Source organism: Ochotona princeps, chromosome 1 (assembly GCF_030435755.1).
Source record: "Ochotona princeps isolate mOchPri1 chromosome 1, mOchPri1.hap1, whole genome shotgun sequence".
Lineage (NCBI taxonomy): Eukaryota > Metazoa > Chordata > Mammalia > Lagomorpha > Ochotonidae > Ochotona > Ochotona princeps.
Window position 1 is genome coordinate 163,836,767 of NC_080832.1, and position 140,747 is coordinate 163,977,513.

A 140,747-nucleotide genomic window follows, 5' to 3' on the forward strand; every position below is an offset into this window, starting at 1 on the left:
CCCTTTCCGTGGATAACCTTGTTAAGGAGATGGACTGGGCCCCCCACAGCATACGCAGGAGGCACTAATTCAGTGGGGTCCTTCCTGGCACTGGAATACAGATGCCTTGGCAGCAAGCATGAAACAGTGTTCAACTCTAGCACAATTTCCTTTTCCCATGGATCTTAGGGGAGTCATTGGGTTGGCAAATGTCCAATTCAGATCCAGGAAGAGCAAGAATCATCTTATAAGGGCTATGATTCCCCCCGAGTAGGGGGGTCATCCTGTGTTAGTCCGTTGCTTGTTGTTAGAACGGTGTCCCGGAAACTGGGTGATGTTTCTAGAAAAGGCGTTGGTTTACTTCTCGGGGACTCTGGAGACTAGGAAGGCCAAGGCTAAGGTGGCAGCCTCTAACAAAACCCTTCCTTCCCTGTGGTCCCTTGCTGGAAGGCAGAGGGTTAGAGGGCGCCAGAGGGCCAGACCTGCTTCTCCAACAAGCCACCAGTCCTGGAGCTAACTGCTCCTGGGATAGGGGCGTGACCAGAGTAAAGTCACCCTGGGCATGTAGCAGCAGGGTGCTCCCCACTGCCCCCAGGCTGGTCTCTGAGCAGCCCTCAGCAATGTCACCACTTCCTCACTGGGCAGCTTGATCATTCGTCCTGACCATGCGTACATGCGTGGATCACTATGCCCTAGAGCGCGTGCATTGGCTCAGGCACAGGGACCACAGATCCCTAAGCCCCTGTCCCGTTCTCCCCTCTCCCTTCTGGCTGCCCCAGGGCCCAGCCTCAGCACCTGGCGCTGTGACAGCCCCCCGCTGTGTGCACACTGCTCCCCTCAGAGCTGACTTGCCCCGTTGCCGGGAGACTGTTCTGCCCCTCCTGAGTGAGCAGACGCGAGCACTGACCTGCCCGTGCTGTTCCCCGCTTCTTCCCGCAGTTCCCACTGTACTGGTTCAGTGTGCCAGCCATCCTGAAGGGCTGGATGGACAGGGTGCTGTGCCAGGGGTTTGCCTTCGACTTCCCAAAATTCTACGATTCTGGCTTCCTCAAGGTATGTGCTGCGGCACCATGGGCGACGGCTCAGGTGGAGGTGGACACCTGTTAAGTTCTAGTTTGCGCTTTTGTTCTCAGCGAATAGTGATGTGGGGCGCTTTCCATAGGTAAAAGCCCCTGCCTCTTCACCCCCAGAGCCTCTTCCTGCCACACGTATGGGCGTGAATCACCATTTCTGTTGTCTGGGTCCAGGGGCTGTGACTGTGAGGATGTCGTAGTTCTTCCCCTGTGGGTGGGCGGCTGGGCCGGAAGTAGTATGTTGGTCTTTCTCACGGGGTTCTGATCTCAAGTGTGCCTCCCAGCCAGGGCAGGGCTTTGGGCTGGGGCCACGGTGGTCCTGCTGTCTTCCTGTGATGTCTACAGTTTACCCTGCTTCTTCCCATGCAGGGTAAATTAGCCCTTCTGTCGCTGACCACGGGCAGCACAGCCGAGATGTACTCAAAAGCCGGGATCAGCGGTGATTTCCGGTACTTCTTGTGGCCCCTGCAGGTAAACCAACCCCGGGAATGGGGACTCTGAGCATCCCCAGCCTGCTAGGCCTGCTTTTCCAGGTGGTATCCCTGATGTCCGCATGTGCACCGTGGGCCTGAGAAGTGGTCCACAGTGGTTCTCTGCCCAGGCCAGGGTGGTGAGCTTGGTAGCTCCCAGCAGCCTGGGTACCCTTGTGTGTGGCACTGCCTGGTGAAGACCAGAGGCCAGGGACGGGATTGAGGGGAGCAAGACTCAGGCCAGGGATTGCAAGGAGACCCAGACGCCTGTGTAGGGTCATTTGTCAAGGCAGGAATGGAGCGCACAGACCCAGGTCTGTGAACTTGAGCCAAGCGTGCAGGCCTGCTCCCTGACCTCGGAGCCGTCTGGGCTCACTGCCTGCCCCTGGGACTCAATTTCTTAATGATTCTTTGTCAGCAAAATCAGTCCTGTTATATCTTCAAAGCATCACATTTATCTTTGTCTGAACACTGTGCTCTTGTCTTTAGCTCAGCCCTTGCCTTGGTTGTAAATGGGATTCTCCTCCCCAGTTATATCTCAAAATTGTTTATGCATTTATAGAGACTGCTGAGTTTAGGATAGTGTTTGCTTATCACTTAATCTATTTCCTGATTTTCATGGCTGACTCTAATTACTGTGGGGTTTTGTTTTATTTTGGTTTTAAGATTTACAGATTTATTCTGGAACTGTCTGGTGGCTAATTCTCTGCCTGCTAGTGCTGGCATCCCATATGGGCACTGGTTCTGTTCTCAGCTGTTCCATTTCTGATCCATCTCCGTTTATGGACTGGGAAAGCGATCGGGGATGGTTCTCGGCTTCAGATCGGTTCAGTTCTAGCTGCTGTAACCATTTGGAGAGTGAACTAACACGTGGAAGATCTCACAAGCTCTCTCCTTCTCTCTGTAAATCTGCCTTTCAAATAAAAATGACTGTTTTTAAAAATATCTATATGTATCTTGATTTGAAAGGCGGAGTTACAGTGAAAGAGGGAGAGACTGAGAGATCTATGCTCTGGTTCACTCCCCAAGTGGCAGCAATGAGTGAAGCTGGGCTGGTCGGAAGCCAGGAGCCAGGAGCTTTCTCAGGTCTCCCACAAGGGTGTAGGAGCCCAAGGACTTGGGCCATCCTCCGCTGCTTTCCCAGGCCACAGGTAGCACCGAATCAGAAGTAGAGCAACAAGGACACGGACCAACACCCATGTGGGATGCCAGCGGTGCACAATGCATGCTCCCACTAACATCTTATTCTAGAATAATCTGTAGTCAGAAGGTATGATAATTTGCCCAGTTGTCCAAAACGAATGTCTAGTGCCCCAATCAGTAGCAAAGATTCCAGCGGCAGCTCAGCTCGAGGCCTGAATACAGAGCCCCTCAGCTGAAGGCTCCAGGGAAGGCGGCTGTTTTCAGCTGCCTCGTCCCGGTGAGGTTATTTTATGAGACGTGGAAGGGTTGTCTCCTGCCACTGCCCGTCTCTGACCACTGACTCCAATGGTACAGAAAACTCCTGATGGCGCCTGTTTCTCCCTTCGTGGCTTTAGCACGGCACGTTGCACTTCTGTGGATTTCAAGTCCTCAGCCCTCAGATCAGCTTCGCTCCGGAGCATGCGTCTGAAGAAGAAAGGAAAGCCATGGTGGCGTCCTGGGCCCAGCGGCTACAGACCATCTGGCAGGAAAAGCCCATCCAGTGCACCGCCCCCTGGTACTTTGGACAGTGACCCTGCTGGCCAGCCTGCGCACCACCCCAGATTGACGTGCCAGCTCAAGGACCAGCTTCTTGGTCTGAATTCTGCCCTGACCAATCACCCAAGTCTGTTCCTCTCTACAGTCTGTCTCATGATGATGTCAGTTTTCAGATGGATCTGCGGGTGTGGAGCTGCATTTGTTAGTTTTCTTTGGTTTCATGACTCAGTTTGAGAGTTTCTGCCTTTTTTCCTCCCTCTAGGAAAGTGTCATTGATTCAGAGCCACTTTTTAAACCAACACAGAATGATGTGTGTTCTTGGGGTGTAGTGGGATGTATGGATACATGTATACCCTGTGTCAGGGGTCAAGTCGGGAGAATTACCTGTGGACCCCTCTTTGTGATGACAGTATGCAAATCCTGGCTCTCAGCCATGTGGAACTAGCCAGTCGGTACCGAGAGCTGCCCAGGCTGCTTTGCTGGAGAAGACCCTGCCAGGTGTTTCAGCATTACAGTGGATTGACACCTTATTTTTATTCCCACCTGTGGCATAACTGTGAGGTTCCCAGTGAGTGTGCACTTAGCACCGCCGCGTGCCCACCGTGACGGCTCTCTGAGGGCAGAGTCGAGGGTGTCCTCCGCCCTGTGTGTGATTGTACAGCACTTCTCAGGCTCCCTGAGGCACCAGCGCGTAGCAGCCAGTCATCACCATGCTCCTCCTCCCTGCATTGGCACTGCTGCCCAGGGACCCTTCCTGCTCACCTCGCCCAGCAGCCCTCCTTGTCAGCTTGCAGACAGCTGCTCTCAGGAGTCAGCCACACCTCCTTGCTCCAGCGCTCTGGTCCCAGACCTTGGCTCAGAGCTGCCACCTGCCACTGTGACCTGGCAGCTCCATTCTCCCCTGTTGCCAGCGGCCCCTTTATTCCTGGTTGGTGTCTGGCGCCACCTTCAGGCCGCTTCTCAGAAGGCCCTTTTCTGAGCCCTGGTCAGAGTTCTTTTCCTGTGAGGCACTCCAAGGGGGTCTTCAAAACCTTAGAGACTGCCCTGGGGGCCTCCTTTATGGGACCACCTCTGTAAGCTCATTTTCTTGGAAAAAATGTATTTAACTCTTTGAAAGATAGGGTTACAGAGAGAGAAAGAGCTCTTCCATCTGCTGTTTCATTCCCCAAGTAGTTGCAACAGCTGCAGCAGGACTGGCTGGCTTCCCACTTTGTGCCAGAGGTCCCAAATACTTGAACCATCTCCGGTCCAAGACCATCAACAGGAAGCCAGGTTGGAAGCAGAGCACTGCGGCTCGAATCTGCATTTCAATAGGGGGTGCTCGTGTCAAACATGGTGGCTTCAACCCAGTGCTGCAACGCCAGCCCGTCCAACCCACTCTGTAGGTCTCTGTGCCCTTTAGCCACAGTGCCCTGGGCACATGTCCTGGATGTGCAGGGCTGCCCCTGAGTGGTGGAGAGCAGATGCCCACTGCCTCCATTGGCCTCCGGTGCAGTGGGCAAAGCATCTCACCTCTCAGGCTTAGAGTCTGAAGCCAGATCCTGCAGAGCGTCCACTGTACTCACAGGCGGGGTTTCAGCCACCAGACCCCCTTTCCAGCCAAGGTCTCGATGCGGCCACCAGCTGCTGCTCTCCTCTGGGACGCAGAGCGATCGGGTTGTCAGAGGGACCTCCTTTCGGGTCCAGCTTCGACTCTGACTGGAATCCTTTCGGTTTCAGTTCAGATTCCCTGGACCATTCTGCAGGGCCTCATGGAGCCTTTTGGGGGTGACAACTGTTTCAGGATACACTTGGTATGACCCTGCAGTCCCGATGCTTTAGTGGGGACAGTGTCTACCTGTGTCTCATGGCCTTCTCTAACCCTGTGACCCCCTCACATGGGAACCTGACCACTGAAACACACTGTCTTGTGATTCATCGTCCTCTTCAAGCGAGAGGGCAAGGCCCACAGGTGCCCCTGCAAACACAGGCTGAGCCCGTCTGCTTCAGACCTCCGCGGCTGCCTTTGTCAACTTGACCTTCAGTACTTCCATCAGAGCAGCTGGCGGTATGCAAGTTCATCCCTCCACGAAGCTGTCCAGAGCCAACCAGACAACGACACGTTTGCATATTAGCAGTGAGCCCTGAGGGCAGTTGCCAGGGAGCTGGCTCTCTCCTCGGGGAGTCTCCTGGAGACTGCTGTTGTGGGGTACCCCACCATCAGAATTCCTGCATTCAAACTTGTTCACCAAACTCCTCCTCCCCAGTGAGTCAGCACAGGGGCCCGGGTTTCCCACTGTGGCCCAGGGCTGACTGACTGGCCACCCTGGATGCCTCCTTTAGGCAGTGCTGGAGGCTGGCACCACCTTCAGACATCCACTTTGCCTGGTAGCCTTAGTCCTCATGCCCTGGACAGCTGCCCAAGCCTCTGGCCCCCAGCACCCACAGGCTGCCAGGTGGGTTCCTCAGCCTCTCACACTCCCAACTCTGTGCTTCCCTCGCCTAGGCCTGGACCAAAGCTGGAGTGGGAGCTTGGCTCACACCCTCCAGCCAAGCATCGTGCTCTGCTGCACCGGCCTCCTGTCATGTCCAATGTGCCCATTATTCCCAACTCTGGTTCTCTGTGCTGTTCCAAGACTGCTGGGTTCGTTACCCCTCAGCCACTGTTGCAAAAGTATAACACTTTCCAAATGACAACGAATTTTTTCCCCAAATGCCTAAGTGTGCTTTAAGCACATGTGTGAACATACCATATGCCTGCATGTACCATCCACATCCATTGGCTTGAACACATGTGACACACGTATGCTTACACGCAAAGCACACACACATGTCCATGACGCCCACATGCACAGGCTCACAGAGACGCTCTGCTCTGGCACCTCTCACAGTTTATTCTTCAAGCATTTGTCTGGAGTCAATTATAATGCCTCTTAAAAGAATTCTGTCAACATACCCCGACACAATCCGATGTTCTTTTCTCCCATGAGCATCTCCTCTGCTCTGGCCATGGTCCTCCTGGGTGCAAAGGGCAACACCGAAGCCCAGATGGCCCAGGTGAGCTGCCCTGCAGCTCACTGTGGGGCTGGACCACAGCGGCTGCTGCTCTTGCCCTGTGACAGAGTGCAGGGTGGGGGTCCACACCAACTCCAAGGGGGGCTGTCCACCAGGGAGGGAGGTGCCTGGGGGCAGGAGAGAAGGATCCTCCATTGAGATGGTTTTGGTGAGGGATGGGGAGGAGTAAGGAAAAACATTTTTCCAATTGTTGACCCTGAAAAGACTGTTGGATTTTTATGCTGCATCTTATTTTTATTCAGAAAGTGATACCAGAACTTTCTAGAAGCTAAGCTTCTCGCTCCTTGTAGGGCAAAGCCTCTGCAGCCATAGCTGCTCACCATCAGGAGGTGAACACCTGCTTCCCAGCCTGCTTCCCAGCCTGTGTCCTCGCTCAGTACAGAGCTGGAGGGACAGAAATCCACGAAGGGCCTTCCAGGGCTGGGCTCCACGCCTCTGACAAAGACCAAGGCACTTGTTCCTTGTGTGCTCCAGATGTGCTGCGAGCATCCGGAGATGGCTCCAGGGCCAGTCCTAGTGCCCAGGGCTCCCGGTGTGTGCAGAGCCCAAGGAGACACTGCCAGCGCCATCCTGTCCACGCACTCTCCTCAGGGCAGTGTGGCTCCTGCGTTCAGCACGACTTTCTCTCCCCCGGGTGGACGGCTCCCAGTAGGCTTGCTCATTTTAACCCTGCCGCCTGCTGTGTGAGGGAGAGAAGGTTGAAGACTCCCTGTGGCCCAATGCTGCTTTTTCTCTGTGCGTGAGAACCATTCCACTCTGAGCATACATTTTCATTTCTATGCTTAGTCTCAGGAACCACATCTCTCGTCCTATACCGTTTTCCTCTGGAAGATGCCCTGGTGGCTGCATTTCTGCCCAGTTTTGGTGCCCTCATCTCTGTCTTCATGGGTGTGCATTAGAGGTGAGCTTTGCTCCTGGAGGGGCAGTGTCCAGGAGCCTCTGCTGGACCTCTCTGCCCTTGTCTTCTTTGCTGTTGTTCCCCTCCCCTAACTCCCAACAACACGAAACAGAAGCCAAGGAGCTCTGTGCAGGTGCAGGGCCAGTTCTCTCTCTGCCTTGGCTTCCTCTCTCTGCCTGGGCTGGCCACTCCTCTCCTGTGCCCAGCAGCGTCACTTCTCCAGGATGCACCAAGTGGTCATGTACAATAGAAACAGCCTCCTGTCAGGGTAGTCGTTTTTAGGAGATATGTTTTATTTTTATTTGAAAGTTATAGAGAGAAGGAGACAGAGAGAGAGAGAGAGAATCTTGCATCCACTAGTTCACCACCCAGATGATCGCAGTAGCTAGAGCTGAGCCGATCCAAAGCTAGAAGTCTTTGCTTAGGTGCAAGGATCCCGTGGTCTTGGACCATCCTCTGCTGTTTCCCAGCTGAATCAGAAGTGGAGCAGCTGGGACATGAACCAGTGTCCCTAAGGGATGCTGTTGCAATGGGCAGAGGCTTGTGTACTAGGCCACGTCGCTGGCCTTAAGGAATGATCCTAGGGAACACAGCAGACCCAGGAGCGATGAGGTCACCTGGTGGATTTCTCTCCGCAGGCACTTTCTCTGAGCACAGGGAAAGGCACGCACCAGGGCTTCCAGTCACTTCTCGCCCACGTCAACAGGCCGGATGCACAGTACCTGCTCAGGACTGCCAACAGGCTCTTTGGAGAAAAGACCTGTGAATTCCTCTCTGTAAGTTGAATCAGGAGAACCCTCAGTCGTATTCAAAACACCTGGTGACATAGAGCCCGGGATGAAGTCCTTAGAGAACCTGGAACACTTACAGTGACATTTTAAAATAGACTAGGATTGTATAGCTGCACCTTGCCGTGTTTACAAGCTGGCCCTTTCCAAAGCTCCTGTATTGATCCCTGCTCATTCCAGGCTCAGGCCATGTCTAGTTACAAACTGGGATGTTTTCACAGCTGGTGGGCTGAGATGGGATCACCATGGAGAGATGCGTTTTCCCGTTTTAACTCAGGGGTGAATGTAAGCTCCGAATTTGGGGAGCTTGCTGACACCTCCTGTGGCCAGGCAGCCTCACCGAAGGCTTTCCTGTCTGCAGTCGTTCAAGGACGCCTGTGTTCAGTTCTACCACGCGGAGCTTGAGCAGCTTTCCTTTGCCCAGGCTGCAGAGAAGTCCAGGAAACACATCAACGCGTGGGTCTCCAAGAAGACAGAAGGTCAGAGGATGCGTTCCTGCACTCTGCTTCCCTCTCTGTCTCCTCCCTCTCCTCCTGTGCCCGCCAGCCCACCCCACCCATCTCCTCCCTCTCCTCCTGTGCCCGCCAGCCCACCCCACCCATCTCCCTCTCCTCCTGTGCCCGCCAGCCCACCCCACCCATCTCCTCCCTCTTCTCCTGTGCCCGCCAGCCCACCCCCATCTCCTCCCTCTTCTCCTGTGCCCGCCAGCCCACCCCACCCATCTCCCTCTCCTCCTGTGCCCGCCAGCCCACCCCCATCTCCTCCCTCTCCTCCTGTGCCCGCCAGCCCACCCCACCCATCTCCCTCTCCTCCTGTGCCCGCCAGCCCACCCCCATCTCCTCCCTCTCCTCCTGTGCCCGCCAGCCCACCCCACCCATCTCCCTCTCCTCCTGTGCCCGCCAGCCCACCCCACCCATCTCCTCCCTCTCCTGTGCCCGCCAGCCCACCCCACCCATCCCTTCTGATTTCAATTCAGTTTGCCAATGGTGACAGAGATCATGACTAACTCCACCTTGCATTATGATTGGAACCTTAGTGGACCATAAAGTTTCCCAGCACACATTCAGGTGTTCAACAGTAGAACCTTGCTTTGCATTTCCAAGGACTAAACTGGCTACATAAACAGCAAGACCCCCTTCGGGTGGGTTTCTAACTCACCAGTGTGGAGAACAGCCTACTGTCACTGGCCTGTGAGGTGCACCGGTCAGGTGATGCCACTATGTCTGTGAGGGGGAGACTGATGGGCACCTGCCTGTTGGGCCATGCCCTTTGGCTGCCTCTTCTAGATTCCCTGGGGTCTCCACCACCAGGGTCTTCACACAGGGCAGTCCTTCTGCTTCTTTTTACCTTCCCTTTACACCCTGTGACTAGACTTGGTAAGCCTAGACTTGACTGGTCCACTCCAGACCCTGTCTCAGTCCTGATGTACTCCATCTGGGCTTGAACCTTCTTCCTTGGGTCCTAACACGCCGCGGGGCTCACGGTGGCCAGATGTGTGAGCCATTCAGATGCCTCTGTACTACCTACTCCAAGGAGGACTCCTGTGTCTGCTCACAACTGAGACAGCAGAGGAGGGGCGTTTCCTTAAAGGAGCTTGGCTGTTCCCCTTCTGCCTGGACTGCCTGGCCCACTTAGCCCCCTGGAGGCAGTGAATTAGCAAGGATGTTGTTTGTTATGGAAAAGGTGCCACTTGAGCCAGGGGAGGAAGGGACTCCAAGTTGTCACATTGTTTCCTTTAGGAGTGCCTGGGGCACTGTTTAGGGTTCCAGGGGTTGCCTCTTTCCTGCCTCAGGTCCCTGCTGCCAGGTTTTGCTCCTTGTGAAATGCTCTGGTGCTTCCACAAGCAGGGGTAGAATTTAGAACTGGATGTGACAGTGGAGCGTGGAACAGGACACTGCATCTAACCTCAGAGGATAATTCTGGTCCCCTCTAGCCCAGCTTCCACTTCCTCATAGATTTTCTCCTAAATCCATTATCTTGCACAATGCTCTTTCTCTTTATCGTCCAAGAAATGGCTTTAAAAAGAAAGCGAAGCAGGTTTAAAATTACAACACCAAGACAGATGAGCTCCCGTAAAGCCTTGGCCGAATAAACTACTAATGTGAGTTGTGGTCTCTGACACGCTACAATTCTGGTTAAAGTGTGCTTCGATGCTTACTGACTCTGTGGCGTCAGGCAATTCACCTCCCCTCCCAATGTCTCAGCGTCTTCATTTGTAAGACAGAATAACAGCGGTTGGCATGGTAGCATAACAGGCAAATCCTCTGCCTGCAAGGCCTCCGTGCCAATGGGCGCTGGTTTGAGGCTTGCCTGATCCACTTCCAATCTAGTTCCTTGCTTAAGGCCTGTGCCTGTGAAAGAAACAGAGTATGGCCAAGTGTTTTTATCCTTGCACCCACCTTGGAGACCCAGAAGAAGCTTATGGCTCCTAGCTTTGGATCGGCTTAGCTCCAGCCATTGCAACTATTTGAGGAGTAAATTAGTAGATGGAAGATGTGTGTGTGTGTGTGTGTGTGTCCCCCTGTTTCTCTCTCTGTAAAATGTTCAAATAAAAGGTAAATAAATTTAAAAAAGAGAGAGAGATGGTAATCACAGCGACCTCATAGGGTTACACCGAGGTCTCCAAAATGTCAATATGCCAAAGTTAGTTATGTAATACCCTGCCTGGCACGCGGCAGAACCAAAACATTCCACCTTTCGAGTGCCACTGCAGCTTTCTGGTCTGTGGGGCGTGGCCTTGTGGGTGCTGGCCCTGTCCCCCTGTCCTGACCAGCCCTGCCTTCCTCCCATTACAGGGCCTGACTTGGCCTGTGTCATCCTTGGTGTGATCACTACCCCTGAGGGTTGACAACCCCCTTCCCAAAAAAGAATCATGTGTGTGTGTATATATACTTTTCTTTAATTTGAAAGACGGAGAAAATGAGAGGTAGAGAGATCCTTTCACCCAATGATTTATTCCCCAAAAGGCCACAACAGTTGGAGCTGGGACAGTGTAAAACCAGGATCCTCTTCCGGGTTTCCTACATGGGTGCAACGGCCAAAGAACCTGGGCCATCCTCTGCTGCTTTCCCAGGCACCTTAGTGGGGTAGGCGGGACTTGAACCAACACTCATATGGAATACCAACCCTATAAGCAGAGGCTCAATTTGCTAAGCCATGGCGCTGGCCCCGTACATCTCGTCTTTGTCCGCAATGCTTTTCAGAAGCCTTCCAGGCAGAGTAGACACTTGGCCAGGCAGGTGGCCCCCGGGGTCTGTGGTGCTAAGAAGGGAGGCAGCCAAGAGCAGGGCAGACAGGCCTAGGGGCCAAGCAAGGGAAGCATTAGGTTTGGAGTGTGAGGGGCTCCAGACGGGATGTGGCCAACACTTCCCCAGCACCCATGAAGCTCCAACCGCTGCTTCAAGTCATGAATGCATGACTAAATATGGTAGGGAGAATCCCTCCTCCCCAGCTGCTCTCGGCTAGGGAGCGGCCATGCTGCTGGGCTCTTGGAGTTCCAGTGCCTTTGGTGTTGTTTGGATGCCCAAGGAAAGCCTGGTCTTGCATTTTAGTGACTCTTAGACTAGGAAGTTCTGGAGAGGCTCAGTGCTGTCTGAGCTCGGTCAGCACACCTGCGGCACGACACCCGAGACCTGAGGTTTCACAGAATAACCAGAGATCCCTGAGGATTTGTCATCGTTTGAAGGTTGTGAAGTTCAAGGCTCAGGGGCCAGCATCTGTGGATAGTCGGCTCGTGCATTGCTGTGTGGCAGGAGGCAGAAAGGCAAAAGGGAAAAGTGGGGACGAGGTGGGGCATGCGTAGCAGTCAGGGGCTGAAGGCGTTTTTTCAGAAGCGCCTGGTCCTGTGAGTACAAACCCATCCTCATGACAGTGTCACCCATCTGTTCCTGCAGGCGGTGCCCCCACAACCCACATGCCCTCACTAGGCTTACTCCTAGCACTGCCACAGCGGGGACCAGTTTCCCAACACGTGAACTTTGGGAGGATACATTCACATGTTTAGACCCCAGTGGGCAGGGTCATGTGGGGCCCTCGGACGTTCCACGAGTATCTCCTAATTTCTCACCTTCTCACTTCCACATTGCTATCGAACTAAACCCTAAAACATCCATCTGAGAATGCTCTAAGCTAACCCTCCAGCTGAAACACCTGCTATTGCTACCCACTGCTTTCAGAACAAATTCAAATTTCTCATCACAGCAAATAAGAACCTTTCTGTGCTACGGCCCTGCTTCCTCTCTAGTCTGATTCCTTCTGAAGTCTGCCTCCACATTCCTTGAATGCCACCATCTCTGGCACACAAGTAGAGATTTTTTTTTTTTTCTTACTTGAAAAAGTGAGGAAAGACAGAGTGAGAGATCTTCCATCTTCTAGTTTACTCCTCAGATGGCCGTATTGGCCAGAGCTGAGCTGATCCAAAACCAGAAACCTAGCATTTCTCCTGGATCTTCCACGTGGCTGCAGGGGCCCAAGGACTTGAGCCTTCTTCCAGTGCTTTCCCAGGCCATAGCAGGGAGCCAGATCGGAAATGGAGCAGTCAGGACATGAAGTAGTGCCCACACTGGATGCCAGCACCACACTGCAGCTCAGCCTGGTATACCACTGCACCAACCCTGTGAAATCTTGAATCAACAGGAGACTTTGTCTCTACAATGACCTTATTCCTGCTAGCCTTCAAACTCGTGTCCGGCAAACACAGCTGTCAGCTGTGGGGAAAGTCTTCCTGACTGGTCCAAACGGAGCTAATCTGTCCAGCCTCCTTGGTGCCACTTGCAGGATTCACTGAACACCCGTGTTGCTGCATCGTGTTGTGATTATTGGTGATAAAGGATTCTGGTTAATGGGTCTGACCTCATTGCTGCTGCTGCCTGGCACAAGGCTGGAACTGGGAATGGAGCAAGCTGCGCACCAGCTCCCTCTGGTGGCAAACTCTGGAGTAAGCCTCCAGTTCAGGACTGCCTGCCTTCCCCACTGACCCTGGCGTGAATGGGGGGATGCTTTGGTTTGCTGCTGCCTCCCCTGAGTCCTAGACACCTACCCCGGAAGGTTAGCTCACTGATTTGTGCAACACCAATGAAAACAATGGCTCGTGTTTATGGCAAGCTCCTTCAGCTGTGTGCTCAGGAAAGACAGACTTCCTAGGCACATGGAAGAAGTCTCATAAAATTGTAGATATCTTGGAGATGTCTTTCCATCTAATAGGCTTCTATTCTGTCGGATGCATTTATTCATCTAATAGCCCACACATTTTTATTCGACCAGTGTACATACGGAAAAGCCACTGATCACTTGCTAAATGAATTAAGCCGGATGCGATGCAGGCAGATCACCCCTCATGGCAAGGGTTAGTGGGCTCCCTTCCAGTCTTGGCAGATTCTGGTGGTGGTAGTGTGTCCATGCAATGATTTGGATTTTTCCACCTGGGTTATTATAAACACTTTGCAGAAGAGACATTTGGCCTGGTGGTCGGGTCACTGATTAACAGGATGAGGCTATGAGCCCAGCACTGTAGCCTAGTGGCAAAAGTCCTCACCTTGCAAGTGCCCCGGGATCCCATATGGGCGCCGGTTCTAGTCCCAACTGTTCCACTTCCCATCCAGCTCCCAGCTTGTGGCCTGGGAAAGCAGTCGAGGATGGCCCAAAGCCTTGGGACCCTGCACCTGTGTGGGAGACCTGGAGGAAGTTCCTGGCTTCTTCTCTCTGTAAATGTGCCTGACCAATTAAAAAAGAAAAAAGCCGCTGTGGCTTCCTTCTGGTGTAGCTGGCCTGGCCCCGGCTCCTGACTGCTTTCTGGCACCAAGCAGACCCTGAGGGCGGGGTAGTGTTGAAGGCTCGAGCGGTTAAGTCCCGCCACCTTCCTGAGAGACCTGCATTGAGTCCCTGCTTTCCACTTTGACTGTCATGATCAATACAGGGGAGGAAGACACCACTGCGAAGTTCTATGTCTCTTTGTCACTCTGCCTCTTAAATTTTTTTTTACGTTGAAAAAAATATTGTTGTAGAAAATCTCTTTTGCTCTTGTTCAACTACCAACTGTACTTGGAATAGCTCACCCACCTTCGACCCAGCATGGGACAGGGGCTGGGCGTTGAAAGGAGACGCACATGAGCTAGGTCCCGTAGACATGATGGCAACACCCTGTGGCCTTGGCACGTTATTTAAGCCATGAGTCTCAGAGCCATGTGTCCTGGTGCCTGAACTTCCCCCTGAACAAAGCAGCCTCTCTGGAGGTCCGATGATGAACCACTAAGAGCTGCTTCTGAGGGCAAGCCATTTGGTGAAGCAGTCTCGCTACCACTTGGCTACCCACATGGCACACAGGAGTGGCCAGGCTCCAGTCCCAGCCCCTCTTTCCATTCTAGAACTTCCTGCTAATGAGCAGCCTAGGCGGAAGCAGCTAGCGGTGGCCCCACAGCTGAGTCACTGTCGTCCCCTATGAGAGAGCAGGCTCCTGGTCCCTGGTGCTGCCTAGTGGTTGTAGGTATGTGGGGAGTGAACCAGTGGATGGAAAAATCTATCTCTGCTATCCAAATGAATAAATAAAATATTTGCCAAAAGAGAATTGATTCTGAACATTAAAAAAAGTCAGGCTAGGGAAATGATGATATATTTTGCCCTGTTTTTTCTCTCTCTAGCAGTAGGAGTGAGTTTGACGGGCACCTGACAGTGACTTCCACTGAAGCCTTGTGAGAACGAACTGCTGAATCCTTTGGGATGGAGTGGAAGGTAAACCTTGCTCAGGGTGCTTTTTGCTGCATGGCACTTGGCACCCAGGGAGCGGTGCTAACCTCCGAGTCCAGGCTCTCGGGCCCTTGAGCCGGCTGCAGCTGTGTTCGCGCTGTTTCGGTATGACGCGCACAGGTGGGAGAGGGGACCTGCTGCTAGGAGTCTGCTCACACAGCAGATGGTCCGCGGGTTCGAGAACTGCTCTTCTAGAGGAAGTGAGGGCTTCGAGGCTTTCCTCCGTGTGGGAAACTCCCTTCCCCCCAACACTTCCCTTTGCTACGGTCAGGAATCCGAGCAGCTGTGGGGAGCTTCAGTATGGGAAAAGCTTGGTATTCTGGTAATTTTGTCTTTATTTTCAGGAGGAGGTTGTTTTTAGTCAGCTCGCGTTGACTCCTCCCTTTAGGGCCTTTTATCTTTCTTTTTAAGATGTATTTACTTTTTAGTTGAAAGGCAGAGTTACAGAGAGAAGGAGAGAGGTCTCCCATTGGTCCACTGGTTCACTCCCCAAATGGCTTCAACGGCCAGAGTCGAGCTTATCTGAAACCAGAAGCTTCTTTCAGGTCTCCCACATCGGTGCAGGGGCCCAAGCCATCCTCGTCTGCATTCCCAGGCCATGAACATGGAGCTGGACAGGAAGGGAAGCAGCTGGGACTCGAACCAGCGCCCATGTGATGCCAGTGCTGCAGGTGGAAGCTAAGCCGGCCACGCCACAGAATGTGGTTACCATGCAGAGGGTAGGGTTTAGACCCGTGACCTCCTAGCCAGAGCCTCAGGGTCGAGTTCGGGACACTTCTGTGGTTTCGGGCCCTCTCCTTGCTTGTGACTCTAGCTCCTGAGACTCCGTAAGAAGAAAGAAAACACAGTGGCGACAGCGTGAGCCCGAGAGCCTACAGACCCTGGCAAGGCAGACCCCGGGCACACCACCCTGTGCACGCCCATGGTGTTATGACCAATAGCACGCAATACAGCAAGTACTAGTCAGGATTACAGCCAACATACAGAAACACGGACACAATGCAGCTCTTACACTGCGTATCCATCTATGGCGCCCAGGCCCTGAGTGTCACCGTCAGTATTGGCTGTGTGAAGTAACAGGGCAATTCCTTAAAGAACATCCCCTCCAAAGAGAGCGGAAGTCCAGCGTCGTCAGAGGGGCTCTGAGTGTCCGGTGGGTGGGGGTCCTGCACTGCGGGCGGGTGGGGTCTTTTCTTGCCAAGCTCCCGTGGCCTCTGTCTCCACCAGCTGGACAATTGGACGATCCCTGGGAGGAGTGGGACACGGTCATACTTCCTACTGTGACCTTATGGCTTACCTAGCCACTTCAGGTCAGCAGTGTCAGGAGCAACCTACGTGGGGGTGCCAACGCCTCCATGCTTGTGCTCTGTGTGTGCTCCCCCTTGGCCCTGGTGTGTCTTGAAAGCTCCTTTGTATCTTACTGTAGTGAATTTGTCTCTTGCCTAACTTGCTGCATGGTTCCCCAGTGGTGGCTCACTTCCATAAGCTGGTGTTTACACACTGCTGTACAGAGCAAAGCCTTCCCAAAGCCTCGCAGGCTACAGTAAAGCCACCTGGATTCGAATCCCCATGAAACTACCAGCCTGTGGCACATACCCTCCACTTACGTTAACTCTAACCATAGGCACAATCAGCGAGCCACGTTGTCTTCTACTAGTGGTACTTCTGCGCTTTCTTCTAGGAAGTAAAGACATAATTTATGAAAACAAAATGCATCACATACATTTAGTACTTCAACCTCATTCTTGAGAATTCATCCTAGGAAATTATTATTATTGTTTTAATCACTAAGATACAGATTCTTCAAAGTGAAAAATCCTAAATATGAATCTGGCTAAGTGAAATATTGTCCCTTTGATTTAAAACACTATGAATTTAATAGGAAAAAGTGTATGTTCTGTATAACATATACAACTCTGCCGTGGGGAGCGTTACATACACAAAACAGGCAAAACGGGATGACGCAGCTGCCATCAAGTTGTACAGATTCTAATATTTTATGCTACTTCTTTTTTATGTGACCTTACAATTTCTATTTTAGGGTTTGCTACAAAGGTGGGAGGGTGGCAGACTCATCTGGGCCTCCAGTTAGGATGGAGCAGGTCGGGGATAGCGGGGAAGGCGGGTGAGATACTGATTCCGTGTTCCTCCTGTCAGTGTCAGGGAAAGGGGACAGTGTGTAGCACTCCCTGCTGCCATGCAGCGTCAGCACTCGGGGGAAACACACAGGCATCTGATGTTGCCTTGGAGACGCCAGTGTGGAGAAGAATGTCCCAAGGGCATCACCTGAGTGATATTGATCATTCTGAGAAGTTGTCGGCTTCCTAACACCAGAAGGAGGGAGTTCTTCCCAAGACCTACCGGCTGCCCTTGTCTACCTCGGTGTGCCTGCAGACCTGAGTGCTTGTTGTAGAGCCTGGCCTGCAGAGGTGTTCCCTGTCCGGCTTTACATCCTTTGACAAGGTAAGCTGAAGTCTTCTGTTGGCTTAGATGAGCTGGCCATCTTGTCTTTTGTGTTCAGCAGGGTATGCTCTCCATTCTTTTTCTAAAAGGTTTATTTTATTTATTCATTTTATTGGAAAGGCAGATATACAGAGAGAACGAGATACAGAGAGAAAGATCTTCTGTCTGCTGGTTCACTCCCCAAGTGGTCACGACAACCAGAGTTGAACCAATCCAAAGTCAGGAACTGAAAGTCTCTTCCGGGTCTCCCATGCAGGTGCAGGGCCCCAAGGCTTTGGGCCATCCTTGACTGCTTTCCCAGGCCACAAGCTGGGATCTGGGTGGGAAGTGGAGCAGCTGGGACATCCATATGTTCCATATGGAGCAGCTGGCACCCGTATGGAATCCTAGTGGACGCAAAAAAAGGACTTAGCCTCTAGGCTATCACGCTGGGCCGTTCTTCATTCTACGAAAGTTGGCAGCTGAGATGGTCCAGTCCTACAACATGTGCTCTGGGCTCTAACCGCATATCTAAGTGATTTTCCCTGAGGTCAGGGATTGAGCACAGTGGTTTAGTTGGGGAGCCCCCAAGGAATCTCACCTGGGCGGTCCTCAGACTTGGCTTTCATGTGTGCCAGCTGCTGCAGGGTCAGTCTCAGTTCATCCTCTGTATGAGCCAACAGCTGCACCAGTGGCTCAATGTGTCCAGTCTGTCCCACCTCCAGCCCTGGCTTTCACACAAACTGGTAGGTGCTAAGGCCTGGCCCAGCCCAGCCAGCCCCAGCTGCAGCTCTTATGAGAATGGCCTATGCTTTGGCCTGACTGGAGGCCCTCCAGTTTCCCCCTTCCAATCCACCCTGTCTCATCTCCCTTGATTACTGGTAGGTACAGTGTGCTCTGGTCTGTGGAACTCCCAAGATACTACTTGTAAATGTCAAACAAGCTTTCAGTGGCCCCATCTTGATCCATCCCCAGCCCCCCAGTCTCTAGAAATGCATGGTTCCCCAACATGCATGTAGCAGTGGGGTGACCCTGGCCAGTGTGTATCCATGGTGAGTGCTCTATCCTATTGCCCCAAGATATTTCAAAAATAGAATAGGCATCTATGCAGTTACACTGGTGCAGTTAACACAGAGTTGGCATGAACCAGGTCCAGAATGCCAGCTAACTATTGGCTGCTTTTTTCCCTAGGTATAGGCAGTTGCCTACAGCTGGGCTAATAATTTGTTACATCCTATTTCATGGATATTGACAGAAGTTCAATACTTGTGGGTAAGATACAAATAGTTTTATTCCTCACAGCAGTCTAGTCCCTGGTTGTTAGCCTTCTGTGTTGCCTCCTCATCCTAAGTCCCAGGATGGCGGTATACAAGGCACATTGGGAAGACCTGCGCACAGAAGCCTGCATCATCAGAGGGGATGACTGAGGTGGGGCGGTTTGCTGCTTCCTTAGGAACCAGCAGCAAGGCTGCTCCTGGCTGGGGAGGCAGGCTCACTCGTCCCCGGAGGATGAACACTGTGGAGGCCACCCGGAAGGAGAGCCTAAGAAACAGTGTTCACACTACTTTGTGCATACCCAAGGAAGAATCGGGGCAGAGGCCCGGCACCACAGGGGACTGGTTTTCCTGAAAATAATGTCAAAAAAAACCAGTCGGGGACAATGCAGACTGAGGACACAGTGGGCAATGCAAAGTTTTGTTAGAGTAATGGAAGTTTTCCTGCCTTGTTTTTCATGCTTGTCGTTGACCTATGTGAGCACAGGCAACACAACACAGCTCAATCTTTGTTTTCACAAAACGAAGGAAGGAAACTTCTCTATCAGGACGTAGTCCTGACAGGTGAGTGCAAGAATCAAGACGGAGAAGCCTAGACAAGGCCATGTTACAGTACCTCCTGGCACATGTGGCTCAGGCCTGGGTGCATGTCGGGCTGGGCCAGTTATAGCACCCACTGGCAGATGTGAGATCCAGGACTGGGTGCAGGACAGGCCGGGTTGGGCCATAACACCAGCCAGGACTGGTGGCTGGCTGGACTGGGATGGGCTCCAGCACCTGCCAGCATGAGCTGGAATTGCAGGCAGGCCTGGCTGGGTCAGGCTGCAGCACCCACCAGAAAATGATGAGGTGAGGTGGGTTATACCAGACTGGGCCACTGTACCCATCAGCACACATAAGATCCAGGGGACCAAGCCCAATAGGGGGGCTGCGAGAGCTTCCCTGCTGTGTCACCGCTCCCACTGGTGAGCTTGAGAGCTGGGGCTGGAGGCAGACCAGGCTGCACGTGGCTACAAAATCCATTAGCCTGCATGTGATCTGCGTTAGCGGGAGAGCCAGGCTGGGCTAAGTGACCATATATACTGATATGTCCATGAACCAGAGTAAGTGCAGGCTGGTTGGGCTTTGCCACAACATTGGCTAGCAGGTACTGTTACTGGGGGCAAGTCCTGTCAGGCTAGACTGCAGAACCATCTGGAAAGTGCAAGATCTGGGGCTGGGAGTAGGACTATTAGGGAAACAAAGGGCGCTCCTCTGATGTGTTGCAGCTCCCACCAGTGAGCATGAGAACCAGGGCTTGGGGTAGGCCTGGCTGGACAGGTGGTAGCACCCAACGACAAGAGTGTGAGCTGGTTGTTGGGGTTAGTTTGAGCTAGGCTCCAATACCCATTGATGTGTACAAGAGCTGAATGCAGTGTGGGACCGACTGGACCACTCTGCTGTACATACAGGCATGCGCATGAACCATGGCTGGGAGTGGGCCTGGTATAGGTTATTGGGGGTTGCTCCCTGGGTTGATTCCTGCTGGTGTACTTGAAGGGTGAGTGTGTGGTGAGCAGTGTTAGGCTGGGCCACAGCATCCATTGGTTTTTACATAGGAGATGGTGCTGGAGACAGAACTGACCTAACAACTGCAACCACCAGTGTATATGTAGGCTGATGTGGGTGATGGACTGAGCCGGATCCCGCACTGTCTGGCACAGTCAGAAATCAGTTCTGGAGTCACCTCTGGTGATGTTTCTTTGGGAACCTCCTCAACTGGACTACTGGGATCAGAACTCCTACCACGAAGGGTTGCAGGATCTGTGGTCTGAACATGGAGTGCATGTGTCAGAACTGGGCCTCCTCAGTTGTTGAATCCTGTGCAGCAGACTGCATGCCCGGATGCACATGGCAGACACGACAACCAGTTCATCGAGGGCTACAGAGGACGTCAGGTGCCATGGAGGGTAGAACAAATCAGACAGGTCTCCTGGCCAAGCTTTGACAGCGAGTATCTGAACGAATCAAGACTCCAGGGTAGTTGTGTCAGCCAGTAGGCCTTGGAAGGATTTCCTCATCCTTGGAGCAATGAAATCAACAGCATCTCAGGATTTTTGAAAACACTTGAGCAGTACCCTCACAGCATGCTCCACACTGGGGACCCTGGAATGACACAGGGTGGCAGTCCCCCATTCTTGGGTGCTGATGCAGTTAGGCTAGGAGTGGCCCTCTCTCCTCTCCTCACTTTCTCCAGATGCAGATGAAGGGAAGCAGCTGTCTTATTCACTTTCCCCCATTTCTTCACCCTTCCCACCATGGTCGGTGGTCTACATGAGCATACCTGCTTCTCAACGATTTGAACATCATCAAGAATAAAATGAATTTGTTTAAAAAATAATACAACCTTAGCTCACTGGTAAGTGCAGGAGCCAGGCTGGAAAGTAGGGCATGCCTGGCTAAGCTATCACACCTGCCGGTTTGCACGAGTAATGAATGGGAACAGACTGAGCATGGTCAGGCTGTAACACTTGCCAGTGAAAGTTGGACCAGGTGTGGGGCGGGACAGGCCAGGCTGATGGCAAGGGTGAAGACAGGGGATGGCCTGTACAGAGCTGGGTCAGAGCAACCACTGGTATGTGCAAGATCTGAGGCTGGAAACAGGCCTAGTTGGGGAGCTTAGGGGACCCCCCAGTTAGTTTGTGGTTCCCACTGGTGAGCATGAAAGCCAGAATGGGGGTGGTTTGGGCTGGACATGGTGTAGTGTCCCTCGGCATGGGTGTGGACAAGCTCTTGGACATGCTAGATTGGGCTAGACTCCAGCATCCACTGGTGCTTGTGAGAGCTAGAGTGGGTGTAGGACAGGTTGGGCTAGGTTTCTACTCCTACTGTGCCACATAAGAGCTGTGTCAAGGTGTGGACTAGGTGTGGCTGGGCTGTAGCACCCAACAGTAAGAACTGGATTGGGTATGGGCCAGTTGGGCAAAGCTACTGTTTCTGTCAGGGCAAGAGTTGGACTAAGTCAGTTTTGGCCAAGGATCATCCAGCGTGTGCAAGACCTGCCACTAAGAGGAGACCCAATAGAGGAGCTTGGGGAACTCCTTTCTTGGGGCACAGTCCCTGCAGGTGAGCACAAGAACTAAAGCAAGGAGCAACCCAGAGCAGACCAGGTTACAGTAACTGCCCGAGCACGTATGACTCAGGTAGGGAGGTGGGCCCGGCTGGGCCAGTTCATAACACCCACTGGCAGATCTGAGAACCAGAATGGGGTACAGGACTGGCTGGATCTGGCCACATCACCAGCCAGTTCACATTAAGACCGGGTCTGGGGGTGACTGCACCGGGCTGGGCGGCAGCTCCAACCAGCGTGAGCTGGAATGGGAGCAGAATGGACCAGACCAGGCCGTAGTAGCACCCACCAGCAAAGGCTGAGGTGACACAGGTTACACCAGATGGGGCTGCAGCACTCATTAGCACATTGAGACTAGAACAGGAGAGTTGAGCCTTGTAGGGAGCAGTGGGGACTCCAATACTGGGCCACTGCTCATGCTGGCAAGCATGAGAGCTGGACTGGAGGCAGACCATGCTGGGCAGGGCTACAACACCTGTTGGCCTACCAGGTAGGGAGAAATCCAGGCTAGGGTAGCTGATTGTGTCCACTGGCACAGGCATGAGCCAGAATAAAGGCAAGCGGGCTAGGCTTTGCCACAGTATCAGCTGGCAAGTGCTGGGATGGGGGGTAAATCCTGTCAAGCTAGACTGCAGAACCACCTGGAGGGTGCAATCCAGGACAGGGAGTGGGGCCATTGGAGGGGTTGTGGGCTCCTCTCTGATGGGCTGCAACCCCCACTGGTGAGCATGAGAATCAGGACTGGGGGTGGGCCTGGCTGGACAGGCAGTGGTACCCACTGGCATAAGTGTGTGCTAGAGGGTGGAGTAGGTTGGGTTGAGTTAGGCTTCAATGCCCAGTATGAGATCCCAATAGGATATAGGGCAGACCAGACCAATCCACTGCACATGCTGGTAGGCACAGGAACCAGACCTAGGGGGTTGGTCCAGTCAGGGTAGTTTGGAGTCGCTCTGACTAGGCTGCAGCTCTCCTTGTGGTACAAGGGGACCGAGCGTGTTTTGGGCAGGGTTGCGCTGGGTCACAGCACCATTGGTTTGCTGAGGATGGAGGGCAGAACAAATTGATCAACTTCGCCAGTGTAATTTAACAGCAAATTTCTGGGCCAATAGAGATTCAGAGGAAGACTATAACAGCCAATCGACCTTGGAAAGATTTCCTCATACACAAAGTGGCAATATCAGCAGCATCTCAGAACTATTGAAAACATGTGAACAGAACCCCCAGAAAATGCTCCACAATGGGGAACTTGGGATGACATCGGGTGGCAGTTCCGCAATCCCTGGGGTAATGGGCAGTTGGGAGGCCGGGTGTGGCTTTCCCTCTCCCCCATACACAGGAAGAAGAAAAGGAGAAAATGTGTAAACAAGAGCCTCACCCACAACCCCGATGCTTGACCCTTCCTACTCCGATCTACTATGTAAACATCAAGTAGTTAAAACAAACAAAAAAACAGGAACCTGGCCAAATAACCCAGTGGCTAAATCCTTGCCTTGCATGCACTGGGATCCCATATGGATACCAGTTCATATCCCAACTGCTCCAATTCCTACCCAGATCCCTGTTTGTGGACTGGGAAAACAGTCAAGGATGGCCCAAAGCCTTGGGACCCTGCACCCACATGGGACACATGGAAGAAGCTCCTGTCTTGGGGTCAGTTCAACTCTGGTTGTTGTGGCTCCTTGGGGAGTGAACCAGCAAACAGAAGATCTTTCTCTCCATAAATTTGCCTTTCCAATAGAAATAAATAAATCTTTACAAAGTAAAAGAAAATGAAGGTAGGGAATACCATCCTTCATTCGGCTTCCTTCTGTTGCTGGAAATGCCTCCCAGGTCCCCCGGCCCTTCCTACAGACGACAGGGAGTACACATGGGACTGCAAGCATTACTCGCCGCAGCTGCAGCCCCTCCCGCAGGGACCCTGTGGCCCACTCTGGGAGCCCGCAGATCCACTAGGTGCGGCTCCTCTGTGGGTGTTTTTTAAAGAGATATATTCATTCATTTGGAAGATACGGTTACAGAGAGATCTTCCACTCACTGGTTCATTTCCCAGATGGCCACAATGGCCAGAGCTGGACCAGTCAAAGCCAAGAGCTTCTTTTGGGTCTCCCATGTGGGTGTTCGGGCCCAAACACTAAGGCCACCGTCTGCTGCTTTCCCAGACGCATTAGCAGAAGTGAACAGCCAGGACTTGAACTGGCACCCATGTGGGATGTCAGCACCACAGGTAGAGGCTTAACTTGCTACACTTCAAAATGTAGGCACCCTAATGTGTACTTTTTAAAAACCCTCTTGGGGCCCGGCGGCGTGGCCTAGTGGCTAAAGTCCTTGCCTTGAACGCCCCGAGATCCCATATGGGCGCCGGTTCTAATCCCGGCAGCTCCACTTCCCAGCCAGCTCCCTGCTTGTGGCCTGGGAAAGCAGTTGAGGACGGCCCAATGCATTGGGACCCTGCACCCGCGTGGGAGACCCGGAAGAGGTTCCAGGTTCCCGGCTTTGGATCCGCGCGCATCGGCCCGTTGTGGCTCACTTGGGGAGTCAATCATCAGACGGAAGATCTTCCTCTCTGTCTCTTCTCCTCTGTGTATATCTGGCTGTAATAAAATGAATAAATCTTTAAAAAAAAAAAAAAACCTTGACTTAAAAAAAAAAAAAAACCCTCTTGTACAGTGGTGGTGAGTAACCTTATCTAGCTTTCAGACTTAATATGAAACCTCTCAAGAGTTTACCATCAGTGTGATGAATGGTTGCTGAATGTTTCAAATATTTTAAAACATGCCTTGATGTTTTTAACTTTTGTTGGTATACTCATGTTTACCTCCCATTTTACTGTTTTTGTTTTTAGGCTTATTTTCATTTGAAAGGCATATTTACAAAGAAAGGAGGAAAGACCAGGAAAGAAAGAGAGAGATCCTCCATCGACTGGTTCACTCCCCAGATGACCCCAACAGCCAGAGGCAGGCCTGTCCAAAGCCAGGAGCTTCCTTCAGGTCCCCAACCCAGCACCTGGGCCTTCGTCACAGGTACATTAGCAGGGAGCTGGATGGGCAACAGAACAGCCAAAACTCAGCCTGGCATCCATATGGTGGAGGCTTAACCTACTACACAATGGCACCAGCACTGCTTCACTAATTTTTAAAAAGCATTTCTTATTTGGAAGTCGAGGTTACGAGAGGAGAGACAGAGAGATCTTCCACCTGCTGGTTCACTCTGCATATGGCTGTAACGGTGGGAGCTGAGCCAATCCAAAGCCTGGAGCTTCAGCTTGGTCTCCCACACGAGTACAGGGCCCAACAACCTGAGCCATCCTCTGCTGCTCTCTCAGGCCATGAACAGGGGGATGGATCGAAAGTGAAGCACCCAGGACTTGAACCGGCAGCCGTACGAGATGCTGGCACCGGAGGCCTCGGCTTAGCCTGCCGCATCATGGTGCTGGTTCCTGCTTCATGATGTTAAACTCATCTAACTGTGTATTCCTAGGAAATTCCCTTTGGTTAGTCTAACTTGCCCTGTTTCTGTTTGCTAATAGTTAGGTTAAAAACTTACATTGATGTTGATTAGCCTGACAGAAAAATCCCTTCTTTGTCAGATTTTAATGTAAGGCTTAATCCACACAATCCTCCCCCAAATGAGTTGGGGAGTGCAGTCTTTTTTTCTATACTCTGGGTTAATTTTTTTCCATTTTTTAAATTTTGCTTTTTGACAATATTTACATAGTTAATTAGGGCACAAAGGTTCAAGGGCTACGGGAAAGTGGGTGAGACTACCATTTCCACAATTTTTTTTTTCTGTAGCTGGGCTAAAGGGGGAGGTAAAGGGAGAACTCCCACCCAGTCTCCCACCCACCCCAGGTCCCTGATGTGGGGCATGCTCTGAGGGTCTTGCTCAAGTGGTTTTGATAGTTCAACAGTTCTGAATTGCTGCCAATCTCGCCATTCCAAGCACGAAGAAATTGCTGCAGAATCCACTGGTTGACATAGTCCATCTTAGAGTCTCAGTTTGCCCTGTTTTTCACTGCCAACATATGGCTGGGGAGGTTGATTGATTTGTTCTGTCCTCTGTCTTTTCATGGTTAGGGATCTGAGTCCAGCAGTTCGATTGAGAGTATCCCTAAAGAAACTTTGTCTGAGGTGAACCCAGACCAGGATCTTGTGTGTACTTGCAAGTACAGGACCCGGTACAGTCCATTGCCCCAATCAGCTGGTGGTTGCAATTGCTGGTTTGGTTCTGTTTCCAGCCCTGTCTTCTGGAACCAATGGGTATTGCAGTCCAGCCTGGTTCTGCCCAGCACACACTCAGCCCTCTCATAAGCCAGTGGGAGCTGCAGCCTAGTCGGAGCGACCCATAATAACCCCCACCAGGCCCGCCCCTACCCTGGTTCCTGTACTTGCCATTATGTGCAGCAGACTAGTCCAGTCTGTCCCACATCCCATTCAGCTCTCATACATGTCAATGAGCATTGAAACCTAGTTCCATCTAACCAGCTCCACTGTCCAGCCCACACAAATGTTATTGGGTGCCCTTCTGTGTAGCCACCCCAGCCCCTGTCCTGGTTTTCGTGCCCACCAGTGGGAGTGGTAACCCAAGAGGGAGGAGCCCAGTATTTCCCTCCCAGGCCACTCCCAATCTTGGATTATGCACTCTCCAGGTGGTTCTGCAGTTTAACTTGACAAAATTAGCCCCCAGTGCCAGCTTCTGCCAGCTGATGCTGCGGCTAAGCCCAAACAACCCTCACCCACTCTAATTTATGTTTGCACCAGGAGGAACAATCAGCCCAGCCTGGCTTTTCCCTGATCTAGCACGCAGGAGGCCCACAAGTGTTGTAGCCCTGCCTAGTCTGGTCTGCCCCTATCCCAGCTGGTGCTCTCCAGTGGGAGTAGCTGTCCAGTAGGGGAACCTACCCCCATACTCCCTCTGCTGGTTCTGCCCCCTCCCTCCTGGTTCTCACATGTGCTGTTGGGCGCTGCGGTCACAGCTGGTACAGGCCAGCTCACCTTGGCGTTCCGTAATGTGCACTGGTTTTTGTTGTGACCGAACCTGGCTCGACCCACACTCTGTTGTGGTGCTCGGATTTGCCAGTGAATGACATGAACTGATTCAGCCTGGTCTTCCCCCTGACCCATGCCAAATGTATGCCAGTGGGAAACTTTGCATGGCCTGTCCTGGGCTGTTTCCTACCATGCTTCTTGCACTTACCTGCAGGGACTGTGTCCTGCCAGAGGAGTTGCCCAGGCTCCTCCATCAGAACCTCTCCCAATGTCAGATTTTGCGCATACCGGGGGTCCACGAACCAGCCCTACTCAGTTCACCTCCTGTCCTAGCAGGAACAGTGGCTTTTCCTGACTGGCCTTCAACCCAATCTGGTTCTTACAGTTGGATGTTTCAGCCCAGCCACGGCTCGTCCATACCCACATACAGCTCACACATGGCTCTGTAGGGGTTAAGACCTAGCCTAGTCTATCCCACATCTACCCTAATCATCTGGAGCACAAGATGTTGTTGGAGTCCAACCTGGCTTGGTGCGTCCAGCCCCAGTCCACACTTGTGCCAAAGGAGACTACAACCGTATCCTGATCAGAATGCAGCCACCATTCCAGCCCATGCGCCCCTTGGTGGGAACCTCAACCCAGCTAGAGTGTCCACTTAGCTCCCCAACCGGGCCTGTTCCCAGCCATAGATCACGCGCATGCCAGTGGTTGCTCTGACTTAGCTTTGCACAATCCCTCACCTGACCCAGCCCCTAGATGCTGTGACCTAGCGTCTCTGGCTCACGCAGACCAGTAGGTGCAAGAATTTAGCTTGGCATGACCTGCACTCCAGCCTGATTTCTAATTTTGCTTGTGAGCTAAGGTTTGCTCAATCCTGCCCAGTCCACCCCATTCCATTACCAACCCATACATTACCCAGCCATTGGAGCTACTTTGACCAGCTTGTCTGACCCCCCCGCCCCCAGGTCTGGACCATGTGTTCACCAGCAGGAGCTATGAACCACCAGGGGAGTTTCCCAAGTTCCTCCACTTGACCCACTCCCAGACCCAGTTCTCATGCATGCCAGTGGATGTTAGGCCAGTGTCTGGCACAGTATGGCCTTCCATTTAGCCTTGTATCAGTTGGTGAACATTGTAACCCAGCCCACCCCACACCCCACTCAGGATGCATTTTCGGGTGTTGCTGCCTTGACCAGTCCAGACTGTTGTCAGTTCCTTTACTCTTGAATGATGGCAGGCTCCTTGGTCACACCTAGCTTAGTCCATCACCACCCCAACTCTTGAACTAACTAGTGGGGTTAGTATTTCCAAAGGGGTTGGCCCACACATCCCCCACAGAATCTACCCCCAGAAATGGTTCTCTCATGTGCTAGTTAGTGTCACAGCCTGCCTAATGTGATCTGTCACCTGATCCATCATTATGTCAAGTACTAGGATACAGTCCTGCTAGACAAGTCCAGAGCCTTAGCTTTTGTATGGACTGGTGTTGGGTTGTCAGCACTGTTCAGGGATTACAAGCTCTACATAGGATTTAAAGGAGTTTGGTATATCATCTGGTCCCTCTCCTCCAACCTACCAGGTCTCATTACCATCGCTTACCTTCAAAGAAAAAGTTACTCTGCTGTTGGGAATCTTTAGGATTGATTCACATCCCAGAAGCACAGTGGGTTCAACATGGAGCAGCAATTCAAAGAACCAAAACCCCAGAGCTCGCTGCCAGGCCTGTGGACAGCTCACCACGTGTACGCGATGGCTGGAATGAGGGCTCCAAGCATGGAGACGACCTGGCCTAGCACCACCAGCAGCCAGCAGGCTGCTGGAAGTTTCAACCCCCAGACCCCAAGGTTGCCCCCTCCCCAATCCCGTTTGCTGTGCAATGATGGTGGTGGGTGGGGCCCGGGCCTGCCCAGTTCTCCAGACTTCCCCCTTTGGTGTACTCACCATGAAGGGAGCAGTCTTTGGAGCTCAGGCAGTGGGGACAGCTCACTGCGTGTACACGGTTGCTGGAATCAGGGCTCCGAGCATGGAGATGGTCCTGGCCTGGCACTCACCTACTCTGGGTTAATTTAAGAATCAGATCATTTGTCTATGTTTGGTAGCACTCACCACCAAAACTAAGTGTGAGATTTTGTTTTGTTTCCTGGGGATAAAAATAAAGTCCTGATTCTGGTTTTGGAGTAAGGTTGTTTCTTCTTGCCTCTCCACAAAGTACAGCCACATAACCCAGACTGATGCTTACAGCAACTATTGTATGGGATATAAAAAGCCAATGTTCACAGTGAACTCATTCAAGAAGGCTAGAATTCAAGGTGCAATGGGCCTCACAGCATGTGCACCACTTTCCCCTGCGGTTTCCCCAGCTTGGAATTGCAGCCCCACAATTCTTAAGTTGGTCTAGGCTGAAGAAGGAAACAACTCATAGAAATTTGCTAGTTCTGGGGCCCGGTGGAATAGAGTAATGGTTAAAGTCCTCGCCTTGAATGTGCCAGGATCCCATATGGGCACTGGTTCTAATCAGGGAGGCCCTGCTTCCCAGCCAGCTCCCTGTTTGTGGCCTTGGAAAGCAGTCGAGGACGGCCCAAAGTCTTGGGACCCTGCACCCACATGGGAGACCTGGAAGAGCTCCTGGCTCCTGGCTTTGGATTGGCTCAGTTCCAGCCATTGCAGCCACTTGAGGAGTGAATCATCAGACGGAAGATCTTCCTATCTGTCTCTCCTCCTCTGTATATCCACCTTTCCAATAAAAATACATAAAATCTTTGAAAAAAAATTTGCTAGTTCTGGCCTGAAAGGAAGAGTCTGAAAAAGTTCTTTTCTTTTTTTTTCTCTTATATTCAGGAGTGTAAGACTCCTGCAGAGGCAATAAATGGAGGTCCACAAAAGCCCAAACTATGAAGATGCAGAATTCTCCCATCCAATCAAGGACATCGCAGTCCTAAGAACTGGGACCAAATCCCAGGATATTTCCCCACTCTTGATTTTCCATCTCTTGTCTCTAGAGAGGTGCATCTGTAGAAGCGTTGTCTACAACAGGCAATTAAAACTCAAGCTGTCTATCTGTGGAATGTGAACAGAAGTCCCCTAGAGCCAGAAAATACTGGGAGCCAACACACCAGGAGCAGGACACACACGGCCCCCACGCGGGGTGCTGCCATGCACACAGCAGCTCTGTGCACTACTCTGCAACACCGGCACTAAAATCAGTTCCCTTTAATATTTAGGTCTTTCTTCTGATCATTATTTCCAGATTTCTAAATGGATATTTAGATTACTATTTCCTGGAATTTTTTTTCCAGTTTGGTACTATCTGTGGAAGATATACAAAAACTTTTTTTTACAACTGTCTCCATTGATAAAGTAAAATGGCATTCCTATAGATTTTCATAATTCAGTATTTCATAATACCCCAAATATGATTATTCAACCCCAAATGGCTTGGCATTCATAGAACCAGGAAAATCTCAATAGGCATGGGAAAAAGAAAATCAAGAGATGGTTTATTGTTCTTCTTTGGCTAGGGTGGTTCTGTTCCTCCTTTCGTAGATACCAAGCGTAAACAGGTGACATACATGTTGGGATGATCTGACAAAAATGTTACACTCACTACTGTAAAAATTCTCCAAGAAAATATCTTTGTTCTAAAGAGATGCAAGCTGGTATTAGGAAATGGTTTAGCAACGGATGTTCAGGAGAAAGATTAAGCAAACATGGCAAAATGTTCACAATTGTGAGCTTAAAAGAACATTCATTGTATCTCAAAAGCATTATGTTACATCAGAGAAGTCACCAAAAAGGAAGACATCTTGGTTATGTGTTGAGAAGATCTGTGTTTCTCAGGGGCTGAGGCTAAGAAGAGAAAGTGCAAAGGATCAAGGGAAAGTTTTGGAATGTGGAGGTGTTCTGAGTCATGATTGTGATCGCTACTCAGATATGAACAGACTTTAGAAAGCTCATGCAAAACTAGAATCAAAAGATAAAGACATAAAAATTACTTGTCTACATAAACTCCATCGAGCGAAAAACACTTGCGATGATACCAGCCAGTTACGGTCTTAGGAATTTAGCCATGCCAATGCAGTCTTTCTAATAGTATTAACCAAAGAAAAATGGATGCCCTTCCTTAGTTTTTCGTTTGTGTTTTTTTTTTTTTTTTTTTTTTTTTTTTAAGATTAGTGTTATGGAGATGGCTGGATAAAGAAACTGTGTTAGGAAACAGCCAGTGGTGGTTTCCTTCCGCCTTGCAGAGATGGGGCCCCTAGGAGCTTCGCTGTCATTCACAAGCTCTGGTGTCTGAGGGCTCATGTCAGGAACTGTTTCAGTGGGTTTGGGGACTTGCCCATGAGTCTCAATCCCAAGGGTGGATGGGGAGAAGAAAGAGAAGGCCCCATGCTGGTATGGTGTACTGGTGGATAAGGCTGGGGTCTCACGCACATGCTGGGGTCTCACGCACAAGGCTGGGGTCTCACGTACATGCTGGCATCCCAGACAGGTCAAGGAGAAAGGTGCCAGGGCAGCATGCATGGCAGAGGACCAGGTTTCAGGACCTGTCTATGAGCTTGGGTCTGTGGTGGTTGGGCAGAGCTCCAAGCCAGCATGCCATCCCACTGGAAGACCAGATTGGGGAACCCATGTCCTCCAGGGTACAGGGGCTACAGATTGCTCAGTGAAGGGGTATGCAGATGTGTGGGAGAAAGGACTGCTAAGGGAGTATGCTGCAGGCAAGGAATGACTTCTGGGAACTTCATCAATAAGGCTATGATACTTGCGAGTAAGCGAGAGGGCTGAGACTGAGCAGTTTGGAATAGGGAAACTGGAGGACCTTTCTGGGTCAGGCTGATGCACCCGTCCAAGTTAGAGATCAGGCTAGTTAGCATCAACCACTGCCAACCAACACCTATCAGTGTACACTAAAGCTAAGCTGGGGCCGGGCAGGGCAAGATCACAGTACCCATCAGTGAGTGTCAGAACAGGGAACAGATAATGTTAGGCTGGGTTATGACACTAACCAGCACACAAGAAAACTAGGTCTGGGGCTAGATTTTGTGGGGGGATATATGGGCTCATCCCTGTGGAGCTGTAATATCCTCTGGTTTGCTCAAGAAGTAGGGATGGTGATGGGCTGAGTTAGGCATGACCATGGAACATCCAACATTCATGGGCACTGGGGTTGGTAACAAGCCAGGTTGGTCCAGGCTGCAGCACCAGTAGCTGCACCCAAAAACAGGATATGGGGTGAGCCAGGCTGAAATACCCACCAGCACACACAAAGACCAAGACAGAGGGGACAGACTATGCTGGGTAAGGGCCTAGCATCCACTGGCACACATGAGATCTGGGTCTGGGGGTAGGCCTGGTAGGCTGTAGCTCCTGCTGGTAAGCACCTAAATCAGGGCTAAGTGTTGGTCAGACCAGACAAGGCTGCTCCACTTAGCAGCTGTGTGGGTTGCTCTGGGGCAGTGGATCAGGCAGGGCCTGGCCAAAAAATGGTACGTTGGTATATACAGGAGCCAGGATGGGATGTAGGCCATACCGGGCTAGGCTTTCACACCGACCAGTCTGCATGAAAACCAGGGACTGGGGCAGGCTGGGCAGTGCTAGGCTATAGCACTCTCTAGAAAGAGTTGGAATTGTGTGTGGGCCAGGTCAAGCTAGGGTACAGTATCTAATGGCAAAGACCAAAGCCAGGGGCTATGCAATCAATGGATCAGAGCAATTAATGGCACATGCAAGAACTGTGGCTGGAAGTAGGCCTGGTTGAAGAGCTAAGGGGATGCCCCAGCTGAGCAGTGGTTCCCACTAGTGAGTGTGAGAGCCAGAATGGAAGCAGTGAAGTGGACTGGACATGACTACAATACACCTCAACATGGGTGTAGACTGGGTCTGGGGTGTGCCAGACTGGGCTAGGCTCCAGGACCCATTGGTGGTTACAACAACTAGGGTAGAGTGTAAGATGGGTTGGGTTAAGCCTCAGAACCCACTGAACTATGTGAGAGCTGGATCTGGGGTAGACCGGGCGTGGCTGGGCTGTAGCACCCAATTGTAAGAGCCAGAATGGATGTGGACTGCTGTACCTGCCAGGACAGGAGGTGGGCCGATATAGGCTGGGCCAAGGACCCTCTGGTATCAGAGATCTGCCACTGGGAGGTGACCTGTTAGAGCAGCTTGGGGAACTCCTCTGTCAGAATACAGTCCCTGCAGGTGAGCATAAGAACTGAGGCTGGGAACAGCCCAGACCAGGCAGGTTACAGTACCTGCTGGCCTAAGCATGGGTCAGGTCTGGTGGCTGGCTGGACTGGGTTGGGCTGCAGCGCCCTCCAGCATGAGCTGGAACTGGGGAAGGTCGGATCAGACCAGACTGCAACACCCACCAGAGAAAGATGAGGTAAGGTTAGCCATACCAGACTGAGCTGCAGCACCCCTGAGCACACATAAGACCTGGGTGGCAGTGAGTGGGACCAAGCCAACCGGGGGCAGAGGGAGTTTCCCTGATGGGTCACTGCTCCCAATGGTGAGCTTGAGAGCTGGGGCTGGAGGCAGACAAGGCTGCACGTGGCTACAAAACCCATTGGCCTGCATTGCCTGCAATTGGTCAAATCTTGTCAAGCTAGATTACAGAACCACCTGGAAAACGCAAGATCTGGAGCTAGGAATGGACCTAGTGGGGAACCTGTGGACATCCTTCTGTTGGGTTGCAGCTGCCACTGTTGAGCATGAGAACCAGTGCTGGGGTTGGGCATGGCTGGACAGGTAGTGACACTAATCAGCATTAGTGTGGGCTGGAGAATGGGACTTGTTGGGCTGAGCTAGGCTCCAACACCCATTGGTGTGTAAGAAAGCTGAGTGGGATGTGAGATGAACCAGACCAGTCTGCTGCACACATGGCTAGGGTTTACATAGGAGATGGTGCTGGAGCCAGAACTGACTGAAGAGCTACAACGACTAGTGTGTGCAGAGGTTGATGCAGGTGACGGACTGAGCCGGATCCCATACTGGCTATCACAAACAGGAGTCAGTTCTGGAGTCAGCTCGGTAAGTTTTTGTTGGGGGAATCCCCCACCTGGACCACTGGAATCAGAACTCCAACCACAGCGAAAAATCACAGCATCTGTGGTCTGACCATGGAGTGCATGTGTCAGAACTGGACCTCCTCAATTGCTGAAGCCTGTGCTTCTTAGTGACCTGCATAGTGCCTTAGCAAGCTAATGCTCTACCTCCGGTTCAAACATTGCATGTATGAATGCAGGTTCGAGTCCCAGGTGCTCCAGTTCTGATTTCGCTCTCTGCCTACTGCTTGAGAAAGCAATGGAAGATGGCCCAGGACCTTGGGTCCCTGCACCACATGGAAGACCTGGAAGAAGCTTCCCAGCCTTGGGCAGGCCCAGCTCTGGCTGTTGCAGACATGTGGAGAGCGAATCAGTAGATGGAAGATCTCTTTCACTGTCTTTTCCTCTCTGTCTCTGTAACTCTTTCAAGAAAAATAAATGAATTGCTAAAAAAAAATCTTACAAATGTCCTCAAGCCATTGCAGCCACTTGGGAAGTGAACCAACGGATGAAGATCTTCCTCTCTGTCTCTCCTCTTCTCTGTACATCTGACTTTGCAATAAAAATAAATAAATCTTTTCAAAAAAAAATCTTACAATCGTCTTGAGTCGATGATCTAGGCCTCTACCATGGGACATATGTAAAAGAAGTAAGTGCATGTAAGAGGAGGAAGAAAGTAGAAACAGCACAAATCAACAAACCTGACCCCCGAAGTGGGCTTGCTGAAAAGATCAACGAAACTGACGAATCTACAAAGACTGGCAAAACACACAGCACAAATAATCAATAAAGTCATTATCCCTTATCCAACTTGGATACATTCCTACAACTCCAGGGGATGCCGGAAACACCAGATAGGCCAAACTCTGTTCATAGATATTTTTCCTACATAGTATATACATATTAGTGATAAGTTTCATTTATAATGTATAAGTCAGATACAGTAGATTAACAGCCAATAACAGAACCATACCAATAAACTGTAATAGAAGTTACACTACCACTTTCCCTCCTGAAACCTTAGGGCAGCTACACTGCCAGTCCTCTTGGGCCTCTGGTTTGTGGCTGACCCTGGGACTTCTCAGCCTCTGTAATGGAAAGTCAGATTTTATAGAGAGGAGGAGAGACAGAGAGGAAGACCTGCATCTGCTGGTTCACTCACCAAGCGGTCGCAATGGCCAGAGCTGAGCCAATCCGAAGCCAGGAGCCAGGAGCTTCTTCTGGCTCTCACATGGATGAAGGGTCCCAAAGACTTGGACCATCCTCTGCTTTCCCAGGCCACAAGCAGGAAGCTGGATGGGAAACAGATCAGCTGGGACATGAACTGGTGCCCATATGGGATCCTGGTGCATGCAAGGCTACCGCGCTGGCCTATGTGTTTCTGTGTAAATCCTATTGGTTCTGTTCCTGTGGAGAACCCTAACAGATGGGTCATAACACATACAAACTACTGTCTTACCAAATTCCTAAAGGGCCCTGTGCTCCCACTGCTCATCTCTCCCTCAAGGGACCTGATGTTTTTTACTGTCTCCACAATTTTGCTTCCTTCAGAATGTCTTATAACTGGACATACTGTAGTATGACTGGCTTCTCTTCCTTACATGTATACAAGTCAGCGGGCAGCACTGTGATCGCTGTGATCTAACATGCGCCGTTTCATGGCCCAGCTATTCCACTTCCAATCCAGCTCCCTGTATGGGCCTGGAAAAGCAGTAGAGAATGTGTAAGGAGTTATTCGAATATCCCAGCCCTGGACCCAGCACCATTTCTTCTTCCTCACAGCTCATGAAGTTCGCGCCAGTCCAGTCATCCACCAATCAGATGTAACCTGGCATTCCACCTGAGAATCCCACCCCAATCTTCCAGCCCCTTCCCCAACCCCGCCCACTCACCAATCATCCCTAGGCATTCACCTGCAGGCACCAATCACCTGGGGGCCTGCCTCAATCCCTCCCAATCCCCACCCCCGACACCTGGTGGACAAAAAGGCCCCCAGGTGCGGCTCTCTCTCTCTCCTTCTCTTCTTCTTTGCTCTCCCCTCTTCCTCCAGCCTCTCTTCTCCCATCCCCTTCCCCTCCACCCTGTTCCTGCCCCACTGGAATAAACCTCCTAAGATGCCTCCTTGCGTCTGGTGTTTTCAGCTCATGGTAAAGAACCAGGTTGCAGGAATTAGCTGCGTGTAATAATATTGTAATATCGTACGTAATAATATCGTAATATCCTATGAACTAGAACTCTATCATTGTTTTAAATAACTAACAGAATGGCTCAAGTGCTTGGGACCCTGAACTCATGTGGGAAACCAAAAAGAAGCTTCTGGCTCCTGGCTTGGGATTGATTGGTTCAGCTTCGGCTATTGCAGCCATTTGGGGAGTGAGTCGGCAAGTGGAAGACCTCTCTCTCTTTCTCTTAAAATCTGCTTTTCCAATTAAAAAAAAATTAGAAATATGAATTTCAAACTCCTCCATGCCTTTTTGTTTTGAAACTCTTAAAAAAAAGATGTATTTGCACATCAGAGTCACACCGGGAAGAGAACAGTAGCGACAAATGCTCCACCCACTGGTTCATTTCCCGAGCAGCCACAGGTAGGTCTGGGCCAGGCCTAAACCAGTGGCCGGGAACTTCTTCCAGGTCTCCCACAGGGGTCGCAGGGGCTCTTCCCAAGCGACCAGAGGAAGCCACTGAAGTGGACTGGCCAGGACATGAAGGGTGTGCAAATGGGTGGCATTGCAGGTGGCAGCTAGCCTACCATGTCCCAAAGCCAGCTCCTCACTTAAGTGAATAGAATTTCACCATAAGGATGTACTACAGGCTTCTGCCTTTTTTTTTTTTTCTACATTCATCTACTCAACATCGTGACTACCTTATCAATCTTGGTAACTATAAACAAAGCTGCTATAAAAACTCACATACAGGTAAGCATATGAACTTCAGCTTCTGACTCACTTGGGCAAGTGAGTACAAACCAAGGTGCACTGTAAGGAAAAACTTTGTAAAAAGTTGACAAACTGTCTTCCAAAGTGGTAATGAGGATTAAACAAGGAATTCCTGTTGCTTAATAGGAATTATTAGCATTTATCAGTATTTGAGGCCTTTGCACATGATTATCTAAATGGCGGGGTGTCTGTGCGGACCTTTTGCCCATTTTTCATCAGGTTGTGCGTTTTCTCACCGTTGCATCGGTAAACCTCGGGTTAACAGTTCTTCAGCGATGTCTTTCGCCGCTTGTCTTCTCTCCGCGTACACTTAACCCTCTAGCTCGCTTTTTAATCATTAACGGCGGGTTATTTGCCATTTGAGATTTTCCACCGTGACCACTTGCTGTCTGCACAGAACCAACGGCTGGGCCGTCCTCGGGGTGGCACCCCGTCAGAGCTGTCAGAGCACCCAGCTGTGAGGGGGCGGACTCCACGTGCCTCTCCCGCTCGCCAACACCCGGGCGGGCCGAGGCGCGGGCCGGCCCGCCTCCGGCCAGGCAGCCGCCAACCGCGGGCCGCGCCGCGGGAGCAGGGGCGGAGGCTCGGCCCGCCGTCCACGCCCTCGCTCCCAGGCGGCCGCCGGACACCGGACTCCCCGGAGCGCGGCTGCCACCCGCCCTGCGGCGGTCCACGCGGGCGGACTCGGGGGACGCGGAGCCGCCGGCAGCCGGTGAGAGGGCGCGGGGCCTGTGCGGGGGCCGCGGGGCCTGTGCAGGGCCGCGGAGCGGGGCGGCCGCCCCGCTGCCCGCCGAGCGCCGGCCCCGCTTCCCCACAGCTCGGCGGGGCCCGGACGCCCGTCCCCGGCTCGGCCCGCCTCGGCCGCGGCGCCCGGGTGCGTCCTCGCTGCTCGCCCACCGCCGCTTCTGCCCTCGGCCCCCCGACCTCGGGGAGTGGGCCGCGAAAGCGAAAGCGAGCGGCCCCGCGCCGCGTCTGCGCGGAAGGCGCGGCGCGCGGCGGCCGAAGGGGCTTCCCGGGAGGGGCGGTGCCACGGGCGGGGGCGGGGCTGGGGGCGGGGCGTGCGCCCTTCCCGGAAGTGCGGCGGGGTCCTCGGGGAAGGGGATCCCGCGGAGCGCGGCGGGAAGCCTGCCGAGGTGGCTGCCTGGCCTCCTGTGTCGGTCAGGAGGGATGACGCGGGCTCCGTCAGCAGGATTTACAGCAGGACACTCCGCTGGTGACTGTGCGGTCACTGACTCATGGAGAAGTCCGGGCGGCCGCGCGAACTTTGATTGCGTTCCGTACCCCACCAGGAAGGCGGAAATGGTGGTCACTTAGAAATGTGGGATGTTGCAGCTCTTCCCCGGGCAGAAAGAAAGCGAGGCTTGCGAAAGGTGAAATTTGGCGTGTACCTTCATCATTAGTAATGATAAAGAACCTTTGTTATTGTCTGTCTTCAAGATTTTGGGCCTCGGATATATTAAGTGTTGAGAATTATAGGTGTTTAAAAATTCCTATAGTCTACTGTCAATATCGACTTCAAAACTGGGCAAGCTACTGTGTGGTACTTACTATCCCATGATATGTTAATACCACAAATATGATTTGGGAGTTAGAAAAACAATTAGCCTTCCATGATTCGGTTGAATATTGTCAGAAATGATTGGTGATATTATGTGTGTGTAGGATATTGATTTTTAAAGTATTTCTTTGAAAGGCAGTTAGCAGCTTCAGCTTGACATGCTTTGCCATAATACTAGCCCCAGAATACTGACTTTGAACCATATTTTTTCATGTATTCTTAAAGTTTTACCTGTGTATGCCTCGTATTTCTGACTGTAGCATATTCAGTATAGGTGAGCAAAGCAGTAACATTGGGTCTTTGCATCGTGATTTTTGTAAAGACAGATTATTTGTATCTAGGGAAGTGGTCTATATTAGGGAACTGACACTGAAAGTTGGAATAAAAGGACAAAAGTGAAGTTTCCAGAGTCTGGCCCCTTTAAGTGAATCATTCAATTCCTAATCTTAGTTTCTTCATTTTTTAAATTGAGATGATAGTAAACTTAACGTTTCAGACTTACTATGCTAATATAAATGGTAATGCTTGATCGGATTCTGTTGCAATCTTGTTCGTTTCCTCTTCCCTGCTCAGAGCCCTTGTTTATCTGGGCAGAGGATGAGGCTGTTACATTCGAGGAACCTTGGAGGAGTCTTTGTGGTCACATTCGATTCCCGAGTGGAACCACAATTTTACTAGCAAGAAACAAGCGGCATACGGTAGGCAGCATTTTGTTACTACAATGAGGTGCCTGCAACAAGCTGCTTGTGGAGCAAAGATGGGGTAATTTTTGGCTCATGGTTTTGTAGGTTCACCATTCAAGATTGGGCAGGCCTCACTTTTTTTTTTTAATTGTTGGTAATTGTGTTCTTGCTAGCCAAACCTGGAGCTGGCATAGAGGGAGCAAGGGGGAGCCATTTGGTCTGTGTCCACACGGTCTCTTGGAAGCAGTAAGGATTTAATCAACAGAATAGCTCTACCCCAGCAGCTCAACCCAGCTAATCAGCTCCGAAGGTCCCACCTCGCAGAATTGAGTTTCTGCTCTTTTAATACTGTGAACTAAAGACTCTGGGGACCCAGTGTTTATCACATGGGCTGTTGGGGAACATTCCACGTACAAACCAGAGCATAAGACAAACGTTGACAGTTCCCTCGTGGACTGGAGGGACTCGAGCATTGGGACCGTCATCTGCTGCTTCCCAGGCACGCTGGCAGGGAGCTGGATTAGAACCAGCGCTCAGATACAACGCCTCCCTTACATTTTATTTCTCGTTAAGTTGGAAATAATGTTTGTAAGTAATGATGCCTGCCATTCAGTCCATCCCTAAAGAACTGAGGGACCTAAGAATGTGGCTAAGTCAGAGTTGTCTTTTGTCCAACTCTAACTGAAGAGAAATGAGTGTCCTTTCAAAACAAAGGAAGAAATCAGTTGAAGTAAATCAGTGTAAGTTTTCTTGGAGCTTTCAGGAAGTTGCCCTCATTTGATGAGGAGTGAGCAGGCAGGTGGTTGTGCTGGAGAAAGTCTGTCTGCTAAGGCTTTCCCTGGAGTCTCTCTGCTAAAGCTTTCGGTAAATCTCTGCAAACACTCCTTGTCTGTGATGTTCATGTCCTTCTACCCTGCAGAAGTCAGTAAGTCTTGAAGCATCCACATGTTGCCTTGACGGCTTCCGCCCTTGGTAGCCGCTCTTCTGGCTGTGCTTCGGCCCCTGAGTCATCTTGGTGAAGCCACGTTTCATGTCCTGTCACAGATATTGGGAGGAATGCTTCAGGCTCTTGGTCCCGCTTTTGAAGGTCGGTGGAAAGCTCAGCTGATCTGGGCCAGACGGTTTGGGCACCCACAGAACAGAAGGCTTGCTCCACTTTCATTTTCAGTCATTGTTGTTGAGCTGAACTAATGAGATGGCTGTGATGCTAGCTGCTGTTTCTACAATGGAGATCTGCTGTCCCACAGCGATGGACTTGGTGCATGGACTCTGACCGATGGTCAAAGCATCAAACTTTATACACTAAGGGTTATATGGGATAAGGGAGGAGGTATTGAGCTTATCAACAAAACCCATCAACTGTTTTTGTTTGGAACTCCTTTTGTTTTGTATATTCTACCAAGTGTTCTCATTCACATGCTGGCCACTCAACTGTTCTCATACAAGTGATATCCAATCAGTTATACCAAAGGTATCCATTCAGTATTATCTAATCAGTTGTAATCCTGTGCTCGCTGACCTTCTGGGGTCACAATGTCCTCCTACACAGATCATCTTCAGAGTGTGAATAAGATGAGTTTTTTTTTCTTGTGAGTTGATGAGGAGGGTGTGCTACTGCAGGCCTCATGTTCAAAATCATCTTGTCCATTCGGAAAACATGTTATCCATGTTGGGACATTGTCCCCTTAAGCTTTTGATGAGGCACCAACAATTTCACGATTCTTTCACCCCAGCTTCATCTCAGTTCTGGTGTTTTTAATAGCAAAATTCATGTTGCTCTAGTGGAGAGCGTCCTTCCTAAAGTTTCAGCTGAAGAACTTTTCATACATGGCATATAAAGTTAATACAAGTTCATTTTGTGCCATCATTCTTGATCTGTGCTTCTTTTTGTACCACATGTCTTTCCATGAACCTCCTGAAGATCCCGTGTGTGTGTGTGTATGTGTATGTGTGTGTGTACGTGTATATACACGTTTGTTACAGACTAGCTTTTTGAAAGTATTTTGGAATGGTGATGCAATATTCTTGACAATGTCCTCATTTTGGAGAATTACATATGCACAATGACACAATCCCTTTTATTATTGCTATTTTTATTTATTTGTTTTTTACTTTTGGGGAAGGAGAGAGACTCCCGTCTCCTGTTCACTCCTTAAGTGCCTGCAACAGCCAGGACAGGGCCAGGCTGAAGCCAGGAGCCAGGTACTCAATCCAGGTCTCCCATGAGTGGCAGAGGCCAGCTCCTGAGCCATCACTGCCGCCTCCCAGGAAGTGGATAACTGGATCCAGAGCCAGGCCATAAACCCAGACATTCTGCTACTGGACAAGTGCCCATTCCCCGTTCCACTGCCGAGTGTAGGCACCAGGCACAACGTCCAAGACATTCTGCTACGAGGACAAATGCCCACTTCCTGTTCCACTGCCATGTGTGTACCTCGGTAGGCGCTGGGCATAGTGTCTAAGACACTTCCTGCCCTCTGTGACGTTATCTGTCTTCTGTGAGCTTCAATAGAAATCACGCTCAGATGATAGCAGTCTGAACTCTTAGCAAAGAAGTACAGGGCATGTGAAAGCATTTAATGAGAAAATTTAGGATGGCTCCCCCCCAGGAGTGGCATTCTCCTGGAACCGAGAAGTGGACAGCTTCCAGCCAGGCAAGAATTTGGGAGAAGAATGTGTCTGGATAAGGTCGCAGAGGAGGACAGAGCAGATTGCCCCATGAGATGGGGGAAGATGGTGTGGGTCTGGAGTGGGTGAGGAGTAGGCCTGACAAGAGGTTGTGTGTTTCCCTCTCCCGTTTCACCATCACAAAGCTTGGTGGGTAGAAACCGGCAGGGCAGAGTGCTCTCAAAGTCCAGTGGACAGACCCAGCGTGGGTAGATGTGGGTGGCCCAAGCCAGTCACCATGGAACAGGCAGCAAGCACAGTTTGCAGATTTGTTCTTACACAATCTCTATTTTTAAATTTTTTTGTTATTATTATCATTTTATGATACAGTTCCATAGGCTTTGGGATTTCCCTTACCCCCTTCCCAAATCTCCTCCCCTCCTTTGAGTTCCCCTATATTATTACTATAGTATAATTTTCATAAACGGTCATATGTCCATCATTGCAACAATGGACAATGGCAGAGTCCAGCATCCTATTGTCTGGATGTAGTTAAAAGTTTCATTGGAAGTCCATCTTTGTCTGGAAGTAGAGATGCATACTGCATTGTATCCTCACATCTGGGCATGATAGTTTCTATTACACAGTTACTGTACATCCCCTTAAATGAAAAGCCACAAAACAAAATCAACAACAGAAAGAAAAGAAGAAATTAAAAAGTCCATGAAGTTAAATAACAAACTGCTGAATGACTATTGTGTCACTGAAGAAATTAAAAAAAAAAATCAAGAAGCAAGTTATGCTGTATGAGTCAGTGAAGAATTTAATGAGGAAGAAAGTGTTTTGAAGAGGTGAAACTAAATTAAAAAAATAAAAATCCATTAGATTTAGTTTCTGCTGATCTTTGATGGTGAGATATGTCTTCTGTGGGAAACAGATAGATGGCTTTTGGTTTTTTAATACAGCCTACTCATCTATGATGTTTGATTGATGAGTTTAAGTCATTTATGTTACCAGAAATGCCCGGTGGGTTCTTTCCTCAGCTTAGTATAGAAATAAAAAGCCGGGAATCTGTTGCAAAGAGAAAAGTTTTGGAAAGCACCTCCGAAGAGCCGGAAGGTGGGGTACCTCTGGAAAGAGGAGGGAGAGAGAGGTGAGGGTGAGAATTTACATTCGGAGTTAATATGAATAGGTGGTAGTTTTGTCCTGTTATTTTAACAATCGGTTGTTAATTGATGTAGTCTTCTGTTATTTTACTGGGATATTCTTCATATTTGGTGGGTGCTATTCCTCTTCTCTGTCAAGAGAACATCTTTAAGTATCATTTGTAGGGCAGGTTTGGAAGAGGCATATTCTTTGAACTTTTTTTTTTACTGTGGAAGAATTTTATTTCATTTTCAAAGACAAAGGGAAACTGCTAAGTACGTTATCCTGGGCCAACAATTTTTTTTCTTTTATAATCTGGAATATGTCGCTCCATTGTCTTGCCTGTAGAGTTTCCTGTGAGAGGTCTCCTGTGAGTCTGATTGCGATTCCTCTATATGTCAATTGATTTTTTTCACGTGCATAGTTAAGGACCTTTTCCTTATGTTCGATTGAAGACAGCTTGATTATCATGTGTTGTGGTAAACATCAGTTTTGGTCAACCCTGTTGGGAGTGTTATGAAAGTATTTCCCAATTCTTTCTCTAGCTTAGGGAAGTTTTCCCTTATTATTTCATTAAATACACCTTTAATCCGAGTTTCTCTTTCTGCATCTTCTAGGACTCCCATAAGTCTTATATTTGGTCTGTTACGAGTGTATTTAGTTCTTGAATACTTTTTCTAGCTTAACCCAGCTCTGCTTCCAGCTTTTTGTTTGTTTCCCCTGGTGACAGGAAGCAAGTTCCAATTCTAAGATTCTTCTGCTTCATTCATTCTATTTTGGAGACTCTCCGTGGTACTTTTAATTTGCTCTATTGTATTTTTCATTTGTGATATATCAGCTTTCATTTGATTTATTTCCTGTGTGACATATTCCTTAAATTCCTTGAACTCCTGTATTATGTTATAAGAAGTTTTTTAACACAAGTGTTTTGAATTCTGTATCCCACATTTTCTTTTTTTTTTAATTATTTATTATTTTTAATTCGTTAATTACATTGTATTATGTGACACAGTTTCATAGGTACTTGGGTTCTCCCCACCCCTCCCCAAACCCTCCCACCATGGTGGATTCCTCCACCTTGTTGCATAACCACAGCTCAAGTTCAGTTGAGATTCCCCCATTGCAAGCGTATACCAAACATAGAGTCCAACATCTTATTGTCCAGTCAAGTTCAGCGGCTTCTTAGGTATACCCTCTCTGGTCTGAAGACAGAGCCAGCAGAGTATCAGTATCCCACATTTTCTCAATGTCTTCCTCAGTTAACTCTGAAGTTGGCAAAGGGTTTTGCTCCTTTGCAGGAGAGTCTTCAATAATATTCATTGTGCCTTGTCTCTAATTTGCTCTTGGTCATTGTACTTCTGGTTGGCAGAGTCTTCTCTCTTGTGGCATGTTTCTAAGCTGTGTCACTCATAGGTCTACAATGCGATTTTACTTATTGCAGTTGGTACACAACTCTTTGCTTGCAGCCACTTGTGCCACCCCCTCCAGTGAGTTCCAGGTCTGGATTCTTATGTTAGAGTTCCACCGTGGTCTCCACAGCCCTGCCTCCTGGGTTACCACTTTCTACCTCTTGTGGTTTTGTGCTGAGGCTGCACTGTTGTCTGTACAACCTTTCTCCCACAACCTGCTAGAGCAGTTCCCAGGATTAGGGAGACACCAGGTGTCCTATATAGCTAGGTTGTTGGTGGTGCTGATCTTGCCAGAACCTGTTGGCTGTTAGGTCTGAAGGCTACTGGAACCTATCTTGGGTGAAACCTGTTGGATGCCACATTGTTGCAGTTCACTGAGCCAGAAATGACTTCACTCCCAGCTCAGTGTATGCACAGTACTGTCCATAGCCTTTGCTTCCCTATACAAAATGATGCCCAGTTCAGCTCTGGAGGGCAAAATGGGGTATGAAATCTACCCTGTTCCTGCACCACCCATCTGGGATCTGTCGCTCTATCTCTGCTTCTGTTCTACTCAAATAGACCAATAGGACAGGCAGTTCTTGATCTGGGTTCACCTCCCGAGCCGCACATGAACGCCCCTTCCCACCTGGCTGCTGGTGGAGTTCTGGCTGCCAGTGAGTTCAGATGGTTGCTCGCTGAATGCTGCTTTGGCATTGGTCACTGCAACACCACACCTTTGTGTCCGCTGCTTGTCTGTCAGTCTCTGGGTGCCCTCTGCTGTCGTTCTGCCCGTTCCTGTTTCCTCGAGTGTGCCCTCTCTGCTTCACACTGGCTAATGTTTATTTAAACGTATCCTAGCCCTATTCCACCATCTGGATCCTCCCAATCGCTTATCTTTTTAAAGATTTATTTATTTGGCTTGAAAATTAGAGTTATAGAGAGAGGGAGAATAAGAATTTGCTACCTGCTCATTCACTTCCCAGTAGCCACAATGGCTAGAGCTGGGCTGGCCCAAAGCTGGGAGCCAGGAGCTTCCTTCATGTCTTGAGCCTTCCTCTGCTGCTTTCCCAGGTGCATTAACAGGGATCTGGATTGAAAGTGGAGCAGCCAGGACACATACCTGTGCCCGTATGCACAGGTATGCTGGTGCTGTAGGCAGAGGCTTAACTGCTAACCACTATGCTGGCCCCTCTCACACAATCTTGGGCAGTCCTATGAGGCTGTCATTATCATTTCCCTTTGCAGATGAGGAAATTGAAACTTGAGTAACTTCCACCAAGTCACGGGGCTAAGGAATTACAGAGCTGAAGTTCATCATCAAGAGGAGAGAGGGGCTCTGAGCTGACGCCATGGCTCCTGATGTCAGCTCCAGCCCCACTGCACCCTCCCAGGGATGGTGCTCATGTCTCCAGGGGGCTCCCCCATGTCTGCCTTGTGGCACACGGAAGATAACCCTCGGGGCCAGGCCAATGTATGACGAGTGGGCATTGCCTGGGGTGGGGCAGGGCTGCCCGCAGCCTTTGTGCAAGAGGTTGAGGACTGCTTGCTGTGCCTCCCCAGGCAGGCCTGTGGACAAGATGGTGCATGGCCTGGGCGTTTTCAGAAACTCTTCCCCTGGGTACTTAAAAAAAAAAAAACTGTATCTTCCAACATTTTATTATGAAAAATATTAAGCCAATTGTAGAATTAAAATACTTCACAGTGAACTCGCACAGCTGCTATGGTTATCATTTTTTCTGCTTGGTGTATCACACAGCTGTCCATCTGCTGTGTGTTCTGTCTGACTCTTGCAGTACCTTTCCAAGTAGCTGCCAGTAAACATCCCCCTGATTACCCCACCATGCTTAGTAGAGTTCAAAATATTTACAGACTTTTCCACCCAAAGATTTATTTCATCTTTATTTGAAAGGCGGAGTTACAGAGAGAGGGAGAGACAAAGACCTTCTACTGCCCCAGTCGTCATAATGGCCAGTGCTGGGTCAGACCAAAGCCAAGATCTGGGAGCTGCTTTTTTGTGCTCAAGTGGTTGGTGGGGGCCCAGGAACTTGGGCCATCTTCCACTGCTTTCCCAGAAGCACAGCAGGGAGTTGGATCAGAAGTTGAGCAGGAGGATATTGAATTTCACCTATACGGGATGCTGGTGTTACAGGTGGCTGCTTAACGCGCTATGCCACAGTGTCAGCCCCCGGACTTTTCTTCTGGCTGTTAATTTTACTGCAGTTCCTGAGAGCTCAGCTGTCCCTTGGTATCCATACTTCATTGGTTCCAGGGCACCATGTCACCAAAATCCGTAGATGCTCATTCTGCTGTGTGAAATGGTATAAAGCTGGCCCTTAACCTACATAATCCTCCCAGTATACTTTAAATCATCTCCAGATTCTTACAATGCTTAATAACTTAATACAGTATAATAAGCAGTTTGTCCACAGTTTTTCCTTCTTTTTTTTTTTTTTTTTTTTTTTTTTAGAAAGGCAGATATACAGAGAGGAGAGACAGAGAGGAAGATCTTCTATTCAATGATTCACTCCCCAAGTGAGCCGCAACGGCTGGTGCGAGCCGATCCGAAGCTGGGAACCTGGAACCTCTTCCGGGTCTCCCACGCAGGTGCAGGGTCCCAATGCATTGGGCCGTCCTCAACTGCTTTCCCAGGCCACAAGCAGGGAGCTGGATGGGAAGCGGGGCCGCCAGGGTTAGAACTGGTACCCATATGGGATCCCGGGGCGTTCAAGGCGGGGACTTTAGGTGCTAGTTTACCATGCCGGGCCCTTGCCCGTAGTTTTAATGCTTTATTGCTTGGAGAAGAGTAACAGGAAAAAGGAGTCTGTATTGTGTTTAGAATGGATTTATTTTTTCCAAATAGTTTTCATTTCTTCAAAGGTGCATTTATTTATTTGAGAAGCAAAGTGACAAATAGAGAAAGAGAGATAGAGAAAGCAATTCTCCAGCCACTGGTTCACTCTCTAAGTGACTGTGGTGGCCACGCGGAAGCCAGGAGCCTGGTACTTTATCCTGGTTTCCTGTTTTGGTGCAGAGACCCAGGCTCTCCAACCATCTTCTGCTGCTTGCCCAAGTGTACCAGCAGAGAGCTCTATTAGAAGTGGTGCAGCTGCAACTCAGTGCCCATACGTGACACAAACTGGTGCACATATGGAGTGTTGGCATCACAGGCATCAGGTTAACCTGCTGTGACAACAATGCAGGCCCCTTTTGAAATATTTTCAATCCATAATTACATGTGTGCAGAACCAGTGAGTAGGGGACCCAGCCGTGCCCTGAGTCAGAGTTGCCAAATGCATGTTCCTCTGTACCCCTACCCAGTTGAATAGGGTACATAATTCCCATCAGCCCAGAAAATTCCCTTATTCCTCATCCCACTGAATCCTCACCTTGATCTCAGGCAGCCAGTGTTGTTTTCAACGTGTGCTTTAGGCTATCATGAAACTTGATGCCCATGAAATGATATCGCAAGTATTCGTGTATAGAAGGCAATTTCCACCGAGTGTTGTTACTGTGCTCCTCTGTGCCACGTGTCCTAGGTCAGCTCCTCTTTGTTGCTGAGTGCTGTTACACTGTGTGAAGAGAACAGTCTGTTTACCCCAGTCCTGTTGATAGGCCTTCCAGATGGGGGCGCCTCTGAACACTCTGCCAGTCTCTTGGCACCTTTTCCTTGGGATTGGAAGTGCTCGATCATAATCAGCATGCGTTCAGTTTTAGAAGAAACGACCAGATATTCTCCACAGCACGTGTATGATTTCAGCATTCCTGCAGCAGGTGTCAGAATTCCAGCTGCTTTCCAGTTGACTCAGCTGAGTCAGCCCGTAGCAAATTAGCACATTTTTTCCCCTGAGTGCTTTATGGTTTTACAATGGAAGTTCAGGTTACATTAGGTTTTGTTTGTGGCGATACTGAATGACCCAGCTTTATGTTTTTTTTTTTAAGAATTTTTTTATTATTATTGGAAAACCAGATATACAGAGAGGAGGAGAGACAGAGAGGAAGATCTTCCGTCCGATGATTCACTCCCCAAGTGAGCTGCAACGGGCCGGTGCGCGCCAATCCAAAGCCGGGAACCAGGAACCTCTTCCGGGTCTCCCACGTGGGTGCAGGGTCCCAAATCTTTGGGCCGTCCTCAACTGCCTTCCCAGGCCACAAGCAGGGAGCTGGATGGGAAGTGGAGATGCCGGGATTAGAACTGGTGCCCATATGGGATCCCGGGGCTTTCAAGGCGAGGACCTTAGCCGCTAGGCCACGCCACCGGGCCCCCAGCTTTATGTTTTATAAACCTTAAGATGTCATCAGCCTACAACCACTTTCTGATGGCCACCATGGTAACCGGAGAAGGGCGGAGTTTGCCTCCAACCAGACCCTGAACGGATGGCAGAATTCTGGCGGGCCCCTCAGGCTGTGAGACCATTGCTCCAGTGAGAGACCCATATCCCCCCACCAATAAGGGTCGAGGCGACCCCCGTTTCGGCTTCTGTGTCAAGGGGAGTTTAAAAAGGCCCCTTCCCTGTCTGCTCCGTGCTCTTCTTCCACTGCAGCCCACTCCTTCCCGTCTGTCCTTTCTGCTGCACGGGGAAGGGAAGCCCGTGACCGTGGCTCCCTGAAATAAAGGTCATCTCAATTCTTTTCATATATTTGGTTGAGTTATTCTTTTGCTGGTGGTTGGAGTGGCGAATCTGACACTTTGTAATATAGATTCTTAGTTGAGGAATCCTTTGATTTTCTTAAATCTAAAAGCCCAAGTCTATTTGAAGATAATTTCACATGGAAACTTTTTCTTTAAGGTTTATTTTTATTTGAAGGACAGAATTACAGAGATAAAGATATCTTCCATCTGTTAGTTCACTCTCACATGGCTACAATGGTGGGAGCTGAGCCAATCTAAAACCAGGAGCCAGCAGCTTTTTCCAGGTCTCCCACATGGGTGCAGGGGCCAAAGGCTTTGGGCTGTCCTCCACTACTTTTCCAGGCCACAAGCAGGGAGCTGCATCAGAAGTGGAGCAGCTGGAACTAGAACTGGGGTCTGTGTGGGAAGCCAGCGCCACAAGCAGAGGCTTAGGCTGAAACACCATGGCAATGGCCCCGTTAAAAAAAGGTCCATGTGTGTTGGCCATGACAAATGTGTTCTTTTGTAGTGGCCACTGCAGTGTGTCCTGTCACTGAAGGCTGCTGGTCCAGTGGCAGTCTGTTCTGACCTTCCTGCAAACCTTGACCACTGCTCCTGTCCCTGGTGGGCTCTAAGCCCCGATGTCTGCATGGCCAGGTTGGCAGTGCGCTAAGGCCTCTTCCCCTTATCCATACCTGCCTCTTTTCTGCCTCAGGGTTCTCCTCTGTTCCACAAAACACAGCCCTGCAGGTGAACACATTTGTGTATGGGTTCTTTGTAGCCTGAAGCGTGTTCTGATGCCCGTGTTGGTAGAGATGAAAGCTAGCAATCTCAGTCTCTTGGAATCATAGAAATGGGAAAAGCAGCTCAGCTTGGAGTTTGAATCCCCCAAACATAGGCCCACCGGGCAGGCGGTGGAAGTATATCCAGCTTTTGAATCACACACTTTTTTTTTTCACTCTGAGATGTCTTTCTTTACAGGACACATCACGGAGATCAGGGGTACAGTGGTGTGTTTGGAGCGTTCTGAGCGTTGGGAACACAAACAGACATGTCTCTCGATGACATTAAGATGAAGTCCAGCGACTTGCTGGAGAAGGAGGACCTGGACAGCGGTGGCTTCGGGAAGGTGTCTCTGTGTTTCCACAGACTGCATGGACTGGTGATCTTGAAGAAGGTGTACACAGGACCCAAGCGCACTGAGTGAGTTGGGACAGAGGCGGGCTGGGCTGCACTGCCTGCTGGGCCACTGCTGCGCATCCTGGGCTCGAGCGAAAAGCATGCTTGTGGATCATGGCAAACCCCAGTGGGAGCCTGCTCAGGAGCCCTTTGCTAGGGCAGTGGGGGCTCTTCCACTGCTGTCCCTGAGGGAGACCCCCTGGCTGCTCGCTTAGAAGCTGAGAGCTGGTAAATAAGGGCCGAGACAGTAAGAAGCAAGTAGGAAGAATTCCTGAAGACTAACTTATGTCCATACTTCACTTTTTAGTAAGAGCCAGTGCTCAGGATGAAAAAAAGAGGGTTCATTCACAAGAGCTTTCACTATCCTTTCTCTTTCAAGTCATGAGGGAGTGGCTTCTCTCTCTCCTTGTTGGAATGGCTATGTTCTGCACATTCTGTTTTTCAAACAACACTGCCACCGGTCACGGACTTCAGTTCATTCACATTTCTTAAGCACCCACTGCCAATCACTGTTAAAGTAGAAGATAAGGGTGCCTGCTAACCTTCGTGGTGTGTGCCCAGGAGAGAACAGAAGTGCAGGGCAATGGGACGCTTTGGAGGTACATGCCAAGATTCTTGGGCCCCGGTGGGGCTGGGGGAGGTGGCCTGGGTCTGTGCCCGTGAGCGACGCACCTCTCCTGCCCACAGCTACAACGAGTCTCTGCTCGAGGAAGGGAAGATGATGTACAGGCTGAAGCACAGCCGGGTGGTGGAGCTGCTGGGTGTCATCATAGAAGACGGAAACTACTCCCTGGTGATGGAGTACATGGAGAAGGGCAACCTGATGCAGGTGCTCAAAGCCAAGGTACAGGGTGCTGGGCACCTGCCCTCCATGCCCGGGGCTGGGTGTGGGCCCTGGCCAGGGAAACGCCTGGAGTATTGGCTTGGAGCTCGCTGGTATCAAATAACCCCTTGTGAGATGATCTTAAGTTTGGATTCTAATAAAAGATTTATTATTTTTAATTTTTATTTTTCGTGATATAGTCACATAGTCTCAGGGATTGTTCCACCCTCTCCCTTCCCTCTTCCCCCTCCATTGCTTACCCCCATATTGTAATAGTATAGTCCTTCAGCAACAGTCGCAAGTCCATCTGCTCCTGAGGTGTATCATGACATTGTAGGTACAGACAATGGTGGAGAGCCCAGCATCCTAGTGTCGAAATCCAGATCTATTTAATTAATTTTAAAGGTAGAATAATAGAGGGAATGAGAATGAGAGAGACAGAATATGAATTACGCATCATACTTATCCACTTCCCAAATGGTCACAGTGGCCAAATGGCCAAGGCTGGTCCAGGCTGAAGCCAAGAGCTCCATTCAGGTCCCCAAGTGGATGACAGGGACTTGGGCACTTGGTTCATCTTCTGAATCCTTTCCAAGCTCATTAATAGGAGCCGGAATGGAAGTGGAGTTGCTGGGACTTGAACTAGAAGCCAGCTTGTCTGTGGCCAGGTTACAGCTTAGTCCCCTGCACCACGCCTATTCCTGTTCAAAGTTTCCTTGCCTAGCCCAGCCCAGGGAGTGGGCTCCCCCTCCCCTCGGTCCTGTGTGTCACTCACTTGGAGGATGCTCTGCGTGTTACCAGGCCTGTTAGCAGCCACTCTGTGTGCCCAGTTCACAGGTAGGCTCTATCTTTCTAAAGCACATGATCTGATATGGGTAAAAGCATGTGTGATACATGGCGGTCAAGGGTGTCCTGGGCAGTGAAGCCAGAAAAGAGCGTGGCGCATACTGATTATGTACATGGCTGTAGGGGAGGTTGAAGATTACGCTTTAATGTTAGTCAAGAAACTTTTATAGAATCTTAGCAGCAACAACCATGCATAAGATTTTAAAAGAGAAAATAAAAATGGATTATATTATCCAAATAATTGTTCCAGCATTCTTAACAAGTTAATTGATGCGTCTTTCAGATCAAGGCTTGTCTAGTTACTTGGGAAGCTTAAGCCAGGATGAGACAGGCAAGTAAGGGGTCATATAAAGAAATGCCTGAAAAGGAAGGGGGACACTATTTTTTTTAAAGATTTATTTTTATTACAGTCAGATATACAGAGAAGGAGGAGAGACAGAGAGGAAGATCTTCCATCCGATGATTCACTCCCCAAGTGAGCCGCAAGAGCCGGTGCGCGCCGATCCGATGCCGGGAACCAGGAACCTCTTCCAGGTCTCCCACGCAGGTGCAGGGTCCCAATGCATTGGGCCGTCCTCAACTGCCTTCCCAGGCCACAAGCAGGGAGCTGGATGGGAAGTGGAGCAGCTGGGATTGGAACCGGTACCCATATGGGATCCCGGGGCGTTCAAGGTGAGGACTTTAGCCGCTAGGCCACACTGCCGGGCCCGGAACACTATTTTTTTTTTTAATTTTTTTTTAAACATATATTTTTATTGCATTTCCTTTTTTTTTTTTTTAACTAATTACATTGCATTATGTGATACATTTTTTTATGCACTGGGATTCCCCCCGCCCCTCCCAAAACCCTCCCCCCATGGTGGATTGCTCCACCTTGTTGCATTTCCATAGTTCAAATTCAGTTGACATTCTTTCATTGGAGGTATTTACCAAGCATAAAGTCCAGCATCTTATTGTCCTGGTAAGTTCAATAGTTTCTTGGTGAGACCATCTCTGATCTGAAGGTAGAGCCAGCAGAGTATCATTCCAATCAATTAAAAGTCCCAACATAATATTTCCAACCATTTACAACATTATGGCATTAATTGACATGGTTTTGATTAACCAGTATGTTAATAGGAAAATGCAGGTTCTCAACCACAACCTGTGACTTCTTCATAGACATTTCAATTTTGGTTTACATTCAACTGTATTCTATACACCTTAAAATGGCTTAGATTGCTATTCAGCTGTCTCATGCCTATTTTAATTTTAGTATTTAGCAGTTTATAGCATTGAAGCATGATTTCGCTGAACCTGGCTGTTTTTCGGGTGGTCTAACTCTATAAGTCTAACAGGATATATGTCAACAGTTTAGGTGAGCATGTTTAGGAGGGGTGTGCAGAGAAATCTTTCATACCCCAGTGAGGAGTAACTAATCTTTGCCGGGACACTATTTTGATAAATATATGAGGACACTTGTGAAAGTTCATGGGAAACAGATTTCAAAGGCAAGTTTATTTTGGTACACAAAAATGGGAAATCCGGGCCCGGCTCCATGGCCTAGCGGCTAAAGTCCTCACCTTAATCGTGCCAGGATCCCATATGGGTGCCGGTTCTAATCCCGGACACCCTGCTTCCCATCCAGCTCCCTGCTTGTGGCCTGGGAAGGTAGTCGAGGATGGCCCAGGGCCTAGGGACCCTCCACCCGTGTGGGAGACCTAGAAGAAGTTCCTGGCTCCTGGCTTCAAATCAGCGCAGCTCTGGCCGTTGCGCTCACTTGGGGAGTGAATCATTGGACGTAAGATCTTCCTCTCTGTCTCTCCTCCTCTCTGTATATCTGACTTTGTAATGAAAATAAAATAAATCTTTATTTTAAAAAAATGTGAAATCCTAGGGCTGGCACAGAAGTATAGCAGGCTGGTTTTCTGCCCGCTGTCACGATTTTCATCCCAGCTGCTCCACTTCCCATCTAGCTCCCTGCTTGTGGCCCGAGAAAGCAGCAGAAGATGGCTCAAGCCCTTGGGCCCATGCACCCATGTTGGAGACCTGGAAGAGGCTCCTAGCTCCTGGCTTCAGATCAGCTCAGCTCCAGCCTTTGTAGCCATTTGGAGAGTCAACCAGCAGATGAAAGATCTTTCTTTCTGTCTCTCATTCTCTCTATAGCTATGCTTTTCTGAATAAAAATAACATAAATTTATTTTTTAAAATTGTGAAATTCATGTATTTGAGAGTTCTTCCAAAAGCTCACTGGGGATGCAAACTTAAAATGAATGGCTTCCAATTGTTTATGCACAAAAAGGTGTAGATTCTAATTCCATTTTTCATGAACTCCATTGAAAGTATTTTGTTTTATATTTATTTATTTGTTTGAAAAGCAGAGGATGAGGAAGAGCTCAGACAAGCTGCCATCCACTGATTCATTTTCCCAGTGCCCCTAGCAGCAGACTGGGGCAGGCTGGGTCTTCCATGGGGGTGGCAGGGGCCCAGCTGCCTGAGCCATCGTCTGCCGCCCTGCAGGGTGACAGGAGCAGGAAGCTGCCATCAGAGATGGGGCTGAGACTTGAACCCAGGCATTCCCACAGGGTTGGCAGCCCTCCTGAGGAGCGTTTCAACTCTTGTTCCAAATGCCTGAAACTTCATGAACTTCCTGGAGTACCCTTGTCATGTGCTGCGGGAACACTGAGCCTGGCATGCCCAGGAAAAGCATCTAGGCTGGAGGACGTGTGGACGCTTGTAATAGTGGTTTCTTTCTTAATATATATGTTAATTTGAGGGGCAGAGGCAGATAGGTAGAACTCCCATTGATTGATATATACCCAAGCACTGGGCCAGGGCGGAAGGCAGTAGCCAGGACCTCAATCCAGGTCTCCCACACGGTGGCACAGACCTACCTACCGAAGTCTGCATTGTGCACAAAATAGATGTAGATTTTACTCCTGTTTTCCATGAGCCTGTTGCCTCTCAGGACAAGAAGCTAGAGTCGAGAGCTGGGGCTGGGATTGGAGCCCAGGTTGTTCCCATTCTCCATGTGGGCATCTTCTCCGCTAACCCCAATACCCACCTCAGATGGCACCGCACTGGAATGTCACAATTGCTTTGACCTATCTGGTTCCTTTTCCATCTCATAGACGTAATATCACCTATTGTAGATCAGTATCCCGCTTTCTGTAAAAGGAAGGATCATTGCAGAGACCATTGAAGGAATGTGCTACCTGCATGGAGAAGGCGTGATACACAAGGACCTGAAGCCCGAAAATATCCTCGTTGATAATGACTTCCACATTAAGGTAGGCTGTAACCTACAGGCTTCTAGAAAGTCCTGGAACTTTAGTGCTAATTCACTACCATAAATCTGTCCTTATAAATGGCAGGTAAATGGAGACCCAGCTGTCTCCATGTGGCGGTAGAAGGCCTGTGTGCGATGGGGTTGGGAGTTAGCTGTGGGAATGGGACTAGTGTGTTTTGGAGAGAAGTAGAATTGAGTCTGGGGAGGAACCCTCTGCCCTAGCTTTGGTTTTCCTCCTGTGTTAGACTTTTAGATAGGAACATGGAAGGCTTGCCTTGGTGACCCTGGAAGTTTTAGAACTATAAGGGGCGGGGAGATATGAATCCCTGAATCTATGGAAAAATGTTCAGAACTGAGGTCTGGCCCAGGAGTCAGATCAATAGCAAGCTGGCCAGTTTGGCATCAAAACCCTTGGGTTTGAAATCTGGCTGGTTTATACTTTTGGTTTGTATAATAACCACTATAGTAAAAAAAAAAAAATCAGCATCGTTTAGAAACTTTCCATGTAAGTAAAGAAAATAAGGGCGTGGGACCCAGGTTTTGGCGTCAGGGCAGGTTACAGCTAGGGGGGCATCATGTCTGATTGACCTTGGCATCCGAGTTGACGCTCCAGGAACTCAGAGCCTACAACTAAAAGTCTTCCTCCCCACCAGAAACTTCTGCTTCGAACATTTTGCTCTAGCTTGGGCACATTCTTGTTTCTGTTTCTTTAATAATAGCTCTCTCTTTAATAGTTATTTCTTGTATTTGCAGGTTAAAAAAAAGCAGTGAATTTTAGTTTTTAAAAATAATTTTTTAATTTATTTGAAAGGCAGAGATTTTTCGTTCTCTGTTTTATTCCCAAATTGCCGCAACAGCTGGATCTAGGCCAATTGAAAGCCCAGGAGGCAGAAACACAATCTGCATTCCCCAAGTTGGTGACAGGGACCCAGAAACTTGACCCTTGATGGGTCACTTGTTGCCTCCCGGGGTGCACTTAGCAAGAATGGGAGTGGAAAGCAGAGCTGAAACTCCAGCCTAAACATTCCAATAGGGGATGCTGGCTTCCCATTTGGCATCCTAATTGGTATGCCAAAACCCACCCCAAACATGTGACTGTTACCTTATTTTTAAAGATTGATTTATTTTTTAAGATTGATTTGTTTACTTGAAAGGCAGAATTAGAGAGACAGAGACTTTCTGGCTGCTGACCCACTCCCCAAATGGCCACCATGGGTTGGGCCAGGTGGAAGCCGGGATTCTGAAAGTCCATCTAGCTTCCCCAGTGGCAGCAAGGGCCCAGGTCCTTGTGCCATCTTGCAATGTTTTCCTAGGGTGCATCAGCAGGAGCTGGATCATAAGTACATCAGCCAGGCCTTGAACTGGCACCCATATAGGGTGCTGGCAGTGGCAGCTTAACCCGCTGCACCACTGAGGCAGTACCAACAGGTGACTTTGAGACAGTCACATGTGTTCTGGGTCTCACTGTACTGCACTGTCATGCTGCCCTGCCATCTGTGTCCCTGCTGTGTGTCTGACCTCGGTATTTTTCTCTTTGCCTCTTCATCTTTCTTCTCCTCCTGCCCATCCCATCTGCTCAGGTTCAGCTGAAAATCAGCAGCACACACTGTGTCCTTGGCATCCTTGGAAGCTCACCTCCACGGGCCTCTGGACGCCATGTGGGGGACGTAGAAGGTGTGGTGCCCGGTCGCCATCTGCTAAGAAGAAAATGCCCTTTCCCTCTTTCCAGTCGCTGGCCTCAGAAACATTGCAAAGCAGATGCAGAGTCAGTGCGGAATTCAGGCTGACCATGTCAGAAACATCTTCCTCTTCCCTCCCCTTCCTCTGCTTGTGTAAGAACCTCAGTTTCACACTGCGCAGTCATGCCAGGCTTTCACACAAGCATGCCCCCTTTCTATTGTAAGATTTATTTATTTGATCTGAGTTACAGAGAGAGGAACATCCATACACAGATTCCATTTGTTGCCATTTATCCCCCAGGTAGCCAAAACAGCCCAGACTTGGTTAGGCCCAGCCTGGAGCCAGGAATTTCATTGACGTCTCCCATGTGGGTGCAGGGACCCAAGCACTTGAGCCATCTGCTGCCTTCCCAGCTGCATCAGCAGGGAGCTGGAGCATCCACGACTCACACCAGCGCTCCTGTGGAGCTCCAGCTTTGCACACAGCAGCTGGACTTGGCAAGAACTTTGCTTGAGGGAGGCTTCCCACATGGCGTTGGGGACACAAAGTTTGTGTCTGAGTCTGTTGAGATAATGGCTGTTTTCCAGCCTGCTCAGAACAACCACTAACTGACTGTACCTCCAAAACCTTGACATGAAACCTGACTGGCATGTGGCCTTCTTTTATTATTATTATTATTATTATTAATTACATTGCATTATGTGACATAGTTTTATAGGTACTGAGATTTCCCCCACTCTCCCAAACCCTCCCCCCATGGTGGATTCCTCCACCTTGTTGCATTACCACAGTTCAAGTTCAGTTGAGATTCTTTCATTGCAAGCATATACCAGGCATAGAGTCCAGCATCTTATTGTCCAGATAAGTTCAACGGCTTGTTGGGAAGACCATCTCTGGTCTGAAGGTAGAGCCGGCAGAGTATCATCCCAATCGAGTAAAAGCCCCAGCATAACATCAGAAACAATTTATAATGTTACGGAATTAATTGACATAGTATTGAGTAACCAATATGTTAAAAAAAAATGCAAGTTCTTAGCCACACATGTGGCCTTCTTAGAGTAATCCCCTGGGTGCGTCCTCACTTGCAGATTGCTGACCTGGGAGTGGCCTCCTTTAAGACCTGGAGCAAACTGACTACAGAGGAGCACAACGAGCAGAGGAAAGCCCACAGTGCCTCCAAGAAAAACGGCGGCACCCTGTACTACATGGCGCCCGAGCACCTGAACGACGTCAACGCCAAGCCCACGGAGAAGTCGGACGTGTACAGCTTTGCCATTGTGCTTTGGGCGATTTTTGCCAATAAGGAGCCTTACGAAAGTAAGATCTCTGTCCAGGAGTGGGTTTCTGAGGCGAATCCAAAACGAAGTCTGCAAAGGTTTCTGTTGAATGCCAATAAGGAGCCATTAGACTGTTTTATGCCTGGAGGGTAGAGCCACATCTGGTACTTTCTGAGCATCTGTACGCAGTACCTGAGACCTCCATAAATGGTTTTCGGTTGGATGATTAACCCTACTCTAGGAGCCAGAGGTCATAGGAGTATTAGGAGCCTGGGGCAAGTGTGTGTGCTTGGTTGGTGCTGTAGGATTCCAGGGTTCTTGCTGCATGCGGTGTTGTTTGTTCCTGAGTTTAGCTTTCACACCGTGATGACAGCCGATCTTCCTCACATGGTATACACATTGTACTCTCACACCTTCACTCAACTCCCTTCCGTACTGAAGAGTATCCTTGTGTCAGGGCCCACTGTGGGCAACATTGGCGGTCGAAAGCAAGTCATGGTGTGTGCAGCACGAGTGGCACGTACTCAGCCATCCTTGAGTTTGTTAGTGTCAGCTATTAGACATCTCCTGTGCTCCTCACAACTCCTGTGGTCTCTTCTGCCCGTGCCTGAAAATACCCTGGCCTCATACAGCCTCTCCATCTTCCCAGGGACCCCCGAGACGGCCCTCCCCCAGGCAGCTTCGTCGCTTTGTGAGTGTTCTCCCTGCTGTCCACTCAGCTTGAATCTTCCTTATGGAAACACACCGCCACGCAGCCTTCCCAGGATCAGCCTTGCCTCTGCCTCCCCATCCAGACAGGCCTCACCAGTCTGTGAATTAAAGCCCTGTTTGTGGGTGCTTCCCTGTAACCTCAGGGCCTTTGTGTAGTTCAAACCCTCCTTTCTTATAGTTTCCGGGCAACTACCATTCACATGGCTCACAACCAAAGTAGTGCTCTCAAGTGATAGATGGGACTACCTTACCCCCCAGTTAAGACCCCGCTGGGTTCCCTAGAGCCTTCAGGATTAGGTTCAAATTACTCAGTGTGAACTGCAGCCCCCTTTACAATCTTGGCTTCTCTCTTTATCTTAACTCTTCCCGTCATTCTGATCTAAGAATTTCTGAGGCACATCCCAATTTTCTAACTTTCCATCTGTTCCTATGCCATTTCCTTGATCTGGAATCTTCCTCCCTACGTCCTTCCGCATTCATCACCTACTTATTGCTCTGGACTCCAGAAAGCCACCCCGACCTTTCATCTTAGTCCTGGTTCTGTTGCTGGGACCTCTTGTGTCTACTTGTAAGACGGTCATCGTCACCGTCTCGCAGCTCTGTGTAGGCCAGAGCTGTGCCGTCTTTACTTCTGACTTGCAATCAGAGGACTGGCTTTAACCATGCAGTCCTATTGTCCTACCAGCAGGCAGCTCTGTTCTGAATACTGTCTCCATTTGTGAAAATGTAGATATTGTCTGAACATCTTGCCAGTGGATCCTATTGGCTCTTGGTCACAAAACGTTCCATTCCTACACAGCAAGGCACCCACAGCAAAAGCAATCCCAGGCAGAGACAAGTTGGCAGCAGAGAACAGTAGGATCTGCCTGGAAGCTGCTGCCAAGCTCACCTGTGTCCCTGGAAGCTGCTGCCAAGCTCACCTGTGTCTTACAGATGCCATTGCTGAGCTCACCTGTGTCTTACAGATGCCATTGCCAAGCTCACCTGTGTCTTACAGATGCCATCTGTGAGCAGCAGCTGATACTGTGCATCAAATCCGGCAACAGGCCGGACGTGGACTGCATCATCGAGCACTGCCCGAGGGAGATCATCGGCCTCATGCAGCTCTGCTGGAATGAGGACCCGAGGGCACGCCCCACATTCCCAGGTGAGCGCCCGTCGCCCGCGTGCCTCCCCGTGTGGTGACTTTCCCAGTAAGAGCTGACATGTGAGTGTTTCGAAAACCAAGGTCTACTTCTCATTTCCAACTGCTTTTCTCAATCTCAAATGTTGACGTCAATGAAAAACTGCTGTTTCTCTCAAAACATGAAGGCCTTTAAGGCCTTATTTCTCTCTCACTTTTTGTAATTAGCTGTTTCTTCATGTGTTAACATGTACGTAGCACAACATTTACTGTCTTAACTGTTTTAACTACACCAGAATACTTCAAAAAATTTTGTGAGAAATGGAATTCTGATTTAAGTTTGGGGGTGCACATTAGCCTAGTGGTCAAGACACCCACAACTCACTTCTGAGATCATTGCCTGGCTCTGGCTCTGACTCCCGGCTCCAGCTTCCTGCTGGTGCCGACCCTGGGAAGCAGCAGGCGACGGCTTGAGTGACTGGACTCCTGCCACCCACATGGGGGACCTGGATTGAATTCCTGGTCCAGCCTGGCTATTGTAGGCCTCAGAGGAGTGGACCAGCAGGTGGGATTTCTCACTTCTTTCTCTGTCTCTCAAATTAAATAATGTCTTTTTAAAAAGAGAAACTTGTTTTGTTGGGGAAAAAAAAGAAAACCTTTTGAAAGATTTACTTTTTTTAAAATTTTATTTATTTTTATTGGAAAGGCAGATGTACAGAGAGGAGAGACAGAGAGGAAGATCTTCCTTCTGATGATTCACTCCCCAAGTGGCTGCAACGGCTGGAGCTGAGCCAATCCAAAGCCAGGAGCCTCTTCCAGGTCTCCCTCGTGGGTGCAGGGTCCCAAAGCTTTGAGCCGTCCTCGACTGCTTTCCCAGGCCACAAGCAGGGAGCTGGATGGGAAGCGGAGCCACTGGGATTAGAACCGGCGCCCATATGGGATCCTGGCACGTTGATGGCGAGGACTTGAAGCACTGTGCTATCACGCTGGGCCCAATATTTACTTATTTTTTTTGAAAAGGCAGAGTTACAGAGAGAGGGAGAGACAGAGAAAGCGTGAGGAGGATCTTCCATCTGCTGGTTCACTCCCCTTATGGGCACAGTGGCCAGGGCTGAGCCAAGCCAGATCTGGGACCCTAGAATACCACATGAATGTCTCACATGGATACAGGGGCCCAAGTACCTGCATTATCCTCTGCTGCTTCCCCAGATGCGTTAATGGGAAGTTGGGTTGGAGCAGCCAGGACTCCGGGATGCTGGCATCACAAAGAGCCGTTTAACCTGCCACAGTGCCCCCACATTTTTAAAATCTATGCATTTTGAAGTATTTTTCCACCAGCCTTTGAAGACTGCTTGTGCAATTCAAAAATATGAAGTGCATTTTACACTGTCGTGCAACCAGCACTACTAGCCAACTCCACCGCTTTCTCACTTTCCGAACGTGGAACTCCGTTCCTCGGAAGCAGCTGTTCCTCCAGGCACCTCTGTTGTAGGGAGTTTGTCTGGCGTCTGGCTTCTTTCCCTTAGCTTGGTTCCCCTGGGTTCATCTGCATCGAACCTTGTGTCAGTGTTCACTTTCTCATGGCTGAGCACCATCCCATCGTGTGTGCGCCACATTGTGTCTTCCCAGTTGTATGTCTTGGGTTGCTTTGGCTGACTCTCGTTTCCTAGCTTCCACTCCCCTCGACGCCCTCCTTGCGTAGCTAGTGTATTTAGGTGAATGGTTTTGTCATTAGTTCAGCCTCAAGTGGACGGAAATGGATTTGGGTGCTTGCCATACCCTGGCACCTCCACCCTTTCCCCCTCACCAGAGTTGCCTAAGATCTTGCCAAGTGGGGCAAAGGAAAGATGTAACCCAAATGAGGAAAACACCTGTGGTAGGAGGGCGCAAGGCAGCCAGCAGCGCATTTTGCCACCATGTTTCTGAAGCCCTGTGCTGTTTCCATCCAAGGACTCCAGGGCGCCCTGAGGGAGCGGTGTCCTGGGGTGCTTAGCAGCATTAGTGTTTGCCTGGCTCAATGTCTTCTCATCTCATCCTTTTTTAACTTTCTGAAATTAAAGTTCAGAGTAGACACTTGGAGCAGTAAGATACTGCGTTGGGTCAAGTACGTAGCGTGGCAGCAGAGTGCCTAGTCCTGCTCACGCACAGCCTTGGAGGCAGCAGACGGTGCGGGCGCGTGCCCTGGGGTCCCTGTCAGTCATGTGTGGACCTGGATGGAGTGCCAGGATGCAAGCTTCCTCCCTGCCCAGCCCTGGCCTTTGTAGGCACCAGAGAGTGAACCCACCGGTCAATGATTTCTCTCTATGTCTGCTAATCAAATGATGAAAGAGTTTTTATTTTGAGATAACTCTAAATTTAATTTTAAAAAAAGATTTATTTTTGTTAGAAAGTTAGATATACAGAGAAGAGGAGAGACAGAGAGGAAGACCTTCCCTCTGATGATCACTCCCCAAGCGGCCGCAACGGCTGGACATGATCTGATACGAAGCCAGGAGCCAGGAGTCTTTTCCGGGTCTCCCATGTGGGTGCAGGGTCTCAAGGCTTTGGCCCATCCTCAACTGCTTTCCCAGGCCACAAGCAGGGAGTTGAATGGGAAGCAGGGTTGCCAGGATTAGAACCAGTGCCCATTTGGGATCCTGGTGCGTGCAAGGCCAGGACTTTAATCACTAGGCTACCATGCCAGGCCCAATAACTCTAAATTTATATGCAGTTATAAGAAGTAACACAGACAGTTTGGTGTGATGGTTCAGTGGTTAAATATTGACTTTGAATGCACTGGGATCCCATATTGGTATCAGTTCATGTCTTGTCTGCTCCCATGTGGGAGACCTGTGAGAAGCTCCTGGTTTCTGGCTTCAGATAAGCTCAGCTCTGGTCATTGTGGCCACTGGGGGAGTGAACCAGTGCATGGAAGATCTTTCTCTCTCCTTCTCTCTGAAATCTGTCTTTCCAATAAAAATCCCCTCGAGGGGATGTCTTAGAAAACCTCAGTTCAGCATTGCAGCCGTGCAGAATATTGGCACCCTGGTTTTGCTCTTTGTAGTCACGTAGATTTCCTTCCTACTCCCACATCCTTGCCTCCGGAGAACACTGATTTATTCTCCATTTCCATTTCAAGAATGTAACCTAGAGGCAGACACTGTGGCACAGTGGGTTAGCTGATGCCTGTGCCATCCCAATGAGATGCCAGTTTGAGTCCCAGCTGCTCCACTTCCAGTCCAGCAACCTGCTAATGTTCCTGGGAAAACAGCAGAGGATGACCCAAGTGCTTGGGCTCCTGGGTGACCAGGGAGACCAGGAGGAACCTTCTAGCTCCTGGGTTTGGCCTGGTCCTTTTGAGGTCATTTGGACAATGAAGTAATGCTTGCTGTCCGGCAGCAATGGACTTGGTGCACAGAGCCAAGAATAATACATGCGGACTACTACAGATTTTCAGTAGCCAAAGTTGATAACAGCATCAGGCATTTAAGGACTGAAGGTCACACAGGCACAAAGGAGGAGGGTTTGAAGCATTAACATTTCTTTTCTTTTTTAATTTTCCCCATATTTATTATATAACCAAGTCTTACACTTGGAATTTAGATTCTGATGCAGGCTAAAATAGTTTTCATACACTTGATACATCAGTTACAGGTGTTTTCTGATGAACTTTGGCCTAAGGCTTTCACACGTGTAGATCAATTTTCAAAAGGTCGCCTTCAGTATGAGTAATTTATAATGGTTAGTAAGGGATGACCTGGCTGAAGTTTTCTACCTGCAGTAAATTCATAGGGTTTGTCTCCAGAATGAATTCTTTGATGATTGCTAAGGGATGAGTTAGCATGAATGTTGACTCAACAGATACCAGATAATTCATTCCGGAGAGAAACTGTGTAATTGTAATGAATGTGGGAAAGCCTTAAATTCCCACTCAACACTTACTATTCCTGAGAGAATCCATACTGGAGAGAAACCTTGTAAAGTATGTGGGAGAGCCTTCAAAGTCCAGCGCTCATTCAACATCAGCCAGTGCATACTGGTGAAAAACTTCAGGAATGTAACGAGTGTGAAAAAATATTCAGAGACATCAACATTTCAACAGCTAGAGGGAGTCTTTCCCTGGCTAGTTCCCCTTTCCAGCACCTCTCTGTTTCTACATACACTCAGTCAAATGATAGCCAACCAGTTGCTCTCACACAATTGGTATCCAGTCATTCTCATGCAAATGATATCCACTAACACAGAGATCACTTTCTTCCTGACTCTGCTTCTGTTCCCCTCTCCCTTTCAAATAAATAATGTTTTGAATAACCCTAAATGGGTTCATACCTTTCTAGAACCTTCTTGGTTGGCTGTTTTTCACTCAGCATAGTCCTCCAGAGATCTTTCCCTGTTGTCACAGGCGTCAGGAGTTCGCATCTTTTATCGCTGAGCAGTATTCCCTGGTGTGGATACACTCCTCTTTAACCATGTACCCGTGGAGGACATGTTTCTAGCTTTTGAAATTAAAACTGTTGTAAATGTACTTCTTCCTGTGTTTGTGTGATTGTGTCTTCAGCCCTCTGGAATAAATACCCAGGAGTATAACTGCTAGGTCATATGGATTTTTTTAGAAACTGCCAAGCCATTGTCCAGAGCAGTCTATACCATTTTTTTTGCAGCCCCCCCCCTTTTTTTTTTTTTTTTGGTAAAATGTATTCAAAAGGTGAGGAAATCACAGAAACACCCTTAGGGAATCTAGTGGGCCTGCGGGGAAGGTGGGAGAGAGCTGTTTCTGCTTTCGCCCTGTGTCCATGGGCAGAGAGTACCGCTCCCGGATGCCTGGCTTCTCACCAGCCTGGGAGGGGGATGGGCACGGGATAGCACCCTCCGTCCCAGGGGAGGGCAGTACAACTCGGGAAGGCTCGTTGGATTGGCATTACATTGGGTGGGGAGGGTGTCATCTCCAGTGCTGATCCAAGCTGGCTGTCTGCCTGTCCCATTCATTCCTGCCTGAGCTTTCTGGCCCCTCTTCTAAGATGTAGTTTCATCCCATTTTTTGTAGCTACTTCCGGCTGGTAAGGGGCTGTAGGCCTTGAATGTCCCAGGTTCAGAAACCTCTCCATATCTCATCTGACGTGTGCATTAGTAATAGATAAGTAGTAATATGAATATATAAAATATGTGAACTAATATAAGTATATAAGATAAATATAAGTAATATTCGTATAATATATACATAATAATATAATATATTATTAGTTTACTTATACTTTGTTTGTTTGAAAGGTGGAGGGAAAGAGAAAAGAATCTTGTCTCCTGTTTACTCCCTGAATGCCTGCAACAGCCAGCCAAGGCTGGGCTGGCCTGAAGCCAGGATCCTGGAACTCACTGCACGCCTCCCAAGTGGACTGCAGGGACTCAGTCACTTGAGCCATAACCCACTGCCTTCCAAAGTGCAAATGATCGATGAAGCTGAAATTAGGAGCGGAGACGAGACTTCAACTTGGGCATTCCTAAGGGACATCTTTTTTTTTTTTAAGATTTATTTATTTTTGTTGGAAAGGCAGATATACACAGAGGAGGAGAGACAGAGAGGAAGATCTTCCATCCGATGGATCACTCCCCAAGTGAGCGCAACAGCTGGAGCTGAGCCAGTCAGGAGCCAGGAGCTTCCCCCAAGTCTCCCATGCAGGTGCAGGGTCCCAAGGCATTGGGCCGTCCTCTACTGCTTTCCCAGGCCACAAGCAGGGACCTGGATGGGCAGCAGGGCATCCAGATTTAGAACCAGTGCCCATATGGGATCCCAGCACATTCAAGGCAAGGACTTTAACTGCTACGCTATCATGCCAAGCCCCAAAGGGACATCTTAATCCCTGGAATATTTGACCTTGTGGGTTTTTTTTAAATGGATACTTTAGTGTTATATTTCTATGCATAATATGTAATAGCTAGTAATGCCGTTTTATTAGTGAGTAGAATATGGAAGCCTTACCTCCCTTCACCTGCTTCTATGTATTGTTGCTTCAAATATTTCTTCTTCCTGTTGAGGAGACAGCTTCTTGTACGTCTAGAACACTTCACATAGTGTTCAACTTTGCTTCATCTGTGCTAGTATAGAGCACTCAGCAAGTGAAGGAGAACCTATCGGGTTTATCCATGATGTTGTTTCACGGATGCCATTTCTGACCCCATGTGTCCCCAACTGGGCGTCTTAAAGTTCAATTCGGTTCTGACACTGTATACCCAGTGTTATCGTCACATTTCCCCGGTTCAAGGGAGCACTTCCGTGTGAGCGCCCCGTCTTGACACTGCGAACACTGTCGGGTAGCCACTCTTCTGCCCAGCGAACTGCAGGTTCACCCGTTCTCATGCTGATTCCTGAGCAAGACTCAGAGAATTAAGGAAAACATTTTACACATGTAAAAAAAATTCATGAAAAATGTGCATTGTAAAAACTATGAGTTGAAAAAAAATTGCAACAAACATTTCTTTTCATTACATTTGTCCATGAACTTTTTGCAATACACTTAGATTAGAATGGTTTCAATGCAAAAAGTGCTAATCTACCTGGAATAGCACAGAGAGCTTAAATCCGTGTGTCCCTGCCACCCACACAGGAGACCCGGTGGAGACCTGGCTGCTGGCTTTGGCCTGGCCCAGTCCTGGTGACAGACAGATGATTTCTGGTGTTTTGTTTTGTTTTTAATTGGAAAGTCAGATATACAGAGAGAAGGAGAGACAGAGAGGAAGATCCATCCGCTGACTCACTCCCCAAGTGGCCTCAACAGTCTGAGTTGCACCAATCCGAAGCCAAGAGCCCAGAGCCTCTTCCAGGTCTTCCACATGGGTGCAGGGTCTGTCCTCAACTGCTTTCCCAGGCCACAAACAGGGAGCTGGATGGGAAGCGGGGCCACTGGGATCCTGGCACCTGCAAGACCAGAACTTTAGCCACTAGGCTACCGTGTTGGGCTCTGATGATTTCTGGTTTTTGTTTTTCTCTCCTTCCTTCTTTTTCCCTCTAACTGTGCCTTTTAAATATGTACATACATAAATCCCTCATTAAAAAAAGTTTCATTACGGGTACATGATTGATTCAGTCATTGGCCATTAATGGCCAAACTTCATCTCCAGTCCCCTCCTCTCCTTAGAGGCGAAGGGATGGCTCGGACTTGATATAAACCAGTTCCCATTCTGAATCTGTTTGGGGGTCCTGCTGTGTCTCGTGTCCCCCGTCTGAGATGCTCCTGTCATTTAGCAGATGGCAAGGATTTTACTAGTCACCTGCCACGAGCCAAACTGGGTACAGCAACCCAATATGTGTCTCCTTCTTATGCCGCGTGTGCTCCATGCTCCTTCCTGATTTTCCACGGGGTCGTCTTTTGCTGTCTCTTTGCTGTTTGGAGAACATTTCCTTAGGAGCTGGGTGACATCACACCCTTAGTCTGATGGGCTGGGAATGCCTTGAGCACCTTTGCTTCTGAAGGATGTTTTAGTTGGATAGGAGATTCTAGATGGACAGTTCTTTTCCTCACAACTGAAAAATATGATGCCACTTTCTCCGAGTCTGCAATTTCAACTGAGAAATGTTCAACAGGAAAATTGCTATCAGCTCTAGCTGCTGTCAAGATTCTTTGTCTTCCACGCACTTTATTGCTTGCCTCGGTATGGATATATTTCGGTTTTTCTGTCTTTGGGTTTTTTATCATCTTCTTGAGGCTATAGGCATGTGTCTTACAAAATTTGGGGAGCATTCAGCAAATATTTTATTGAATATTTTCTCGGGGCCTAGCGTGATAGCCTAGTGGCTAAAGGTCTTGCTTTGCATGGACCAGGATCCCATATGGGTGTCAGTTTGTGTTCTGGCTGCTCCACTTCCCAACCAGCTCCCTGCCTGTGGCCTGGGAGGGCAGTCAAGGACAGCCCAAAGCCTTGGGACCCTGCACCTGTGTGGGAGACCTGGAAGAGCTCCTGGCTCCTGGCTTCGGATCAGCTCAGTTCCAGCCATTGTGGCCACTTGGGGAGTGAATCATCAGATGGAAGATCTTCCTCTCTGTTTCTCCTCCTCTGTGTAAATCTGAGTTTCCAATAAGGTCTCTCTATCCTATTGGGTCATTTGTTATTGTACTTACGTGTGGTCCTTAGGGCTCTTTCTGTATATACTTATATATATATATTTTTCAGTTAATTTTCTTTTTCTCCAGATTAAATAATTTCTATTCTTTCCTCCAGGCCACTGATTTTTCTCTTTTCCTTGACTTCCACCGTTGGACCTACCTACTGAGCTATTTTAGAAATTGCGTTTGTTAATTATTTCGCACAGTAGTTTCATCAGCGTAGGGTGTCATCTCCCCACCTCCCTTCCTTCCCTTCCCATAATCCCCCCGCCACTGTTTGTCCCCAAGTTAGAACAAAAGCACAATCAGTGGATTGATTTCCAGGTAACTTCGTGACGTATGTTTCATTGCATGGGAAGTACAGGGAAGGGTAGAAACCAGTATCCGGGGCGTAGGTTTATGTGTAGGTGCTGGTGGGAACCCTGTTGATCAGGAGTAGAGACACACATTGCTTTCCAGTTTCCAGTAGGCTTCTTCCACACGCACCCCTTTTTTTTTAAGATTTATTTATTTTTATTGGTAGACAGAGTGACAGAGAAAGAAGGAGCGAGAGATTGTCTTCCCTGGTTCACTCCCCCAAAGTCAGCAATGGCTGGAGTTGGACTTGTCTGAAGTCAAGAGCCAGAAGCTTCTTCGGGGTCTCCCAAGGGGTACAGTGGTCCAAGCACTTGAGCCATCCTGTGTGACCTCCCCAGGCCATTAACAGAGAACTGAATCCAAGTGGAGCAGCCGGGACTCTACCCAGAGCCCAGATGGAATACTGGCTTGTAGGCAGTCTTAACCTGGTACACCCTGGCACCAGCCCCGGAGCTGCTGCTTTTGATTATTGTATTGTTCAGCTCTCAAATGTATGTCCTCTGTTTTCTTTGTTGAGATTCTTTCTTTCTTTTTGTTTCAATGGGGTTCATAATGTTTCTCATCATGGCAGTGTTAAAAGTCTTTGGCAGGTAATCTCAACATCTCTGTCATCTTGGTGTTGGTCTGTGTTACTTTTTTTTTTTTTTAATTCAGTATAGAACCTGGATTGGAAGTAGTGCAGGTGGGACATGAACCAGTGTACATAAGAGATTCTAGCACTGCAGGCAAAGACTTAGCTTGCTCTACCCTGGCACTGGCTTGGCTTTCCAGCTGCTAAGCTCCATGCCAAGGTATATGCGGCAAAGAAAAAGAAGTCTGGTGACCTGTCACGTGTCTGCTCAGATCTCAGGATTCCTGCTGGCCTGCCTTCTGTCCTTCCAGTGTCTGCATGTTAGTATTAGGTTTATGTTGATGCTATTTGTAATAGCTAGGTGGTTATTTTTTCTTTTCACTGTAATTAGTAGAAGGAATCAGGAAAAGTATGAACACTCCAGCTTCCTGGAAGTTGCCTCTTCTATGTAAATCTAGCAGCTTAAACCCTTTACACAATACAGTGTCCTTCTTTGGCATGTCCCATCCTGTCACAGGGACAGAAACATGGAGGTCACCCATCCTGGCTCCCTTGGAGCTGAACTCGCATCAAGTAGGGCTATGGGTATAGCCAGAGAAACACACGGAGCCCTAGGAGCCGTGGCCCCGCTGGAGCCCTAGGAGCCGTGGCCCCGCTGGAGCCCTAGGAGCCGTGGTCCCGCTGGAGCCCTAGGAGCCGTGGTCCCGCTGGAGCCCTAGCCCTTAGTCTGTCTGCATGTTCCTTGTCTTTGTAGTTGACACAGTGATTTGGAGGTTTAACTGCTATTTTACTGTCTTGCCCACAAGTTAAGGCAAGTAATCTAAATGCACTGCTTTACTTATGTTTCAGTTAAAACATCATTTTAAAGTACTGTTTCTTATTCATACAGACATTGAAGGAAATTTTAAGCCTTTTTATTCATCTAATTTGGAAGAAAATGTGGAAGAGGATGTGAAGAGTTTAAAGGTAGGCAATATAGGAGAAGCCTAACGCGTTAACATACCAACACACACACGACCAACCATGAGAAACAAAGTGCCATAATTTGCTACCAGAATTTTGATATGAGAGCCAGCTCAGTGAATGTATAAAACTGAATTAGGGCCTGGTATGGTAGCCTAGTGGCTAAATCCTTGCCTTGCATGCGCTGGCATCACCTATGTGTGCTGGATTGTGTCCTGGCTGCTCTACTTCCCTTCCAGCTCCCTGCTAGTGGTCTGAAAAGCAGCAGAGGATGGCCCAAAGCCATCCCGGAAGAAGCTCCTGGCTCCTGGCTCTGAATCGGCTTAGCTCTGGCTGCTGCAGCTGCTTGGGGGAGTATCAGATGTTTCTCTCTTTTGCTCCTTCTTTCTGTATATCTGCCTTTGCAATTAAAAAAAAAAAAGCTGAATTAGCTCCTCTATACACATATTATGTTAGCACACTAGACCCATTCCTCCAATTCATGACACACGAGATGAAATATGTCTAGTAGCACAAAAACAGAAGTGCAGTGCTGCTGGAGGAGAATGGAGACGATAAATGGAGCAGTTGTTTTGAGTAATTTTTGAAAGAAAAACGGCAGAATTCTCTCTGGGGCCAGTGTGTTGGCTAATCCTCCACCACCAGGCACTGGCATCCCATATGGGTGCTGGTTCATGTCGTTATTGCTCCACTTCCCATCCAGCTCCCTGCTTGTGGCCTGGGGAAGCAGCCGAGTGTGGCCCAAAGCCTTGGGACCGTGCATCCGCATGGGAGACCCAGAAGAGCTGCTGGCTCCTGGCTTCAGATTGGAAGCCATTGAGACTATGTGGGGAGTGAACCAGCAGCTGGAATATCTCTCCATCTGCCTCTCCTCCTCTTTGTAAATCTGCCTTTCCAATAAGAATAAACTCTTAAAAAGCAATTAGATAGCATCCTAACCTTGATAACTAAACCTGAAGAAGAAGTTCGAGCAAGGCCAGTCCTGTACTAAATAGTATAGACATAAGTATCTTAAATAAACTAGACATTGACGTCATTAGCGGACAGAAGCAAAGTCGGGCTTCTTCTAAGAAACCCAAGTTGGTTTAGAAAAATTTGTCATTCTAATGCAATTCTAAAATAGTTTTATTATTTTACTAAATGAAGGAAACTTTTCTGTTTTTAATAGATATATAAAAACCATTTGTTAATATGCAATAGTTATTCATGATTCTAGCAACTCAGGAAAAGGAGAAGTTTCTTGCCTGATAACAAGATATCTGAGAAAAGGCCCAGAAAACGCTGCTCATTAACAGTATATTAATGGTGTTTCACTGAGATGCCAGCCAGGTAAGGTGTTTGCCACCGCCATCTCTAGTCGGCCTGGTGTGTTAGAGGATCTTACTGTTGCGGTGTAGCAAAGAAAAAGGATTGGAAAGGAGAATAAGACTGTTATTGATCAATGATAGGTATAAATGTGTTTCTAAAATTCGAAAGAAGCTTTTGAATCAACAGAATTTTTATGGTTATACAATTAGTACATGAAAAAAATTATTATATCTGTGTTACCTACCACAGACAGTTACAAAATGAACTTTTCAAAAAGACGCCATTGACAATAGCAACAGATCTTTTTTTTTTGCAGTACAAGTACAGAATTCTTTATTAGTAATTCTTATCTGTTCCTTTTTGATTTTTATTATCATTTCTTTTTCTTAATTATTTTATTTTGATGATCTTTACATAGTTGATTAGGGCACAAAGGGTCAAGGGCAACAGGAAAATGGGTAAAATCTTTATTTCAACATCCTCTTCTTTCCTTGCTGTAACTGGGGGAAGGGGAGAGACAAGGGGAGAAGCCACACCCACCCTCCCACCCATCCCAGGTCCCCAGTTGGAGACATGCTTCAAAGGCACTGCTCAACTGGTTTTGATAGTCCAACAGTTCTGAATTGCCAATCTCGCCATTCCAAGCATGGTGAAATCTCTCCAGAATCCACTGGCTGACACAGTCCACCTTAGCGGCTCCACTTGCCCAGACTGTCACTGCCAACACTTGGCTGGGGTAATTGATCAGGAAAGTCCATACCTTTTAAACAGTAACTCATCGCTTCCTTTCCCCTGTTGTTAATAATTGATACTCTGTTTTCTGTATCTGAGTTTGCCTGTTCTAGGAAGCTCATGAGGGTAAGATCATGCAATATTTTCCCATTTGGTAATGTATCCGAATGCCTTTCCCTTTATAGCTGATTTGTATTCTAATGTACGGATACATCTCATTTTATCTGTTTATCAGTTGACAGATGCTCAGGCTGGCCATTGTGTATAATGATGTCATGAAGATGGGTGTGCATTTAAATCCTTGCTTTTAATTCTCTGGAGTCTAGTCCTTGGAGCGGCACGGCTATATTAAATGACAGTTCTGTGTTAACCTGTTAAGGACACATCAAGCTGTGTTGCACAGCATCCCGATCAGCAACATGAAAGAATTCCATTGTCTACATGCTCACCCGCACCTGTAACTGTTTGGTTTTGGTTTTATTGTAGCCATTGTTATATTACATACGTACTGTTATATACATACTATAACATGTAATTTATTATATATAATATATACATATATCGCATACACATTATTGTATTAATGTAGCCACTTTAATGAGTGCAAAGTGGTGTGTCATGGTGGTTTTATGTGTATTTAAGGACTGACACTAATGTTCACTCTCCTTGCATGTGCTCACTGGCCGTTTATAAATCCTGGAGTAAATGCCAGGTCTTTTGCCGATTTTGTCATTGCTTTTGTGTGTTGTTACTAACTGGTAGGAGTTCTTTGTATGTTCTGGAGAGCTGTGCTTTCCTGGGTCCGTATGACTGCGTTTTTCCCCTCTCTCTGGGCTGTCTCCTCACTTTGTTGCTAGTATCTTGGGCTGCAAAGCAGGCTGCGTTTCCCCTCTCTCTGGGCTGTCTCCTCACTTTGTTGCTAGTATCTTGGGCTGCAAAGCAGGCTGCGTTTCCCCTCTCTCTGGGCTGTCTCCTCACTTTGTTGCTAGTATCTTGGGCTGCAAAGCAGGCTGCGTTTCCCCTCTCTCTGGGCTGTCTCCTCACTTTGTTGCTAGTATCTTGGGCTGCAAAGCAGGCTGCGTTTCCCCTCTCTCTGGGCTGTCTCCTCACTTTGTTGCTAGTATCTTGGGCTGCAAAGCAGGCTGCGTTTCCCCTCTCTCTGGGCTGTCTCCTCACTTTGTTGCTAGTATCTTGGGCTGCAAAGCAGGCTGCGTTTCCCCTCTCTCTGGGCTGTCTCCTCACTTTGTTGCTAGTATCTTGGGCTGCAAAGCAGGCTGCGTTTCCCCTCTCTCTGGGCTGTCTCCTCACTTTGTTGCTAGTATCTTGGGCTGCAAAGCAGGCTGCGTTTCCCCTCTCTCTGGGCTGTCTCCTCACTTTGTTGCTAGTATCTTGGGCTGCAAAGCAGGCTTTGATTCTGATGTGGCGCAGCTTATTTTTGCTTTTCCTCCTGTGCTGTCTGTGTCATACCCGGGAAGTCACCCCGAGGACCGGGTCGTGCTTTTCCTTTCTGTTTTCTGCCGAGAGTTGTGTCGTTTTAGCGTTTACGTGGATAGGTTTGATCCATTTTTAGTTAATTTTTGAATGTGACAAAGTAGTGGTTCAGGTTCATTTTGCATGTAGATGTCGGTGGCTCTTTCGCTGTGGTGAGGATCAGCTGGCCGCAAGGGGCAGCCTGGCTTCTGGGCGCTCTGTTCAGGTTCCCTGGTCCTTTCTGTCCCACAGCGTTGTGATGACCGTGGCTTTGTGGCAAGTTTTGAAATCAGGAGGCATGAATCCTCCTCCAGCTTTTTGTTTTGGCTCTTTGGGGGGAAAATTGGTTTAAAAAAAAAAAAAAGACTGCTTGTGAGATCCACGTGCAAATTCTTCCTTTTGAGAAGATTCATTCGTCTCCCAGTAGTTTTCTAGAAGTGAATGTTGTCTGCCCTTCTGCTTGTGACCATAGAAGGATTACCCAGAGGTGAGTGCGGTCGTGAAGAGAATGCAGTCTCTCCAGCTTGACTGTGTGCCAGCGCCTGCCAGCAGATCCAACTCAGGTAAGCTCCACGGCACCTAGAGACCCACCCATCCGCTCTCACCGGGCTCTCTCAAATACTGTGCAAGAACACAAAAGGTACATGGGGGATGGAATTTTTAAAAATAAGTTTGGGGGTGGGGGGACAAAAAATGTCAAAATCAGCACATAATTGTTTTCTTAATTATAAAAAATATTTAATATCTTTTCATCTTAATGTTTTATGTAAACTTTTTGAAGAGCCTTCATGTTGTAAACACAGCACATTCTGCCTTATATGAACTTACAGTATGGTCAGGAGTGAAGTTAAACATAGTTGAAATATGAAGTCACAATGTTTTCATTGAAATGACACTGTCCTGAACATGACAGGGCCCTAAGAAGTCTGACAGGGAGAAAGTGGCAGTTCAGAAAAAGGGACCAAAAGCCCAGAGGTGACTGGCCCCACAGCAGTGGCCGGAGGCTGCACTCACATTTCAGGGTAATTCCGGAACAGGGGAGAAGGACGGAGTGTGGGGTGCTGAAGCCATGCGGGAGCTGTCAGCCTGCATATACCTCAGCCATCAAGTCAGAATTGCTTGTGTGGGTTCCTAGAGCTTTTTTTTTTTTAAAGATTTATTTTATTTTTATTGGAAAGGCAAATACACAGGTAGAAGGAGAGACAGAGAGGAAGATCTTCTGTCTGATGATTCAATCCCCGAGCAGCCGCAATGGCCAGAGCTGCGCCAATCCAAAGCCAGGAGCCTTTTCCAGGTCTCCCAAGTGGGTGCAGAGTCCCCAGGCTTTGGGCAGGCCTTGACTACTTTCCCAGGCCACAAGCAGGGAGCTGGATGGGAAGCGGGGCTGCTGGGATTAAAACCAGCACCCAGCCTGGCGTCGTGGCCCAGCGGCTAAAGTCCTCGTCTTGAACGCGCCGGGATCCCATATGGGCACCTTGGGACCCTGCACCCATGTGGGGGACCTGAAAGAAGTTCCTGGCTCTTGGCTTCAGATCGGCACAACGCCGGCCGTTGCACGCTCATTTGGGGAGTGAATTATTAGTTGGAAGATCTTCCTCTCTGTCTCTCCTCTTCTCTGTATATCTGACTTTGTAATGAAAATAAAATAAATCTTAAAAAAAAACAAACCCGCACCCATATGGGATCCCGGTGTGTGCAGGGCGAGGATGTTAGCTGTTAGGCTACCGTACCAGGCCCTTTTCTAGAGCTTGTAAGGGATGGCAGAATTCCTGGAAAGGCCTGGCATAGAGCTGCCACTGTTCTTGCTTTTCTTTTTTTTTTTAAGATTTATGTGCTTTTATTTGAAAGATAGCCTGTACATAGAGAGAAGGAGAAAAAGAGAAAGGTCTTCTATCTGCTGGTTCACACCCAAAATGGCTGCAATGGCCAGAGCTGACCTGAGCCAAAGCCAGGAGCCAGGGGCCAGGAGCCTCTTCCGGGTCTCCTATGTGGGTGCAGCATCCCAAGGACTTGAGCTGCTTTCCTAGGCCACAAGCAGAGAGCTGGATAGGAAGGGCGTAGCAGGGACACAACGTGGTACTCACACGGGATGCCACTGCCAGAGGACAGATTAGCCTACTATGCCACTGTGTTGGCCCCTGCTTTGGCTCTTAGTTTCTGCCTGGCCCCACTAAGGATACAGCCAACTCCACTCACGACCCATCTCCTGTGCCCATCCCTGCACAACTGTTGTCTGTTACTTCTTGTGTGCCCTCACTGTCAGCCAGGGGCACCTGATCGTCTCTAGAACCTGTAGGAAAAGTCCCACAACTGTGTGCCTCCCACTTGTCTCTTACTTATTTTCAGTTTCATGACCATGTTCAGCTTTCATTTTGCTTCTGCATGTTTTCCGAAACCCATTCCAATATATTGATGATTTCCTTCGCAGCCACAGAGCAGCCTAACTCCCTGCACAGTTCCCAGGGATTCCAGACGGGGCCTGTGGAGATGACCTTCGCGTCCCTGTTCTCGGCCTCCCCCGAGCACCTGCAAGAAGAGAACCAGCCGAGCCTGCAGAGTAAGCTCCAGGAAGAAGCCAACTACCATCTTTATGGCAGCCGCATGGACAAGCAGATGAGACAGCAGCCCCGGCAGAGTGTGGCTTACAGCAGGGAGGAGGAGAGGAGACGGCGGGTTTCCCATGATCCTTTCGCACAGCAGACACCTCATGAGAACATTCAGAACCCAGGCCTCCAAGTCCCGAGTTATCTCGGTGCAGTCAATCAATGCAGTGTGCTCCACCAGCCAGTGAGACTCAACAGCCAGTCCCCACCGCCGTACTGGAACAATGGGTTCTACAGTCTACACGGTTTGGGAACGAGGCCATTAGACCCAGGGGCAGTGGGTCCTTCAGTTTGGTATGCATCAGCTGGAAGCCAGATTCAAAGTCAGCATAAAACTCCAGTGCCTGAGACCAACTTACTAGGAAATACACCCACCATTCCATTTACCTCCTTGGCACCAGCAGGTAAACACACCTCTAGTGGTCCCTGTCCTACCCTTTAGTATTATTATTATATAGTAGCTGTGTGACTGGGGTCTACAGGGTGGCAGTAAAGGACAGGTCATTGCAGGTGCTCCATTGTGAGCAGACCTTGCCGACGTGGGGTGGTAATGGCCTCCTGTACTGCAGGCCTGGCCTTCCTCACAGCTGCCCCTGGGTACTGATACACAGGTCCTAGCAACTGTAGGCGACTTCCCATGGTGGCCCTGTCACCCCCAGTCTCTGGCAGGTGGGAAGAGCTCTACCTGTACACTTTTCTATCTCGCTGTTTTCTAAGACACATGAAGACAGTTCATTTTCACAAAGTTCATAGGAAATGGACTTAATTTTTTGATACAGAAAGTTTGAAATCCCTGCATAGTGTGTTCACACTATAGGTGGTAAGTGCTAGGAGCATCACTCTTACATTGTTAATAAAGAACATCTCTCAGAAGACAAAAGCCTTTGGAACTGGGGAGCTCCTTAACACCAGGGGTACACATTTGGCAACCATGGATTCAGCTGACCTCAGTTGCAGTAGCTTCATGGGCCGCCCAGTGTGATATGCAGATCACCGTGTGTGTGCCTGGAACATCTCTTCTTTCAACTGAGAAGGGTCCAGTTCCTCGGCTCCATCAGAGAAAGCCGGGCTGTTTTCGTCAGGGCCGGTGTGCCTGGAGTTCAGCTTCATCTGCCTGCCTCCTCACAGTGTCCTCTCTGCCACAAAGATGTGCTCACTTGTTGTTGAGCGACAGTGTATCATGAGCAAGTTCAACCTGCATGTCCCTGAGTGTGTGCCCTCTCCTGGGCCCCCAGGCTGGGAGTGGGAGGACTGTGAAAAGGAGCCAGTGTGGCATTCGCCCTCCGAAGGACTCAGACTGGTGGAGCAGGCAGCCCTGAGCTGATCCGGAGCTGCCAAGGACAGAGTGCCGCAGGCTCGGGGAGGGAGCTTGGCAGACGGGCCTGGGCCAGAACGCACTAGGAAGGGAGCAGGTGGGGACAGCCTGAGCTAAGGCCAGGTCATCCCCTAACTGGATCACTGGGAAGCCTGGAGGGAGCACAGTGTCGGGGTTGGAGAGGGGGCTGAAACAGCAGCAGGAAGATCTGCGAGGCATGAAGGTGGGGCTGTAGCAGGAGGCGGCCACCTGAGCCATTCGCTAGTGTAGGACAAGTCAGTGCCCTCGCGTGCTTTCACACTGCCCTACAACCATCACCACCATCCACTCCAGGGCTGTCTTCCTACTCTGAAAGCCTGCTCCCATTAAACCCCCCTCACCCCCCAGTGCTGCCCCACCACCGCCTCCAGCCCCCAGTGCTGCCCCGCCACCGCCTCCAGCCCCCAGTGCTACCCCGCCACCGCCTCCAGCCCCCAGTGCTGCCCCGCCACCGCCTCCAGCCCCCAGTGCTGCCCCGCCACCGCCTCCAGCCCTCAGAGCCCCCTTTCTACTTTGTGAATTTGACTAGGATAATGTCCTCAAGGTTCACCCATGTGGTGTGGATCATAGTTTCTTTCCTTTTTAAAGCCAAATAGTTTTCCCCCGTGCGGATGATGCGGCACCTGGCGCTCCCCGTCCGCTGGGGGCGGACAACGTGGACTGTCTCCATCTCTGAGCTGCTCGCAGGAATGCTGCTGGGAACATGGCTGTGGAAATATGTCTTGAAGATGCAGCTTTCAGTCCTTTGGGCTGTATACCCTGCAGTGGAATTGCTGGATCACATAGTAGTTTCCGTTTTAGTTGCTTCGAGGCCCCGGCCCCACGTCCTGTGCAGTCAGTGCAGGTGCAATCCCACCAGCCACGCACAAGGGTTCCGTCCTCAGCAGATTCTTGCCAGTGTTTGGTATTTTGGTTTTTTGAGTTTTTTTCCCCTTTTTTCCTTGTCTTTTTTTTTTTTTTCTTTGAATAGGTAGCACCCTAATGAATATGAGGCCAATTAGTCACATTTTAAGAAAGAAATCGTAAGAGGGGCCTGGCATGATTGACTTAAAGCTTTAGAAGAAAGCCCTGCTCCTCTGCCGTGCCATGTTTTACTCTTACCAGTGATGTGAACATCTTTTCCTGTGCCTTTCTCTCTGCTCAGAGGAGTCTATAAAATGCACCATCTACAACAGCAGTGGTATTCAGATCGGAGCCTGTAACTATATGGAGATTGGCGGGGGGCTCTCCCCACTGTCAGACGGCTTGTACGCAAACCCCCAGGAGCCACCTTTGAAGGACCACGCCATCTTTGGTAAGAGGCCCTTTACACAGCCTGTGCCCAGCACTGTTGAGCTTTCTTACTCGTTCAGAGGGAAGTAGTGGAATCTTTAAACTTCCCTGGTGATTGTCCTGAAAGTTAATCCCGTCTTCTGCGGAATTCCCATAGGTTCATGTCTGTGTGTGTATGTTTGACTTGGGAAGAATCACAGTATCAAATTCATGGCTTTGTTTTAAAACTGAAATGAGTTGATGTACGAAGCGCTGAGAACTTCCCAGCACACAGAAGTCCGTAAAAGTGCTAAACTTTCCTCACCGTCAGCAGCATCATCATCTCATCTGTCCTGTAAGAGATAGACACTCTGCCCTCAGTGGCATTTCCGTAACTCAGTTGGCAGGCCCGTAATGTTAGCCCTGAAACAGCCTGGGAAAGGCAGCATGAGTCCAGGACGAGAGCAGAGCTTTTTGGTTGACCTGGGATCAGCATGTTTTCTCTGCCAACAGCCAGATGGCAAACAGGCCAGGTGTTGTGGGCCCAGAGCTCTCCTTTGGAGCTGCTCTGTCCTAATGCCAAGGATGGCACGCACTGCCTCGTGTGTACTTGACTGATCATAGCTGAGTTGCAATAAAAATTGACTTATAGGGTGCAGCGGGTAGCCTAGTGGTTAACATTCTCACCTTGCACGCACCTGGATCCCATATGGTTTTAATCCCTGCTTCCCATCCAGCTCCTTGCTTGTGGCCTGGGAAAGCAGTTGAGGGTGGCCCAAGGCTTTGGGACCCTGCACCCATGTGGGAGACCCAGAAGAGGCTCCAGGCTCCTGGCTTCAGATCAGCTCTGGGCATTGCAACTGCTTGGGGGATGAACCAACAGACAGAAGATCTTCCTCTCTGTCTCTCCTCTCTGCATATCTGACTTCACAATAAAATTTAATAAATCTTTTAAAAATATTTACAAACAAAACAAGGGGTAAGGTTTGGCCCACTAACCATGGTTTGTTGAATGACATTTGAGAGTATCTAAGACAGAAGTGCCTGGCTTCTCAGGGAATCTCTGACATTCAGTGGTGGTGATGGGGACTGCGTCACGGTGGGCGAGGAAGAATGGGAGTGGGGAATTCAGCTGAGTGAGTTCAGATGATGGGTCAGGGGAGGGAGCCAGTGAACAGGTGCTGCTAGAGGAGGGAACGGCGGTTGGAAGGAAGGCTGAGGGTGAGCCTAGAGACATGGCAGTGGCTAGCAGCTCCTCTCTGGGTCCTAAGGAGGCACTCTAGCTGCATGGATCCTGATGGCCTCAGTCTCCATGGAAACTGACTGTGAGGCGCTGGGCAGGCAGCAGGTCAAGAGTTTGGTGCCCTTGACTCTGGCCAGGTGTAAGTAGAGAATGTCCAAAAAGAAAAATGGTGGTGGTTCTCTCCTTGACATCCAAGAAGTTCAGATGTGAACATGGCCTCTGGCTAGGACTAAGGGAAGGCCCAGCCTAGTAACCTATCAGCGGTATTTCAGGGGTATACCTGCCAAGAGGGAGGGGTCTCATCCAGCTCATGCCAGGACAGGCAGGCAGCAACGCCAGGTATCATCCAGTGTGCCACATGGCATCAGTGCCGAGTTCTCCCCTCACTGTCTCCAATGATAGAATTAACAAGTCATCTCGAGGCCTCTCCCTTCTTGAAGCCCCCTCCCATTTCTAGGATGGGAGCGTCTTTTCTCCTTTCTTCTAATAAATCTTGCTTTGAAACTAAAAAATATAAGTCATCTCAAAGGGAGGGCTTCTTGTAGGGGTTGGGGGAGTAGTTTAAATGTAGTTTAAAGAAGAAAAGAAGTCCTCTCTTCCCCTCACTCAGTTTTTCCTAGCTGTCTGGCAGCCAGAAGGCACACATGGGCGTAGCCTGAACCCTTCTTGTCTTTTCCATTTTGGCAGATGATGCCACCAGTCTGACTGATACCCACCTGAGCCCAGTCAGGGACAACCTGGGAAAGCACTGGAAAACCTGCGCCCGCAAGCTGGGCTTCACCGAGTCTCAGATTGATGAAATCGACCACGACTACGAGCGGGACGGACTGAAAGAGAAGGTTTACCAGATGCTCCAAAAGTGGCTGATGCGGGAGGGCACAAAGGGTGCCACTGTGGGCAAGCTGGCCCGTGCCCTCCAGCAGAGTGCCAGGATAGACCTCCTCAACTACCTGGTCCGCCTCAGCCAGAAGTAACCCTGCAGGGCTCCACTCCCCTGTGAAGAACCCACTGGAAAGAGCTAGCTCCCAGCGTCCGCAGTCCTGTTCTCACCGACATGGCTTCTGGAGTCATTTCCTGCCTCCAGAGCTGCAGGAGCGATCCGCAGCAGAGGGATTCGGGAAAGCAGGAAGCCATCCCGGCCCAGAGCAGCCCGGAGCTGCCGCCCCACTGAAAGGGAGAGCAGGGATGCTGGGGGAGGATCGTGCTCCTTCAGCGCACGCCATCACTTCAGTTAGGATAATCATTCCGTTTCTTGGAGTTTGAACAAGTTAAAAAATCAGTGCAGGGTTTTTCCTTCTCCACGCAGGCCTCTGTGACCAGCTGGAGGCGCTGAGGGTCCGAGTGCTGCCCACCAGGGAGCTCTGTGCCCTGCAGGAGCAAACCCTGAATCGCTCACTACAGGCTCCAGGGAGGGCACGTGACCGCCGGGCCATTCTGTGAATCGCTGAATTAACCAAGGTATTTTATGAAATACTGAGGAGGCAGGGGTGGGGGGAAGTCGGGAAACCATCAGGATTTCTTAGCCAATTGTTGCAAACATGTAGTACTAATTGTGAATGCCACAAAAATGCTTAATTAATTTGGTAAGTTCTTTCCTAGCATTCTGTTTTTTGTTTGTTGTTTTTTGCACAGCCCGGGGCCCTTGCAGGGACAGTGAGTATTAAGGAGCATGGCTGGAGCTTCAGGGCTAGACGCTGTTGAGCTGCCTCCTGGGTGTACTCTGGGGTACCCCAGAAAAGATGTTCTGAAATAAAATAGAATCGCTTCAGAGGCTACTCGCTGTGCCTCTGGCCGTCAGCCTGCCCAAGCCCACTAGAAAGGAGCAGAGCAGGTGCGGTGCCATCCACACACAGGCATGCCGCCGGCCTTGCTCTCCGGCGCGGTGGAGGAGAGCAGGGAACCGGATGGCCTGTGCAGCTGTCAGAAAGGACTCCAGGCTTGGGTTGATAACAGTGCACACTGGGTCAGATTCTGTGACACAGCCAGTCACACACACACACACACATTGGGTCTGATTCTGTGTGACACCCGGTCACACACACACACACACATTGGGTCTGATTCTGTGTGACAGCCAGTCATGCATGCACAAGCAAAAACATGCACACGTACACACACTTCCTCCAGACAATTGTAGTTTTAATCATCATGTCTCCCAGTCCACATTTTAAGAAAAAAAAAAATAGTTGACCCTGCTGAAGATTGCTGAAGGCCAAATGATAATAGTGTCAGTTTCAACATTACTGATGGGGTGGCCTTTAAGTTGAAAGTATAGTATCGGGCCCGGCGGCGTGGCCTAGCGGCTAAAGTCCTCGCCTTGAAAGCCCCGGGATCCCAGATGGGCGCCGGTTCTAATCCCGGCAGCTCCACTTCCCAGCCAGCTCTCTGCTTGTGGCCTGGGAAAGCAGTCGAGGACGGCCCAATGCACTGGGACCCTGCACCAGCATGGGAGACCTGGAAGAGGTTCCTGGTTCCCGGCTTCGGATCGGCGCAGCAGCGGCCCGTTGCGGCTCACTTGGGGAGTGAATCATCAGATGGAAGATCTTCCTCTCTGTCTCTCCTCCTCTGTGTATATCTGGCTGTAATAAAATGAATAAATCTTTAAAAAAAAAAAAAGAAAGTATCAACATATTTGCATATGCTATAATTAGACTACCTGGGCCTTTCCTACTCAGGAGCCTGCAGTGGGCCAGGGAAGGCACTGCAAGGGACAGAACCTTCCAGGGTACCGTACGTATGGAGTAATCAGCAGAAGGCTTTCCGGAGAAAAGGGATGATGCAATTTGGGGTGAAGCTGAGATGAATAACTCAGACCACAGCTACGTTAGCAGCCACAAATCCTCCACCTACGTCCCTGGAGAAGAAGGCAGGATGGAAGCCAGATCAGCTGGCCATGCCATCCTGATCATCAACCAGAGAGCCTCTGTCGCTAGCAAATCCCAGCTCATGACAGGTGTTGGAAACACTCCAGACAAGCCAATGCGAGCCTTATGGTGAATGAGGCGTAAAAGGAATGTTCCCACTTGCCATCGGAGCTTTCAAACTAGCCCGGCACAGCAGCCGCTGAAGGCTCTGCTCAGGCGTACAGAGACGCTGCAGGAACCACGCTGACCAGCCAGCCGTCACAGTCCGGAAAAGGTTACCTTCTCAGAAGGAAAAGGACAAGCTTGAGCAGTTACACAGTGAAAATCCTACATGCAGTTTTGGCTCTTTTTAGTATCCTAAAGGAATGTCACAAAAATGAAATATTTCATTGCCCCCAAACTGAACTATTTTTATTAAGAAAAAAATATGGCACTTTCAACCTTAAAAATAAACATGTGACTGGCTGACTTTACACTAGGCCCTGAAGGACCATCCCTGTTGTAGCATGTCTCAGAAATTCCTTCCGTTTTAAGGCTAAATAGGATTCTGTGGTCTGGATGTACTGCCTCTGTTAGAGTCCAGGCCAAAGCCCCCGGACGTCAGGGTGCGACCTAGTCAACTCCCAGAGAACGACAAAGAGTCTCACTGGTAATGCAAACAGCAAACAGAGTTTATTGCGCCAGCATGCTGGGGTCAGACCGCACTTGGGGCACGCAGGCCAGCCAAGCCGGGTGGTCGGACCCCGAACAGCCCAGGACAGTAGCTTATATAGGCCCTTTGGGATTGGGAAATACATCAAAAGTAGCAACCTTAGACATATGGCCTTCAGGCACAGGCAGCCGGTTCTGTTCCCATACCCACTATCTTTATGGCTCATCCCATTTCACACCCTTATCTTCCTCCTGGTTCCTGGGACCGGAGAAGAATTGCGCCTTTGCCTTCACAAAGTTGCAAGGCAGCAAAGAACAGATTTATTGCTAAAGCAGAATCCACCCAAAGTCCAGGCGCCTCCTGACCTAGCAAAGTAGCGGTTGTTCAGTACAAAGGAATCTCACACTGCCCAACAATAACATTTTACCCACACTAACACCTCTTGCTTAATCAGCGTCAGGCACTGTAATTTTTCATACCCTTTATGTTAATGCTGTTATGATCACTGTGCAAATGTCTCATCCTTTTGGGTATATTTCTAGAAGCGGAATGGCTGGATCACACATTGTGCATTTAGCTTATTAAAGTCCTCGCTACCCTGACACCATCTCCATTAGTTCTTAACCAGTAGGTCCCGTCCTCAAGGCACGTCCCACCCTAGCAGTGGGCCACAGAGCAGGGGTCTCCCCATGCCCGCTAAACCCCCACTGGACACCCACCTGCTGACCTCGCCTCAGAGAGAAGGGTCGCAGTCACCATGGCGACCGGTGAAGGCCGACTTCTATCCCAGGAGCCAGGGTGGACTCGGGGCCCCGAGACTGTCTAGTCAGGGGTTAAAGAGGGACCCTGAGAGAGAAAAACCGCCGACCTGAGGCCAGCGGAGCCACCGGGGCCGGGCTTGGTGACAGAGGTCCAGGGCTCCGAGAGCATTGTGGCGTCAGGGGGCGGGGCGTCGCGCGGGGGCGGGGCGCCGAGGCGGGATGGGGCGTGGTGCCGAGAGGAGCAAAGGCGGGGTGTCGTGGAGAGGCGGAGCGAGGCGGGACGGGGCGTGGCGCCGAGAAGAGCGAAGGCGGGGCGTCGTGAAGAGGCGGGGCGAGGCGGGAAGGGGCGGGGCGTCGTGCGGGGACGGGGCGCAGAGGCGGGATGGGGCGTGGCGTCGAGAGGAGCGAAGGCGGGGCGTCGTGGAGAGGCGGAGCGAGGCGGGACGGGGCGTGGCGTCAAGAGGAGCGAGGGCGGGGCGTCGTGAAGAGGCGGAGGGAGGTTGGAGGGGGCGTGTCGCCGAGGCGGGGAGAAAGCGGGGCGTCGTGAAGGGGCGGGGCGTCGTGAAGGGGCGGGGCGTCGTGAAGGGGCGGGGCGTCGTGAAGGGGCGGGGCGTCGTGAAGGGGTGGGGCGGAGGCGTCCCAGGGTCTTGCGCAGGCGCAGTCCCGGCCGCAGCCCTCCAGGACCGTGCGATGGCGCTGGGCTTCGGCGGAGCATGGAGGCTGCGGCTGCTCCTTCCACAGCTGAGGCCTGGGATCCGTGCTCCTCACGCCGGGTCGGCAGCCACGTTCGGGTAATGGCGCGCTCCCCTCCTCGGGGCAGTCCCGCGTCGGCGCGCTTCGGGGGCGGCCGTTCCCAGGTGGGCTCGGACCCCCGAGCGTCCCGGCGGGGACCGGGCGGGTCACGTGTTCTTCGAACCCCGGTCGGTGGGTCGGCCCAGAACCGACCCCCGGACGGAGCCCGGGAAGGGGTGAGCGCCCCCGGCGCCCTCGGCGTCTCCTCTGGCTTCCACGTGAGAAGGCGGAATCCCGGGCCTGGCCGCCGGCCTGCGGGTGTGGCCGCGTGGAGAAGCAGGTGTCTGCCCCCCAGCCCCACAGGCGGATGAACCAGCGCCCCGCCACACACACACACACACACACACACACACACACACACACACACACACACACACACACACACACACACACACACACACACACACACACACACACACACACCTGCCCTCTTAGTCTCTGGGTAACTGAGGCCAAAGTATGCATCTAGGAGCTTACCAGGGCTCCTGGCAAAGTTCGCAGAAGATGCATAAGATTTCCCAAGTTTTGCACCAAAAATAAACCTTTCCATCCAGTGTTGCGCGGCGAAGCAAGGGCAGATGTGCCCTTAGCTATCGACGAGGCCATTAGACCCAGGCGCTAGAGGGCCACTCTCTCCAACTTGGAGAACTTGATCTCAGATATCAGAAGGGAAGCTTATTCATGTTCATATTTGATTGGCCGTCCTCGGGTTTGGTGTTGGAGTGCTGTGGCTGTTTCAGAATTAGTAGGCGCGTTTCAGGAGACTGCAGGTGCCGGTGAGAAACGGTGTCGGGGGCACCAGCCGTAAAGACGAGCAGAGAAAGCTGGCGGTTTGGGGCACCTTGCTGGTGGTGGACAGCACTGAAGCTAGCCGACGGAGCACTGCTGGTCAGTGCGGCTGTGAGAAGGCCCCGAGATGTAACTCACTGTAGTTCCTTGATTCTAAAACGTCTCGGGAAGGGAAACAGCGAGTGGGTTAATCCTGTAAGCAGGTCGCTCCAGGGCCAAGTGTAAACACCGCTCGCTAGGGTCCAGCATACGGCCGAGTTGTGTGCCCAGAGCAAAGCTGGAAACTTTGCCCCTGCTGTTTCATGGTCCGTAGGACAACATGTTGCCTGGAACTGGCTAATCCAGAAGTTGTGTAAGGTTAGATTAGATGTACCCGGATCACAACCCGTTTGTTTCTGCATTTCCCACTGCTTGAAGTTGTTGACTAAGGTGAAAACAAAACAGAAAACAGGATCAGGCTTTGGAAAGAAAAGGCTGCTTCACATCACTGGTCATTTAGATGCAGAAAAAGAAACTCCTGTTTGATTTAAATTCGTCAGTAGGACAACAGGAGCTCCCCCTTCTGGGCCCTGCCCAGCAGCCACAGTGTCCCTTTCTGGAGCCACTCAGCTCCCCACCTGTTAAACCAGCAGGGGGACCGTGGGGCCCAGTGCGGGGGCAGGGGACCCTGGAGCCCTGTGCGGGGACGGGGGACCCTGGATCCTGTGCGGGGACGGGGTGAGGGACCCTGGGGCCCGGTGCGGGGGCGGGGGACCCTGGGGCCCGGTGCGGGGACGGGGGACCCTGGATCCTGTGCGAGGACGGGGGTGAGGGACCCTGGGGCCCGGTGCGGGGGCGGGGGACCCTGGAGCCCCGTGTGGGGCTGGGGGACCCTGGGGCCCGGTGCGGGGACGGGGGACCCTGGATCCTGTGCGAGGACGGGGGTGAGGGACCCTGGAGCCCGGTGCGGGGGCGGGGGGACCCTGGATCCTGTGCGGGGACGGGGTGAGGGACCCTGGAGCCCCGTGCGGGGACGGGGGACCCTGGAGCCCCGTGCGGGATCCGGGGCCCTGGTGTGGTGTTAGCCCTGCACGGAGGCCTTGGCCGATCAAATGCTGGATTATGACAAGGGCTTGTGAGTTGAGGCTAGAAAAGTGGCTGCCATGTCACTGCAGGGCACTGTCCCTGACTCTGGCCCTTCTGCAGCTGACCAGGCAACACAGGAAACCCTCCAGCTACCGAGCAGCCAAGGCCTTACCTTGCACTGGTCTTGTCATCGGAATGTGCAGGGTCTAGGCAGATGGCTCCAGGCCGGTGTCCTCTGCTTGCCTTGATGTCACTGTCCCTCGGCAGCCTGCACATGGGCACCACTGGCCTGGTGGCCCTTGCTGTCATCCTGCCTCTCCATGCATTGCAGAGGAGCCCCAGGCTGGCTGCCCAGGAAAATTCAGACGTGATGACGTAGTTATTCCCTAAAAGACGCAGACTCAAGTCATCTTTCAGGAACAGAGAGTTCAAGAAGCCTGAAAGTCAGACTGGAGCTGGCTCGTGCATATAAAAGGCCAGGTTCATTGATTTAGGACTTTATTTATTTATTTGTTTGAAAGGCAGAATTAGAGATCTTCCACCTGTTGGTTCACTCCCCATAGGACTAAACTGAACAAGACTGGGCCGGGTCAAAGCTTCTTACAGTTCTTCCATGTGGCTTGGCAGGGGCCTGAGCACCTGGGCCGCCGTCTGGTGCTTTCCCAGCCCCTTAGCAGGGCCCAGGATTGGACGTGAAGCCCCGGGACCATGAACCGACACCCATAGAAGTTGCCATGAGGCAGGGGTGGCTTTATCTGCTGTGTCATGATGCCAGCCCATAAAGGCCTGTTTAGTATCTTGAATTTGTACTGCTGAATCATTTTCTTTTGGGATGAGTTTGTTTCATTTTTAATCATTGTTTTTTTCCAGCACCGCAGTGACGGCCGCCAAGGTGACTGTGAACGGCGTGCGGCTGCACTACCAGCGGACCGGCGACGGCGAGCACGCGGTCCTGCTGCTCCCAGGGATGCTGGGTCAGGACAGCTCTGTGGTGCTTCTGTGACCCTCCCGCGTGCTGTGCGGTCGCCGTGACCCTCCTGTGTGCTGTGTCCTCGCCGTGACCCTCCTGTGTGCTGTGCGGTCGCCGTGACCCTCCCGTGTGCTGTGCGGTCGAAGTGACCCTCCTGTGTGCTGTGTGGTCACTGTGACCCTCCCGTGTGCTGTGTGGTCACTGTGACCCTCCCGTGTGCTGTGTGGTCACTGTGACCCTCCCGTGTGCTGTGTGGTCGCCGTGACCCTCCCGTGTGCTGTGTGGTCACTGTGACCCTCCCGTGTGCTGTGTGGTCACTGTGACCCTCCCGTGTGCTGTGTGGTCGCCGTGACCCTCCCGTGTGCTGTGTGGTCACTGTGACCCTCCTGTGTGCTGTGTGGTCACCGTGACACCCTCACCAGGCCCAGGGCCGTGGGTTAATTCCCACGTGCAGTGCTTTGCTGTTTCAAGTCCTGTCTGCCGCAGCCGCACTTGAGCGGCTTAGAGAGCTGGGTAGCCTTCCTCTGCGTGTGCTTGCTGAATAGCTTCCTCGCCGGTGTTTCCAACTAAGTGCACCGAGAAGCCACAGTCGCCTGCAGTGGAGAGGTGACAGGGCCCAGGAGGGGGGGCGACATGAAGAGGGAGATGAAGGAAGAAGGGTACTGGGGTGGCCCGCCTGGCTTGCCTGGGGGCCAGCAGTTCCCCACCTGTGAACCTCTGGCGCGAGAACCGAGTTATGTGGCGCCCCCTGTTGGTGAGGCTATGTTAAGAAAAACCTGCCAGGCTTTTTGAAAATCAGCTCGGGGACCGTATTACCATTGTGTTGTAGGCAGGGCACCACAGGCAGGGCCCCAGACCGGCAGTGCAGATGCGCAAAGTTCAGGGGGAATCTGCTGAGAGCACACGACATCCCACATGTGGCTTTAAAGGACTGGGTGTCGCTGCTCCTATTTCTGATTTAGTCCAACAGTCCAGCCAGACACTCATTTCCTTGTGGCTTGCGCTTTCTCCTCAACAGTGAGTGCTTCTCCTCACTGCCTGCTCCTCCCTCAGGGTGCTCCTCTTATGCCAGGAGCTCCCAGAAGGCCCCTGGCTAAGAGCAGTGCACCTGGCTTGGAAGCCCAGAGATTGGCTGTTGCTGTGGGTGGTTTTCTGAGCAATTCACCTGTTTGAGACTGGAGCACCCGCAGCACCCTGGGCCGCTTTGAGGGACAGCCTGCTCACAGGGCACCTGGAGATGCTGTGGCCTCAGAAGCCAGTGGCTCTTACAAGAAAAACACCTCCTGCCCTGGACCAAGCCCTGCGAGAGCACACGCCTTCCATACTGTGTGCCGCTGTGAACACGCCAACCTGCCTGACCTCGTGGGCAGGCCGGGGTCCACCACTGGCGCTGCTTATCATAGCTGTTGCTTTTTTAACTATTTTAATCAAACTAATTTGATATCTTCCCTCCATGCGTACCCCTCTCTCACTCCCAAGTTAGATGCTTCAGTTTTCTGGTTTTTAAAAAGATGTGTTTGTTTATTTGGAAGAGTTATAGAGAGAGAGACAGGTCGTCCATCCACTGGTTCCCTCCCTCCCCCCCAGATTGCCACGGTGGCCAGCACTGAGCCGGGCTGAAGCCAGGAGCTTCATCTGGCTCGCCTTGTGGGTGGAAGGGCCACACACGTGGGCCGTGCCCTGCAAGGAGGTAGATCCGGCCTAAATTGGTGTGTGTACGGGAAGCCAGTATCATTGGTCGTTAATCCGCTACATTACAACACTGGCCCAGGTTTTCTGGTTTTAAATTATAACTGCAAACTAAAACATTTAGAAAGGTCACATTAGTTTAGCAAAAAGACAGCTGGAATTTTACAATTATACTTTAAGTAACTTGAACCAAATCTCATGAAACTGCATATCAAATTAATATTTCTTTCATTTGTAGGTTACTTCCTTAAATAAAGAAAAATAACGTAGAAGTAGAAGCATACATGTGTAATTTAGCTTCTATACAATTCCATTTGTTACTTTTAAAAAGGGAAGGGGAAAAAGAGGCTGAAGAGCTGCTCAAACAGCCCATCCGCGCCTTTGTCCTCCTCTCGATGGCCACTAGGGGGCGATCGGAGACGGCGCTGAACGCCAACACGGCCAATGGCTGCTCAGTGAAGGGATGCGGTGTTCCGAGACTGCTTCCCCGATGGCGGGGTGGAAACCAGCGGTAGTGCTTTTGTGCTTTGAGGGGAAACAGAGCTCTCACATGCTGTTTGATTCCCTCGCCACTCAGCTGGGCCAGAGCCAGGAGCCTGCAGCTCAGTCCAGGACTCCTACATACATGGCAGGGACTCAGCCAGAGTCTACACTGGCAGGACCCTGGTGGGGATCCGGAGATGGCAGTCCCAGGACGGCAGTGTGGGGTGTGGGCTCTGCTGCAGGGTGATACTCGCTTCTGCCCCGCCGTGCCGTGTTGGACACCTGACGGTAACACCGGGCTCTTTTCAGGAAGTGGTGAGAGTGACTTTGGCCCGCAGCTGAAGAACTTCAACAAGAAGCTGTTCACGCTGGTGGCCTGGGACCCCCGGGGCTACGGACACTCCAGACCCCCGGAGCGAGATTTCCCGGTGGATTTTTTTGAAAGGGACGCCAGAGACGCCGTGGATCTGATGAAGGTGAGTCTCCGAGAAGTGACCCGCGGGTGGGAGGGTGCTTCGTTTAGCTTTGCAAAGGTAATATCTTGTAATAATTCAAAGACTTCAAATAGGTGAACTCTGAGCAGCCCTCATCCAAAACTCCAAAATCGCCGTGTCCCAAAGTCAAGACAGGCATGGTTCCTGAGTCCCTCACCAAGGTGCTCGTTATATATTATACATATGTATTATACATCCATGTAACATTACATGTTGTTCAGACTTTACATATGTATATGTAAATATTCCAGAGTCTGAGAAAAGTCCAAATCACTTCCGTAACCTGTGTGAACAGGCAAGTGGAAATATCCCACAGTGCGACTCGGACTCGACTCTCTGGCTGGTTTGACAACATGCCTGAATCCCCGGCTGAACTGATGGCCTCGAGCTGCACCCAGTGTTTTTCCAATTTGCTTTTTTCAATTTGCTATTTTTTTTTCATTGAGCAGTTTATCAAGCTGGTAGTTCCAGTAAATAAACATGACATCAGTCTTACAGAATACTAGATGGAAAATTCCAGAAGTAAACAGCTGGCAAGGTTTAGAATGGGCACCACTCTGAGCAGCGTGGTGAGCTCTGTCACCGGGGACATGGTTGTCCCTTTGTCCCGCGTCCCCGTGTGGCCTCGGGGCACAGGGCTGGGGTAGCGTCGCCCAGTTGCTGAGGTGACCGTGAAGAGCAGAGCGGTGGGCGTTCAGTTTTCACCCCCCACTATCCGGGCAGTGTGTTGGAACCCAAACACGTACAAGTCTCGTGAATTTAGGAGGCAGGATGGAAAAAAAAAAAAACGTAGAGCCCATGAGGGTCCCTGGTGGGCGCATCAGCAAGCCTGTTGGGGTGGTCGTTGTTGGTTCCGGCACTTTCCCAGTCATTCTGGTGTACTCGGGCGGCCTCTCTTGCCCTGGCCTTGGCCCTCTCCCCCAGCTGCACACACATGTGGAGCTCTCGGGGCGATTGTCCTGACCACTGTCATCATGTCCCATGATGCTCTTCTCTTCTAACCTTCCTGTGGCCAGCTCCTCCCACAGCTGGCCACAGCAGCCTAGCCGGCTGCCCGGCCTCATCTCATCTCATCCAGCAGTCTTAAGTCCGCTCCTTGGGGCACCTTGCTCAGGCACGCCCATGTGCGCATGCAGCCACGGAGAGTCAGCCAAGTGTGGCTGAGTGTATAGTTCCTGAAGATTCTGTCCTTTATGTTCCGGCCCATGCTGTGGAATGAGGTTTCAGTCTTAGTTGCATTTGCCTTACAAATGCACCATGCCACCCAGAGGTGGCTGCAGGGACTCCGGGGCTAAAACGGGCCACCCAGGCCACCCACCTGCACCCACACTGCTTGCTGGTGAGGCCCCAGTCCTTCTGGCAGAGAGCTGCAATGGCCGGGGCCGCGTGTTGGGTTGTGTCTCTCACAGACGCTGCAGTTTAAGAAGGTGTCCCTGCTGGGCTGGAGTGACGGCGGCATAACCGCCGTGGTGGCCGCCGCCAGGTACCCGTCCTACATCCGCAAGATGGTGATCTGGGGGGCCAACGCCTACGTCACAGACGAGGACGCCAGAATTTATGAGGGTAGGTTCTGCCGGCTGGCGTGGTCGCGCTCGCAGCGCCTGCGCTCCTACTTGGCTCACGTGTTTGCACCCCTCGCACACTCTCTTGAAGGAAGATGCGTTCTCGGAAGAGTAGCATGGTGGAGCCAACCTAAGCTTTAAAGCTTGCTGTTTGCTCAGAAAGGCCTTTGCTTTGCTGCTCCTGACGCGGCTTCAAGGAGGGCAGGGTGAGACCTGGGGTCGTGACGCCCTCCCATAAAATAAAGGGAGTGTCAAAGGCGGCTCTGGATTTAAATAAGACCCCTTATATTTAAAGTGAAGGCGTCTGTGATGCTTATGCTGCTCAAGGTGCTGCTTGAAGCTTTGAGGATTGTAAGAAGCACAGCAGTGGCTGCTTGTGCCCAAGCTCAGCCGCCGCCTGCTCTGCGCTGAGACAGTGTGAGTCACAGAGGCCAGACTGCGGTGTCTGCTGCCCCAGCGCCCCGTGTTGCTGCCTGCCTGTCCTTCGGCAGCCCCACCTGGCTTGGAGGAAGGGGAGCTGCCTTGTGCTCGGCGGCCCATCCTGCCTGGCTGGGGGCCCCTACCCACTGCCGCCCAGCACAGGATGCCCAGGTCCTCCTGCACCCCTGCCACGTCAGGGCCCTCAGCACTGCCAAGGCACTGAGGCGTCGTCCCGCACCTGTAGTTAATGCTCCACCACGCTGCAGTTTCTCCTGCAGCCCTGGTGACACAGCCATCGGGGCTTGCCGTGTTCAGTCCCTTCTGGCCTGTCACCCACCACAGCCCACTACAGCTCACCTTAGCCCACTGCAGCCCGCCTCAGCCCACTGCAGTCCACCACAGCCCTCCGCAGCCCACCTCAGCCCACCACAGCCCACTGCAGTCCACTGTAGCTCGCCTTAGCCCACCTCAGCCCACCGCAGCCCACCACAGCCCTCCGCAGCCCACCTCAGCCCACCATAGCCCACTACAGCTCACCTTAGCCCACTGCAGCCCACCTCAGCCCACTGCAGCCCACTGTAGCTCACCTTAGCCCACCTCAGCCCACCACAGCCCACCACAGCCCTCCGCAGCCCACCTCAGCTCACCACAGCCCACCGCAGTCCACCGCAGCCCACCACAGCCCACCTCAGCCCACCACAGCCCACCACAGTCCACCTCAGCCCACCGCAGCCCACCACAGCCCACCTCAGCCCACCACAGTCCACTCTCTGGGCCTGATCTGCGGGAGCATCTCCTCATGGCCTTGTAACCTTTGGAAGGCCTGGGAGGTCCGTAATGCTAAGTGCCCTCCCCAGCCTCCACCCGCAGTGGGTCTGTTTGTCATCCCTGTTTTTTTCCTGACCGTTTTAGCTAGAGGTCGGTCAAGTTCAGGGATCGTTTTTTAAAGCTGGCTTTTGTGTTGTTGACGTATCCCTGGTGCCTTCTGGTGTCAGCCTCGTCGCTCCTGCCCCGTGCTGGTGTGATTTCTTCTCCTGACTTGGAGCGTGAGTGTGCTCCGCCCTCTGTAGTCTCGGAGTAGACAGTTAGCTCACTGATTGGAGACCTTTTTCTGATCGACACCGAATGCTAGCAGTCCTCTGAGCACTGCGACAGCTCAGCAGCCTGCGGACTGTGATGTCTTAAGCTCCTGTTCAGGTCAAAAGGTTTTCTCGTGTTTCTGCAGACTCCCTCTTCACCCGTGCTTGTTTAGAAGAATATTCTTTACTTTTCAAGTTTGGAGATTTCCCAAGTACTTTTCTGTTATCTACATCAAGTCTGTTCTTCAGCTCAGCAAATATACTTCATGTAATTTCCATTCTCTTTCACATGTTAAGGCCTGTGCTGTGCCCCAGGCTGCGCTCCGCCTTGTCTAACATTGAACATACTAGGAAACCAGTGTTGTGGGAAAGCGGGTTAAGCCTGTGCTTGCAGCATGCCTGCCATATCAGCACCAGTTCGAGTCCTGGCTGCTCCACTTCTGATCCAGCTCCCTGCTAGTGCACCCAGGAAGGCAGCAGCTCGTAGCCTAACTGCTCATGCCCCTACCGCTCGTTTAGGAGCCTGGCTGGCGCTCTAGGCCCCTGGCTTAGGCCTGGCCAAGCCCTAGGTGTTGCAGCCATTTGGGAAGTGAACCAGATGATGAAAGATGAGTTTATCTCAGTCTCTCTCTGTGTCTCCTTCTGTCACCCACCTTTGATATAAGTAACACTTTACACTTGACATTGTGCTTCACCTTGTACACGCCCCTCACTCACTCGTGCTACCCCAGGTTTCTCTCTCACTGAATCGCCCACTGTCCACCAGGAAACCAGAGCCCAGAGTCCTGCCGGAGGCCCCTCCTGACCTCCACACTGTGACGGTACTCAAATGACACTCCACCCGTCCCCTCCTCTTCCTCCTCCCGTTCCGGCCCTTTGCCTCCTGGGGTAGTGTGTCCACTGTAGCAGAATTTTCTTCCTCATCCTATTTTAAAGTCCCTCAATAACTTGAGGAAGGCCCAAGCAGCCTGGCTGCCCGCGCCAGCCTTGCCCACCAGCCTTCCTGTGTTGGCTGCTTGCTCCAGCCTCACCCACCAGCCTTCCCATGCCTGGCTGCCCGCACTAGCCTTGCCCGCCAGCCTCGCCCACCAGCCTTCCTGTGTTGGCTACCCATGCCAGCCTCGCCCAACAGCCTTCCCATGCCTGGCTGCCCGCACTAGCCTTGCCCACTAGCCTTCCTGTGTTGGCTGCCCACGCCAGCCTCGCCCACCAGCCTTCCTGTGTCTCCCTTTGCCCTCAGAGTTTGTGTGTGTCCCACGCCCCTGCAGCTGCCGCTCCTGACACCAGCCTGCCCCCCACCCGCCGTGCTGTGTTGCCCCCACATCTCCTGATGCCAGCTTCTGCTGGCTTCCACTCTAACCACAGCCTCCTCAGCAAACCAGTCCTCATCTAGCTCCCAGCTCCCAGCACCCTCCGCGCTGGCATCCCTGCTGGGTGCTCCTCCCTCTGATGCCTGGTGCAGGCTTTCACGGCAGCCCTCCGTCCTGGGCACTGCCTCAGTGGGCCTCAGGCACTACTGTGTGAGCGAGTGCCTGTGTGCTGTGGCTGTGTCGTGCTTCTGTGGGTCCCCCCCTGGCTCTGCTGCCCTTCCCAGCCACTGTCTCCACTGCTTGCGTCCTTAGCCCGGCCTGCCAGGGCAGTGGAGGCCGCGTGTTCTCTGGAGCCCTGGACACGTGGCTGCCCCGTGGTTCCAGGCTCATCGTGTGCGTGCTGTCTGCCAGCCACGTGTGCCTTGTTACACTGCTGGCCTCCGTGTTCTCCACGTGGACGCCTCCGTGGCTGGGTCCTCTCCGGCATTTTGCTCAGTGGTTATTCTATGGCATACTTCATCCAATTTCCAGATCCCACTTAGGCCCGTGAATCTTCCTCGAGTCCTGTTCCTGCTCTAAAATTTCTTTTCTTGGTAAATGATGTCCGTCCCCCGCCCCCCTCACACAGGATGCACAAGCGGCCACTTCTCTCTGATTTCCTATATCACAGTTCCTGCTGCCTGGGTGAATCAAATCTACAAACTTCAGATGGAAAATTCTGAAAGCAAACTAAGTTTTAACTCATTATTATATTACAGTTTTCTTGCGTTGTTCTTGTTACTAAGCTCCTGTACTGTATTATTCGTTCTCGGTATTGGGCTCCATGTGCCTGTCATGAGCGTAAAGCTCAGGAATGTTTGCACGGAGAAAGCATGCTTGGGTAGGACCCGGCGCCATCCCCCGTTCAGGTGCTCGGAGAGGTGGCGACCACAGCTGCTGTGCGTGGCTTCTTCCCTGGACCACAAAGCCCTGGGAGGCAGAGCCCGTGTCCGCCATGCCTCACAGTTAAGGCTGCAAGTACTGTTTTCTGGATTAATTCATTAATTAGTGCTGAGTGGACATGCTTTCTTCATTAAGGTTCCACTGATGAATACCAGTTATAGTCTTTGAAAAAGAGACGCCAGTGTGTTTTGGTGGGGAATACATGTGGGGAGCGGGGTGCTAAAGCCGCTCCTGGGACTGGGAGGGGCCGTTGCAGGATGGCGGCTGGCCCAGGGCCAGGAGGCGGAGCCGCTCTCGCCAGCAGGTAAACAGGATAGGCTAGTTCCCCCGCGGTGATTACTGGCCTATCACGTAGCGCCAAGTGGATCCACGGGGAGAAGTGATTGGTGGAGAACTATATAAAAGTAGCTGGTAAAAGCTAGACTAAGACGGACGAAGATGGACAGAGGGGATGGACGGATGGACGGACAGAACAGACGACGAGGAGGAGACAGACTGGGGGCGACGAGGAGACAGACTGGGAATGAAGCAGAGAGTACGGGAAGAAATGTGGGAAGAAGGGTGGCGGAAAACAGGAGGAAGGGTGGCGGAAGAAGTGGGTAGGAAAGCTTAGACCAATGGGGACAGGCGCAGCAGAGAAAAGGTTTTAAACGCAGCCGCTTCTGGCAGTGAGAGGTCCAGTTGCCGGCTTTTCCCGGAACCCCAAGAGTATGCCTCGGTGTTTTTAGTGTTGCCGCTGCTGGGCAGTGGTGACAAATACAATTTTGGCTTTGGATCAGCAAACTGATGCGAGTGACCCGTCTGGGAACTTCACTGTGAAACATACTTGCTACTGAATTTCCGATGGTCATTATGCCTTGGGCTAAAAACAACTTCCTCTTAAAGTTAGGTAGTGCCAGTGAATGAATAAATAAATAGAATGCTGTCAGGCACCTGCTGTGGTGAGCACAAGCTGTTGGTTAGCTACCTGCTGCTCGCTCCATGCTGCTGTAGTCTTTCTGCTGAGAACACTGTAGCTCGGCGAGGTGGCTGTGTGCAGTCAGAGTCTCCAAGTGCAGGCCCCAGGCGAGCTAACTCCCACACTGCAAGTTTATGGAAGTCAGCCACTTCCTCTGCGCGGTGGGGGCAGGGCCTAGGGGAAGGTGGCGTCCAACTCTGCTTCTTCCCAACAGAGTCTGAGGTGAACATCTGGCCAGCTCCAGCTGTAGCTGGACTTCCTGCCCCCTGAGACCTGGGTGGTCTTTCCACCGAAATCTCAAGCCTTGCCTCTACGTCACACATCCCAGGAGCCCCTCTCGTTCTGCCCGCCTGCTGTCCTGCCTTGGTCTTCAGACATGCGCTAACATGGTCTGGCCCTTGATGCCATAGGGAACTTCCTTTTTTCCCAATGACTCTAAGAACTTTTATTACATAATGGAAGAGTATTTAAAACTCATAGAAGGGCCCAGGTTCAGGCCTAGCGGCTTAAGTCTTTACCTTGAACGCGCCAGGATCTCATATGGGCGCCGGTTCTAATCCCGGACACCCTGCTTTCCATCCAGCTCCCTGCTTGTGGCCTGGGAAAGCAATCAAGGACAGCCAAAGCCTTGGGACCCTGCACCCGTGTGGGAGACCTGGAAGAAGTTCCTGATTCCTGGCTTTGGATCAGCGTAGCTCTGGTTGTCGTGGTCACTTGGGGAGAGAATCATTGGACAGAAGATCTTCTTCTCTGTCTCTCCTCCTCTCTGTATATCTGACTTTACAATAAAAATAAAACAAATCTTTTAAAAAAAAACATGTTGGAATCCATGAAATCTGAAATTCATGGAAAATGTACACCTATGATGAAAAAAACCTACACACATTGATTTCAAAATTGACTGCACCAAAAATTATTTTAATCCCACTTTCTATGACTTTTTAAAAAAGATTTATTTATTTTTAATGCAAAGTCAGATATACAGAGAGGAGGAGAGACAGAGAGGAAGATCCTCTGTCTAATGATTCTCTCCCCAAGTGACCGCAATGGCCGGTGCTGTGCCGATGCAAAGTCAGGAGTCAGGAACTTCGTCCAGGTCTCCCATGCGGCTGCAGGGTCCCAAGGTCCTGGGCCATCCCTGACTGCCTTCCCAGGCCACAAGCAGGGAGCTGGATGGGAAGCGGGGCTGCCGGGATTAGAACCAGCGCCCATATGGGATCCTGGCACGTTCAAGGTGAGGACTTTAGCTGCTAGGCCACAGCGCCAGGATTCCAACATTTTTCATACCAGAATAAGTTGACCTTTTAGATGCATTCTCTAAGAACATTTTGAAGTATCTTGACGTGTGAGACCTGGGGTGCAGCAGCAGGCCTTGTGTGACAGCAGTGCACCCCCTGGAGCCAGGCTGCCCCTGCTGTTCCTTTGCTGGAGCCACACCTGCTCCCCAGCCCATGGCTCCACTCCAGTCTGGGCCTGCACATCAGCCGCGTGTCTTTTTGAAAGCAGTCTGGTTGCATGCCTTTGTATTCCTGAGCCACATCTAGCTTCGTGAGTTTCTGAGCTCTGCAGACATGTTCAGCCTGTGTGTGACTTCGGGGCATGGCGAGTCTCTCTGTTCTGCATTGCTAAGATTCACCCGGTGCCACTGATAGGCAGCCACCATGCGCTGGTTGGCACTGCTGCAGCCTGTCCCCTGGGCAGGCAGGGCAGGTGTGCTTACCCCTTCTTTGCCGTGTTGCTGGAACATTTCTGTGCAGAGTCCTTGGGTGCAGGAGCAGCTAAGCCCGCCAGGGAAAGTACCGCATCACAAACAACAGGTTGTCCAGCACAGGAGCTGTACACTTCTGCCAGCAGCGTGTGTGGGTCTCCGGCTCACCCCTGCAACAGGACCCGAAAGTTAGCATACTGAGTTCCCTGGCTGATCACATGAGCACGAGCTGTTTTCTCTTTTGTGGTCTTAATTTGCATTGTCCTGTTACTAATAAGATTGAGCATCTTTAGAAGTGTTTATTCACCCTTTGGGTTTCTTCCACATGAAACCTGTTCATGGCTTTATTGAAGTTATTACGTGACATTCAAGAAGTGTGTTTTATTTGTGTCAGGGGCAGGCACACATTTATTCCCCCGATGCAGGCACCAGAAACAAAGCCCTAACCCAGGCCCCCCACATGAGTGGCAGTGGTCCACCTGGTCGGGCTGTCTCTGTTGACTCCTCGGGTGTGCGAGGCAGGAAGAGAGGCTGGACCTGAATCCAGTTACTCCAGTATGAACTACAGGCTTCCCCAGGAGCACCTTGAAGGCTAAACACCTACTCCCCATCATGTGGCATTGATACAAATGTCATACTGTGTCTCTAGAAGAAAGTATAACAACAGAATGGACAGCTAAAGACCTTGCAATACTCTCACAGTGTTACTGGCACACAGATTTCATGTCGTTTTAGAGTGTTTTTTGATCATAGAATTAATAACCCTTTGAGAGGAGTTTGGTTGTAGATATTGTTTCCTGGCTTGTGGCTGGCTCTTGCTCTTTGTGTGTGCAATTGCACGTTCACATCCCAGGGCTGGTTTTCTCCCTGGCGTGCAGAGTGGCTGAGAGTTGGCCTGCACATTCCTCGTCACGCGTGCCAGCTGCTCTACTCACCGTGCACCGCCATCCCAGCCACTCCTTCTTACAGCGCTTCTTGGCTTCCTACAGTTATTCCTCCGGAGTTCCTTAGGGCCAGTCCCAGCATGCACCGGGCGGTGTGCGTATCTCACCTTGGTGGTTGAGAGGGGCCGGCAGCCCCTCTGCCACCCTGCAGTCCCCGGCTGCTGCTGGCAGCAGAGCTGTCTCCAGGCGCTGTCTCTCACCCTTCCTTGGATCTCCCTTTGACCTGGGGCATGCTGCTTGCTGAGCTGGGTCTGAGCGCAGACTGCATTTCGTTCGTCCTGTTTCATTTTGTTCACGGAGTCTTTGGTCTGTCTCGCGCCCTCTGTGTTGTGTGCTCTCCCTCCTCCATCCGTGGCCCTCTTCTTGCTGTCTTGCGTCTCATTTGCATCTTGTTTCCCTGTATGGTGCGTTCTGCAGCCTCCTAGTGTTGCCGGCAGCCTTCCGGAAGTTCTGTTTCTTCTAGGACGTTGGCTCTTTGGTTAGAACATGATACTGACTTCCTCTGAGTCTAAAAATCGATGCCCTGTACAGGGAGCGTCCGTGGGATGTGTCCCTTCTGAGAAGGTGTGCGTGCCTGCGTGTGTGACGGCCCGGAGGGTCACATCAGGCCCTGTCTCCTCAGGTTACTGCAGAACTCTCCGGCTCAGCTCCCCCCAGGCAGCCCTGCCATGGGTGTCCCCTGTCACCCTTGCTCTAACTCACGGCTCTCTTCTCCTTACAGCCGTATGCACACACCTCCAGCCCCCAGCTGCCATTCATTGCTGCAGCTCCAACAGTGTGACAAGAACACATTTTATGAAAGGTCTGGTTGTCCCATCGCCCTCTGCAGAGGCAGGGAACTGTATCAGTGGCGGTCTTCTTGCTGTCTTTTTCTAAAATGGTTGATTCTTTTATTAAAAATGCAGGTACAGGGAGCGAACCAGTGAGACAGGGAAAGAGCGATCTTCCATCCTCTGGTTCACTCCGCAAATGGCTGCAGCAGCCGGGGTTGGCTCGGCCCAAGCAAGGAAGCAGATTCCAGTGGGGTCTCCCACATGGGCTGCGGGGGCACAAGTGCTTGGGCCATCATGGTGTTTGCAGGAAGCTGGATCAGAAGTAGAGCAGTGGGGATTTGAACCGGCACTCACAAGGGATGCTGCCTCTACACCCCTCCTGCCCTCAGGCAGAGAGGTTCCGCCCTCTTCAGTCACCTTGGCTTCCCTCCCAATGCCTACTGCCAGCTGCAGATGCCAAGGCCCCCTCCCGTGGTGGCATCCTCCCACCCAGAGAGCGCTTGTGTTGTGATGAGCAGCTCATTGCGCAGGCGCTCCATCCCCAAGCCCACAGCGTACCTGCAAGTGCCTGAACTGTGTGGAACCCACTGTAGACAGATGCGTGTTCTGTCACCACTGCCGGGAGGTCTTTCAGCTGGATCACTTAGCAAAGATACTGCACCATCAGGCTCACTCAGCAGTCATGAATGTTAGAGCTTTCAAATCTTACCTTAGTGCTTAAAGAAATCCCGAGGGCCACACTGTAGCACAGGGGGTTAAGCCCCTACCTGCACTGCTACTATGTGGATGCCGGTTCATGTCCCGGATACTCCACTTATGATCTAGCTGCCTGCCAATGCACCTGGAAAATCAGTGGAAGGTGACCGAAGAGCTTGGCCCCCTGCACCCACATGGGAGACCCCAAGGAGGGTCTGGGCTCCTGGCTCTGGCCTGGCACAGGCCCGGCCATTGCCGCCATTTGGAAAGCGAACCAGCAGATGGGAGATCTTTCTCTCTGTCTTTTCCTCTCTCTGTGTAACTCTCCCCTTTTAAATAAGTAAACGAATCTTTAAAAAAAGAAAAAAAAACTGGGAAAAGATTGGGCCAAGTATCAATGTTTGTTGGTTCGTTTAAAAATAAGTTTTAGATACTATTCCTTGCTACAAATGATTCGTCTCTAATGGAATTTAAAATTAGCTTTTTGCGTCTACTTTTTCTTAAGTAGCAGAAATTAGAATAAATCTTTTGTGTTTATTTTCTCGTGTACAGAAAAGTGAGATTCATGGGAAAAACTGACAGAAGCCTCTTGTTACGGATACCCAGTCCCTCTAAGCCCGGGGTGTCGGCATGAGCAGATTCAGGCTATTGCAAATTAGATATATCTGGGATGTCTCTCCTGAACCTGTGCAAACTTACTTTTTTGGCATTGTTTCCTAAACCACCAGGGTGTGACAAGTGCTCACACTGCGTTATAAGTCATTTAGAGGGATTGAAAGCCGGGAGGGTGTGTGCAGCTCCTGTGCAGATACTGAAGGCATTTCCAGCAGACCTGAGCATGCGTGGCTTCGGGCCTCTTCGGCACGGGTCGTGGTCGCGGGTCTTCAGGGCTGCCGAGGAGTCAGTCTGACGTAGGCAGGACTGTTCCCTTTGCTTGCCCACCTGTGACAGGAAGCATCAAGTGCCGGTCTAATTTCACTCAAGTGGGCCATGTTGATTGTGGGGCCGTCTTGTGGGAGACACTGAGGCCGTGGTCATGGAAACGCTGCCAACAGTGCTAAGCAGTGTGGCTGGAGGGAGGATACCTGGAGTCCCTGGGACACCTGGCTGACATGAGGCATGTACTATGTGGGTGCCAGTGAACGGGGCTCCATGGTGGCTGGGCCGGGGACATTTAAAGAGGACCCCTTCACGTGAAACTGAACCCCTCCTTGCTCACTCTTCTCTTTTCCAGGTATCCGGGATGTCTCTAAGTGGAGTGAGAAAGTAAGGCAGCCGCTGGAGGCCCTGTACGGCTATGACTACCTTGCCAAAACCTGTGACCAGTGGGTGGACGGTATACTGCAGTTCAAACGCTTCCCAGAGGGTAGGTTCATGGACTACTGACTGGTTCCTTTGCAGAGCAGACGATGCCTGGGTCCCCACGCGTGTTCCTGAATTCCCTGCTACCTTTCCTGGCCATAGTGTGAACAGAGCGCGGATCACGGCAGGCAGTTGCGTGGCACTTGCGTGGCAGGTCTGCCTTAGCTGGAGGCAGGACAGTGTCACAAAGGCCCATCTCATGTGTCCTTCCCAGGCTGATCCTTTTCCTTCTGGTCCTTTGCGTTGTGATGACAAAATAATTCTCCAGAAGCCCCAGTTTCTATTTTGCTGATTTATTGTGATCCAGTTGAAAGAGTGACATAAAGAACTCTATGCCCTGGTAACTCTCCACATGCCTCCTGCAGCCAAAGTTGAGGCACAGAACCCACCACCAGGGACGGAATCCTGGTTTTGCATGTGGCCGTCAGGGACCCAGGCACTGAGCTGGCACCTGCTGCCTGTCGGGTCACAGCGGCAGGAAGCCGGATCCAAAGCAGAGGTGCCGAACCTGAGTCAGCACTGATGTGGGATGTGTCCCAAGCAGCAGCCTAACCTGACACGCCACCGTGCCTGCCCCATTCTATTTTCCGATTCCAGAACAGGTGACTGACTATAAACAAGAAAGGCCGAGCAGGGTCCATACCATACTGCCCCCGCTGCGTCCTTGGCCATTAGGGCAGACGAGGAGGCCCTTCTCTCTGTCCTGGTCCTGCCCCTGTGAGGCAGGACCACCCATCACTCAGAAACCCCTCATGCAGTGTGTGGGACCACCCATCATTCATGCGATGATGGGCACACAACAGGTGCATGGATGCTCAGCTTCTCTCGGTGGTGTGCAGTCAGCCAGGCCTGGGACCTAGATTCTTCCTGGACCACTCAGCTTGCTATAGGGACGTGTGTGGGCAGCTGGCCAGCTCCTCTAGACTGCAGTTCCTGTGTGAGGCTTGGCCATGCTGATGCCAGAGTGGGGCTCAAAGGAGCTAATGTGAGCTTGACTCTCCAGGACACAGCACATGCCTGGTCAAAGATTGTTACTGCTAATTTTATAAAAGTGCTTACTTCAGTATTGAACACACTAAATGAGTTAACACATAACTGCTGTGTTTAGTAGATGTGCAATTGTTTAAATACACAGACATGCTGGTGAGTACTCTGTAGCACTGGCTTTCACCATCATCTTTTGGCTGTGGAATTAGCAGACACGTGTCAGTCCAGGGCCAGGAAGGGTCAGCTTCAGAGACCTGGAGGGATGTCTCCCAGGCCAAGCAGGACACTCTCGCTTTCCTGTGACAAAGGGAGAAAGGGAAGGAGACCACCTGGGGAGTGCTGGAGTCTTGAGCCTCAAGGCAACTCCAGGAATTCAAGGTTATCCCTGTCCTTATCCTGAAACTCAGTGAGGTTAAGGAGCTACCAGGGCTCCACGGAGGCAGGGCCAGAGCTGGGATCCAGAGGCAGGGATCACCAGGGCCAGCACTGGGGCTGTGTTCCAACAGTTGCAGACAAAGCAGGGTCAATACCAGGCCATCTCATGTGTACATTCCGCAAGTCGCAGAGGCGCCACCAGTGCAGAGAGCCTGTTTGCTGCTTGCACACTGTCCCCTCATGCCCGCACACACTGGAGACTGGCCAGGGCCCTGCCCGCCATTGAAAGGGGACTTAAAGGGACAAGCTTAACAGGTGTGGAACATTGCCTGAGCGCTGCTTTGTGTAGCGGGGGCAGCTGCCCCAAGTAATATAAAGATGTGCGCGACTTGCATGTATTTGCTGTCCCTGCTATTTTACATGAACTGGAAACTTTGGGCAGGCAAAGCTGCTTGTTCGCTAGGAGAGCTTAGAACTTAGCAGGAAGAAGAGAGAGAAATAGACAAGGATGCACAAACACTTTTGACCCCAGACACAGTCACGTCCAAGCCACTGAAGTTACAGACAAGGAAGCAGGTGCAGTGAGGGGCGTGGTGCCAGGAGTTGTGTTCCTCACACCATCACACTAAGGCAGTCCCTCGTGCTGCGTGTCTTCCAGGCAGCATCTGTCGGCAGCTGCTGCCCCGCGTGCAGTGCCCCACCCTGATCGTGCACGGCGAGAAGGACCCACTGGTCCCGCGTTTCCACGCTGACTTCCTGCAGGAGCACATTAAAGGGTCACGGTGAGTACCCCGTCGCTAAAGCCTGGGAGTCAGTGGGAGGAGTTGCAGATGGGACAAGAGGCTGGAGAGGTGGAGGGCTGGGAGTGGGCCTGCCACCTTGTCCGGAAGTTGTGCTGGGCGCTCAGGGCTCCACCAGGCCCCTGTGGGTGAGCCAGCTGGAAGGACGGAGGCCCCTGCTTGGTGCTGGGATGGACAACGGAGCTCACAAGGCTGAGGCTCTAGCGTACTTCTGACTATTGAAAGGTAAATCAGTTGTTCATTGAAACAACTTTGTGTCATTTGGAAACTCGCAGTTGGGTTTTTAGTCGTCGGTCACTACCTGCAGTAAAAATAAAATAAAATGAAGTACGCATAAAGCCAAAGGGAAGCAGATGCCCTCGGCTTGCTGCCCTCTGGAGGCCGTCCTCAGTGGCACTGTCTTGGTTCATTGATGGAGTCACATTCAGCTCAAAGTCTGCACATGCACTGAGGCTGCAGGTGTTGCGTGTTGACTCACCTTGAATGCCTACTGCAACGAGGAGTTGTCGGTCAGCAACGCACGTGTGACCTCGACCAAGCCGCATCAGTCACCGCAGATCTGATAAAGCAGCAGACGCAGGTCACCAGCACTTTGTACTCTTCGTCCTGCCAGTCAATCTTAGACGTCAGATAACTTGTAGAACACTCCCAAAACTGTGTGGAGTAGCTGCCAGAGCACCCCTAGCCGGGGTCCGCTCGCAGCATGCCTGCCGAGCCAGTCCCCGACACTGCAGTGGCTGGAGAAGGTGTTGACGGCAGTGCACGGCGCAGGGAGCCAGGCAGCCCAGGTTCAGGTTCCAGCGTCCTCCAGGGTGGGAGGCAGTGAATTTCAGTTCATGGTAGGAGGGGCACAGTGCCTGGCCAGCTGGTGTGTGAACAGTGGCAGTGCCTGGTGTGTGTGCCCTTTAGGGGTCAGTGGTGAGGGTCAGTGGGTTGCTATTGCTTTGTGAGCACAGACTGGCACTGGGGTGCCGACCCATGCCCTCTGAGCACAGACGCTCTCCGAGCGCAGATGTGGGGTGCTGAGCATAGGAGCAGTTTCAGGAGCTCTAGCCACAGCTGCGGGAATGATGGTGGCAGGAAGGGGAGGAAGAGCCTCCCCAGAAAGGTCAGCAGACGTGGACTTACTCATTTCTGCGGAAAACACGCCTTGCAGTAAACACTTTGGGCAGTCTGTGCTAGGAGCTGTTACCAAGGTGGAAATTTCCAGTTGAAGGAATTCTTTGTTTGCTTGCACACCTACCTGGAGGGAGGGGGAGAGAGGCTGGGAGAAGGGAAGCCTGAGTGTTCCTCTAAACAAACTCCCTTGCAAAAGGAGCATCCCAGAAGGCAGGTGCTTCTCACTTGCCCCAGGCAGCCTCCTTTTGAAGTACAGCCACTGAGGGCTGAGGCTGCGCCCCAGCCCCTGCATCTGCCGGGAGAGCCGGTGCAGGAGCGGACCCCCGCCTGCTTGCTGTGGTCTTCCGAGTGGATTCTAGCAAGGAGGCTGTGTGAGAGCTTAAAACATACACAGGTGTGGTGCTTGCAATGGCATGCAATTGTCATAAACCTTTATCATTCTAGTGTCTGAATAACATTTTTTAAAACTCTAAAAGGCATCTCTATTTCACATATTTTCTGCTTCTTTTACCACTAAAGCCGTACATCAATTAAAAATAACCACCTGGCCAGAGGAGAGTGGGAGAAGGGGAAGGTGAGGAGTTGGGTCAGGATTCTGTTATGGGTGGCTGCACAGGTGAGCAGAGGCGTATCAAACTGGACTTATAAAATTATAAGTCATGGTCATGGTGCAGAATTCAGATAGTGCTTCCGTACTTCCTTTGGAGAAGCCAAAGAGATGGTTCATCACTGGTCCAGTGCCAACGGCCACTGGGGCTGGGCTGGGCTAAGGCCAGCAGCTCCGTCCAGGTCCCATGTGCAGGCCAGGGGCCCCCAGCACTTGGCCGTCACCTGTGGCCTTCCCGGGAGCATCAGTTGGGAGCAGCCAGGACCTGACTGGCGCTGAGAGCGGATGCTGACATCATAGGCAGTGGCCGGTCCCCGGACCACAACGCCAGCCCCGTAGTTATGGCGTTATTAAGACTTCCAAAATTGTGCCCTAAAGTCTCAACTTTTATAATTTTTAATTTTTCATATATATGTGCGTATATATGTGATGTGATGCTCGCAAAGAGCATTTTATATTTTGAAAGGAATATTATATAAATATCTAGCCGTGTCTCACAATAAACCTGTGAAAAACACATTTACAGGTGCGCCGTCAAGTTTGAGATGCTGAACAGTCAGCCAAGGCTGCATAGCTGCTCAATGACAAGTCTGAGGCCTTTTCCCTCCTGATGGAGCGCACTTCCAGCCAGGGCAGCCTCCTCGCATATGGGCAGGTGCTCGAAATAACACGCTGGGTGGCCTGGCTAATTGTCTGCCAGCGCAGAAGTGACAGGCTCTTGCAAACACATGCAGTAAATGCAACGGTCCCTGAAAGCAGAGTCGGTAAACGTGAGAAAGTTTAGTTTCGGAATTCTGTTCCACTCCCATCTGCTAACAATGAATGCATCAGTATAGGAGGAAAGGTTCCCTTCTGGTAGAGATACTAGTTAGTTCAGTGTACTATTCATGGACTATCTTTTTTGAGCCATGGGCTGAGTATAATCAGAAATGATCATTTAAGATTGACTTAGGAGGGCATCATTGTGGCATAGCTGTTTAAACCACTGCCTGTAATGCCAGGATCCCATTTAGGCACTGGTTCATGTCCCAGCTGTCCCACTCTCAGTCCCGCTCCCAGTTGATAGTTGGAAAGCAGCAGAGGATGGTTCAGGTGCTTCGTCCCCTACTGCCCATGTGGGAGACCCAGAAGTTCCCAGTTTCTGCCTGGTCTGGCCTCAGCCATTGCAGCCGTCTGGGGAGTGAACCAGCAGATAGAAGATCTGCCTGTGTTTCCTTCTCTGTAACACTGCCTTTCAAATAAATAAATAAATATGTAAAAATAAAATGAAATAAAATAAGCTTGACCATCTCCCTGTACTCAATGAGCCCTTCTTGTGGGGCCTCAACCTGCCTGGACTTGACTGGCTCTTATTGGTCTGTTCACTGTCCAGCAGCAAGGAAGTTGGTGCACAGAGCCGGTAATCACACACATGGACTACTGACTGATGATAGATAGCTTTTTCTTCTGTGTTTTTCAACGTGCAGAGGACTTACTGGCATGTGACCCCATTGTAAATTGAGCATCTGTGTTTTCTCATAATCTAGAGCCCAAGGTCAAAGTTTCTAAAAGCCTGCAAGCTCCAGAGCAAGGAAGAGCCAGGCTTTCCACTTTGCACTTGATTCCAAGGCAGGAAACACTAGTGCCCCCATTGGAAGGCCATCCGGCAGGGGCACAACCTCCTCCCGTCTGCCAGCTGGACAGGCCCACACACAGCAGGGAGGACAAACGCCAGTATGGGTCTCATCCAGAGCCACCCTCTAGGCACACCCAGAACACCGTCTGACCTGTGGTCCGTTCACGTTGACACATGACATTAACCATCGCAGTGTGGGACGGCCCAAGGGTGATCGCTCCACTCTGCAGAGGTTTCGACCTTGTGTGTGTGTGGCGGGAGGGGCCCGGGGGGGCCAGGGGGCAGTGAGGGGCATGACCAGCTCGCCAGGCAGTGGGCTGCATGCTGTACACAGGCTAGGTCACAGAAGGGAGGGTAGGACCTCTTTCTGGCATTCCCGTGGCCCCTCACACCTGCCCAGCAGTGGCGAGATGGCCTCCAGGGCAGCCCCGGCCTCCCCACCGCTGGGGTAGTCAGTTGGTCAAGGTGGGACAGACTCATGCTGGAGACCGCAGCTCGTGTTCCGCATGCTGAGGAGGGCACAGGGGCTGGGCAGGGAGGTACCAGAGCTGGGGCAGTGCCCGGCTTCTGCTTCTAGACCACTCCCATCCTGGGGATGGTACCCTCTCTTTCTGCACCCCACCCCTTGCTGTCCCCAGTGCCACTCCTGACCTCTGCTTTAACCACTCACTGTCCACGTGGGAGGCAAAGAGTCGGCCGAGAGTCCCCATTTGGCCACATCACAGGATTAACTCCACACAGGGCCTGCCAGCTTTCAGAGTCCGAACCTCCGTGTGCAAGGCACATGCCAGAGAGGTGTCGCCTGCCCCTCTGGGCACAGTGCCCCTGCTGGAGGTGGGAGCCTTCCCTTCACACCCACCCACAGCCAGAGCCTCCCCCTGCCAGCTGCTGGCATCTGTTAAGTGCCTACTGTGTGCTGGCACGCTGTGTGCGTCCTGCTGTGACACCCTCAACATGATGCTGTGAGAAGCTCCTCCCGTGGAGCGAGGCTCTGGGTGGTGACCGTCCCTCAGTGTAGCTCTGCGAGTGGCGTCAGGCCTGTGCACACGCCTCCCGTAGCTCATGGCTCTCCAGCTGCCACAGGAGACAGCTCATGCTGCAGGCGAAGGCCTCAGCCCGGGTCCTGGTGCCCAGCCTGGGAAGGACCTCTTTGTTTTTCTACCACGTGAGAGCATCTGCCCAGCAGACCCGGCCTGCCCAGGAGGCAGCCCATCTAGACTGCTGTGTCGCCAGCCTAGCAGCCTCTTGGGGGCTAAGACATGCGTCTGCTTGAGAAAAGGAACTTGTCCCTGACGTAACTGCTGGGTCCCCTGGCCCTGGCCTGGCTGGCTTAGGCCTGAGAGCAGGCCCAGGATAGACTTCAGGGCTATGCCCTCCCCAGCTTTGCCACCAGAAGGGGCTTGTGGCTCCCCCTCCTTCACTGCTTTCTTCAGGGCTTTTTAAGAGGAGCAGCATGAGAGACGGGGGGCATATCAGGGGCACCTGACATGGGAGGGGTGCCCCGTGGGGTCAGTGGAAAAGGTGCCAGCAGCCTCCTTGGGTTCCCGACCTGGAAACTGAGGGATTCCTAAGTGATGGAGCTGTAGCACCTTGCCGCTGGCCTCTGACAGTCTGTTGCCCAGGGTCACATGGGGAGCCCAGCAGGACTTGCTCAGGTGGAGCTCCAGGGGCTGCTGGCTGTCCTCTTGAGACCGGATGGACTCCTGTTCCTCAAGAGGTCTGCAATCCTGTGTCTTTCCAAAGTGCCAGCTGCCGAAAGGAAGCTGCCCCGCACGTAGGAACATGGGTTACCCTGTCCATGTGGGACGAGGAGCAGCATGCCTAGAGAACTGTGAATGTTAGAAAACCACTCCCCAGGCCATGTGTTTAGTTTTGTTGTTGTTTGGGTAAGAATCTAGAGTTGAGATATGTGTGTATGTGTGTGTGTGTTCAGTTAGTTAAGTAGCTGTTTGGAAGGCAGAGTGTGTGGCAGGGAAGAAAGATTTCTACTCACCAGCTCACTCCCCAGTGAGCCAGTAGCCAGGCTGCCCATCCGGGCTCTCCATGGGCCTTAGGGCAGGGGCACTCCGCGGCCGTCCTCTGCTGTCCTCTGTTGGAAGCCTGGGACTTATGATCTACAACGTGACGCATCCCCAGCAGCATGCTTGGGAAGGGTTGCCACCAAGGCAAGCTGCAGTGGCAGGTGGCTCCCTGGGCATAGGGCTGCCACACCCCATGTTCTGTCCTCAGCAACTCTGCCAGCACCCAGAGTCACTTGTCCACTTCCCAGACGGCAGGCTGACCCGGAACTCTGGGCAGCAGCCTAGGGAAACCTGATTTTACCTTTCCACGACACACACTGCCTGAGACACGTTTATTCTGTCTCCAAGCCTTCTCTCAAGTCAGCTTCATTAGCATGGATTTATTTTAGGCACCAAATCACCTACCTCTCCCATTGAGACTTCTTGCCTGATGGGATTCCGAATGGGGTGTGTGTGTGTGTGACACTGTTCAGGGTAACCGCTTCCACTCACTCTCCAAGCTGTCAGAACACCCGAGGGCTTTCACTCTTAGGTCTACGTTTGTGCAAAGTGGGTAAATCATCGCATGCCCCCCACTCCGAATGGGCACATGGGGAAGGCTGGCAGCTTCTCATTTATTTTCAGAAACATTTAGATGGGTAAGGAGCTGGTGACGCGGCTTTCTCTTAAGATTCTCTGGTTTCCTTTCAGGCTGCACCTGATGCCGGAGGGCAAACACAACCTGCACTTGCGCTTTGCCACTGAATTCAACAAGTTAGCAGAAGACTTCCTGCGGTGACTCACCCGAGCCTCGGGGCTCCTGGGTGTGGTGCCCCATCACATCACATCGCTGCCCCTGTCAGCTCACCCATCTTCTGTCCCTTCCCCCCCCCCCCCCGGCTCTGATCAAACTGAAGCCACAATGACAGCCCCTAAATCACAAGGCTGCAAAAAATGAAACCAGCAGTCTTTAACACTAAGTTGTCAGTTTTAGCTCTCCTCTTTACTTCTTGCCATAATTTACTTTCCAGTTACCTCTCAGGATTTATCCTGTGCCTTCTGTGGAAGAGCTGCAGGGTCTCTTTCCAATCGCATTTGTACAAAGTAGAGAAATAAAAGAATGGCTTCCTGGGGGCTGGATTTTCCAGCCACACATGCAGTGTGAGCGATAGCAGTAGGTAAGGGAGGGTTGGCTTCCTCAAGCACCTTCCCCTGCTGGCTCACCTCCGAGATTTAAAATATTCCGGCCACTGAAAATTAAGACATTTCACTTTTCGTTGGTCTTTACCTGAAGGTGAGGAAGGTACTAACTAAACATGCTACCCACAAGTCTGCATGGCCAGCCTTCAGCTGGGAGAGCACGCACAGGTTAACACACATGCTTTATTAGTGTAGAGATCTCAGGAGACAATAATTAACTTGGAAAGGAATTCCACATTACATCAACAGTGTGAATTTGTGACAGAGGCAAAACTGAGCACCATTTTATACAAAGACCATGCGTGAGGACAACAGACGCTCACTAACGGCACGAGAGCTGCGAGGAGTCCTCAGGCCTCGTCCTCACCCTCCTCCTCCTCGAACTCGCCCTGCTCGTCCGCCGTGGCGTCCTGGTACTGCTGGTACTCGGACACCAGGTCGTTCATGTTGCTCTCGGCCTCGGTGAACTCCATCTCGTCCATGCCCTCGCCCGTGTACCAGTGCAGGAAGGCCTTGCGCCGGAACATGGCCGTGAACTGCTCCGAGATGCGCTTGAACAGCTCCTGGATGGCCGTGCTGTTGCCGATGAAGGTGGCCGACATCTTGAGCCCCCGCGGCGGGATGTCGCACACGGCCGTCTTGACGTTGTTGGGGATCCACTCCACGAAGTAGCTACTGTTCTTGTTCTGCACGTTCAGCATCTGCTCGTCCACCTCCTTCATGGACATGCGGCCGCGGAAGATGGCGGCCACGGTCAGGTAGCGGCCGTGGCGCGGGTCGCAGGCGGCCATCATGTTCTTGGAGTCGAACATCTGCTGCGTGAGCTCGGGCACCGTCAGCGCACGGTACTGCTGGCTGCCCCGGCTGGTGAGGGGCGCGAAGCCCGGCATGAAGAAGTGCAGGCGCGGGAAGGGCACCATGTTCACGGCCAGCTTGCGCAGGTCGGCGTTGAGCTGGCCCGGGAAGCGCAGGCAGGTGGTGACCCCGCTCATGGTGGCAGACACCAGGTGGTTGAGGTCCCCGTAGGTGGGTGTGGTCAGCTTGAGGGTGCGGAAGCAGATGTCATACAGGGCCTCATTGTCAATGGAGTAGGTCTCATCCGTGTTCTCCACCAGCTGGTGCACGGACAGCGTGGCGTTGTAGGGCTCCACCACGGTGTCTGACACCTTGGGCGAGGGCATGACGCTGAAGGTGTTCATGATGCGGTCAGGGTACTCTTCGCGGATCTTGCTGATGAGCAGGGTGCCCATGCCTGAGCCCGTGCCGCCTCCCAGCGAGTGGGTCAGCTGGAAGCCCTGGAGACAGTCACAGCTCTCCGACTCCTTCCGCACCACGTCCAGCACCGAGTCCACCAGTTCGGCCCCCTCTGTGTAGTGGCCCTTGGCCCAGTTGTTCCCGGCACCACTCTGGCCTGGGGAGGAAAAGGACAGTTCGGAAACGGAAGGCACATTCAGTTATGCCATGCTCATGAGGAGGAGGAGGACTAACCTAGAACATTCTTTACATACCACACTTGCCACCTAAACAAAAATATGCTAGTAATTGTCAAAAACCTCAAAGAACAAATAACATAAAAAACTACACATCCCCAATGAAGCTATGAATTGGAAAAGACAAGATTAACAACTGCTCCATTCATTTTACAGATTCCTATAACTACCCAACTCTAAGGGGCACAGCGAGCCAGGAGGACAGGCACAGCGTGATGACAGAGGAGGGCTAGGCAGGTTTAAAGCCCTGTCCTAGCCTTCCGGCCTCTGCTCCTTGAAGTGGTTCCCTGCCGGCCCTGCCCCTTGGCAATGACCAGCAGCCCATTAAGCCCATCTCAAGTGCTGTTTGCCCTTTAGCCTCGCTTCAGAGGCTGCTGTGCCAGGGAGGCCCACCCGCCCCCTGCAGGCTGGAGAGCGCCAGGCACAGGGGACCAGGCTGTCCACGGCCCAGCACTGAGCCCGGGAGTGGGTGTGGTGGTTGGGAGTGGGCAACCCCTGCACCAGCAGCCCCTGCCCTGACCACTCACCAAACACGAAGTTGTCGGGCCTGAAGATCTGGCCGAAGGGTCCCGACCTCACCGAGTCCATGGTGCCAGGCTCCAGGTCCACCAGGATGGCCCGAGGTACGTATTTGTTGCCTGTGGGGGGAACGGGAGCTGACTTAGGCCTGTGCTGAACAAAGCAATCTTGGACTAGAGGCTTGTTCACCTGGCTTTCCCAGCAGAACTCAGATAACTGGCATCCGAGACAAAAGGGGAGGTTATCGGCTCCTAAGAAGCAGGAGACACTGAGCATGCTCAGACTGGGCAAGGTGCCAGAGCCGTCAGGAGCTGGAAGGCGTGTTGGTTATGGTGGGCATTGAAATGAAAATGCAAGAGGCACCCGCTGGCCACTTGCATGTTGCTGGCACAGTTCATGGCTTCTGCCTGCAGAGCAAGGCGGCCTTGGTGAGACCAGCCAGCACTCACCAGCAGCCTCATTGTAGTACACGTTGATCCTCTCCAGCTGCAAGTCGCTGTCTCCATGGTAACTGCCGGTGGGGTCGATCCCGTGCTCATCACTGATGACCTCCCAGAACTGCAATGACAGAGAATCGCGGCATGGCACTGCCTCCTGGTGGTCTCCAAGGACGCTGGCCTTGCCTTCCTCCCGTGTCCTTGGAGCAGCAGCCCTGCCTGCAGCCTGCCTGCAGTCCCCACCTGCCTGCTGCAGAGGCGCTGGGAAATGCGCAGAGCATCACCTGTGCTACGTGACACATTGCAGGGCTGGGGGTGGGGTTGCTGGAGCCTGGGGGGCTGCCGGCAGCGCTCCTGCTGGGTGGGGGCAGCTGTGCAGCTGAGGGCTCTGTACCCCAGCAGGGTGGCTGAATGACACCCGGGCTGCTGTGTCCTGGCAGCATCCTGCATCAGGCACCTGCCATCTCATGGCTCCCTGCAGAGATGGATGGCTCCTGGCACAGACCCCAGCAGCTGTCCAGCAGTGCAGCTTTATGCCCCTGACCTACATACTGGCCCCCAGGTATACTGACCAGGGCTGGGAGAGGGAGGGTGCCTGGCTGTGGGGGAAGGAGCTGTCCCTGGGAAAGCGCAGTCTCCATTGTGAATCTGCAGCAGGAGAGGGGGCGGGGAGGCTGGGGTGGGAAAGATGGCGGTTGTGAAAGAGCCCAGTCCTCATGCAGGCTGCAGCCCACACCCATGCAGCGTGCCCACTGCTGCCTCCGTGCCTCGGTCAGGCACTGCAGTCTCCACCGTGTGCATCACCTGGCGCTCCCAGACGGGCACAAGACTGCCACTTTACATGGCACCACGTCTATTAGGAGGGTTTTCTTAAAAACTCAGGTGGTCGTCATAAAGATGGCCCCCGAGGACGCTTCTGTAGCATCTGTCAGCTCCCGTGACACTGCAGTTTTTCACCCAAGGACAGACAGAAATGCACCATTCCTGCAGGCTCCCGGATCCAACCCAGGGGAACCGCCGCCCGCGCAGGGCTGTGCCCGGGGCTTCGGGCGGCCTCATTAAAGGCACACACAATTGCAGCCGGACAGGTTACGCGGCTTCCCGGGCCACCTGGCTGCCGAACGCGCCCCTAGTGAGCCCGGGGCCACCCCAGCCTTCTTCCCCACGCCGCCGACCCAGCCAGCGGGCACCCGCCCGCCCGCCCGCCCGCGCCGTCCGTCCCCCGACCTTGGCGCCGATCTGGTTGCCGCACTGGCCCGCCTGGATGTGCACAATCTCACGCATGGTGCCGGCTGCGGGAGCGGAGGAGCCTCTGGTTCTTGGAGTTGTGTGCACCGAGCGTAGACTGGCGAGCTGGTGGGCAGCGCGGAAAGCGGACGCCTCCCCGCCTGCTCCGACTTTTATCCTCGGGCCCCGCCCGGCCTCGGTGGCGTCATGTGGGGCGGTGCGCGCCGGCGCACCCGGGACTGCGGCACCGCGAGGGGGAGCCGGGGCGCGGTGCGAGGTGCGGGGGCGCCCCGGGCCTCGGCGCTAGAAATGTGGGTTGCCTGAGCCCAGAAGTGTTCATAGCTGCGAAATACACCCCAGATTCCATCAACTCCCTCAAGGTAAAAAATATATAATGTGAAGTGGGCCCTTAACTAATTCTCCATGTTGATTAGATATCCAAATGATAAGGTTTGGGGTTATACACCATTAATAAGATATTTTTTTAATTTATTTATTTTTATTGGAAAGTCAGATAAACAGAGAGGAGGAAAGACAGAGAGGAAGATATTCCGTCCAATGATTCACTCCCCAGGTGAGCGCAACGGCCGGTATTGTGCCGATCCAAAGCCAGGAGCCAGGAACCTCTTCCGGGTCTCCCACGCAGGTGCAGGGTCCCAAGGCTTTGGGCCGTCCTGGACTGCTTTCCCAGGCCACAAGCAGGGAGCTGGATGGGAAGTGGAGCTGCCGGGATTAGAACCGGCACCCATATGGGATCCTGGTGCGTTCAAGGCGAGGACTTTTGCCACTTGGCCACCATACCCGGCCCAAATATTTTAAAATAGATTTTTTTTTCCAAGATTTTACTTTTACTTCATCAGATTTACAGAAAGAGGAGAGAGAGAGATCTTCCATCCGCTGGTTCAAATGACTGCCACAGCTCCATCTGGGTGAGTCCTAAACCAGGAGCCAGGAGGAGTTTCTTCCAGGTCTTCTATGAGTGTGCAGGGTGTCAAAGCTTTGGGCCATCCTGCTTTCCCAGGCCACAGCAGGGAACTGGATGGGAAGTAGAGCAGCTGAAACTGGAACCAGATGTTGGCAATGCAGGTTGAGGCTTAATCTACTGATCTCACATCTTTTAACTTTTCAGACCTAGGAGACTGCTAGTACAATCTGAGGTGATCCCTGTGGCCTGCCTCTCCCTACGAGCCTGCTGTGTTGTACAACTGGCAATATTCTCCCACCCCCATCTCACAGACCAAAGGACGTGGCTAGCCACAGAGCTGGAAAGCCAACGAATCTAGATCTTTATACGAGGTGGAGGCCCAGGTGAGTGGCGAGGCTTGGGCAAAACCGTCCCTAATTACTATCAAAGCTGATCCTGACCAGGGCCTGGGAGATCAGGGGCCGCCACCCTTTCCTTGCTGGGCCAGCTTCTCCATGTCTAAAACGATGCTAATTACAGGTGCACTGCAGCCGGCTTTGTGAATTAGAGAAATGACCAGCTGCAGATGAAAGGCAGTGAAGCAGATGGAGAAAAGCAGTCCTCTATAAAAGCCGGGTGATGCTGTTATTACAAGCGTGAGTGCACCTGCCATGATGCTGGTCGCTGCTCTGAATCAGAAGGGAAAAAAAAAAGGTCAGTTCTTGGGCTCCACGGGCATCTTCATCACCCCAGCTTTGCAGGCTGGCCCTTGGGGATGCTCGTCCTGCCGTGCAGCGAGAGGGGTGCCTGGTGGCTCCCCTGTGGCTGGGGGATGAGCTTCCCAGACACTCTCTCTCACCCCCACGTATCCCACTGATGCTGGTCCCTGGAGGGCTTGGCCTTCAATTCCTCCCCCACTTTAGCTTCAACCCTTACAAGCCTGGCTGCTCACACCCAGCCAGAACCTTCCAGGCCCTTCCAGAGATGGGGAACAGAGGGACAGAGGAAGCGTGCTGGAAGGGGGCGGCACTGGGGGCCCCTTCCACACCTCTGTGACATCCCAGCTCCATGCTTCAGCATGTCCTCTGGGCTGAGTCCGGTAGCACATCTGAAGAATGGAAATCTGGGTTGCGGTGTGTTGGCAGTGAGAGGCCCCTGTTGTGAACAGGAGCACGCACAGCAAGTGAAGACATGCCAGCGCCTATCAGGGCAGGCCTTGGCCCTTCACGGCCCACCAGCCTGCTCTTGGTGGCTCTGCCTGTCCCCTGCCCAGCACCTGCCCCAAGATCTGCTAGTGTGTAACCTGAGAACGACTCAGGCAGGCGGCCCTGCTCCAGCTGACTCCCCCAAGGGCTGCAGGTGCCTGCTCCCCTCGCTCGCCGAGTGCCCCGAGCCCCACCACGAAGTCACAAATAGCCATGTGTTCTGTGTTGCACCAAGGCAGAGTGTAATAAGAGTTACAGCCACTCACCTGCCTGGCCTGGGCTCCTTAAGAGCACTGGAGGAAAGCTGTTCTTTCTCCTACTCTCTCCTTCATTTTTTTTAAAGGTTTATTTATTTTTATTGGAAAAGCAGATTTACAGAGAAAAGGAAAAACAGAAAGATCTTCCATCTGCTGGTTCATTCCCCAAATGGCTGCAATAGCCAAAGCTAAGCCAGGAGCCTCTTCCATGTCTTCCATATGCATCCCAAAGCTTTTGGGTCATTCTCTAGTGCTTTCCCAGGCCACAAGCAGGAAGCTGGATGGGAAGTGGAGCAGCTGGGACACGAACCGGTGCTCATATGGGATCTGGCACTTGCAGGTAGAGAATTAGCCAATTGAGCCATCACATCGGTCCCCATCTGTTTTTCATCCTTCATAAAAAAGGAGCAGATGTTGTGGCTGCCTGGCAGGAGATGGGATACAGGTACGGCCAGAGAGAGAACTCCTAGCCACTGGTTCACTCCTCAAGTGACTTCCCCAACCTGGGCTGGACCAAGCCAAAGCCAGGAACTTGGGACTCCATGTGGGTCTCTCACATGGGTGGCAGGGACCCAAGTACCTGGGTCTGCTGCCTTCTCTAGCAGAGATTGACCAGAAGTGGAGCCATTGGGGCTCGAACCAGTGCCCACACAGGATGCTGACAACGTGAACGGTGGCTTAACACACTATACCACAACACCAGTTCCCTAACCTCTCTGGGCTCCCATTGCCTCATCCATGAAGTAGAAATACTGATGGGTTTGGGGTGGCGCTGCAGCCCTGCCTCGTGGTGAGCATGGTGACTGCCAGCCTCGCAGCTGGCATTGCCATTTCCTTCCTTCCTCTGGGAAAGTTGTCTCCGTCAGCCAAGACGCAGCTGCTCCCTGCTCGGCACCCCCATGCCGCTGTGCACACACCTCTCTTTCTCAGTCCTCTCCCTGCCCCTGAAGCGGGCAGGGAAGGGGCAGCACAGCAGAGAGCAAGCAGACCCCCAGGTGGGGCTCTGAGATCCCACTTCAGGCACCTTCCATTCCCAAACCCAAGCGCCTGCAGTCCCTCTCCTGTGCACTGCGCAGGGCCAGTGTGGGCCCACGCACCTGCAGGGCGGTGCAGGAGCCTGGCCAGTCCCCATCACTTCCTGCGTCCCTGATTCCCCGTTTTCTGAACAAGGGGCTCCCCCCGCTGCTCGCCCCCCGCCCACCTAAGGCCTGGGTTGATGAGGAATTCGGGGCGGGGGGACTGTCTGACCTTGTCCCTTCGTGCCAGAGAAGTAAGAGGAGACAGGAACACCGGTCATTTATTGCTCCCAGACGTTCCCAGAGCACACACTCTGCTCTGTTTCAGGCTCAAGGCAAATAGCAATTACGGAGACAGTGATGTCAGCGTTCCTCCGGTGGGGAGGAAGCTGGATGCGCTGTGCGCCGTCTTCACAATTCTGCCTCTGCTCACCGAGGCTTGTGGGTGGAGGTGTGGGGGGAACAAGGGGACACCTGGCACAGCGGCTGCTGCCCTGTCTGCTTCAGGGTTCTGTCACCACCCACCCCAGCAAGCCCAGACCTAATCCGTGACCCACCCACACTGCCTGTATTTCAGCGTCCAATTAGGAAGCTGCCCCACCCTGCCCACCACCAACCCGGTCTGAATCCTTCCTCAGTAGCGGTCGTTGCAGAGGGTATACCAGCAAGGACCATGGAACACATGAAAATGGTGGAGGAAATACCTCCAAAAGATGAAGGTCCCCCTCGTTTGGGGCTAAAATGGACAGTGAGGCTCCCTCCATTGCGTGGCCTGGGTGACCCAGTCCTAGTTGTACTGGCATGTTGTCACTGTCACAAGACACCCGAGACGAAAGCTACTCATGAAGAAAAGAGGTTTATTCTGGCTCACAGTTCAAGATGAGGCAGGGTGCACTGTGAGGCCCAGGTGGCAGTGCTGGGTGCTTGCGTGGAGGAATGGGGCCTTGGCAGGCTAGAGAGGAGGGAGTGGCAGCGTCCAGCTCCAGTTTTTGTATCCGACCCTTGCCTGCAGGAGCACAACTTCAGGAGCCTGAGGACCTCTCACCAGATACCCCGATTGTCTTAGGGTTCTCCCCCTCTTCGTGCCTCTCTGCTGTTAGCAGTAGGATCCTGTGGCACAGCCTGTTAAGCAACTGCCTGTGGTGCCGGCATCCCACAGTGAGCATCAGTTCAAGTCCCTGCTGCTCCACTTCTACTACTGCACTTGGGAAAGCAACAGAAGATGGCCCAAGTACTTGAGCTCCTGCTACCCCTGTTGGAGGTCCAGCTGGAATTGCAGGCTCCTGGCTTCAGCCTGGCCCAGCCCTGGCTCTTGTGGCCATTTTGGAAGAGTGAATGAGAAGATGGAAGATATCTCTCTAATTCTAACTTTCAAAGAAATGTTAAGAACATTTTTTTTCTAAGTATTGGTAACTGACAAAACATGGGGTTTATAATAGATTAAGTTGAAGCGGAGGACAATTAAAAACAGAGAATGGCTGTGAGTATAATGACTCAAACGGGGCACAGCGAGCCAGGAGGACAGGCACAGCATGATGACAGAGGAGGGCTAGGCAGGTTTAAAGCCCTGTCCTAGCCTTCCGGCCTCTGCTCCTTGAAGTGGTTCCCTGCCGGCCCTGCCCCTTGGCAATGACCAGCAGCCCATTAAGCCCATCTCAAGTGCTGTTTGCCCTTTAGCCTCACTTCAGAGGCTGCTGTGCCAGGGAGGCCCACCCGCCCCCTGCAGGCTGGAGAGCGCCAGGCACAGGGGACCAGGCTGTCCACGGCCCAGCACTGAGCCCGGGAGTGGGTGTGGTGGTTGGGAGTGGGCAACCCCTGCACCAGCAGCCCCTGCCCTGACCACTCACCAAACACGAAGTTGTCGGGCCTGAAGATCTGGCCGAAGGGTCCCGACCTCACCGAGTCCATGGTGCCAGGCTCCAGGTCCACCAGGATGGCCTGAGGTACGTATTTGTTGCCTGTGAGGGGAACGGGAGCTGACTTAGGCCCCGGTTGGTTTGCACTGCTGAGCACAAGAGCCAGAAGGGGGGATGTGATCTGGGCTGGACAGCATCCCTCGGCGGAGTGTGGACTAGGTCTGGGGTGTGCTGGACTGGGCGCTGGTGCTCACGCAAGCCAGGGTGAGCACTGGCTGAGGCTGGACTAGGTCTCAGCACCCACTGGACCACTTGAGAGCCAGTGTGGGGAGTAGGCCAGGAAGGGTTAAGCTGGAGCACCCCATGATAAGAGTTGGAGTGGATGTGGGTTTGCCAGGCAAGGCCACCGGTCCTGCCAGGACAGGAGGTGGGCCAATATAGGCTGGGCCAGGGACCCACCAGTGTGCACGTGATCTGTGGCTGGGAGATGACCTGATAGAAGAGCTTGGGGAACTCCTCTGTCAGGATACAGTCCCTGCAGGTGAGCACAAGAACTGAGGCTGGGAGCAGCCCAGACCAGCCAGGTTACAGTACCTGCCGGCCATACATATGTGTAGGTCAGGTGTGGGGGCAGGCTGGGCTGGGCCACAAGACCAGCCAATTCACATTAGGACCAGAACTGGGGACTGTCCAGGGTGGGGGCAGGCAGGACCAAGCCAGGCTGCGGTAACCACTGGCAAATGCTGAGGTGAGACGGGCCATGCCAGACTGGATCACAGCTCTCACCAGCACACACAAGGCCCTGGGTGTTGGGGGCTTGGGGAGTGAGCCCATAGGGGGCTGCAGGGGTTCCCCTACTGGGCCGCTGCTCCTGCTGATGAATGTGAGAGCTGGAACCAGGGGCAGACCAGGCTGTGCAGGGCTACAACACCCATTAGCCTGCGTGTGAGCTGGGTTAGGGGGAGACCCAGGCTGGGCTAAGCAAACATATTCACCGGGGCATGCATAAGCCAGAGGAAGTGCTGACTGGGCATTTGTTGCAACAACAGATGCCAGGACTGCAGACAGGTCCTGCCAGGCTGAACTGCAGAGCCACCTCAAGAGTGCCAGAGCCAGGACTGGGAGTGGGCCTAGTAGGAAACCTGTAGGCACCCCTCTGGTGGGCTACAACTCCCACTAGTGAACATGAGAACAGGGCTGAGGGTAGTCCTGACCAGACAGGGAGTAGCACCCACCAACATGAGTGGGCTGGATCGTGGTCGGTCAGACTGAGCCAGGCTACGAGAGCTGAATGGGACTAGACAGCACACTGGTCTGCTGCATCTACCGGCATGCGCAGGAGCCAGGGCTGGGGGCAGATCTGCTGGGGGCTACTGGAAGTCACTCCAGCTGGGCTGCAGTTCCTGCTGGTGTGCCTGAGGGTAGAGTGTGTGGTGGGCAGGGTTGGGCTGCGTAAGAGATAGGAATGGGGACAGAACTGACTGGGCAACTGCAACAACCAGTGTGTGTGTATAGACTAATATGGGTGATGGGCTGAGCCACTCCACATACTGGCTGGCACACCCAGGAGTCAGTTCTGGGATCATCCCTAGTGAGGTTTCTTTGGGGAGCCCCCCCAGTGCAATCACTGGACTCAAAACTCCAACCATGGGGATCTGTGGTCTGACCGTGGAGTGCATGTGTCAGACCTGAGGCTGTGCTGTGGACGGCATGCCCAGATGCACATGGAGGAGCCGACAGATCATTGAGGCCTGCAGAGGATGTCTGATAACACGGAGGACAGGACAAAATGGACCACGCCCCTGGCCGAGCCTTGCCAGCAGGCATCTGGGTGAGTTACGATTGTGAGGTGGACTGTGTCAGCCAGTTGACTTTGGAGGGATTTCTTCATCCTTGGAGCAACAAAATCAACAGCATTTTAGAACGCTCAACCACTTAAGGAGTATCCTCAGAACAGGCTCTACATTGGGGACCCTAGGATGACGTCATGCACACCCCACATCCTCTGCTGCTGGTGTGGTTAGGCTGCAGGGAGCCCCTCTCTCTCTCCTCCCCTGAAACAGGAAGAACAGGAAGGAAGATGGGAGCAGTTGTCTCATCCACTCTCCCCGATTCTGCAGTCTTTCCCATCCTAATCGGTGGCTCACATGGACATGCATCCTGCTCAAGTGTGTAAAAATCATAAGAAATAAATCTATTATGAAAAAATAAGAGCTGACTTAGGCCTGTGCTGAGCAAAGCAATCTGGAGGCTTGTTCACCTGGCTCCCCTCACAGAACTCATTAGATAGGCAGCATCCGAGACAAAAAGAGGATGCGAGGACAGGTTTTCTCCAAAGGAGACACTGAGCATGCTCAGACTGGGCAAGGTGCCAGAGCCGTCAGGAGCTGGAAGGCGTGTTGGTTATGGTGGGCATTGAAATGAAAATGCAAGAGGCACCCGCTGGCCACTTGCATGTTGCTGGCACAGTTCATGGCTTCTGCCTGCAGAGCAAGGCGGCCTTGGTGAGACCAGCCAGCACTCACCAGCAGCCTCATTGTAGTACACGTTGATCCTCTCCAGCTGCAAGTCGCTGTCTCCATGGTAACTGCCGGTGGGGTCGATCCCGTGCTCATCACTGATGACCTCCCAGAACTGCAATGACAGAGAATCGCGGCATGGCACTGCCTCCTGGTGGTCTCCAAGGACGCTGGCCTTGCCTTCCTCCCGTGTCCTTGGAGCAGCAGCCCTGCCTGCAGCCTGCCTGCAGTCCCCACCTGCCTGCTGCAGAGGCGCTGGGAAATGCGCAGAGCATCACCTGTGCTACATGACACATTGCAGGGCTGGGGGTGGGGCTGCTGGAGCCTGGGGGGCTGCCGGCAGCGCTCCTGCTTGGAGGGGGCAGCTGTGCAGCTGAGGGCTCTGTACCCCAGCAGGGTGGCTGAATGACACCCGGGCTGCTGTGTCCTGGCAGCATCCTGCATCAGGCACCTGCCATCTCATGGCTCCCTGCAGAGATGGATGGCTCCTGGCACAGACCCCAGCAGCTGTCCAGCAGTGCAGCTTTATGCCCCTGACCTACATACTGGCCCCCAGGTATACTGACCAGGGCTGGGAGAGGGAGGGTGCCTGGCTGTGGGGGAAGGAGCTGTCCCTGGGAAAGCGCAGTCTCCATTGTGAATCTGCAGCAGGAGAGGGGGCGGGGAGGCTGGGTGGGAAAGATGGCGGTTGTGAAAGAGCCCAGTCCTTGTGCAGGCTGCAGCCCACACCCATGCAGCGTGCCCACTGCTGCCTCCGTGCTGCGGTCAGGCACTGCTGCTCCGGCAGGAACAAGACGATTGCCTGGTACGTTATCACATTCAGACATCCTCCATATTGAGAGTGTTAATTTGATCTCATCTGTGTGATTTCCAGTTCAAATAGAAAAAAATCCATGGTTAGATGATAGGAAACTAAGCTGCAAGATTTTGGCCGCAGGAGAGAGCAAGCTCACAAATTGTAAATGTGTAAAGTTTTTCTCTAACAGGGAGTGGGGAACAAGGGAGGGACTGAGTGAGAGAGGCATGCACTGAGCTAGGTGGCCGGCAAGGTCACATCGCTGTCCTCTGGAGCAGGCTAGTTCTGAGGCTGAGCTGTTGAGCGTGGCTCCGCTCGAGCAAAAGTAGTAGCTAAGAATTGTGACTCCTTGGCTGTGGTACTGCTGTCTCCTGCAGACAAAAGTCATCAGACGCCATCAGGTGCCGGAGTCCAGCTCCAGAACTTGAGAAGGGTGCGTGGAGAAGGCATAGAAAAGAAATGGACTATTACAATTTCATGATCATAATGGACAATGCAAGAAAGCTGTCCCCTTTATACAGAAAACTTCACAAGCTCTGGCACTGACTTTTGACGTCATGGTCAAGTGAGAGTATCCAAGAATAATTCTGTTGTTTGTTTCACCTAAAAACTCAATACAAGTTCCTACTACAATTGTTATTCTACAACTCAATCTTTTTTTTTAATTTATTAATTACATTGCATTATGTGACACAGTTTCATAGGCTCTGGGATTCTCCCAACTCCTCCCCATACCCTCCCCCCATGGTGGATTCCTCCATCTTGTTGCTGTATTACAGTTCAAATTCAGTCAAGATTCTTACATTGCAAGCATATACCAAGCATAGAGTCCAGCATCTTATTGTCCAGATAAATTCAACGGTTTCTTGGGGAGACCATCTCTGGTCTGAAGGTAGAGCTGGCAGAATATCATCCCGATCAATTAAAAGCCCCAACATAACATCAACAACAATTTACAACATTATGGGATTAATTGACATGATATTGATTAACCAATATGTTAAAAAATGCAAGTTCTTAACCACATTCTATGACTACTTCATTGACATTTCAATTTTAGTTTATATACAACCAGCTTCTATACACCTTGAAATGGCTATAGGGTACTATTCAAATGTCTCGTGTCTATTTTCATTTTAGCATTTAGCAGTTTATAGTGTTGAAGCATAATTTTGCTGAACTTGGCAGATTTTAGGATAGTGTAAACTGGCGTATAACTCTAACAAGGCATATGTCAACAGTTGAGGTGCAGAACTGTTTTAGGAGCGGTGTGCAGAGAAATCTTCAATACCTTACTGGGGAGTAACTAATCTTTGTGTCCTACCTAGTAAGGTATGTGTGAGTCCACGCCGACCATTTCCTGTCTGATTCCAAGCTTTCCTTGTTCTTCTCTGTCAATCTATTTTAATTTTTTGTTTGTTTGTTTTGGGGGGACTCTGGAGCGACCCTGATGGTCATTGCAAGAGAGGGTGGGGAACCAAAATTGGAACTAAGTAAGGACCAGAGAAAGCTCCCCTCCCTAGTCCCAAAGGAAGTTTACTGTTCTTCTGTTTCTGAGGACTGCTCAGGGCTCCTGGCTGTTGTTCCGATGACCTTGGATCCTGTGAAGAAGGATCTGGGTTTCTTCCATCCCATGTGGTGGATCCAAACGGGGTAAATGACCTCAGAGTTCTCAGCCTCCGAAGGCACTCCAGTTCCCTGTGGTCTCCTTGGCAGTTGGGATGTAGTCCTTGGTGCCTGTACTGATAGTCCTTGGTGAGGACCCAGGAGTCTTCAGGGTTGGGATACAAGCCTCCTCCTGTCCCCCTGCTCCATTCAGGGGTCTCCCCCTGCTCTGTATATATGACCTCCTGTTAAGAGGTTGTCAGGATCGCTCTTGATTCCCCTTACATGTCTTTGTAGTTTTACTATTGTCTAATGCTGATTTGAGTCTGTTGTCTATAAGTTACCTTTTATATTCCTGCTAGGTTATACTTCACGTCTTCCTCACACATTCTAAGGAGATGGAAGATTTCTGTGCTCTCCCGCCTCATTTCCGAGTAGCATAGGGTCTTAAAAGTATATTAGGTTTTATAATTTGATGTAGATCATAAACAGTCTGACTCACATTGATTGTTGGTTCATTGGTTACATCACAATATTTTATTGCATGCGATACAGGCTGTTTGATGTTGAAATAATATTACAATTTACAGGTACTATTTTTCAGATTGATATCATTTCATCTTTCTTTGTTTTGCTTTGTTTTCTAAAGATTTATTTATTTTTATTACAAAGTCAGATATACAAAGAGGAGGAGAGACAGAGAGGAAGATCTTCGCCCGATGATTCACTCCCCAAGTCAACCACAACGGCAGGTGCTGCGCCAATCCGAAGCCGGGAACCAGGAATTTCTTTCCAGATCTCCCACATGGGTGCAGGGTCTCAAGACTTTGGGCTGTCCTCAACTGCTTTCCCAGGTCACAAGCAAGGAGCTGGCTGGGAAGTGGAGCAACCGGGATTAGAACTGGTGTCCATATAGGACCCCGGGGCGTGTTCAAGGTGAGGACTTTAGCCGTTAGGCCACACTGCCGGGCCCGACATCATTTCATCTTAAATTAAGTCAAACATGTGGTATCTAACCTTTTGGAATTGACTCATTTCCCTTAGCATAATGGTTTCCAGTTGGGTCCATTTGGCCACATAGAACTGCATTTCGTTTTTTTTAATAGCTGAGTAGTATTCTGTGGAATAAATGAACCATAGCTTTCTTATCCAGTCTTCTGTTGATGGGCATTTCAGTTGCTTCCAAGTTTTTGCAATTATTGATTCTGCTGCTATGAACATAGGGTGCATGTTGGTTTCTCATGTGTGGACACTGATTCTAGACCCAGCTGTTCTACTTCTGCCCAGCTCCCTGCTGATGAGCCTGGGAAAGCAGCCAAGGATGGCCCAAGTCCTGGGGCTCCTGCACCCCTATGTGAGGCCTACATGGAGCTCTGGCTCCTGGCTTGCACTTGGCCCAGGCCTGGTCGTTGCAGCCGTTAGGGAAGTGAACCAGCAGATGGACAAGTGCTCGCTCTTGGTCTCTCCCTCTCTGGAACTCTGCCTTTGAGACAGTTTTAAAAATCTTTTTAAGAGAGATTTATCTATTTGACATGCAGAGTGACAGCAAGGGAAAGAAGGGAGAGGGCAAGGAGAAATGAAGAGTGAGAGAAAGAGATATTGAGAGATGAATTTTCATCTGTTGGTTCACTGTCTAGATGGTCACAGGACAGCCAGGGCTGGGCCAGGCTGATGCCAGAAGCTTCATCCGGTTCTTCCCATTGGTGGCAGTGGCCCAAATTCTTGAGCCATCCTTTGCTGCTTTTCCCAAGGTTGGCAGCAGGGCACTGGATCAGAAGTAGATCAACCAGGACTGGAACCTATGCCCATATGGGATGCCAGTAGTGTGGTAGGCAGTGGCTTTACACACTATACCACAGTACTGGCCCCAAGGACTTTCCGGCTTATAAGGAACCCACTCAGGAGTGAGTCCATATTTCACAGACCCAGCAAGGGTCCTTGGGGGTCAGAAGGTGACGGCCTGTCCACCATCCATAGCAGAGGCTTATCTGTGGGAATCAAACATCTCATTGGTAAAGGTGCTAAGATACAGATGGCAGAATACTCAGCCTGGAGGTCTAGAAAGCCTGAACAGAACAGAGGTTGGTGAGGTGCAAGGTCTGTGGCCAGACGGTGACAGAAACAAGATTTTCCAGGCACTGGCCAGCTTGGGAGAAGTCCCAGCCACTTTACAATCCTCCTTCACGAAGGACCCAGAGGAATCCAGTCTATGTGCTGCTGGCTCCCAGCCTGGCCACCTCTAGTGGCTGCTGGAGGGAGGCAACACACCGTTGCCTTAACAGGAGCCCAAAGCAAGTGGAGATGAAGATGGAGAGAAAGGCCAGAGAAGGTGAGAGTCAAGAGAAACATCCGCTGCTGAAGTAGATTATCCAACTTCTACTTCCTCCGGACTGGCCAAACGTGACAGGGTGACTGGGCCCGGGCTCTTGTCTCTAATACAAGAAAGAATTCAAGGATGAGACATAAGTGAAAAAGTAGAGAAGCAAGGTTTTGTTTGGGAGAGAGTTGTCTTGGTCTTGCTCATGCCGGAGCCACACCCCACAACTGCTCAGGCACATTCCTTTACATAGTCTGTAGGCATCCCTTTATACACTGGGGTCTGGTGTGGGGCTTAATTGAATATTCATAAGGGGCCGGGCTTGAGTGCTGGACAGTTTGAAGCCTTATGGAGTCAGGTGCATCATGGGAGTAGGATTGACAGCCATGGTAACTTTATTATAATGAGGTCATAATAAAGGTCACCATGGAGACATAGCCAGTGACCACATTGGGTACTGTCGGCCAGCACCAGTGCTGAGCCCTGGTTTGGGGGAAGCTGAAGTTTTCAGCTGCACGGCAAGGGCAGAATGGATTGGGGATGAAGACTTCAGCGCCTCCTTGCTGGCTACCCGCTAACCTACATCAGTGAAGTAAGGCTGTTAGAGACACAGCAAGAAGAAAGGAAGACAGAAAGCAAGAACAGTGGTAAGAGTACTAGAATTCGAGCCTGGCAAGTCAGCCGCAGATGGGCAGGGACACCACGGAGAAGAACCGGAAGAATGGAGGTAGGAAAGAACATGCTCACATAAATACACCAATGGCTTAAGCACAGCCTGACCGCTGGCCTTGCATATGGGTGCCACTTCAAGTGCCAGCTGCTCCACTTCTGATCCAGCTGCCTGCTGGTGTGCCTAGCAAAGCAGCAGAGGATGCCCAAGTGCTCGGACCTCTACCACTCATCTGAGAGATTCAGACAGAGTTCCAGGCACCTGGCCACTTGGGGAGTAAACTAGCTAATAGAAGATCTCTCTGTTCCTCCCTCCCTGGAACTCTGCCTCATTAAATAGACAACTTTTTTAAAAAAGGAAAACCGTGGCATAGTGTGGGTTCTCAGCTATAATTCCAAGTGGTGGCATCCATCACTTTCTTACAATCTAAAAACACAATGACGCTACTTGAACATTCACTGTCTCCGGTTGATTCCTCAAGAAACAGATTTGAGATTTGAGCATGAGTTGTGTTCCAGACAGGTGGGAGATTGAGGGAGACAAACTGAATGGGGTGGGGTTCCAATAACAACAGCAACTGATTCCGAGGCCTGATCTGCAGCTGAGCTGCCCCTTCAGGGCTGCCCTGGCCCCTGGCCCCTGGCCTAGGCATCGGCCATTGCCTGCTAGCGCCCAGGAGCAAGTTGTGACTTTGGGTGACGCCACTCCTTTCAGCTTAAAGCAGCTGCAAGAGAGGGAAGCGCCCCACGCTCAGAGGAGGAGGACTCCCCAAGCTGAAGGGTAAGCCGCGAGGCTTTAACGCTTTCCAGGTCTCAAATGCTTATTTGGCTGACTCGGAGGGCTTCATGTTTTCTTTTTATTATTATTATTATTTTTTTTTTATTACAAAGTCAGATATACAGAGAGGAGGAAAGACAGAGAGGAAGATATTCCGTCCGATGATTCACTCCCCAAGTGACCGCAACGGCTAGAGCTGCGCCAATCCGAAGCCGGGAACCAGGAACTTCTTCCAGGTCTCCCACGAGGGTGCAGGGACCCAAAGCTTTGGGCCATCCTCGACTGCTTTCCCAGGCCACAAGCAGGGAGCTGGATTGGAAGTGGAGCTGCCAGGATTAGAACTGGTGCCCATATGGGATTATGGCGCGTCCAAGGCGAGGACTTTAGCCGCTAGGCCACACCGCCAGGCCCCGAGGGCTTCATGTTTTCCCGAGGGGCTGTACCTGCTGAGCAGTCAGCTGGGTGGTGGGGCACTCAGGTGACGAGAGGTTGAGGGTGCCACAGGCATGCTCCCTCCAACTGCAGGGGGCAGTCATACAGGCCAGTGCTGGGATTTTATCAGTAACCATGTTGCCATTTTGTGAGGACCACATGGCTGGACCCCCAAGTACCCATCACATTGAGGTGGGAGCATTCTTAGGAGGCCCTCAGCCCGGTACTGTACAACTGAGCTTATGCAAACAAAAGCTGAAACATTCATGAAAGGACGTTTTAAATTTACGGCAGTGATAAATTCAAGAATGTGGGCACCTCCATTGATGGGGGGCGATGGACTGTGCCGGGCCCTGTACTGGCAAGTACACACAGGAATCTGGTCTGGGATCACCTCAGACAAAGTTTCTTTGGGGATCTCCCCAATCGAACTTCCGGATCCAGAACCCTAACCATGAAGAGAAGTGCAGGTTCCATGGTTTGCCATGAGTGCAAGTGCCAGAGCCGAGCCTCCTCAGAGGCTCAGACGGAGCAGTGGAGAGCATAACCAGGTGCACACGGAGGATATGGCATTCTATCGGAACCTGTAGAGGATACCTGGCACCATAACAGAGGACAGAATCAATTAATCAACTACCCCAGCCATGTGTTGGCAGTGAAAATCTGGGCAAATGGAGATTCTAAGATGGACTATGTCAGCCAGTGGATTCTACAGCGACCTCATCGGAGGTCATCATTGGAGTGGCAAGATTGGCAGCAATTCATAACTGTTGAACTATCAAAACCACTTGAGCAAGACTCTCAGAGCATGCCCCACATCAGGGACCTGGGATAGGTGGGAGACTGGGTGAGGCTTCTCCCTTTATCTCCCCCTTTAGCCCAGACACCCCCTTTTACCCCAGATACAGGAAAAAGCAATGTGGAAATAATATAGTCTTACCCACAAAAAAAATAGAAGTAATGTAGAAATGATGTAGTCTTAACCACAAAAAAAAGCAATGTAGTCTCACCCCGACACACACACACACACGATCTACGGCAGTGATAAATTCAAGAATGTGGACACCTCCATTGATCTTTCCAGGACTGATCACCGGAGACCACCTCCTAAATGTTCCTACTGTGTTTTCACTACCCTCATTGTTAAAAACTGGGTTGATTTCTCATTCAATGCCAAGACTGTTCCTACATCCTGTTCATTTGACGGCTCCTGTGATGCTTCTTGCTGCGAGGGAGATGAGCGAGGGAGAGCAGGGTATAAAATCCTTGCTGGATGCTGCCTTCTGGGTCCTTCTGCCAGCTCAGCTGTCACACCACACACACCCCAAGTGTGACAGCTGTCGGTGTCCCTACTGTCTGGAGACTCCATCTCAGAGGGATCTAGAAGGTGGCTGGCATTGCATGGATGCCAACAAACAACCCTCCATTGCATCTCTGCTTCCTACCCGCCGGCACAATTCCCTGCATCTCACATCCAAGCCGTTTCCTAGGCAACCAGCACCCAGCTTCCAGGACCAGCTGCATGAACAGGCCGAGGTGGGGGTGCAGCCAGCCAGCAGCCCTGCGCCCCTTCAGTTCCTGCATTGCCAGCACCACCCTCCTTTGTTGGGGGCGTTGAGCTGGCGAAACAGACAGCCTGAAGGCTCGTCTGTGGCTCCAGTTTCCAAGCAGTTCTTTCCACACCCCAAAGCACCGAAGGACCACAATCCATTGAACGTTTTGCCTGTGAGAGCATTGGGCCTGTGCTTTTTCTGTTTCAACCGTTTTTGGCTTGTTTTGTTTTTCTTTTGTCCCTGCAGCAGTGGGCACCCCTGGTTCCCACGTGTGTCTGTGTGTCCCTCGGAGAAACTCCAGGCTCTGCTCGGTCTCCTCAGCACACCTTGGACTGCGAATGCCCCAGGCGGGGGGCCAGACCTCGCACAAACCTGGGTCACATGGCCTGTTCCTCCCGGTGCAGAGTCTGAGTTCACGGGGGTCCGCCCCTGTGGTGATCACTGCAGGTGGCCACTGAGAATCTCCTGCAAGAGATGGGGTGGGAGAGCAGCTGCAGGAGGGGCACAAGAACAGTGCCTTCCACCCTCCGATCTGTCTCCATCTGAAGCCTTCCGGAGCCCGTGAGAAGCCACAAGGCATGTGGCTTTTTTGAGCTTCTTCCCGCTGGCATCGCGGCTGTGACGGAGAGCCGTTTTCTGGGTACCACTGCAGCACAAGGAACAAAGCAGAAACGTCTGCTGCCAGTACCATCACTGTCCACATTACGGATCAGTGGTCAGCCACCCCAGGGCCGTGCGACGAGGCCAAGAGGCCAAGAGGAAGCTGTCAGCGTGTGGGAGGAAGCTGGTGCTGGGTAAGGGGCAGGGATGCAGGCACAGCACTTGGTGCCCAAGCAGGAAGGTGGTGCCGACGCACACTCTGAGGCCGGCAGAGCTGGTGACTGCAGATAGGTGACCCTACCCAGCACCCTGGGAGCATTTCTGGGTGGGGAGGATAAGGCCATGAGCCCTGAGGGTGCTGTGCTGAAGCCATGGGGAATAAAGGGTTGTGTCCTGGGAAGGGAGTTAGACAAGCAGAGGTGAACCAGAATTCCTGCAGCCCTGCCCTGCTTTGAACCCATCCCCCCACATATCAGGGCCTCTGTCCCATGATGTCCTCTGGGTCTCATGCTGGACCAGGGAGGAGGGGACGCATGGTATGGCAACTTGGGCGTGAAGCCGGATGTGCAGTAGCTGTGAGCCCGGGGAAGGCCATGACTGCATGCCTGCTGGACTCCACTGCTCCACTGGCGACACGCTTGGGGCACGGCCGCCTCCTCCAAGAGGCAGCTGATGAGGGAGGGCCCGCCTTTGGTCCTGCCATGCTCAGGGATCCCTGGGGTTTCCTGCCCTCTCTGTGCCTGGGACCTCTCTCTGTGGGCGGCCCACACTCTCATGCGAATGTATGTTGTCGCTCCTTCTTTCAAATAAGCCCTGCTCTCCGCACGGCCAGTATTTTTTCTGCTCTGCTTTGAATGGCCACTCTGTGGAGATGAGAACCAGGAATAAAAGTGAAGACACTAGGCCCAGAGCAACGTGACAAACTCTTAGCAACAGCGAACGGCCTGCAAGGACAGACCTCTCTCCATCTGGGGGTTTTGTTTTTCAGTAAAAATCATTTTTTATGAAGTTTTCCATGAGGGGATCTAAATGGCCTGGAACCTACACAGATTCGCTCCATATCAGAGACGAAGGTGCTACGGCTCGTTGCACGGAGCTGCCGGCCTCAGGACGCAGGCCCCCGCAGTCCACCGAGCACGCGTGTAATCAGCGCCACGGTCACAGCCCCAGTGAGCGAGAACGCCTTGCCACGCTGGCCGAGTGTTCTGCTTTTGTCCTGGACTTTTTCTCATGTTTCCAGTGCTGGATTGTTTTTCTCCTTCAAAAGGACATTTTTTATCTGATAACCCATCCTGGGGCTGGAAGTGGAGGCATGTGCTGTGCAGAGATCAAGCCACGAGCATGACGGGTCGTCCAGATCTGTGCCTGCTTCTGCTGCTATAGCCTTGGGGAAACAGCAACCAAAGACACACACACACAGATACACCACACACACACCGACACACACACACAGATACACACGACACAGATACACACACAACACGCGCACACACACCACATACACACCACACACACACACACACACACACACACACACGATGTCTGAATGCTATGCAGAATTAGCACGAAAACCTCCATTCTGTATTTTGATCCTTGGTCAACGATAACATGAATATGTGACTTGGATGCTGTCTCCAGCCCCCAGCTCTATAATCCTTGGAGGTGAGAGGAGTGTCGTTGCATTCCTCAAGCCATTAAACACCATGTGTTGGAGTCCGTGCAGTGGATGTGGGGGACACGAGGGTGTGAAGACATTGTTCCATTATAGGCAGGGCCGCAAGGAACTTCCCGCTGTATGGCAGGGCCCAGGCGGATGACTCTACAACCACCTGAATGCAGCTCCACCTTCCTTTGCATGGATACCGGACCACCCTGCGGAAGAATTCTAATCCATCCAGGCATTGTTTGCTACTGTGAGGCTGGCTTTTTACTCAATGTGAGCTTGGAGGTTTATGTCAATAATGTCTTGCAAAAGGGCCTTCTATTACTTGTACTGTCTTGGCTGTCCCCATTGACCTTATGCTAATCAAGGGACCTGTATTTAGGGTTTCATTCTTTCCTTAATCTTTAGGTTCTCCTTTTCTTTGTGATACAAGATTAGGTTGTAGAATAAGAATTGTAGCAGGAACTTCTATTGTTTTTGGGTAAAGCAGGTGGCAGGGTTGTCCTTAGAAACACCCACTTGACCATGACGTAAAAGTCTGAGCCAGAGTTTGACTGATTAAATAAAGCGGACAACTTTATTGCATGGTCCACAATCATCATGGAGTCCTAGTGGTCCGTCTCTTTCTTTATTCTCTCTTTGCACCGACGCCACGCACCCTACCCGAGTTCCGAGCCTCTGCCGGAGCTGGACTCCGGCAACCATGTATATATGTTGAATGAATAAATGAATGTGTGAGTTAAAAATAAATGATACAAGCAGAAAACAGAAACAAGATCAGATTTGAATTCTGCCACAGCCCAGTCATTGTTCCACTGCTTATGAAGTTTGTAGACTAAACATAGCACAGTGAGGTCTGATGCTGAGAGATGCTTGGTTACCACACATGGGGCCCCCAGCTTCAACAGCCACCTGTGGTACTGACATCCCAGACTCCGATGCTGGCTCTCCACTTACAACCCAGATCCCCGCTAATGTGTCTGCGAAAGCAGAAAAAGAGCCAAAGTGCCTCGGCACCTGTTACCCACATAGGAGCCTCAGATGAAGTTTTAAGTTCCTGGCTTTGGCCTAAGCTCTCTCCTCTCTATTCTCTTCTCCCCCTCTTCCCCTCTCTCTATAACTCTGCCTTTCAAATGAATGAACAGATATTTTTAATGCGGGAATGTAAAATAAACTTACCTTTAATTCCATTTTCCCACAGGCTTTTTGGAACCCTCTCTTTTGTGGTCTACTTAATGCTGACGAACTAAAATGTACTCATTTGACAGAACTGGCAGGACTCGGTCCTGGTACCTGAGTTGGTCTACAGGCGCTCATATCCTAACCTGTAAGCATTTGATGCCCAGAATTCAGAAAACACGTGGTGAACTTAAAATTCACATCTCTGTAAAATGAACAAAGTTCATTGCCACTGATAATTAAGAAACAAAAGTCAAATAAATCAGGTTGATGGCATTTTTAGATTTGATGATGGCCTTTGTTGTGGAATATGAAATTTCAAGTCATAAACAAAGATATGTTAATTTCTGAAAGATTGGTTTTATGTGAAAGGCAGAATTACAGAGAGATTTTCTATCTGTTGGTTAACTTCCCAAATGGCCACAATCACCGAGTTGGGCCTGGCCAAAACCAGGAGATAAAAACTCCATCTGGGCCTCTCACATGGGTGCAGGTGCCCAAGCCCTTCAACCATCTTCTGTTGGTTTCCCAGGCCTATCAGCAAGGAGCAGGGTCAAAAGTGAAATAGCTGGGAGTTGACCCAATGCCCGTATGGGATGCCAGCATCTCAGAGAGCAACTTAACAAGCTGCATCACAATCCTGGTCTTAACAGGTGTATTCGGTTTTGTTTTTTTTGTTTTTTGTTTTTTAAAGATTTATCCATTTTATTACAGCCAGATACACAGAGAGGAGGAGAGACAGAGAGGAAGATCTTCCATCCGATGATTCACTCCCCAAGTGAGCCGCAACGGGCCGGTGCATGCCGATCCGAAGCCGGGAACCAGGAACCTCTTCCGGGTGTCCCACGCGGGTACAGTGTCCCAATGCATTGGGCCGTCCTCAACTGCTTTCCCAGGCCACAAGCAGGGAGCTGGATGGGAAGTGGAGCTGCCGGGATTAGAACCGGCGCCCATATGGGATCCCGGGGCTTTCAAGGCGAGGACTTTAGCCGCTAGGCCACGCCGCCGGGCCCCTGTTTTTGTTTTTTTTTTAAAGATTTCCTAATACTGGCCTGACCTCCTGACTCAGCAGCTGTCACTCTGTTAGGCAGAAACGGCAGCTCAGCTTAGTCAATACAGGTCGATCTTTGCCCAGTTCAGGAGGCCTAAAATCATCTCCCTGCGGTTGAGTCTACACCAGTGAAGGAGGACATACCTGGCACCAGGCAGTGTAGAGAGAGGCTGGTTTGCATTCGCCTGTCTGTGCTGACACCCGAGATGCCCATGTTGTGCCCTGATTTGTCCCTGTACTTGCTCAGCTTCTGTACTCTTCCAAACAAAAGCACGCAGACTTTTCTCAGCTCCCCCGCAGTGTTCTGCGGCCCAGGGAGGCTCCAGGGGGACACCTGGGAACCTCTCAACCGAGAGCTGTTTCTACTCTACTGTGGAACACCAATCTGGAGAGCTGCCTGCGGGACAGGGAGGACTTCCACTTCCCAGGACCCAGGAGGGACAACAGCGTGCAGGTGCGAGACCACCCAGGAGCTCATCAGCAAAGATGCTCTGGCTGCACGGGACACAACGCTGCCAGGCTGAAAGTGGCATCAATGAGAAGGCAACTGTTGTCTCATGTAACACGATTCTGAGCACAATAGTTGTCTGCGTTGGGGCTCATAGGGCTGAACATGGATGGTCAAAACCACGCAGTTTTAGTGCAAGGCGGACAACCATGTGGGATACTGGTGCCTCAGGTAGAGCATTAGCCTACTAAGCCACAGCATCAGATCCCACATCAATCCTTTTGCCACTCAATGACTAGGGACTTAGACAACATCTGTGGAATGACTCATTGGAAGACAGAGGAGCACCAACTGTGATCCCTGAAGGAAGGGGAACAGTGAGTGAGCCCCGTGATGCCCTCTGTGGTCTGCTGGAGGCTCTCTGGACAGAGCAGGGGAAGACATCACAGCAGTGGGCTCACAGCTGATGGGGGTCACATCTTCAGAGATGAGGAAATGAAGAGCTCTTTAGAAACACTAGGTGGCCTTGAGGGTTTGGGCTGGAGGCTGGTTATGCTGTGTTGACAAGCAAGGCCATGCGACGTGTGGCTGCCAGTGCAAAGGGCAGCCACCACTTAACCACAGCTGGCACACCGCTGCGGATGTCTGAGTCCAGTGCCAATACCTCAGAGGACCGGGGGTATTCACAGAAATCCCAGGAAGGTCATGTCCTAGGGAACAGAAGTTGCCTTCCCCTCTCTGTAGCTTCTCCATGAGGAACACATCCCAAGATCCTTGGTCAATGCCAAATGCCATGTTTTTTCCTGTATGTACAGACTCTATAAGAAAGCTTAATGTCTAAATTAGGCACAGTACCAGCTGATAATGAAAAGCAAAATTAGGACAGTGTAATGCGTTTTAAAACTTGTGAGTGGCTTATTTCTGGAAGCTTCCATTTCATAGTCATGAGAAGCTAAAATCATGGATGAGGGGCTCCTGTACCTGGGGTCTCTGCCACCTTTGGGAGAGTCAGATGGAGTTCTGAATTCTGGGTTTGATCTGGCCCAGCCCAGGTGTTATAGGCAGTGGAGAAATACACTAGTGGATAGAACATATTCTCTGTCTCCCCTTTATCCTATGTCTCTCTAGGACTTTCTAATAAATAATAATGATAACAGAAAAAACTCAGAGATAAAAATGTTGGGGACAGTGCCATGGCATGGCGGGTTGGGTATCCATTTGCAGCTGTGGTTTGAATTCTGGCTGCTCCACTTCTAAGCCTGCTAATGCACTAGGAACGCAGAGGATGGCCCAAAACCTTGCCTGGAGAGACCCAGGAGAAGCTCCTGGCTCATGGCTTCAGACTGGCCCAGTTCTGAGTGCTGCAGTCATTTGGGGAACGAAGCAGCATGTAGATCTCTCTCTCTCTCTCTCTCTTGTTTTCTCTCGCTCATGTGTGTGTGTTCTGTGTAACTCTGCCTTTCAAATAAAAATATATCTTTTTTTTAAAAAAAAGCGTAAAAAAATTCAGACACATGAGATTAAAAAATTCCCTTCTGTTCCCTGTGGAACATCAAACACATAAATTAGAATGCAAGGACAATAGTAGGAAACGAGTTTCTAACTTCGATGAAAAATATCAATCCATAATTGCCACACACACACACACACACACACACACAGATACACAACCACACCCAAACCCCAGCAATACAGATCCACAGGGAAAGAGAGGGATGAGAGAAGGAAACAGGAGATCATGGAATGCTACCTGGTGTTTCTGAAGGAGAGCAAACCTAGACTCCCAAACCCAGTCACAGTCGTCTCCGAAAAATGAAGGTTCAGAAATGAAGATAAGTGAATTTGTCACTAAGACATCAGCATGACAAGCAATGTTCAGGGAGGTTCTTCAGGCTGAAGAGACGTGAAAAGACAGTGAAAATCAGCTCTATGCAGAAACACAGACAGAAATGAACACTGTCAGCTGTCCTGCGTGATGGACTTGGTGCACGGAGCCTGTAATAACACGCCTGGACTACCGTGTTGGTGAGCTAGCCGAAGTTTATTAACAACATCGGACTTTTATAGACTGAGGCTCACGTAGGCTAAGCCTTTCTACCGAACCCATCAATTGTTTCCACAACCTTATTTGAAACTATCTTTTTTGTTTTGTTCATTCCATCAGTTGTTCTCATACAGATGATATCCTATCAACTGTTATCCTATGTTTACTGTCCTGAGAATCACAATGTGCTACAGAACACTGGAAATGGTGGACGGGGACGGGAGGGTGCATTTAAAGATGGAGAAAGGAAGAAAAAGCTAATCAAGCTCAGAGCTGAGGCGCATGTGTCCTGCAAACAGGATCTCAAACACATGTTAAGAGCTGACAGACTCCTCAACAACTCCAGGACCACCACAGCGGCTGGCAGGCCAACAGGAGGGCTACTGCTGGGATTGAAGTCGACAGTGAACGCCTCCGCTTGCCAGCAGCTCGCCGGTGGTTCGTGGCACCTGGAGACTTCAGTCAAGACTGCCAGCTGCTCTGTCCTCTGCACAGCCTGCCTCACGTGGACTTGACCTGCAACCTGACTTTTTCCAATCACATTTGGAATCTGCCCAGTCCCATGGTTTAGACTCGAGTGTGCTGCAGCCTTTGGCCTGGTGGCCCTCACCGGCATGAGGGAAGGAGCAGTCAGGCTCCCCATGCCGCCAGTGACCAGCTCTGTGGGAGTGATGGTGGTGTGGCCAACTCCTCCCTTAGGCCTCTTCCTCCATGTTGCATAATAACTGCTCTGTCCACCTTGAGCTCCAGACTCGGGTTTCAACTTGTCGCTGAACTTGTCCTCCCTGGGAGCCATAGGAAGGCGTGTTCTGTGGACGCAGCATCAGCTGGACTGTGCCAGCCAACTGCTGCCTCCCAGGGTGAGCCACAGTTAATCTGGGGACTTTGGTTGAACTGGCTCATCTGTTTGCTCCAATCTCCAGCCCTTCCTGTCTGCCGTCCTTCATCACCAGATGACCCTGGGCAAGCCACCACTTTGTGCTACAGCCTGGATGTTGTTCCTGCTGACATCCGACTCCCATAGGTGATGGTGTTAGGACTTGCAGGACAGTTGGGTCACGATGGTGGCACCTCATGAATAGGATTGGTGCCCTTGTAAAAGACGTCCCCAGGAGTCTTCCACTGGCCTTCTGCCACTTGAGCACCTGCAGGCCTTCCAAGGGCATTCTAACCCTGACGCATTTGGCCTTCAGAACAGCAGGAAGTGGGTTTCCTGTGTGTAGATGCCCCAGATCTCTGTTCAGTGGGGTGGCAGCCCCGAGTGTCCAAAGGAAGCCTTGAACCAAGCTACTCCCCAATGGTTCACATCAGAGCCACTGGCAGTTTCCTTGGCTTTTGTCCATATAGCGTGACTGCCAAAGTGTTTGCAATGAGGGCGTAGGGGTAGAGGTGTGGGGAAGGGGAAGAGAGCAGAGGGGCAGAATGGCTGTGGCCCAGCGGGTGAGACACCGGTCAGGTGTGCTGAAGCACTGAAGGACACCCTTCCATTGCTACCAGTAATTCTTTTTCTTTTTCTTTTTTTTTACCAGTCATTCTTTTTCTTTAAAAAGGGTGTATTTATTAGAAAAGCAGGTTTAGAGAGAGAGAGGGATCTTCCATTCTTTAATTCATTTCCTAGGTGGCTGCAATAGCTGGTGCTGGGGCCGCCCAAAGCCAGGAGCCAGGAGTTTCTTCTGAGTCTCCCACAAGAGCATAGGATCCAAGCACTTGGACCAGATTCCGCTGCTTTCCCAGGCACATTAGCAGGAAGCCGGAAGGGAAGTGGAGCAGCACCCGTATAGGATGTTGGCAGCACAGACAGTGACCGTCCCTGCTGCTCCACAGCCCCAGCTCCTCAAGTCATTCTTTACAATCAGACATTTGAGTTACAAAAGCAGTGCAATGCAAGTTATTACAAGAAGACTTGGGGGCCAGTATTATAGCAAAGCTGGTTAAGCTGTTGCTTGATTCTTCACCTCCTCGTCCTTCTTTAAGATTTATTTCATTTCAAAGGGAAATTTGGGCCCGGCAGTATGGCCTAGAGGCTAAAGTTCTTGTCCTGAATGCACCAGGATCCCATATGGGCACCGGTTCTAATCCCGGCAGTTCCACTTCCCATCCAGCTCCCTGCTTGTGGACTGGGAAAGCAGTCGAGGATGGCCCAGAGCACTGGGACCCTGCACCTGCGTGGGAGACCTGGAAAGAAGTTCCTGGCTCCTGGCTTCGGATTGGCACAGCACCGGCCATTGCGGTCACTTGGAGAGTGGGTCATCGGACGGAAGATCTTCCTCTCTGTCTTTCCTCCTCTATGTATATCTGACTTTCCAATAAAAATACATAAGTCTTTAAAAAAAAAAAAAGAAAAGAAAGGGAAATTTACAAAGAGAAGCAGAGACAAAGATCTTCCATTCCCTGATTCACTCCCCACATGACCGCAAGGACCAGAGCTGATCTGAAGCCAGGAGCCTCTTCTGGGTCTCCCATGTGGGTGTAGGGTTCCAAGGATTCGGGCCATCCTCGACTGCTTTCCTCGGCCACAGGCAGGGAGCTGGATGGGAAGCAGAGCTGCCAGGACATAAGTGGCACCCATGCAAGATGCCAGTACTTGGAGGTGAAGGATTAACCAGTTGAGCCATTGAGCTGGCCCTGTTGTTTGAGTCTCTGTTTGCATTCCAGCTCCCTGATAACATACCTGGGCAAGCAGTGGAAGATGGCTCATGTGCCTGGGGCCCTGCACCCATATGGGAGACCTGGGTGGAGTTCCTGGCTCCTGGCCTTGGTCGGTTCACCCATAGCCACTGAAGTCACACCACACATTCATAACCATGACCCTAATAAGATAGTTTTACGGAAATCTACCCATTTGCACTGGAAAGCTGAATTCATGTTACGTTTTTGCTGCTTCTATTTTTACAGCATAGAACAATGGCTGTTCTGTGTAGCTGGGTGTTGGATGTGTATGTGGCCTTTGAAGGGTGTTTGTGCTCTCGAGTGTGCAGTAAGAAAAACAGCTCTTATAAAGAAAAGAAAATCAGCTCTTTTTCCAAAAATCCTTCTCTCATAACAAGGAACGGCCTCTGAGTGATTCAGTGATGTACAAGGGAAAGAGTTACAACTGTGCCAAAACGGAAAAGACAAACCATGGCAAGACAGACCTAACCTAGCTTGAGAGGTGAGAAGAGCATGGGCTGCCTCTTCAGTGTGTTGTGTACACAGCTGTGGGTTGGCCGAGGTGGACACAGGTCTAAGGTGCCCCAGCGCCCCTCATGTGTGAGGGTGACAGGGTTTCGGCAGATGTTGGCAACACATGTGTTGCGTCCATGGTCACCTCCCCTCGCACGCTGATAGGGTTTGCATGGATTGTGTCCCAGTAGCTGCGCTGTAAAATGCCACATGCGCAGATGACGCACAGTCAGCCTGGAACTCTCGTCATTCCACAACCATCTCGTAGCCCAGCCCTTGGCCAGCTGCTGCCGAGCCAAAGCTAATGGCTTGGACACAGATCAAGACCGTGGGCATTCAAGATGGGAAAACCAGCAGGCCGAAGTCCCTCCCAGCTGGAAAAAGTGGCTGCGGCACGGCCCTGTGCTTGGGAGAGCTAAAGGTCAGAGGAGACCAAAGCAGACAGGGTTCCTATTGTCAGACGGCCAGAGTTGGGGATGCACAGGAAATCCATCCGGGTTCCAAGACGACTCCCCATAAGGGAGGCATCCTTTACCTGGAAGGGGACAGGTGATCGATGAGGTGACCAGGGGCCCCTCCTCAGATGCGTTAAAACTGCCTCCTGGCTTCAGCCTGCCTAAGCCTGGCTATTGCAGGCGTCTGGAGAATGAGCCAGTCGGGTAGAAGGTCTCTCCACCACCCTCCCCTGCTCTCACTGCCTGTAG

The 140,747-nt window shown here is 51.3% G+C and overlaps 4 protein-coding genes across 6 annotated transcripts in view; 3 read left to right on the plus strand and 1 right to left on the minus strand.

Moving 5' to 3' along the window:
* NQO2 (N-ribosyldihydronicotinamide:quinone dehydrogenase 2) overlaps nucleotides 1–3,301 on the plus strand; it is a 9,322-nt gene extending 6,021 nt beyond the window's left edge. The window contains exons 4-6 of the mRNA XM_012930184.2: nucleotides 919–1,032; nucleotides 1,422–1,523; nucleotides 3,061–3,301. Of these exons, the coding sequence (XP_012785638.2) occupies nucleotides 919–1,032; nucleotides 1,422–1,523; nucleotides 3,061–3,237 (393 nt within the window). The 3' untranslated portion in view covers nucleotides 3,238–3,301. The remainder of the gene's footprint in view (nucleotides 1–918; nucleotides 1,033–1,421; nucleotides 1,524–3,060) is intronic.
* Nucleotides 3,302–49,460: 46,159 nt separating this feature from the next.
* Nucleotides 49,461–80,297, plus strand: RIPK1 (receptor interacting serine/threonine kinase 1). Of its 2 annotated transcripts, XM_004596516.2 has the most exons (10): nucleotides 49,461–49,669; nucleotides 50,333–50,489; nucleotides 54,446–54,583; nucleotides 57,351–57,579; nucleotides 59,248–59,397; nucleotides 69,266–69,342; nucleotides 73,322–73,412; nucleotides 75,278–75,856; nucleotides 77,951–78,100; nucleotides 79,988–80,297. In XM_004596516.2, the coding sequence occupies exons 1-10, from the start codon at nucleotides 49,518–49,520 to the stop codon at nucleotides 80,272–80,274; spliced, it is 2,010 nt and encodes a 669-aa protein (XP_004596573.2). In that variant the 5' UTR covers nucleotides 49,461–49,517; the 3' UTR covers nucleotides 80,275–80,297. The 2 variants fall into 2 exon arrangements, with proteins under 2 accessions (XP_004596573.2, XP_058524327.1); XM_058668344.1 differs by lacking the exon at nucleotides 49,461–49,669 and having other exon boundaries at nucleotides 50,374–50,489; nucleotides 54,425–54,583.
* Nucleotides 80,298–80,603: 306 nt separating this feature from the next.
* Nucleotides 80,604–110,094, plus strand: BPHL (biphenyl hydrolase like). Of its 2 annotated transcripts, none has more exons than XM_004596486.4 (7): nucleotides 80,604–80,912; nucleotides 87,094–87,197; nucleotides 89,675–89,841; nucleotides 91,269–91,422; nucleotides 101,486–101,617; nucleotides 103,634–103,757; nucleotides 109,828–110,094. In XM_004596486.4, the coding sequence occupies exons 1-7, from the start codon at nucleotides 80,857–80,859 to the stop codon at nucleotides 109,913–109,915; spliced, it is 825 nt and encodes a 274-aa protein (XP_004596543.2). In that variant the 5' UTR covers nucleotides 80,604–80,856; the 3' UTR covers nucleotides 109,916–110,094. The 2 variants fall into 2 exon arrangements, with proteins under 2 accessions (XP_004596543.2, XP_058524332.1); XM_058668349.1 differs by lacking the exon at nucleotides 80,604–80,912 and adding an exon at nucleotides 84,215–84,368 and having other exon boundaries at nucleotides 109,828–110,092.
* Nucleotides 110,095–110,479: 385 nt separating this feature from the next.
* TUBB2A (tubulin beta 2A class IIa) lies at nucleotides 110,480–114,148 on the minus strand. The gene is made up of 4 exons (XM_058668345.1): nucleotides 113,990–114,148; nucleotides 112,775–112,883; nucleotides 112,334–112,444; nucleotides 110,480–111,727 (listed from the first exon to the last, which is right to left on the minus strand). Exons 1-4 carry the CDS (start codon nucleotides 114,044–114,046, stop codon nucleotides 110,667–110,669), a joined length of 1,338 nt encoding a protein of 445 aa, XP_058524328.1. The 5' UTR covers nucleotides 114,047–114,148; the 3' UTR covers nucleotides 110,480–110,666.
* Between the last annotated feature and the right edge of the window lie 26,599 nt (nucleotides 114,149–140,747).

What these genes read in the sequence shown, in the direction of transcription:
- RIPK1 (XM_004596516.2), top strand. Translation starts at nt 49,518, where the DNA reads ATGTCTCTCGATGACATTAAGATGAAGTCCAGCGACTTGCTGGAGAAG. An exon ending in ACAGGACCCAAGCGCACTGA is followed by an intron (nt 49,670 to 50,332) that starts GTGAGTTGGGAC and finishes TCCTGCCCACAG; the next exon opens with CTACAACGAGTCTCTGCTCG. An exon ending in GAAGGACCACGCCATCTTTG is followed by an intron (nt 78,101 to 79,987) that starts GTAAGAGGCCCT and finishes CCATTTTGGCAG; the next exon opens with ATGATGCCACCAGTCTGACT.
- BPHL (XM_058668349.1), top strand. Translation starts at nt 84,268, where the DNA reads ATGGCGCTGGGCTTCGGCGGAGCATGGAGGCTGCGGCTGCTCCTTCCA. An exon ending in GCTGCTCCCAGGGATGCTGG is followed by an intron (nt 87,198 to 89,674) that starts GTCAGGACAGCT and finishes GGCTCTTTTCAG; the next exon opens with GAAGTGGTGAGAGTGACTTT. An exon ending in GGACGCCAGAATTTATGAGG is followed by an intron (nt 91,423 to 101,485) that starts GTAGGTTCTGCC and finishes TCTCTTTTCCAG; the next exon opens with GTATCCGGGATGTCTCTAAG.
- TUBB2A (XM_058668345.1), bottom strand. Translation starts at nt 114,046, where the DNA reads ATGCGTGAGATTGTGCACATCCAGGCGGGCCAGTGCGGCAACCAGATC. An exon ending in GTACTACAATGAGGCTGCTG is followed by an intron (nt 112,445 to 112,774) that starts GTGAGTGCTGGC and finishes TTCCCCCCACAG; the next exon opens with GCAACAAATACGTACCTCGG. An exon ending in GCCCGACAACTTCGTGTTTG is followed by an intron (nt 111,728 to 112,333) that starts GTGAGTGGTCAG and finishes TTTCCTCCCCAG; the next exon opens with GCCAGAGTGGTGCCGGGAAC.